This window comes from Neodiprion virginianus, chromosome 2, assembly GCF_021901495.1.
Source record: "Neodiprion virginianus isolate iyNeoVirg1 chromosome 2, iyNeoVirg1.1, whole genome shotgun sequence".
Taxonomy (NCBI): domain Eukaryota; kingdom Metazoa; phylum Arthropoda; class Insecta; order Hymenoptera; family Diprionidae; genus Neodiprion; species Neodiprion virginianus.
The window spans coordinates 23,795,455-23,939,633 of record NC_060878.1 but is presented as its reverse complement, the minus strand read 5'-3'; the positions used below and the strand labels follow the sequence as shown (position 1 = coordinate 23,939,633).

Genomic DNA, 144,179 nt, shown 5'->3' with positions numbered 1-144,179 from the left:
TACCTGCGTCGACCACGTGCGAGACAAGCACTCTGCCACTGCACTACTGTAGTCGATACTATGTAAATTTATGTATCAGTGTCTCAAATGTCGTGCGCTACAGCTTAGGATTCACAGTTTGTCTGACAATTAATCAACTTAACTTCTTTTGACGGTAAAAAATAACTATTCTGACGACAAATTGAGCGGTAAAAAAAATGGTTACATCTGAAAATGTTATGATATTTATTATTGCAAAGATCGCATACATTTATCAAATAAATAATCAACATAACCCTACGCGTATTTCGAACGTCAAGAGAAATATTAGGTTTTAATGAGCATTGCACTTATTTTTGATTGATTAAAAATATTGTTCAAGTTTTGCCATGGCACAGCTGTTCAAAACTACCTCTTGACTCTTCCCACTCCAACTTGATTGGCTTATCCCAAGATTGCACTGCTCCAAGTGGCGGAAATGAGCACTACGCATTGCCACACTATTTGAGTCACCCCCCACCCTACGAGTTCTCAGACCTGTATGTAAGACCGTGATTTTTCGCTCATATTTCAAAATCATAGATAATTAAATTTACGAAGGGTGCGTTTAGAAACTCGCTGGATGCGCTAAAAACTCCCTAGGACAGAGGCAGTGCTACTGACGAACTTGACAGCGCAAGGGTGCTATTTCATGAGCAGTAAAACGCAGCAGTGGTTTAGTAACTTACTAGTTTTCACTAGCATCAGTCTGGTAATTTTACGCAGCAGCAGCGCTGCTTATGAAATAGGTCGTGGCTTCTTGTGATCTTGTGTCTTGTCCATAGACTTATAAAGATAGACTGAGCGCTCCTATAAGAGGCACTGACAATTACATATAAATGACAGAGATATACCGGGAGTACTACTCTCTCTTTTCAATCGGCGTCATGGTGGGAGACAACGGAGCAGTGGAAGTGGAACACCTATAGATATAGACGCATAATTTCGCCTCATTCTCCTCTACCGCCTCGATCCCCGCCACAAATATCGTCAGAGAGAGCAAGGAGTACTCCCGGCATATTTCTGTCCTTTAAATGTTTGCTTCGTGCGGCTCATAAGAGCGCTTAGTCTATCTTTATAAGTCTATGGGCTTGTCGCTCGGGATACTGAACTGCGAACAGTAGAAACTTGCGCTGGAAGTGATAGGGGAAAACTGCTGCTGCTGCCATGCTTTTTACTGCTCATGAAATAGCACCCCGAGAGATAAATGATCGTTGACAGCACTGGGAACTAATTTTGGAAAGCACCCTCAGTAGCAGTTGGATTCACCTTTTGGGATGCGTTTCGAAATTAGCTGGCAGCGCTCATGGGGTATGTTCCGATATACACTGCGACCACTGTACAGTGTAACGTGAATTTAGTATACTGGGAAATCGTTCCTTTATAGTCAGTTATATTGGACTTACACTGGTTACTATTTAAAACGGAACGCAGTCCAGTATACTGTCGGCCCCATTTTTGACGCAGCTTATAAATGAGTGTATTATTATTTAATTGTTCCAACAAATTTATAAAAACTTGAAAAATTATTAACACTTCTATATTTTCAAACTATATTTTGGTATCAAACTGTAGCACTGTTTATTAACCGTTGGGCACGTGGTTTTGACTAATCACGTGATCAAAGCACTGCGAGTACCTTACCTCGAAACCTCCAGTGTTCGCAGTAGAAATATGGTGGTTATTCATGACGTCATATATTTCCCTAGGGTACTGCGGCCGTATACTGCAGTCCATATCGGAACGAATTTTTCTAGTGAGAGCACTGTGCAGTGCTCGCAGTGCATATCGGAACATACCCATGGTCTTACGTACAGAGATTACATACAGGCCTGGCAACGAAGCCAATTTTCTACAGAGCGGCGTGGTTCTCTTGCTGTCCGTGGTTTTTAGTGTTTGAAATAGCCATGTCGCGGCGCTGCTATCTAGGGATGAACGTGGGGCAGGGATGATAGGGATGAAAATGTGCCAATAATAATATTATTATTATGTCGGCGTTGCATTGTGCACGCGTTGATTATCCACCCCTCGATCACAACGCTGGCCTGGCGGCCACAAAGTGAGATAAATAACCGGCCGTGAAATGAACCACCCCCACTACCTTCGTTGCCAGACCTGTATGTAACACCGTGGCAGCGCTGGTTTCGGTTCTTGGATTGGAATTTTGAATGCACTAGACATGCGCAAAAAATTTTATTGTATCAGCTTGTTCAATAATTTACGTGAATGAGATACAGCCTTTTCCCATAGACTTAAGCGTTCCTCCTACGGGATAGATGTTAAAAGAAATCGTTATAAGATTCCAAACAATCCTGTGAGCTAGTCGTACAGTTACGGATTCTCGTGCTAAACATTGTTGAGGTTAATTGAGACATTAGTTCAAATTACATTACTTACCGTACATGGTCAAAAAACACTAACTTGTTTTCTGCTGTGAATTTTATTTCTTAAACGTTTTTTAACGTATCCTGTTCAATACCCGTGTGTAGAACAATGTGTACTCATTTGTTCAGAAAGTAATATTAAAAGTTTTGCGCGCGTGTATCGCGATTAAATTTCCAATGCAACAGAAGATATCAGCGCTGCAAGTGGCGCTATCTACTACAATCTGCCGACCAGAAGGTGTCCCACCTTTGCCATCGCAAAATACAGAGTTATGTCTTCTCATGGTCATCTCCCGTCTTCCTGCCTGACTTTTGCGATGATAGCCAATCATGGCCAATAGTGTCAGCTTTGGCAAAGTACAGAATTTAGTTGTCATTTGCACTGTTCACATCTGAACGCAAACAACATTTAATAAGTAAATAACCGCGGAGGGTCATGACAGTTTAAAGTCATTCGCCACCGTTATCGTCATCCGTTGGACAAGGGATGGAAAAGATGTGAACTGTACGTTTTTTTCATCGGTTGCAAAACCTTCGATTATGTGTAATGTCTTCTCAAATATTGGTATCTCTCTGTGTGATTCGCATAGAAATTGAAGATCAAGATTCACAAAAAAGTCCTGGTGAGTTGGCAATAATAGTTATCCCATATTTAAATGATAGTTATCCTTAATGTTAGGTTAGGTTCAACAAAACATTCAATCTTCATTTCACATCACTCCCATTCGTCTCACTTATTGAAAATTAAACAAACTATATTATCTTCTATAATTCACGATATCTGAGCTCTAACCACTTCTTTAGTCCAGATTATTTTCGAGACCTACTTCTCTATTTATGAATATCAATTCTGGGTTCATATAAAAATCTCTAACGTCTCTTTATATTAAGGTGCAATGGCTGCTAGAAAAATGCGAGGCTGCCGAGAGCCCAAGGATGTAAAGGTTGAGAGCTATGCGAGCATTGTCGAAGGTCCGAGTCCACTTCTCTCGTCTCGTGGGCCAGGAAAATCCAACTCATCATCCAGAGCCAATTCTGAAGAAGCTCACAATTCTGCCACTCCTGTTTCTGGGCCTGCCGAAGGTGATGGAGCAGTGGCACGAACATCCCCCGATCAAATAAATTTCATTTCTGGAAATCCTTTTGTCGAAGTCACGAAGGGAATTCTACACCTGTTCAAAGAGGAGTAAGAACTCAGATTATGCCCTTAGCATTTTAAAACTCCCCTGATTTTATGTAAGTCAATAGAATTGTACAATTTTTTTAATGAGAATCTACTCTCATATATCTTCGTTCATATGAATCCCTATATTCGTAGTTCGTTCCCTTTCATCACACATTGTAATAATTCGATGTGTAATATTTCAACGTCTAGCTTGTAGCTCTATAAACTACTAGTTAGTTACTAGTAAGTTAAACTACTTATTTACACGAATTCTATAATTTCAATTTAAAGAAACTATATCTACGGTATTCATTAAATCATTTGCTTTTAATGATCATTTTCCAGTAATTCACAAACATAGAGAACAATTGATATATTGCCATTTCGAGGAATTTTGTTCAAAGTTTTGGGATATTTGTAAAGCTAGTCCGGTTGTGAAACAAAATATTTGTCCATTGTTTAAACTGTGACTTTAGACCTTTTCGGCATCCAGCTCCTGAAACTAAGCAGTTGAAGCATCCTGCTGACAACAATTTTAAATTTTTCAGCGAGTTGACTGAAATGCATCAGGCAGCAGAACGAAGTCACACCATTTGTATTTTGTCTGTACCAGCAACAATGACGTGCCATGATCTGCTTACATTTACTGCTGCCTGTCACCAGGACATTCAACACTTTAGGATTATCAGAGATGGTAGTCCCAATCAATACATGGCTTTGCTGACGTTCCGATCAGCTGTTAGTATTTTGCATTTGATAGAACTTTATTTTGTCTACATTATAACAAATTTTTCGTCTTTATTAGACTACTAGTTTCAAGTGAAAAAATATTAGTACAAAATACTCTGACATATTAACATTTTAAAAGGTGCTATATCAATATTAAAGCGTAAATAGTAGGGCGTAACTTAGTTAAAGCGTAACTCAGGGTCTAGATAAACGCTAGAACATCTACTTACTTATAAAGTAATTCTCAATAGGTCAAACAACTTGCAGAAATAGTACAATTTCTTCACTTATAGCAATTAAAAGAGAAACATGAGTCTTATAAAGATGTTTGAAATTGATTGCGTAGAATTTAAAAAAAAATGATTCTCATTAAAACGAATAATTTCTTCAATGTTTTAACCTTGAACAAATTTTGCATTTTTCAAGATCTATGTGTTATAAGTTTTTCTTTGATTCAAAGGTTTTATCAAGACATTATATCATGCCCAAATATCATTAATTATTTCAGGTGGCAGCAAGTGAGTTTTACGAGACATTTAACGGAGCTCCATATAATTCTTTAGAACCTGAAATTGTCTGTCACATGGTGTTCGTCTCCCGGGTTGAAGTAGGAGATGGCGGTTTGCCACTCGCAGGTCATACAGAGCTACCATCTTGTCCGGTCTGCCTGGAAAGAATGGATGAAAGCGTGGATGGAATTTTGACCATATTATGCAACCACGCTTTTCACTCCAGCTGCTTGGTCAAATGGGGTGATACCTCGTGTCCAGTCTGTCGCTACGCACAGACTCCGGAACCCTTAGCTGACAGTCACTGTATGGAATGTGGTGCGTAAGAAATGGTTTCCAAGAATTTCACGTAGAAGTTAATTATTAAAGATGTGTGAAAAGTAAACTCAAGTCAAAGATCTGTCGAATCAAAAGTTTAAAAAGCGTTTCATCTGGCTTATCTTGATGGGACAGCCTACCAACTTCCTACTCGAACGCGTTTTGAGCTCACAAAATATTAGTTATTATACACGGACCCTAATACCCTGTTACAAAGATGGCAAAATCATAAAATTGCCACAACAACAGAGAAAGACTTCAGAATTACGACAAGTGGCACAGAATAGGTCTAGTAATAATAGAATGCATACTGGATTAATGGAAAGTCAAAGGTGCTTTTTGCACCAACTATTTAAAGGCAGATGTGCAAACAATATTGAGGAAATGTAAATTGTCATATGCCAGCATATCTAAGGGGGAACATGGAAATAGACCGCCAGAAAAATGAGAAATATTTGGATTTCGGGAATTTTTATCTCCAAAACTGTTTTAAATCGATTTTCGATTAAATTAAATTAAAATTAAATCGTTTATTTTTTCCCGATTAATCTAGTATAATCGATTATTTGTCAAAAAAAGATTAGTCGACCAACTCGATTATTTTTCCTCACGATCGGTTATTGTATTTTACTTCCATGAACAATCGAATACAATATTATTTTATGTGATTAAAGTATCAATTATTATCATTGTCTTACTTACTAAGTACCTATCTGATATAATAAATGAAAGATAAATGAAAATTTTCACCTAAAATTGAAAAGTATTTTGAATGAAATTATAAATTATCAAAAAACTTTTCTGCTATTAAGACTACATACTGAAATTTACAAAATTTCGGTTTGAAATGCAACGTTTTAAAAAATACGAAATAATTGATTAATCTATTAATTTTTACCAATTCAGTCGAGTCGTATTCGATTATTTTTTTGAACTTGATTAATCGATGCATTTTCTTTAGCATAGTGGCCATTACTAGTATATATATGCACATTTACCATTTTTTTCATGGGGATTAAATCTGTCGAAGCGTTGTTGTTCTGGCTGGTGTCAAACGTGTTCCTCGCAGACATGGTTTGTGGTTCCCAGAATATCTGTAAAATGGCTAGAGCCATGAGCTTCACATATTCACAAAATGTTTTTAGACAGTTTTTTCTCGTGGTGTCAGAGCCTTTTTTTAGACATTTTTTTGAAGTTGATGTACGTTTTTGTCCAAAATTTTCGACCCTTCTCAATCAATTAAGAGAAAACTAGTTCAATAAAAAAAAAAATCCCGTCATGTGAACGAGGATAACTAACCAAAAACATTTCATGGAAATATTTAGCAAGTCAGATGTGTCGTTTTCGAAATATTTTGTAAACCACAAATTGTACACAAAGCACACCTTTAACTCTGGTCATGAATAACAATGTTTCGTTAGAATGAATCATCATCAAAAAAATTTCTACACATGCCTGAATGTATACATAAAAAAATACTATTCTGATCGAATTACAAAATTGTTCCAGTATAAGCCAACTCCTAATTCTGCGACAGTATTTCAAGGTGTATAAGACGAGGATGAGTTTGGTAGGTGCTGTGAACAACAAAAAAATACCTCTGCTTATATTTGGAACAATACGGTAATAGTTTTTGAAATAAAAATTCCCAACATTCACCTATTTTACTTGCTGTCTAAGTATGTGTTCCCCCCTTAGTGATTTATAACTGAGGGGGTTGAATTCAATCCCCCCAGTAATCCCTTGGCATCAACTAGGTTGCTAAAACTATTAAACAAGCGAAATAAATCCTGGTAATCCCTAAAGGACTTCAGTGGGCAAACATTGAATGCCCTTGCGTCTTCCTGATAGTTACGGTCAAAATGCCATATGTGAGGGCTAAATCTAAATGCCAGATATCGTATATATCAGTGCTGAATAGCTGCAATCTACTTAAACGGCAATTTCTGATTAGGTGACCAAATTACTGAAGCACAAATTAGTTTGGACCTACCCAGCATATGATATAAAATGCATAGCGATTCAAGGAGCTTGTTTGTACAATAATTTTGGATATGATGGGTTTGTGTAGTATCGGTGCATACTTCATAAAATGAACTAATTCATTAGAATCAGGCAAGCAGTATAGATTTTTCAATGAAAAAATTGTAGAATAACGTTATTTCTCTAATATTGGTAATATAATGAGATGCTTACAGTTCAAATACAATGTTTTTAAATTTTTTCCTGTGCCACAGAGATGTTTTTAATTCAAATCTTTGTATTATCACGTCGACTACAGATATTTCCTGCACAAATTTATCAAAGGGTATTAGCCTGTACGTTTTTTAGGTGCGTGCAGTGATGCTCTTTGGATTTGCCTGATATGCGGCCACGTTGGCTGTTCTCGATATCACCAAGGACATGCTTTCGAACATTACCGAGATACGCACCATTGCTATGCAATGCAGTTGGGAAACAATCGCGTCTGGGACTACGTAGGAGATAATTTTGTCCACCGATTGCTGCAGGATAAAGATGGTAAAATGGTTGAAGGCAGTCGTGAAGGAGCCAAAAGTGAAGGAGCTGCCGTAGATGAGAAAGTTGACTCTGTTCAACTAGAATTCACGTATTTACTCACATCCCAGTTGGAAAGCCAGCGACAGTTCTTTGAGGAAAAACTCGGCCGACTGGAGCAACGCACAGTGAGCGAGAATTCAGAACTGCGCGAGAAGCTGGGTCAAATGTCTGACGAGAATGTCAAGTTCAAGGTAAAAGACAGGAATTTTCGCGTTATTTGTATAGGTTATCATTGCAATATTTTTGCTAAATTACTTCGTATTACTTGGCATTGCATTCCAGGAACAACTGAGTCTCGCAATCAAAGAAAAGCAATCATTGGAAAAACGTCTGCACCATTCGAGTACGAAGTTAACTCAGGCACTTTCTGAGCTGTCGGAAGAAAAGCAACTGAGCAAAGCACTTCAAACAAATCTTTCCTCATGGCAAACCAAGCATAAGCAGTTACAATTGGAGTTTAACCAATACAAAGGAGCTCAGGAATTAGAAATGACTGATTTACGAGAGCAGCTTAGAGATGTGATGTTCTTCTTTGAAGCTCAGAAACAGATTGAAAACTCCGCTGACAAAGAGGAAATTGCCAGTGGACGCATAATCATTGGTCAAACTTCGAGTGCTCCAACCCCAGCCACTAACACTCGAACCACGCGAAAACAACAGAAAAAACATTAATGTGGTCTTTACTGCGGCCAGTGGGATACCGATGACAAATTAAACTTCTAGGATAAACAAATGTTTCAATTATTGCGTTTTGAACGTAAAAATATCACAATTAACGAATCACACTGTAACGGTAAAATAATAACAAACATTAAATGGAAAAAACATTATCAGGAAATGAAATAGGAAAAAGCACGGTGTAAGAATAATAGGTGGTCCGACTGCCCTATCCCCACAATGCTAAGGCTTGTGATTATTTTAGCATAATTCGTTGCACGCCCACCAGACGGCTACGGAGCTGTAAGACCATTGTAAACACTAATAGCGGAACGCAGTGTTCGAAACAAATCAATAACATAATATCTATAAAGTATAAAAAGAAACATTATTTAAATATGAGCAGGAGTTGTGTTTGTCACTGATGGTCACAAGACGAATGTGCGGAAAATATATCTTTTCACCGTTCCCAAAACAATTGATCTATACAGTAAATGGAGAGATACAATTGCTCTTACTGGGATAGTTTTAGAAAAGAATCAATACGTTTGCCAAAAAAATTTCAACTCTGATCAAATACTGCTGTAAGCACATAGAATCTGAGAATCGCTTTGTATACGAATCTACTGTGTCTGATATGATACAGAACTACAGCTTTTCATTTCCTTGCGAACAACACAATGATGAAATTGTATCATACATCATGCACTACTATATGACTATGAGAATGCGACAATGGGCGAAAATTTATTCTCAGGATGTTCTAAAGCAGAGCTGTGAGGAGAGAAAATTATCTAGGTTGATGAAAACTTAACGTTTAGCAGCTTGAAATTCATAGTGTTGATGCAATAGGATACTCGGAAAAAGCAGTTTTTTTTACCCGAATATTGTTAGAATTGCAAAATAAGCGAAACACAATGTTTTAACCAACCTCGAAAATTACGTAGTGTGGTTTACTGTTTTCGAAAGGTTCGACTCCTCAAAATTGAAACTTTTTTTGATTATTCTGTTGCGTCAATGTGATGAACCTCAACCTCATAGGTTTATTATGACTTCTATTTATTTTATATTGCTTTATATGTTTCATGTATTTCATAATTTGATATTATATTCGTATTTTATGTTTTAGACTGCAACTTCTCATATTTTTGTAAATATGACACTCTCATCTCATGATTAACCTTAAATTACCCTCCTCTCTTTCGAACACTGCATGCCGCCATTATTGTTTACACTGGTCTTACAGACCCGTAGCTGTCTGGTAGAGAAGTATGGAATTGCGCAAAAATAATCACAGCCTCCGAGCCGCAGCCGAACCACCTATTATTCTTAAACCGTGGGAAGAAGCAATGCCAATAGTCAAGAGATGGAATAATACGAGTGACATAGTACTATGCATAATAAATCGTACAAAATAAGTATAAAGTATTTGATATATAGACATCAACATTATTTTCTTATATTCAACACTACGCAGTTTTATTTTTAAATTCTAATTACCCAGCTTGTATAGACTGTACCCCCTATAAATAAATTGTTTTTTAAAGTAGTTTGCATCGTTGATTTATTTTAGTTGATTTTCTTTTTCATTTATAAAATACCGATAATGTAATGGGGATATACATAAATAATAGGAATAAGTCAATAAGAAATTTAAACATAACACTTGAATTTTCTAGTCGCTATTATAACGTTTTTGCAAAAGAAAAGGTCAGATAGAGACATTGAATTATTGAATATCTCGTCATTTTGCTTTGATCGAGCCAATAACGATAAGTTTTTTACTTAACCGTTGCTGCCAATCCATTTTACCGAGGAATCATTCTGCGCACCATTGTAATTCAAGCATTATTATTGACCAGCATTGTTTTTCAAACTTTATACCATTTAATTTGGTATCTTATTTTGAAGCTTACTTTTACTCTCTTTGGCATTAAATTCAGATAAATAGTTTTTCAAGTCCTCAATTAGATTGTAGGGTTGAATTTCGCTAGGCAAACTGAATTAATCTAAATCTAGAATTGTTAAATAACTTCAGTTAAAAATGTCTTTAAATTTAATTTTAGTTGACGGTGTCATCTGGCTAGCTAGTTGCACGATAACTTAAAACCAAATTCAATTTTATACTGTTTATAGGGTCCTACGCTAAGACTGAAAGCTTGTGAATCTCCATTTACCTCAATTATTTCTGCATTTCATAATAGCATTGTCTGGAGCAAAAAAAATCTCATTTTGAGATTGGAAAATTATTTGGAAAAAAATCTTCATGAACTTCATTAAAAATTAGATATTCAGTTATTTTGATGGAACAAGGGACACAATCTTGAATCCAATCAGTCAATGACATTACTCTAAAACATGATTGTCCTTGAAGCTAATTGTGACGTTAAGGCGCATTTTGAGAAAGTTGATTTTCAACTTGTGTCACAGGATGTGATCTACGTTCCTGAGTTCTACGCTTCTGATTAGATTTTCTTTGTTTCGAACCGCACTAACATGAAATACAGAAATCATTTTAATAAATCTAATATTACTTGAATTTTCAATTTGAGTATTAGGTTCCTTTCATTTATTTAATCGATCATCATTGAAAATTTGTGAAATGAACTCTGATAATCATTGAAAAATTTTTAATAGTAGTAGCAATAACTTATTGATCGGAAAAAATACATTGACTGTCAACTATTTGTAAACTTTGTTGAACTATATTCGAGAAAAAAAAGATTCACAGTTCTATTACAGATATTGAGATATTTAAATTTCTTGAACGCTCGGTTTAATGTCTCATTTTCAAAAGTGATAAAATTTAATATTACTGCCTTAAATCACAAGAGAGTGAGTTGCTTAGTTGCTTGAAAGTGGCAATGATCTTTGTACGTGTGATAAATTGAATAGGCAGATAACAGTGAATATTAGAGATGTAATTATTTTGGCTGTATCACCTGTTGATGGAAAAAAATTTCATTGTTATTACTAATGTACGAAATAATAAAAGTGATCAAATAAAGTGTTCCCACCTACCTGCTGCGTTTCTTCCAAGCACCCAACATTTAAACAGATTTCTCATTTCAGTCGAATAAAGCCAATTTTCAAAGAGTATTAGCATCAACTTTCCGAGTCACTACCTCGACTGTTTGAGATTGTAACCTCAAAAGTTCGTACGAACTACACATGTGACTTATAAAGATAGACTGATTGTGAGCGCTCTTATGAGCTGCTTGAACAAACATTGAAAGGACATAAATATGCCGGGAGTACTCCTTTCTCTGACGGTATTTGTGGCGGGGATCGAGGCGGTAGAGGAGAATGAGGCGAAATTATGCGCCTATATCTATAGCTGTTCCACTTCCACTGCTCCGTTGTCTCCCACCATGAGGCCGATTGAAAAGAGAGCAGTACTCCCGCTATATTTCTGTCCTTTATAGGTATGTAATTCTCTGTGCCTCTTATGGGAGCGCTCAGTCTATCTTTATAAGCCTACTAGCAACCCATCCCGGCTTCGCACGGGCATATAATAAAATTAAGTAATAATATAAATGTTATTTTTCTAGAAACTCACTGTAAACATTGTGTATTTTCTTTTATTATATTATTATATGCCCGTGCGAAGCCGGGATGGGTTGCTAGTTATGCTGTTAAAATGTAGCTTATATGACACGTTCGTAGATTTACCATAGCAGCGCCATCTATTGATTACTTACTCAACCCAGTCGAAAGGTATCGACATCTGTTAGAATCATTCGGAGTTAACAGATAATTGTGACTGTCAAATAATAACAGACAAATAATTAGCAATATATTATAATTGCGACTATAATTTGAGATTTAAACTATCCTATCTCTCAAGTTGGATCGAACTGCACATGGTGTGCGTATTTTATTATAATCGGTTAAGTGGTTTAGGAGTCCATTGAGGACAAACATCGTGACACGAGATTTATATATATTAAGATAATAACAGACAAATAATTAGCAATATATTATAATTGCGACTATAATTTGAGATTTAAACTATCCTATCTCTCAAGTTGGATCGAACTGCATATGGTGTGCGTATTTTATTATAATCGGTTAAGTGGTTTAGGAGTCCATTGAGGACAAACATCGTGACACGAGATTTATATATATTAAGATTAAGATAATAACAGACAAATAATTAGCAATATATTATAATTGCGACTATAATTTGAGATTTAAACTATCCTATCTCTCAAGTTGGATCGAACTGCATATGGTGTGCGTATTTTATTATAATCGGTTAAGTGGTTTAGGAGTCCATTGAGGACAAACATCGTGACACGAGATTTATATATATTAAGATTAAGATGGAACACCTATGGAACTACATCGCCGCCAGAAACAGAGTTTGACAGCTGAAACTCGGAGTGGCCAGTCTGCCCGAGCAGCCGATAAAACTCGCGCATGCGCATTGTATGTATAGTTTCAAGGTCTATAAGACCGTGGTCTGTATCTAAGACTGTGGTTGGGTCATGGTTGGGTATCTTACATTGGTTGATTGGCATGGAGGCAATGATTGGAGACAATATATTATCCATATATTATCATAGCCCAAGTCCTGAGAAGGTTAATGTGATGAGTGGTTTTTACGCAGTCGATACAAATTGTTAGCAGTAAATTGTTAAGTCTGAGAATGTAGATTTATAATAAATACCAACTAGTGAAGACAAACGACTATGATTGAATAGGTGAAGTGAAAATAGTTTATTCACGTTTATTTGAAGTATTACGAAACGCTATTAAATATCAATATGGGATATAATTATTATGACTAGGAGAATAAGAAAATTGGGAAGCTTTAGTTATAAGCTCTGCTTCGTTAAAAACGTGCTGCATATTAGAGTCAACGGATATTAGTAAATAAAATATTAAATAAATCATATTCCACTCATTCCTATTCAGAATCGGCATTGTTAAGATCCTTCTCATACTTTTTCTAGATTGTCTCTTCTCATTCTTTTGGTGCTTAGCTCTTATACGTAAATAAATCTTAACAATCATCTGTAGTAACTCTGCTCTATGTTTCTTAGAGTTTGAAGTATGATTGAAAGGCAGCAGATTATCTGGTATTTGTAATAAACTATTCATGTATATTTTAATAATAGTACCTCTAGTCGAAGTGTACAAACTTCTGAAGTTTCTTTTAACAGTTTTACAAATCTCAACGACATCTTCGCAAGCTTTGACTAGAGATAGACTATCTCTGTCTTTTTTCAGTAGTAAAGTAGATTTATTAACTGTGTGTGTCAACAGTACAAGGCAATTGTAATATTTGTACCTTTTTAGCAATAATCTGGTTAAGAAACCAGTCAAATATTCATCAATCTCTTCAATATATTTCTTATTAGTTCCTGTACCATAAAAATTCATTTATTGACAAATTGTAATCCGTATTTCTAATAATACCTTCAGCATTCCATTGTAAATTAGTTTCATCGTTTGATTGACTAGATAAGTTCTCAGGAGGTATATGAACAAGTTCAGTTTTACGGAAACAAGTACAATAATGCCTTTTGTGACTTTTATTGCAAGATTTCCCAAAACCTACTCTATTTGAGTATTCGTTGAAATAGAAAATAAACATTCAAATGTTTTCATTCATTTGGTATGACTGAAAATTAAATTAAGAATAATTACATGATTTTAACTTCTGTTGACTTACAGAGTTTATATTAAGAAAAATATATAGAATAATGTACAGTTTCAAAGTAGGTATACAGAGTAAAATCCACATATTTGACAGACATTTTTCAAGTTTCATCACTTTTCACATACAAAGATACAATCACTTACTTCCAAAATATTTGACACTTTTTGTGTGATATACTTCTTGTTAGTCATACTTATGAGCAAAGTCTTTAAATTTTTTTTTACTCCTACAATAACGAGCATTTTTCAATCTCAGATTCCTATTCTTCTTGTGTAATTGTCTTATCTCTAATTGAGCTTTCAACACCAGTTGTTGTAGAAGAAAATTATTCGAAGTATTTATTGCACCAAGGTCAATGTTAGCTACTGACCTCTTTAGTACAGTGTTTGCGATGAGAGTCGCATCATTTCTGAAATGGCAAGTAATTTTTATGTAAGAAATATACATCAATGAAATTCATGTTAATTCTAGATATTAAGTTAAAATGCAAGAATCTTGAAAATCTTTACTTAGTTACTGCAGATACACTATCCTACAAACATCTACTAATTGACTATCATATCAGAGCACTTACTTTCCAATAATGAATGAGTCACATTCATATTGTGTGCATTTCGAACATTTTGGTAGAGGCTCAGTTTGTTTATTCACATTTTCATTGGAACTGGTACTGAAAATAATTTAGATCATATGTGTATTTTTATGCATCGTATAAAACTTCATAATAATTACAAAAAATTTTATACTTACTTCATACAATTCATAGCTTGTGGACATTCATTGCCACTTTCAGAATCTCCTGCATTTATTGGTTCTTGTTGTTCTTCGTCATTAATTGAACTGACTGGATTGGGTCGAGATGTGGTTAAACGATGTGATGAATTATGTGAGATTTGCAAGTTAGCACTCCAATCGATTGAGTTGCCAGGTACATCATTTTGCTGTTCCGTTTGACAGTCTTGATGGTTTGGTAGATTTCTAGAAAAATTCCTTACAATGACATTTAATTTTTTATGAATACTTCTTTGTATCAACAGAAAGTATGTAACCAATGTAAAATATACCTTGCATGCTTCTTCACTGTGTCAAATATACTTGGATAATGATCTTTTTTAATTCTCTTCAGTTTGCATAAACCACTGTAATAGAAAGCTTCTAGTTTGAAGTGCAAACTACAAACATACATAAATTTCTTTGGATCTAATTTTACATTCTCAGCATTATTTATACTTTCTAACCATTTTCTTTGAATATCCTGATCCTTAGGCAATCTGGAACAAATTAAAGTAAAATTTTTTTTCTACAATGTGAATTAACCTCAAACTGTCATCATTCTATACATAATGTTGGTCGTGTTTACTTATGAAAACTAGCTTGGAATCCTTCTGGGTCATCACTCTGCAATTTACAACTAGGAACACAACATTTATGTGGCATTGTTAATAAATTTCTATTCTCACGAGTGCCAAAGATTCAAACCGGACGGGCAATTTATGTCTGAAAACAATCTGCTACTCAACGTATCAACAGCTGATTCGGTAGGAAAGGGAATCAGCCAATAAAATGCAGAGTGAGAGAGACAGAGTAGACCTAATATCACTGAGACTAGAGACAGGAGCACGAACTGCTACGGTAAATGGAAAGTGAAATACGTCATTAAAAATTGGGCGCTGGATGGCGCTGGAGGGCGCAAAAGGCTACAGTCGAGTGCTCGTCTATGGCGTCGTCCCAGCCACCGGCATCGTCTAAATCATGGAGACTAGACTAAAAGAAGTCCGAACGGATATGGCTACCACTGCGGGCTCCGTCAGCGCGGTGATTTTGAATCGTCGATCCTCCCGTATGTATCCTATTCGTAACCGGGCGCTGGTATCGCTTGCGGATACATCCCGAACTACAAGATCTTTCATCGCTTTCACGATCCACTTTTCGACGATTCCCCCATATGATTTCGGCCTCCTTACCTCCAGTCTCCATGGCTACGGCGCTAGACGTCCGCATAGTTTTGCCCTCGTGCCTTTGTGAATTGTGCCTTGTCGCGGTCCGCTCCCACCTCACACCAGCTCGAACTGGAGCTGTTTGAGCCCACTGGCGCTGCCTCGTGACCACGGTCTGACATACAGGTCTTAAAACTCATCGAAATTTACGTCGTGGGGGAAATACGCTTATGCTGCATTTTTTGTTTTTCGACGCTGCCACTAGTTCGCACTGTCGTAAAGTAATGTTTGCAAACACAACCTCTAAATTTCCCAAATTTTTCGAATGTACGTAAAAATGGTGAAAATCGCATAAATCGTAATAAGACAATAAGTGGTGTGCGACGACGAACTATGCCAAAGCCATGTGTTATTCCGAAATGTAGAATGGGCTACAAGAGCGAAAAAACCGAATGCTTAGTTTTCTGGGTTGTTCATCAAAACCTTATTCAAATTCATTTGAACCGATAATACGGTTAGACAGAGATGATAGACCTGTTTCTACCTCTTTCCCAAACAACCTTACTCTACCGCCGGGCCTCTAGCGGCCCTAACGGGAATTAAATGCTATCTCATAAGCGTTCAGCCCACACCACTAGAGTTTCCAGACCTGTATGTATGACCGTGCTCATGACTATACATTTATGTTCACTCAACTGAACCGCAGTTCGTGCTCCTGTCTCTAGTCTCCATGCCTAATATATATTTCTCTTTCTTTCGTCAGTTCGGTTCACATTCGTGTGACGTCGAGCGGCCATTCCTGAAATTTCCAAAAGTTAGTCAGTGGAGTTCGTTGACAAAAATACAGCTAGACGCACAATCAGTAGTTTTGGTTCACCAAATCCCGATTAAGCATTAAAATAGACTGAGCAACTCGATTCAATCGCCCGATTCAGATAAATCAAGATTAATTCCTAATAGGTGATTAATAATTGGGATTACTTACTTTTGAAACGTCGATTTCCGCTGAGGTGTAGCTCCGTCGCGATCAGAACGCGAGAGGAAATAGGAGCTTGAATGCAACTAATTTTATTTAGAATTATTTGAAACATATTTTAAGGTATTTATTCTCTCAATAAACCGTTTACAGTGTACTAAATGTTGGATAATAATTATTTAAAAGTTACGATGGAGAAACGCTGGTTGTTTGGCCAGAACTAAGTTCTAAACAAAATGGAATATCTAATTGCGGGACAAAGAATAGTGGTTCAGAATTTCTAAAATGGCTTTTGAAAACGTAGCGTTATATACAAATGCTGGATACCGAAAGACTAGGTACAGGAGGAGTCTACAGGTGGGACCTGTGGCACAAACTAAGAGAGCGTTATACAAAATCGATGTTTATAAGTCATTAGAAAGGAATGTTAAATCCAGAAAAGCAACCGGATTATGTCACGAGACTGAATCGAGAACAAGATGTCAAGTCTGGGAGTACGATCCAAGAGAGCGTTATGACGCGTGGAGGCCTTATTTATTATATGTTCTTCTAATCCTCGTTTTTTTGTGGTACAGTAATGCTTCTTCTGTCGACTCCAATACCTAAGGCTAGAGCAGATCTACAGGGTTGTAGTGGTGTAGCCGTCAGAATGTGTGTGAGTTTCGATATTCATACTATGTTGTGTTAGTCTTATTTTGTAGCGTAGGCTTTCTCAAGGTCGCTGGGCTTCAATACGTTTTAAGTCTAGAATAAACTAGTTTACTTAGGTGTAATTGAATATTTGTATGTTTCATCAACTAACTGGAAAGACAATGACTTATCTATTGAATGTAATCGTTGCGTAATTATTATTTATATCAATTCTAAAATTGCATTATTGTAATTTTTACAAAGCTATTTTATTTATAATTCTCATCGGAATCAATATTGCCAGATGGCTAGAAGAATTAGGTGTTAAATATTTACTGGTTGTTGTTCTAGGATTTATTCGTGTGTGCACAGGCATTTGGAATAGTTCTCTTTTACAATCAGTATTTCTTGTTGGAATTATTGACCTTGGGGGATTTCTGAGGATCACTCTAGCGAGTTGGTTGCTGGTTATTCAGCGTTGCTACGTATGCAATTTAGATTACTTTTTTGGAATTCTTACTGGTTTTGTAAAGAGTTGACCTTTTTGTACGTTGTTATGTTTAGTTCCCAAAATTGGTATAGATGCTATTGACCTAAAGGGTTTAAAGTTATTATAATGATGTATTCATCATCATACCTTTTGGATCAATGTTCAATTGCTTCCCGATACAGACTCACCCGGTGAATTCGTTTATATTCAGTGGTTTCGGTGTTGTGTCCCTGATATACTCTGTAGGCGTTCTGTGTGGTTCCATACGTTCCACATTTGAGATCTACATTGCATTCCAAACGTTACGTGTGCGATGCCCACAATACGGCGTTTCGGAAAGGATTCTATAGTTCATGCTAGATGGTTTGTATTCACGGTTCTGGAGGTTGTGTAGTCACAGGTTGTATGGATTATTCAGCAATGCGTTTAGCTTTATATTATATCGATTATATATCTATTGTAACGTGCAATATGTATATTGTATTGTAGAGTCTCATCTGCTACCAAAGCTATATGGTGTAGCGTGAGTTGCCTGTAGTGCGGCTCAAAACTGGGTGTTCACGAATGGTATTGTCAAGTATTATATAATGGTTGGATGTAATGGGGCTAGTCAATTATAGTACCAAAAAGATGATATTATAGTTTTGGGTAGTGCGAGGATCTCGTAATATGGTTTTACACTCGTATTAATGATTATTATTGTTACATACCATCTAGGGGCATTTTGGATAGTTAGACGGTTCTTCAAATGATCTGGTTACAGGATTCTCACACTTGGAGTTGAGTTAGCTGGATTAGTCATATAGAACAGTAATAAGGAATAAAATATATGAGCGTTTCAATCGGATGTTACATTCGGTTGCATTAGGCTGCGTTTCCATGACACGGAATTCACGGTGACGGAACGCTCAGTTGCGAATCAGAGCGTTTCTGTTTCTACCAGGAAATTTAAAAACTATCATTCTGGTTGGCTGCTGCTCCTTCCGCTCTTAATAATTCCGGTCCATGGGAACCAAGGACTTAACAGCAACGGAATCTGCGTACTCACACAACTGTGCAGTTAACCTATAAACACTATGCAAACAAATATTTTATTAGTATCGGAGGATAAAATATTCATAAAGCTGAAGCTGGAAGCCAAAATTAGCAGCCAAACATGCTTAATTTCTCTCGAATAGGGTTATGCAATACAAATTTATATCCATAATTGTAGAAAAGTGTTACCTCTTTCTATGACATTAATCAATTTTCTCGATTTTTGGGCTTTAATGCCTCATTTTCATCAATGTCAGCACGCTTGGCTGCTAGTTTTTGCCTCATAAAATATTTTTGTATTCGATAATAATCAGTTGTAATAATGGATTCTCAAACGACTTTAATATCCATCTCCATATTCATTGTGAAATGGAAAAGAACAGGCCGAATATAGGTTATCAGTTGTAAACAAGTACAATTAATTAAATTTAATTGTGTACATAAAGACAGAATAATTGATGGACCGATAAGGGATTATCTCAATACCCAGTAAATCTGTGAATATTATCAATTTATTCAATTGTTAAATATGTACATACTTACGGGATCAACAGGACGACTTATTGTCCGCTACAAATTGTTTATAATACTTGATAATAATCATCAATACTGTCCTCGCTTGGTTTTACACACAGATACACAAATAAGGTAATCCGTTGGTATTGTTGACATATGACAAATGCCCGCAATGCACACGGAACGAAGGCCTATGCATGGAAATCTGAATATTGCACTTACGAAAATACGTCACACCTGAGATGGGCATCGTAATAGTAAAAGGTGAAATAACACAATGAACTACATGCAATTTTGATGAGTATAGGAAAAGGAATTGTACTCACGGCACAGTGGTGTTATTTATTACGAAAAATCAATAATCAATACCGCAATTATTGATAGTAAATAACCTATGTGAAGTTGGCTTGCGACCTTCGAATTTTTCAAAATTTTGACGCTAAAAATTGTTTCCGAATTAAGCTTAATTGCTCTCTATTTTTTATTTCTTGCTTCCACACAGTTTTCGAGAAAATCCGAAAGCACCTTTCGGGTACTTGAGGCCCGCGAAATGGTGCCAAGTTCAAACAAATATTCGATCATTCAATTTCTTTTTATATTACTTCCGCATAGTTTTTAACTAAATCGAGAAAAAAAATACACCAAGGGGGTTTTCGCGAGGCGCACTGTGATCGAATTCAAATTGATATGTCGCTTAGACTGATGAAGATATGGAAAATCGAATAATTGCTACTAATTGCTCCTGAGTCGCTGTTAATTGCTTCATGAATCTCGTAATTTACTCTCTCATAGTTTTCGAGAAAACTGGGAAAACCCGGAATATCTCATTTTTAGGTTATGTCAACGAGAGGTGAATTTGAAATTGCATCCGAAACAAAAAAGTGGCGATTCGGTCCAAGTGACAATCGCTCCTAATCGCTCTTCGATTCTTGATAAGCACTCTTGCAATTTAAATATTTTCTTCTGCCTAATTATCAAAAAAATTGGAAAAAAGTAAAGCGTCTGCTCTGTAGGTCATATAGACGAGCGGTGAATTCGAAATTGTATCAGAAACAAAAAATATCAATTCAGTGCAAATGAAATAGCTTTTGTTCGCTCCTCGATTTCTTTTCAATTATCTACCGATTTTGACATTTGCCCCCTTGTAGTTTCTGAGAAAATTGGGAAAAATGACACGAACTCGCTGCGTAGCGGAAGGTTGAGTATCGGTAATTTGAACTCTTAAACCTGACGGAAAAATTATAATTAGGTACAAGTGCACATTGCTTTGACTTACTCTTCGATTTCTTAGCAATTATCCACAAGTTTCGTCATTTGCTAGCACATAGTTTCCGAGAAAACTGGGGAAAACGACACCACCATTTCGTTGCGTAGCAGAGGTTCGAGCAGCCGCAGATCCGAACTCGTATTGGTATCAAAAAATTATATTTCAGCCCAACTGCTGTATGCTCGCAGTTGCTTCTCGAATGGTTACGAGCATTCTTTCGATTTAGTGATTAGCTCCTACCTAATTATCGAGAAAACTGGAAAATCAACCAGAGCGTCTGATTTGTAGGTTATGTCGATGAGTGGCGAAACAAAAAAGTGTCCATTAGGTTTAAGTGACAATTGCTTTTCATCGCTCCTCGATCTCTTTTCGATTATCCAACGAATTCGCAATTTGCGTTGTCTTAGTTTTTAACAAAATTGGGAAAAACGAAACGAACTCGGTGCTAGGTGCAGGGTCCGACACATTGAACACATGTTCCTCATGAAAAAATGGTGATTCGACACAAAAGCTTACCGCTTCTAAATCCTCGTGGATTTCTTGACAACTGTCTAGCTATCAACTTTGAAATTTGCTTCATCATACTTAGAAATTTGTAAAGAAATTGAGGCGTAATCAGAAGCAATTTTCATTTCGACTGAACTGACATTTTTCAATTTCGAATCCAATTTCGAATTCGCTGCTTATCGACATAACCTACAAATCAGATGCTCTCATGTTTTCCTCGATTGTATTCTCGATAATTAGTCAGGTGAAAATGACTAAATCTAAAAAACGCTCATATACAATTGACAAGTAATTACGAGCATATTGAAGTTGGACGGAATAATCATTTCTTCAATACCGACACGAGTTCGAATCTGCGTCTCCTTGAACCGCTGCCACGCAACAAGTTCGGGTCGTTTTTCCCAGTGTTTTTAATAACTTTGACGGAACAAATGACGACTTAGATGAACGATCGAATAGAGATCGAGGAGCAATGAGAAGCAATTGTCACTAGGATCAAATTGAGATTTTTTCGTTTCTGATACAATTTCGAATTTGCCACTCGCGGACATAATCTAATGACTATACGCTTTTATTTTTTCCAGTTTTTTCTATAATTAGGCAGGAGAAAATTTTTAAATTGTATGAATGCTCTTAAACAATCGAGGAGCAATTAGAAGCGATTGTTAGGTCTAAAGATGGAGCCTTATGGGGCTTTTCGTAATCGAAAATAGACGAGATGAATTCATAGTCTAACGGCGCCCTCTGCGTCCCTGCTTAAACGCGCAAGCTCCATTTACTCAGCCCCTCATTCATACCCGGGTGAGTTGAATTTTTTTTCGTTCGTTAGTTGGTCATTTGTTGGTGTTTGATAGTGAGTTTCTGACGTTTGATAGTCAATATTTAAGTCGTTATTGATAAAACAACATCGGTTAGGGAATTCAAGTGACATTAGCTCCTCGTAGTTGTATTTTGGGATCGAATTGAGTTTTGCTCATGCGGAATCGTTTGTTGGTCGATTGTCAGCGTTTATTAGTAAAAATTGAAAAACATAGATCTCCCCCCGAACCCGCCAAAAAAAAAAAAAAAAGATTCTAGTTTGGCAATAGTTCCGGGAGTTGGTCCAATCCAGCACGTCTAACTTACGACAGCTCGTCGTTAAAATGAATTGCAGTAAAGTTCAATTTCCCATACGGGAAATCTTTTGCTGGTCGTTTGCTGGTGTTTGGTAACGAAATCCCGTAAAACATTGGTAAAGAATCATCACACAATCACCTGTACAGAAAATCAAATTTTAATGCAATTTATGGTTAATGACGAGCATCTCATAATGGTTAAAAGGCCCGTGTCCGGTTGCGGGAGTTGATAGCTACCTTCTTCATGCTTCCGCTTCAACCATGGTTCCAGGTTTCCTATTAGTCGCTTCGTCCACTGGCTGGTGGTAGTGATGCTTGCCCATCCGTTCTTCCATTGTTGCAAGGTCCATGTCGCAGCGTTCTTTCCCTCATGTTTGTGAATCGCTTTACGCTCTGTCCTTGGTAGGTCGTTGCCCACCTTCAAGATCCTCCTCTCGCACTCCCATTGCCGGCTCCTCTGTTGCGCGGTTAGCTCCAGGGGCTGTATTCTTGCAACCACCGCCAAGGCTGTGTTTGACACCGTCCTGTAGGCTGAGGACACTCTCTTCGCGCAGACCCTGTGTACGTCACGGAGTTTTTTGGCCCTCGCATCTTTGATCGTCTCTTTGCCCCATATCTGTGCGCCGTAAAAGGCGATTGACTCCCCTACCCGCGCCAAGAGTCGTCTCCTGGTCTGTCGTGGTTCGCCGTTGTTAGGCATTATTCTTCCGATTTTGTTCATGGTCTCTATGATCTTGTTCGTACTCTTCTCCAGATGTGTCGAGAAACTCAGCTTGCTATCGAGATATATTCCTAATTAACGAAATACTTTACTCGTGTGTATGTCGTGTCCTTTGATGTTTACGGTTTCCGGTGCTGAGGTTTTTCTCCTCGTGAAAAATATGATTTCCGTTTTTTCGATCGCTATTTCCAAACCAAGTGACTCAATTTGATCAATCACCTCCTTCGCCGCCCGTGTTACCTTCCTTGCGGTTTCCTGGGCCGTTTTGCCCTCTACCAGGATAAGTGTATCGTCCGCATAGCAGGCCAGCGTCAGGTCCGTTGTCTCGTATTTCTTCGTCAGTACTTCGTTGAATGTTAAGTGCCATAAGGTCGGGCCTAGAATGGAACCCTGTGGGACGCCTCTGGTTAAATTGGCGATGATAGTTTCCCCGCCGGCACTGATATTAATTAACTAGTCTTTCGCTGGAATATGACTGAATTAGCCTAATTATGTGCTCGGGTAGTTCAGCCAGCTTTGCCGCCCTGATGATTTCAGGCCAGGGGACTGTGCCAAAAGCGTTTTTTATATCTACGCATACCCCTGCGACCCACCTCTTACCTTCCGTGCCCTGCCTGATGCAGTTCATTACCTTGTCAACCGCATCTATTGTGAAGAGACCTTCTCTAAATAAATGAAGAAAACTTTTTTAAAGAAGATATCTAATTATCGCGAAAAAATTAATATATCGATAAATATGAGCTCGTTGGCGCAAATATGATTTTCTTTACAACGAAAAACTCGTATAGGTGATGTGAGAGATGTGATTGACTGTTCTTTTTTTTTTTGCATTAGAAAGCAAGTTCAAAAACATCGAGTTTTTTCGTTCTAATAGTTTGTCTAAAATCTGATAGTTTTCGAGACACAACAACTCAACTCTCACGGAAAAAACCCCAAATTGGGTGTAAATTCGTACCCCTAACTTTTTTCTTATGGGAAATTAGCATTATCTATGAGTTGGAGGTACGAATTTACACCCAAGTGGGGTTTTTTTTCCGTGAGGGAACTAACGTCGATTCTCAAAATTCTAACCAAGCCCCTCCACTCACCAGAATCCCGACCTATATTTATGAAAATTCTTTTTATTTCGTAAATATAATTCAAACTCCTCCAGTGTAAATCTATGCAACTTTTTACGCTCTTGACATTTTCTTTGAACCCCCCTAGTTATTGAATTACAGCTTTTTTTAAATACATGTATTTTTTAGCTAAAAATACAATATTGGGGCGAAAAACAATCGTAACAAGCTATCTAAAAAACGAAAATTTAGGTTTTGATATCCTTTTTACGTTTACCACAGAAAAAACTGAGGAAAATTTTTTCTTTATGATTCGGACTTAATTTCCGGCGGCTAAAAAATAGCCGAAAAACGGTCATATTCAAAAATACGTACCGGGGCCAAAAAAAAAAAAATTTTTTAGACAATTTACCAAAATAGTAAAATAAAGGTAGATATGTCTTCTTTAATGTGCTGTTTGGAACGTTGAATTATCTTTATTTTTGAGTCCGCTATCTAACTTTTAGTGCGGCAAGAAATTTCGCCTGGTGTACCCAAACTTTTGGCTGGCAGTGTATACATACTCATATAGGTATCTCCAAATATCGAAGTCGACGTATCTCAAACGCGAAAAAGAACTAGACAGCCCCATTCTACACGCAACTCGGAATCAAACCACCCTAAAATATTTTTATTTGACACAGAAATAAAGAAATGGCATGAATTCTTTGATTTACTATTGCGATTTCGTAGAATCCGTGCCATTTCTGTTTGTCTGCCTTACATGAAAATGCATTGGAGTGTTTGTGTTCAAAATTGTGTATAGATTAACGCTACTGAGCCCGTTTTGGCATTTGAAATGCATCGACTTTGATATTTGGAGATATATACGTCAACGTCGAAATTGACCAGGTCACCTCCTTAAATCAGTGCTGACTAACCCAATTTTATCAGGCTTTGATCCGACTCGGTGTCCTTAGTCAGTTGGTTGGCGTGGTTGTGCGGTAAATGACGGTAGTAATTATTATTACATGATATATTATGTTTTTTATTACATAATTATATTATATTATTTATTATGTTATATATTATACTAATACCTAATGACGAATATACGGAACTGATGATGTCAGAGACTCAGGTACTTCCGCCAAAGCGATGAAACATCTGCTAGGTATTTTACATTGACAGCATCTCGGCACACAATTGAGCTTTGTGCCCCGTTTTTAAGCTGAATATAGACGCTACGGTAGTAAGACCAGTACAACAGCGCACAGATAATCGTAGTATCTCAGCCTTTCTTCCTCTTTTGGCGACGTTGACTTCTTGCAGAATGCTCGTGGAAAACTTTGGTTGGATGGAATACAGGAACAAATATATATAGAACTAAGAGATGTGAAATATTCTTTATAAGTTTAGTTTTGACCGTACAGTGAGTCCTTACCTCTCCATGCTACCACTCGGGATTTGCGATAGGATGGAGGTGTTGGTCCATAACACAGATGCTTAAATAAAACGTAACGTTAAAACCGCCACTTTGATAATCGGAAGGTGGAGTTTTGTTTAGATATATATTGAAATTATTCTGATGGTTTTTAACGTTTTATTGAACGATTTTCAGTAGAATCACAACTAACAATATACGCAACTATTGCTAGCGAAATTATTGAAAATTTCTTCTACTCATCTATACAAGAATGCTGTGAAACATGTGGGTGGCCAGCCTATTTTAATTACCACCCTTGGCAAATATCCCAAAGACTGGTAGAAACAACAGTTTTATGCACAATTTGGAGGGTTTCGACGGGAGAAGATAATGTTTTAAGGCGGTGCATCAGTCCAATTGGGATTTAGAAGGGCTAGCTTCATACCTAAAATATCGGTCCAATTGAATTATCCTTCAACATATGTATTCGTTTAGTTTAGCGGAAGACCGCTCTTCTTCAAAAATGGTTAAAATCGCTTAATAATAATAACTTTATTTCGACACTTTGCTTACGTATAAAAATCGAAACCGCTAATGCGCTGAGCGAGTGCCCGGCCGGCACATGTTTGGAGGATATCCTGCGAGAAAAGTTTCCGAAATGGCTGCCTTACTTACAATATATTATTGCAAAAAAGTCGTATTTTAAATAGCTAGTGCCATATGATACAAAACAGTATACGGACTTTTAAATAAACAAATAATCTCATCTGGTTTATGAGATATTCACCTATGGCAATTAAGATGGACCACCCTGTATGTCATATTTGTATATTCAACTATATTTTTTCAGATTGATTTACTGATTAGTTTTGAATGCCCAATGATATTAAACTCTGCGATATTTATTTATTCCTTAGCCAATACTTTAGAACAGTGTGCAAGAGCGTGAAAGAATAACTGAAGTCAAATTCAACACTGTGTCCGCACCCAACACGCGATTGGTGTAAAATTTGAACAGCCTGCCTCTTAGAACTATACATATACCCTACCTATTTACATACATGATAAATCTGCCAAAATTCCAAACGTAAAACTAACCTGTAGAATTTCAACCATATGTCCCTGCTCTATCTTTAGTTAAAAGTTTACAAATTACGTAAGCCAATTGTTAAGGCTTCTGAGCAACGGGTTACTTGACTGATTCAAGAGTACTCATGAGAATCGGTTTAATTTTTCCTCAAATCTTCAAATCAGTTTGGAATTGCTTGCAGAATGATTGTGCTATCGTCAAAAAGTATGCTCTGTTCAGCATGGACTGGATAAATATCGGACAGGTTCTTAATCTATTTACTTCGTACCGAGACGAGATTTCAGGTTATATTTCGCAATTTAATAGGTTTTTAATTCATGTGATAATTCATTGGCGCTGGCTGACCAGAGCGCACTCCTTAAAATTTGAATGACCTTCACCAAAAATTTCAGCTCAACCGATGTTTTATGGTGAAATGATATCGAATCTCATAAAGACTCTTAAATCGGTTAAGTGACTCCGTGTTTAACCCTAGTCATATATGAGGTCTAGTTGGCCCCAACACCGATTTTAACGTATAATTTTAAAGTTAGCACGCTTGAATCAGGATTGTTTGTGCAAGTAATATAAAAAGTTATTTAAAAAATGGGGTCTTAGAGACCCCTGGCATGTATAGTAGAATCTTGCTTATCCGACCTTCGATTAACCGAGTTTCCGTATAATCCGAGACGCCCATCTCATCCGAGCACTCTGCGTTAGAACCTTGGAATATGCATAAATTTGTAAAAGTTTCTTGCGATGTTTGCGAGTTATCAACGTCACAGTTCCGATTTTGGAGTCAAGGGTAAAACGTCGTAATCGCTTGGATTGTATATGTTTTCCGTATTATCTGAGATTTCACTCATCCGAGGTATACTCTCCTCATATGACCTCAGATAAACGAGGTTCTACTGTATTGCGTATTTTTTCACTTCTTTTTCCTTGAAGAATTTCTGCCACATCCTCGATCGCTTTTTTTTGCTATAAATAACATTGTAGTCTATTTTTGAGTTATTACATGTAGTCTCAGAATTTTCTTCGAGTTGTAACTGTGCATACCGTAATGTTTTCTAAGGTAATAACGTTCCAAAGTTGGCTGGGTCTGAGTGACCCTGTGTAAGCAACGTGAAAATTTCCATAGGTGTATGTGACTAGGGTTAAAACAGCTTACTGGGATGCGATAGCTAAATTATACGAAACAATTTTTTTTTCAAGAATTATTCCGAAATGATGTTAATGAATCAATTTATCCTGTGGAATTTGATGATTTACGGAGAATAGGTTCGCGCTAGCCTGTGATATTCACCGATATTGAGTAATAATTTACTTTTTGTACATCCCGTAGCCAAGTGATTTATTCTTACTATTATCAAAGCCTACCCAGATAGCCCACTTATTAGAATGTCGACTATGGGTTAACAAAATTAAAGTGGTATAATGTGGTCAACTGGAAACTTGACTTGGAGTTGTCAGGACGTCGGCAAGTTCGCCTGAGGTATGGTAGTAACTGTCAATAAACCAAAAGTCGAAGCTGTGCCAACCATACGTCAAAGAATGCTCTGAAAAATATCCAGATCAAGACAAACCCAAAACGAAAATTAAACATCGTATAAAACACGTCACGTCACAGTGAATGTAATGGAATCAAAAATTCTGGTAAGTATCGAAACTTCGCAGTTTCGCTTGACTACTTTTCTTGACGACAATTCAATTTACAGTCGATTTGTACACCATTAACTGTAAATTCACAACCTACCGAACATTCCTGGAGATATGGTTGATACGTAGTACATTACTGGATTCAAATACGCCTTTTTCATCGTTCTCCAATTAGATGACGTTATTTTGTACTGGATTTTTCGTCATAGTACCGGAGCACAAGTTCAATATTTTTCTCTTATAGCATTTTCAAAGTCCGTATAAAATCGATAAGTGACCCCGGACCCCAAAATGCGAGTATCAGGTACTTTGTACGCAGTGTCTGACCTGATCGCTTTTTCGAAGTGTACTTGAATGATGGCCTTAAAAGATATTGAAAACGCGTGTTTGAGACACCGATAGCGCAGTGTCTACCCAGGACACCGTGTTGAAAAAAATTCGTTCAGAAAATTATAGTGTTCCGTGTGAAAAATAGATGCAGAAAAAATTGATATCAAACAAATGGAGTGCAATATCACTTTTTACCAGTATTTTGGTAATCTTGTCTACGATAAATCTTTAGTGTAATCTAGGGCTTAAAGGATTAAAGGAAAACGTCGGTATGTTCACTCCATGTTTGTGAGCTCTACTACGGCTGGACAGCACTACGCAAAGCAGCACTGGCTTCCGCCACTGATATCTATACTAACAGGATGCGGTATCCTGAGTTATTTTCTTGTGAAGGATTGAAGCTACGAGGCGGTCATGCTGCTTGTTTTCAATTTGTCAAATGTCGCGGGAAATTCAATTGATTATTGAAATAGTTTCGTGGGAATCGGTGAAAATTGCTTTAAAAGTAGATAGTATTAGAACAATTTTCTGTCTCAAATATTTTACTTAAGTTTTAATTTTATTTCCTATGAATTTTCAATAGAAAAAAAAGGAAATGTGAAATGTGAAAGATTCAATTGTTGAGTGAACGTATCACTATAAGTCGTTTTAAAATTTGTAACTAGAATAACTACAAAATAATGTAATTTTCACCAGATTTGTAAAATTTACGTATGATCGATATATAACTGTAAATATTGGCTCTGTTTCGGATGTTCATTTGGTATAAGTGTAAATATACCTACTTCATACTTCTTTGGTGTAAATTGATTCATTAAATATCGAAGGTGAGTATTCCAAATGGATGTTCAATTGATACTCGTATTCTATGTTTTCTTGGACGTATTATGAGGCTTATTCTGATCTAATATACTTTTAATCCGGTGGATTTGCGACAAGTTACATTTATTTTTGTAGTTTACTGTAGATTGAGATTGGGGGGGGGGGGATAACTCAAATGGCTTGTTGCGTACCAGTTAGGGCATATTTCAGTGATTCACGCACTGAACGCTCTGTCAAGTATGCGGGAACCGCCGATTAGCACGGTTTCTGAGCTATACGCAATCACCTATTTTCATGAATTGCAATTTTTCACATTTCGATGTTACTTTAGCATAAAACTAAGATATTTTCAGTCGGCTCTATTTGAAATTCTTTGCAGGACACGACTGTTAAACGTTTATTTAACATCAATGGGGTGTAACTTTGATAATAGTTAAAACGAGTCACATGGCTACTGTTTGCGGTGGATGAAAAAATAATTTTTGTAGATTTGGCGAATTTCGTGTGCCACTTTGCGTCTATTCCATATAAATTATCAAATGACGAAAGGACAATTGGTTCAGCAGATCTCTTTCGCCGAATTTCGAAGAAATCATTCCTGTTAGTAAACATGGACAATATCGTTCCTCAAGGGAGGACCCTGGTGAAACTGGGGTATTTCATAGACTTTTCAGAAATTCAAATGATTTTTCAGGTTTTATTTGAGTGATGTCTGTAAAGAAAAAAGTCACAGGTTATATCGACAATACGTAGATAAGACCACTTTTAAGTCTTAGGAGTTAAAAGTGGTCTTACTCTACTGCGCGCATGCGTTGTCGCGAACAAATCTGACATTGTGTGACCGTAACCTCAATTTTGTGCTTCGTGAAAAAACCCGTGACATACTCTTGTTCACGGTCTTACATACAGGTCTGGAAACTCTTATTGAAGCACCGGCTGTTTCGCCTAGTGACCACGAGTGTCGCTGCGATAGAGGGATTCAGGCTGTGCGAGAGAGATGGAAACAGATTGTTGACCGTCCGTGGCATGGAGACTAGAGTACAGGAGTCCGGTCTTCGTACCATGGAGACTAGAGACAGGAACACGAACTGCGGTTTAGTTGAGTGAACATAAATGTATAGTCACGAGGCGGCGCTAGTGGGCTCAAACGGTTCCAGTTCGAGCAGGTATGAGATGGGAGCGGACCGCGACGAGGCACAATTCACAAAGCCATGAGGGGGGAACCAAGGGTGAAACCATGGAGACTAGGTATATAAAGTATACACAAGCAATATGGCGGCGAGAATTTAGACGACGCCGGCGGCCGGGACGACGCCAGAGACGAGCACTCGACTGAAGCCTTTTGAGCCCTCCAGCGCCATCCAGCGACTAATTTTTAATGACGTATTTTACTTTCCATTTAGCATAGCAGTTCGGGCTCCTATCTCTGGTCTCCATGCTTCGTACGTTTGATCTAGCATCAAAAATCCGTACAATAAGTCTTGCGCTGGCTGACGCTGAACGCCCCTGATATCGCAAGGATCCGACGAGTGGTGGGGAGACCAGACCCAAGAATATTCCCTTTCAGTTAAGGGGCAATTTCATTTTGGTCACAATCGATGTTTATATACACATATATAGTCAATTGTTACCAACTTCACTTCGGAACTTTACAATGACAGCGATGCTTTGGATCAAATCTAGAACTACTAAACGACAAATTTTCGAGGACGATTTTTTCGTATGTTTCCCAATGGAGATCGGACTCCTGTACTCTAGTCTCCATGGTCCGTGGTTTTGAAATCTGTTTCCGTCTCTCCCACACATCCTGAATCCCTCAATAGCAACGACACTCGTGATCACTAGGCGGAACGGCCGGTGCTTCAATAAGAGGACACCCTCACCACTGAAATTTTGAGCGAGTTTCCAGACCTGTATGTAAAACCGTGCTCTTGTTTTGTAAAGAATCGTGTGCAACAAAGAAGAAACGGTCTTTTCGCCTCGCGTATTTGCAATATTTGTCTGCAGCCACTTACGACTCATATTGTAAACCATAGTTCGGCCCGAAAAGATCAAGTTTGTCTCCTTGTTACACAATATACTCTTGTCTGTCAAAAGTTCTCGCCTTTGTTTATCTGTATTATAGTTGACGCGGGATATCACTCCGTTGCTACCTTGTGCAGACTCGGGTGTATTGGCTTGTCGTCCGTGTCTCTAAGCAGACGAAGGCGGTTACGCCGCTGCTGTCCAGAAAATGAGTTTTGACTTGCCGTGACCGTCGCGTCGCCAAGCTAAGGCTAGAGCGCATGAAATGCAGTAAGTTGTGTACCGTCGCGGCGTCGGACAGATGAGCTGGGAACGCGCTGTTCGTGCACCAATACATAGCGCCAGCTAATCACAGCGATGTAGTGGTGTACGGACAGCGCGTCTCCGGCTTGTGTGTGTAACGGCACAGGGCTTACTGCATTTCCTGTGCTCTGGGCTTAACACTACGTTCACGGACGTAGATTATCAAAACGTTGCCGTAGTCCCTCCGCTAATAGTGGCTTTTTATACCCGTAAAGTGTCTAGTTCTTGATTTTACTTCCTGCCTTGCAGACGCGAGATGTAGTCCGTTGCTGCTCCCTGCTCAATTGTTTGATTCTAATGCAATTCACAAAATGTTAGCAAATAAACAAGCAAGCTAGTGTAAAGCAATAAATAATCAAAACAAAAGTTATTCAGATATTTACAAAGTTGTGGCAACAGGGGTGCCGCACGCACATGTAAGAATATAAGGAGAAAAAAATTGATAAAGCAAATCATAAAATACGTCATTTTTCAATTACGCTGCTAAATTCTTATACGACGTTAAATTTTCTACCAAATTATTCATCATCACACGAAGAGACCAATTGATTCAAGCCCTATACTTACTGGAATTTTAGGGATATATCAGCATTTTTTGCAATATTTCTTATGGTGAAAGGAAAAGCTGATATCCGAATACGTCGTTTTACTAGTCGACCAGAGCAACATGTAATGAACGAGCGCTAATGTTTGTAATCCGTAAATAGTAAAAATGAAAGTAGTAAAAGGAAGTACCCGTATTATTAAGTGATACTGAAGAAATGGGAATAATGAACCCGCAATTTAATACTTCTTCGGTAAAATACTGGTGAATTTCCCATACCAAACAGGAATGTAGAGTAGATGCGTTGACTGAAGAATATTCGTCAACGGTATATGTAATACATCTTGGACTGACTGCATCAAAATATAATACAAGTCGAGAACTTGTATTACAAAGATTCCCAGCGAGAATAGCAAATTCATCGCCGAAAATTTTCAAGTACATCCGATAATCGCCGAGCATCGCAGCTTAATCCATGACAACCATTGTTTTTTTTATGAGATTTAAATTTCGCGGGGTTCACTTCGCCTGCGCCGATACAGACTGATACATGGATTCTCGCTAGCGCTGCAAGTTATCATCAGGTAATACCTAACCACATTTATAACATGAATATGTAACTAGAATACGTAAGGTTAAGTTCAGTGAGTCGAAGAACTGAATACGTACCCCAGCCCCCTGACACTCATCACTGCTCGTATACTAAAAAATTGTACGCTTTTTTTCCCCGTTTTTCAGTTCCTCTACGTGGCGCTAGTAGACTTCTGACACGCTTGCTGCCCTCGCTGACTGCGCGCAAGCTTGTCAGACAACTACTAGCGCCACTAGTGGTGGAGATTGGCGGCAGGATCGAGAGAAATTTTGCGAACCACTTTTAGCAGCGTGTGTCAGGGGGCTGACGTAACCCTCTAATTATCAAATGTGATGTAAATATAATATCTGCCGTGTGATCCCCATAATATATATACATATAGAAATGAAAAGTTTTGTAGGTTAGATTCCTATAACAATTGGTAACCTTGAGAATTACCACGCAACATAGGAGTTTATGATAAAATGCCGATATGTCCCCAGACTGTGAGAAAGAATAGTAAAATCTGGTCGTGATTTTAATAAATCTTTCTATAAAATGTCTCTCCGTGTATGCATTACTCCCTTTTTATTATTTCTATTGTTACTTCGAAAAGGGGGTTCGCCTATGTATAAATTAAGCTAAATTAGGCTGCAGGTTCAGGATGAGCTTTATATAGTTTAACGACGTGAAATGAGTCGAAGAGGCGCTATGCCATCCTACTACTGCACGCCGTTCAAGGTTCAAAGGTTTTTATTGTTTTAAATTCTTGGTTGTTTTACAACGGGTTCTACGTAATTTAGATGCCTGTCCTTTGAACATAACTCAATTTTTGTGAACATGGTATTATTTGTTAAAGTAAGTATAGTTCGTTTTTTTAAAATATCATATACTTAGTATTATATGATATATTGGTTTTTCAGAGAACATGTTTTACGAAAACCCAATTACGTTTGTATCTGCCGGCCGTGTCCGAGGCTTTCCTATTTATACCGATGTCCTGCGGCAGTGGACGATGCCGGAACGACAAAAGGATTAGTCTCGGTGTTGGTTCGTCCGTCATGGGTGTGATCTGTCCTTTGTATGCATTCGTTGCGTTGCGTCGGTGTGGTTAGCTGTAATGTTGATTGCTCAACCAGCCGGTGGGGCGGTCGAACACGTTACAATATATGTGTCCCAACATAGATAAACAAGTAACTCAATACATGAGAACACTTTTCCATAGATAAGAGATACTTCAATTAAAAAAAAATGTAAGGTTAACGATTATTCCAATACCAAGTATCACTTTTGAAGATAGGAGTATTTTCTGGCCATATTTTATTATATATCTTTATATATATATATATATATATATATATATATATATATATAATAATAATACAATAATATATATATACATGGGGAATTCCATACGAAATGTGCAATTGATTGTCCACACCCCTTCCGATTTGTGTCAAACTTGGTCTAGTCCATTTATGGGTTGTAAAAAAAATTCCTCTATATAATAAAAATTCTACCTTTTACAAGTTGCGAGTTACACCAAATCCAAAATTTGTAATTATTTTTTTCACATCGCTGTAGTTCCCAAACTGTACATCCGGGCCAAAAGTCAATAATCAATTGCACATTTCGTATGGAACTCCCCACATATATATCGGGCATTTACCCTTCATTAGGCGCATCAACTTTCGTAATTCCAGTAAACGTGCGGGGTCTTCGAAGACCCCATTTAACTAATGCAATATGTTCATCTCCAATACTGTTTGGAGAGATAGACAGAGATTGTAGATTATCGACGTAGGATCCGCGAATTAACGATAAAGAGCTGTAGCGAATGAACCGGGTTGATTATTAACGATAAATGGTGATTATTAACTTCGTTGGGAACTCTGGGTCATTTTAATCCGGACGAATTTTTCATTGAATGCTCACTTTTTCATAAGCTAAAATCCCATGAAAGGGTTGTTAATGACAGGTGGATGAAGCACCATCCGAGGCAAATTGATACGGCGTGTCAAAATCGTGGCCAGAAGTAAGTGCGCCAAAGAAGAGTTAAAACAATGATACAAAGTACTTTATTCGATACAGCGATACGATCTGTATCCCGAGATATCAGTACAACAACTGAGGACTTACAAAATCGAGATAATACACATAGATAATATACAGACATGATTTAACGAAAGTAAATACACATGCGACAAGCTGATCTGTTGTGAAGTGCGACATGGGCAAGCAGGATTCGAGGTAGAGACAGGCAGGCAAATACTGCACGCGACTGTGCGAACTACATTAGGACCATTTGAACTAGCAAGTGAAATAAGAACGCAACGAGTACGAATTACAAATTCTCACCCGATTGTCGCGATTTTGCTACTTTGCCGAAACAAATAAATAAAAACGTTTTATTCTGGAAATTGTGCCTGTGAGGATTGACGGGTTGCACGTTTCAAATTCATTGATAATTATAAATAAACAATATTTCATCTCAGAAGTCAAAAAACCCGAAAATTCGACTACTATGGACGATAACGCAAAAAGATACTATTCCTTTGCACAAAACTGCTTCTTTATAAGCTTGCTGACTGAAATGAAGATATAAATAATCAAAATAGTTCATGGCGTACCATATTTAATAAATGTTTACAGTTCTTATTAATTTAGAAAAAGCACTTTTTTTGGCCAACGAAAAAGTACACGTACTGAGAAAATAAATATTTATAATTCCCCAATTTTATAATAACATAATCTTCAACTTTTGTTAAAATTCAAGCTGACATAGATAAAGACATTGTTGTGTGTTTAGTTCTGTGTCACAAATAATACTTACTCCTGTTATACACCCCGATCAGTAATGCCGGTGCGAGAAGGTATCGTTTCTACAAGTGAACAGTTTTGCAAGTTCGTTTTAACATGTGGCGATCCTATTAGTTCGTGTCTCCTGTTTGGTTCCAAAAGGTTGGTTCCTACAAGTGGTGGCCCTACAAGTTCATTTCTACAAGTGGCGATCCTACAAATTCGTTTCTATAAGTTGCAGTCTTACGAGTTCGTTTCTCATACATTAGACGCCACTTGTAGGAATGAACTTGTAGGTCCACCATTTGTAGAAACGCACTTATAGGATCACCACTTGTAGAAACGAACTTGTAGGATCGGCATTTATAGAAACGATTTTGTTCAACCGCCACTTGTAGAAACGATTTTGTTCAACCGCCACTTGTAGAAACGAACTTGTAGGATCGGCATTTATAGAAACGATTTTGTTCAACCGCCACTTGTAGAAACGATTTTGTTCAACCGCCACTTGTAGAAACGAACTTATAGGTCCGTGGAGACCCTGACGGAGTTTAATGACTTATTGTTGCGGAATAAACGGCGAAAACAGGACGCCAACATAGAGAATGGCTTTATTGAAAGGTTTCTGAAATGTACTGAAAATAGCAACACCGTAAATTTTTTTTTGTAGCAGCGGAAACAAGTAATATACCTGGGATTTCTACGTCCCCATGCGCCTAATGAAGGGTTAACTATACGAATCACCGTTAACCCTAGCAATATTTTTCGTGTAAAGATTAAGAAAACGAACTCAACATTTAAAATTGAGTAGAAGTTTCAAGAATTGACATTCCCAGAAAAATATAATTGAATTTACCATATTTTAACTCTGAAATAGGGTGATTGGAGGTGACTGCTACATTTTATTGTTGAAAATCATTATGGTATCATAGTACAGATAACTGTAACATTATTGTTGGAACCTACGATTTGTATATTTTAGAGGCAACTAGGTGCCAACGGATGGTCCGTTGAACGATAAAAGACCCCGCAGAATCCTTACGCAAATTGGATCCCGGTCGAATTGGCTGGATTTTCAGTATGTTATAGGACATATCCTCCCAATCAAAAGTTCTCATGGACACAATTCCCAAAAATCAGTAGTTTCTGAGATACAGGCTTCGAAAGAAAGGTGTCGAGATTTTTTGATATCTATGGATTTCGTGATTTCTTTGAATGATAAAGTTTCACGGGGACTGGAAATCAAACAAATCATTTACAAAACTATACGGTTGATTCTCAATTATTCACAACCCTCTTATATGAAGCTCTTTAATTATGTCAGTAATATTGTTATTATTATGATTTATTGCAGTGTAGCTTTGAATGTTACTGGGATTATTTATACACGAATTCACTAATGAATAATTATGAGTACCTGCACACACTTGATACTGCAACTGTGAAGTTGTGGATAATGGAATTACATTTATAGGTCTCATACGATGATGATGTTACAGTTGACCTGTCAAGGATACCTAGTTAATCTTACTATGTGTGGACAGTTTCGTGTAAAACAATATATATATAGTAATCTTGATCTTGTTTCAAGTTATCTTACTATAAATTTACAACCATGCGAAAATCATTTGCATTTCTCTCTTTTACTTTTACTTGACTTTTATTCTGAATTTTTGAAGATAATAATAATAATAATAATAGCTACTGACGCCACAACCATATTTTACCAAAGTGCTCCGGATTTACCCATCCAAAATGTTAGAAAGTCGAATTTTCAAATTTCACTAGGGTCTTGCCTTAAGGAGATATCAGAACTTCCAGTCTCCCTTGTAGATTAATTCCATTCTTTATTACACATATACGTAACGACTTCTCTGCTACGTAGCGAAGCTACAACAGTTTGAATTTGTGTTCAAACGAATAGCGGTGGTTTGATTCGTGTTCGGTTTATTCGGTGTCGGCTTCTTCCTTTCACGATGGATGCTATTTTCCCTAATATTTTCATCGTTTGACTGCGGCGGACAAATTAGCAGAGTATTGTGTTGACTTTTCCCTGTCGCACTTTCGCTCTTTTTGTAATCCTCTTGTGCACTATCGTCGTTACACTCTTTGACTTTGTTGTCTGTGACCATTTCGTCTCGTGCATCTATAAATATATCATTCATTAATTCTTTGTGGGGATTATGATGACAGAAAACGATGAAACTCAGCAGACTGAGCTCTAAGAATGTCGAATTGAAAGGGGATACATTTTTTCAACCGATTTGATGTAAAATCTCATACGCGTTCTGTGTTCAAATGAAACGGTAAACAAGTGACAGAGCTCAATGTTTTTGAATTATATAATATTTTCAAATTCCATTCAAGGCGTGGAACAACCTCGACCATTGAAAATCAGAACAAGCAAATAATGACAAAAGTTTTTTAAACTGATTTACCTTTTTATTTTGTGGATCAATAATAATTGTTCATGGGATAAAGTAACATAATTGCTGAAATTTGACGCAATGAAACATTCATAGGGTGATAAATTCCTGATGTCTATTACGGAACATTTTGAAGGGACCACAAAAGAAATTGGGTTTGAAATATTCAAAAATTCAAGGCAAATTTACGTTGACAAGGCTGAGAGGATGCCGTGAGCATGTAAAGGTGCTAACTAACCAAAAAACATTAAGCTCTGTTAGTTATATCACCGTTTCATCGTAACACAAGCGATAAAATTTCAGGATAAGGGTCAAGGTGAATAGTAACCGTTTTTCCGACTTCCTGGGGTCTAATACTAACTTATTTTTCACTCATGAAAAGAAGATTTTCCGTTTAAAGCTGTGTTCTGATTGGTCTAGATGGCGCTTGGTACCGCTTCCACTAGTGAAAAATAAGTCACAATCAGGGTCCGGCTAACCTTAAGAGGATGCTATAATTAGTCCTTACCAACTGCATTAAATGTCACTTATTTTGCCTATTTCCGGGAAAAAATAATCAGATACGATCGTATACCAGGACAATGCCTTGCAACTTGAAAATCAACCGCGCATGCGCGAGTTTTATCGGCCGTTCGTGCGGGCTGGCCATTCAGAGTTTTAGCTGTCAAACTGTTTCTTGTCACGATCGAGCTTATACGCCACCTAGCGGTCACGCCTGGGACCAGTCACACAAAGAAAGATGGCTGTAGGCCTAACGCACGACAAAAGCATCCTCCACATTTATAAAGTATTTACCGTAAATTAAGTACATTAAACACCACAAGAGTACATTTACTACATGGCGCAGTCTGGACTCGACACTACTAGTGATTTCGAAGACGCCATAGACGTCACGGTAACCCTAGAAGAATCGACGAACGACGAGAATCGCTCAGTCGACGAAGCACTTGCTGGAAGAGAAAGTGACGAAGAAAACATGGCGCAGCACTCGCTCAACCTGAAGCCGCCAGAACCTCTCTCATTTAGTGGGAATATTTCAGAAAACTGGAAGAAGTGGTTCAAAAAGTTCGGTATATACCTGCTAGCCACGGAATCGAATAACAAAACCGCTGAAGTGAGAATAGCTATCTTGCTTCACGCCATCGGAGAAGAGGCACAAGAAAAATACGACACGTTCGAGCTCAGTGTAGCGGACGCGAAGAACTACGACAAAGTCGTGGATGCATTCGAAAACTTTTGTGTGCGAAAGAAGAATGAAAGTGTGTGCCGACATGTGTTTTTCCAGCGAAATCAAAAACCGGATGAATCGTTCGAGGATTTCTTGACGGACCTGAAAAAATTGAGTCAAGATTGTTCGTTTGGGGCCTTGAAAGATAGCCTGATCAAAGATCGCATCATCAGTGGCATAAGAAACACACAGCTAAAGGATCGGCTCCTCCGAGAAGAAAACCTGAGTTTCGACAGGTGTACGCTGTTGTGTAGAGCAGCCGAGCTAGCCAATCAGCGAATTGAAACATTAAAAACAACCGAGAAAATAGATGTCGTCCTAACAAAACAAAAAGAAAAACAGCAACCGTTCAGTAGAGGACGCAACCAGCCGCGTGGCAACAGAGGCAGAGGGCAGCAGAGACAACAGCAGCAGTACCAACAGCAGAGTAGCAGCGAAGGCCAGCCACCCAGACGACAACAAAACTATATGCAGCAGCAGAACAACGGACAGCCAAATCAGCAGCAGCAGAATCAATCGTCCTGTAAACGATGCGGGTATCGACATCAAGCGAATAGATGTCCAGCCTTCAATAAGCAATGCAAAGCGTGCAATGAATACAATCACTTCGCGCAGGTATGTCGAAGCCGTCAAAAGATAGACGCGGTAACCGAAGATCCAGATACAATTTTCTTAGGAAATGTAGCAGGTAATGATCGCGCAACTTCGGATTGGTACGAGAAAATAGTATTCGCTGAAACCGGGAAAGCAATATCGTTCAAATTAGACACGAGTGCCGGAGCAAATGTGATCGGATTAGACGAGTATCGGAAAGTTGGTCCGAAAAAACAGTTCGAAGCTACCGGCCAAAAATTGTCAAACTTCGACGGATCGAAGTAGAATTGGCGTGCGAAGTTAAAGGTAAAACAGAAAATCTTGTATTCTACGTAGTTGATTGCGAAAAAACGACACCGCTCATAGGGTTACCGAGCATTGTAAAGTTGAAACTGTTAACTCGAGTAGCGAAAATAAGCTTAAATAAGGCTTAGGGAACAAAGGGTTTAATTCAGGAAAATAAAGACCTGTTCGAAGGTATCGGCAAACTCAGGTACGTTTACGATTTCAAAATGAAGCCAGGATATGTAGGGAACATCGAACCTTGCAGGAAGGTACCTTTCAAAGTATTAGAGGCTTATCGATCTGAACTTGAGAGTATGGAACAGGACAAAATTATCAGGCGAATAGACGAGCCAACAGAGTTCGAGAATCCGGTTGAACTCGTGCCTGCTCAGAGAACATTACAAATTACCGACTTTCGAAGAAATAGCTTCAAAGATGACAAACGCGAAGATTTTTACAGTTCTAGACGCGTCCAAGGCTTTTTGGCAAGTTGAGTTATTGAAAGCGAGTTCAAAACTTACCACTTTCCAAACATCTTTTGGTAGATATTGCTTCCTGCGTATGCCTTACGGTATTAAAACGGCTCCCGAGATCTTCCACAGACTTTACAAACAGATTTTTAGTGACGTTCCGAATGTCGAACTTTATATCGATGACATTATAATCTGGGCACAAAACAAAGAAGAGCATAACAAAATCTTGCAGCAAGTTTTCACAAAAGCTTGTGAAAACGGTGTCAAGATCAATCTCGGGAAATGTAAAACCGGTAAAAGTGACGTAAAGTTTTTGGGTTACGTTTTCACAAACGAAGGTATCAGAATAGATACTGATAGAATTCAAGCCGTCACGGAAATGAAGAAACCGACTGACACAAAAGGGGTCGAAAGATTGTTAGGCATGATAACATACGTAGCCAAATTCATCCCGAATTTATCCGACGTAACAGTCCCACTCAGAGAACTGATAAAAAAAGGAGTGGAATTTCATTGGGTAGAAGAACACGAAGTCGCGTTTAAAAAGATCAAAGAAAGACTAACAAGCAATCCCGTGTTACAGTATTATGATACGAATGCCGATTGCAAGCTGAGCGTAGACGCGAGTGGAACAGGAGTAGGAGCAGTTCTCTTGCAAAATAACCTACCGATAGCTTATGCTTCAAAAGCGTTCACGACGTGCCAAAAAGCCTGGGCACAAATCGAAAAAGAAATGTACGCGATTGTGTATGGGTGTGAGCGATTTCGCCAATATACATATAATAGGAAAGCCAATATTTGTAGAGAGCGATCATAAGCCTCTGGTACCCATCTCGAAAAAACCGATAGCAGACATTCCTGTAAGGCTCCAAAAAATGCGTTTGCGGTTACAACCGTACGATGCTGAGATCATCTATAAACCCGGCAAAGATTTGTTAATCGCAGACAGCCTTTCGCGTGCGCATTTGACAAGAATAAACGACGACGATGATATAAACACGCACATTTTGAATATTGTGTTCTCCGAAAGCATGAGCGACAAGAAAAAGCTAGAGTACGTAGCTGAAACTGAAAGTGATAACGAGTTACAAACAGTAATTAAACTGATCCGAACGACTTGGCCGAAAGAAATCAAAGACGTACCTGAGATTGCCAAGCCGTACCACACTTACCATCCAGAACTTTTCGAGTCAGATGGGTTAATATTCAAGAATAACTGTGTAGTAGTACCTGGTCGAATGCGTAAAGAAGTCCTCAGCAAGCTACACTACAATCATATGGGCATCGAAAAGACAAAGAGCAGAGCTCGCGATATCGTTTTCTGGCCGGGAATGAACAAACAAATTCAAGACACGATCATGGACTGTGCAGTTTGCCAAAAATTCCAAAAAAGTCAGCAGAACGAAACATTAATTTCGAGCGAAGTACCGAGTAATGTCTGGGAGAAAATAGCCGTCGACTTATTCTATTTGCAAAGACAACCGTATCTAATAATGGTCGATTATTACTCTAAGTATGTAGAGATAGGATTACTGGCAAATGAATCGAGCGAAACGACGATAGTAATGATAAAATCTCTGTTCGCGAGACACGGAATACCAAAGATAGTCAGGTCCGATAACGGACCGCAGTTTAGTAGCCACAAATTCAAGGAATTTGTTAAAGCTTGAGGTTTTGAACACACAACATCGAGCCCTACTTATCCGAAAAGTAACGGGCTAGTCGAACGTATTGTACAAACGGTGAAAAAAATGCTGAAAAAAGCGAAAGAGGATAGGAAGGATCCGTATTTAGCGTTGCTGGAGTTCCGTAACACACCGATCTCTAATTGTATCGAGTCTCCCAATAGATGTTACAGAAATGTAATGTAACAGAAATGTACGCGGAGTGCTACCTGATTTCTTAGAGCATTGACGTCCCGAAAACGAACCGATCAGAGCCAAGCTAGTCGAAAAACAAACATCACAAAAATACTTCCACGATAAACGATCACGAAATCTCCCAGAACTATCGACAGGCGAAACTGTAAGAATATAGAACAAAGACAAGACTTGGGAACCCGGATTAGTCATTCATAAAAGCGACAAACCGCGCGCGTACGAAGTTATGAAAGAGTCTGGAACAATCCTAACCCGAAACAGAAAGTACCTCAATCGAGACCAAAACGGAAACTTTAGAGTCAAACACCCTCCAGACTATTTCGACGAACTCCCTCACAATGAGGAGACGAATCGCGAACACGAATACACCTTCGGCAAAACTCGTGAAGTAGAACAACAGCTTCCTACTGAGATTGCAGCAAATCCCGAAGCACCGAAAAAACACGCTCCACCGCCTCGAGCAACTACTCGTAGTGGACGTGCAATTACCCGACCCGGCTATCTTAAAGATTATGTTACTTAAACATTGTATCCGTATTCTTATACTTCAAATTATTTTATATTGTTTAAAAAAAAAAGAGAAGATGTCATGATCGAGCTTATACGCCACCTAGCGGTCACGCCTGGGATCAGTCACACAAAGAAAGATGGCTGTAGGCCTAACGCACGACAAAAGCGTCCTCCACATTTATAAAGTATTTACCGTAAATAAAGTACATTAAACACCACAAGAGTACATTTATTAAATTTCTGGCGGCGATGTAGTTGACACGAATTTTCAAGGTAATAATCTTAAATAATTGAGGTAGCGACTCGGAAAGGTTTGGGAAGCATTTGTTACTGGGTCGGAAAGTTGATTTTTCGAAGAACGGCCGGAATTTAATGCTTATGCTCTTTGAAAATTGAAATGTTCACATTTTGTGTCCGTTGGCCCCCTGCATCGCAGACAAAAATATCGCTGCGGGAAGATTTCGCCGACCAATGAGATTGAATTATTTGGCGCATACGCAGTTCATTTTCAAGTTTCAAGAGATTGTCCCGGTATGTACACTTGGGGACAATGAATCTGAGATGGCTAATTTTTGACACCAGACAGTTATGTTTGCAATACAGAGAAGTCTACAGCGCTATAGTGGGCCAAGCGCGAAACAAACTCAATCTCAATAAACATAACTATGTGGAAGGATTCGTCGGAGAGGGTCAGAGAATTTGACCATGCGTGGTTGCATGTTTATATTTTCATTTTCAATCACGCACGGTCAAATTCTCTGACCCTCTCCGACGAATCCTTCCATATATTTAAAAAAATTCAAGGGTCACGAAATTTTCACATAATAAACATAACATAACCCATAACATCATCCCCGCGGTATTCTAATGTTAGATTCGACGGCCATGGGTTATGTTATGTTTATTGAGATTGAATTTGTTTCGCGCTCGGCCGACTATGGCGCTGTAGGTTTCTCTGTGTTGCCAACATAACTGTCTAGTGTAAAAAATTAGCCGTCTCATCATAGTCCCCAAGTGTACATTGTGTATTAGGACAGTAAGATCACATGTAAACAGTGCTTCCACAATAATTTCCAAATCTCGGGGCTGAGAATTTCGAGAAGTAGGAAATTAAGCAGGTGCTGTTTCACCCTGCCGCCCAAGGCGTAGCTTAGAAAGAAATAACTGTATATAGGTATAAATCTAAATAACAACATAACCTCAATTCGCTAATTAATACGTGAAAGTTTCACAGTTCTTGTCACATTTCAGTCAAGTTGGCTTTCTGCCTCGAAGATAAAAATATCGCCGCAGGACGATTTTGCCGACAATTAAGATTGAATTATTTAGTGCATGTGCAGTTGATTCTTATGTTTAATAGATGCTTCCGTTATGGTTAAAATTTAATCATAGATTCTTCACTTTAGAGATAGCGATTGAATGTGTAGTTTTCCATTGATCGGCGTGCGATTAGGGAAAACTAGAGTTTTCAACAGTGTGTATCATTTTGTCGATAATACGTACCCAATAACTGAAAAAGAATAGAATTTTCAATATGATCTATTCCGATTTCTTTATCCGACGATGCGAATAACAACGAATTTGAAACAGGACGATAGGAATACACAACAACTGATAAAGAATAGAAACGGAACGATTAGCAGAATTATGGATCCCGTTTTTGTAGGTTAACGAATTAAGCATATTTTATTTTAATGAGAAACTGTTCGTTTTAATCTGTTTATTCGTTTATATTCAATTTTATCTGTTCTTTCCTATCCCGTCGTATCCGCGACAATGCCACCTTTCACAGACTATTGAAACGAATTGATTCGGATGGAAAGAACAGAATCGGATTGGAAATTGCAATCCCCTATTTTAAATGAATAATTGAACCGAATAGGCTGTGAGAGGTTCTTGCGGATAGGACGGGATAGGAAATAACAGATAACATCGAATATAAACGAATAAACAGGTAAAACGAACAGGTTCTCATTGGCATAAAACATGCTTAATTCTGTAACCTAAAGAGACGAAATCGGTAATTCTGCTAATCGTTCCCTTTCTATTCTTTTTCAGTTGTAGAGTAAACAATACTTATTTTCAACAGGATTTCAAACAACACATCATAAGCTGATCGACAATACTAATCATACTATTGTACGAAGTAAAAATTACCTTTATGTGAGTCAAAAAGAGTTTTCGATAATGCAGCTGTGAAGTTTTTTGTACTGATATGATCTGAAACGTCGTTTCGATTGCTTTCATTCTTCGTCTGGAAAATTATCCCAGAAGATTGTTGTTCAGTTGACTGCGACAGCTTGTGGACTGGACCTTTTATCAGTAACGAATCTGTCCGAATATCACCTTCGCTGTCATACACGCTGGTAGCAGACGTATTTTCTGATATCAGTTTTTCCTTATCTGAGTCCCAGCCGTTGTTGTATCGAACATTGCTGATATCTGATTTTTTTAGAATTGATTTGGAAACACGGTGCCGGTCTAAAAACGGCATTGTTTCACTATCTATCGAGTTGCTGGATAAGGACAGCTTACTTCCAATAGATTTCCCTAGAATTCATATACGCACACTTATTAAATAAATCATTGGTATACATTTGGGGACAATGAATCTGAGACGGCTAATTTTTTACACTAGACAGTTACGTTGGTAACACTGCAGTGCCACAGTCGGCCGAGCGCGAAACAAATTCAATATCAATAAACATAGCATAACCCATGACCGCCGAATCCAACCTTAGAATACCGCGGGGATAGCGACTTGTTGGATTGACACGTATTCTAAGGTTAGATGCGACGGTTATGGGTTATGCTATGTTTATTGAGATTCAGTTTGTTTCGCGCTCGGTCGACTGTGGCGCTGTAGGTTTTTCTGTGTTGGCAACATGACTGTCTAGAGTAAAACACAGATTTTACAGATTTTTCCACCAATATACAAGTAATTTTTGGAAATAATTTCCGAATACATGAGGTAAAACAAATACAACCAATGCGATTTTTGATAAGAATTAATCTCTGAAGAGGAAAAGTCGCCAATGGCCAATGCTGCTTATTTTACGGTATTTCAAATTTGGTAGTTTTATGTAGACAAATGCTTGTGGACAACGTTGTTATTTATAAAATGATTTCACAGTTTCAAGTTTTTTGAAAAATGATGCGGTAAAGCTTGCAAATGTTATAAGAGTGATTGCACGGCAAGTTTGTTTGCAATCTTCGAATTTGAGAAGATGTATAGCTTTTGACCAGTGGATCAAACTCTGCGCTAAAAATATGGCACAGTCTTCACAAATAGCACTGAATCGAGTACTATTACCATGGCTTATAAAATTTCGAATTTTCCATTAATGTGTATAAAGAATATAAATACATGTAATATACAATGCTGCATTCGTAAAATGCCATCAAAGATGAATTCTTGTTGTATTGTGTGTTGTAGACACATGTAAATGGGTTTTGGACTCACATATTCGAGGACTCGAAAATTGAAAAAAAAAAGAATTATTGCCTCGTTTTTAGGGCACCAAGAGATTTTGTTTGACCACGATAGCTGCAATTGTAAGCAGTATTAATCATTATGTTATCAATTACCAGAGTAGGAATGTTTCAAGCCACCAACATTTCCAAACAAATGATGGTTAATCACTCGGGATGGAGAGGCAAAGTAATCTGCTGGTGTCAGGATGCCATTTCTGAGGCTGTCGATCAGTCCGTATTGGTTATTGTTATCTCCTGTGACAGTATTTTCCGTCGAGACTCCAACAATACTCGATAAAGAATCAGGATTAACGCCAAAATGGGTGCGTTGCTTTCCGCTCTGTAATTATTAGTAGGGTAGAAAAGCAAACGTCCAGTTAAAATATGCGATTGCAAGTCAAAGGTACAATTCACTGTCAACTATTACCTGAACGTATAATACAGATATGTTATGCAATTCTATCTTTGTCGTCAAAATTTCACCGAGATATAAAATCTATGTCATTAAGAAAATGTCAGACATCCATCAAAATATGACAAATCGTATTGAACAATAGGGGTTAGGTTAGGTTAGTACTTTGTTTTTTCAAGTAATGAAATCTCTTCAAACTTAGGCAAATCATAGGGCTCATAATTGTGACTGTCGGTTGCCTAGCAGAAGATTGGAAAATTGGTGGAAGCACCAAAGTATTTGCAGCTAGTTTTTACTCGATTTGACATGCGATGATATGGTATACATAGGGTCAGTAACATTGATACGGCTTATTTTTTGAACAAGTCGGTTACGTTAGCAATGCAGATTCAGCCTGTAGCAGAGTAACAGATTTGTCAAATCTACTGTAGCTAAATCTGATATTTTTTTTCATTTTATCTCCCATTTTCCGGATTTGACGGGAGTCTAACGTCCTCTTAATCTTCGTACGTATTCTTACATTCCATTTCCGGTAATTGTAAGATAACAAAAATAATTGTAGGAAACTATGAAGCTAATTTCTGACCCGCACAGTACAACATGTTACATACAATGTAACAGAAACATTACAATTGTAATTTTAATCTGTCAAAAAATAAAATAAAATTTTCAACGTCTAATAATATTTTTTCTGTAATATTTCATTTAGTATTTATTTTTATAAGGTATTAGAAACAGTTTAGCTCTCACTAAATTGTTTGACCGTAAGGGAGAATGTTTCAATTTCAATCTTTCTAAAGTATTGTAATTACATCACCTCGACAATAGTAATTCTACCATGTTATGTGTGTCATCTTTTCACGCGATGATCGAAATATTCCAACTGTTTGGTGTCGAAAATATTTCCATTTTAGTTAATTTAGTTTCCTATAATAGAAATATATTCGCTCGATATTTTTCGGGAATCTTAATATTCAGAAATGGATTATCATGAAACACATCTTGTTTGGCAACGTAAAACTTATAATCGTTACTTAAACGATAAACTTATCCAGACAATGATGAGTCGTGCGCTAAGCACAGGCAATTCCAGACTCATTCGCCGGGATAATTTGTCCTGAATTCGCTAAGTATTCATGATTCAATCACAAAAAATTCATAAAATGACTCCTTTATCTGGATTTCGATTCTTCATTTTAGTACAAATTATAGCCGGCGGCTCATAAGCCTCATTGTTTCTCGTTAGTCAACAAATGCTGGAGTTCCAAGACGAGAAATTATCGCATTTAAGGTTCGAGGCTTCCACATCCAAAAAATAAATTTGATTTTTCATTGAGCAACAACTTCAAATATGACACCAGAAATAATAATATGCTTATGATTTTTAAATCAGAATCACCCTGTCGAGTTTTTTCAAACATTCATTTTGTTTAAGCCGTATGTTGCACCGATGCATAGTAAAAACGTTAAAACATTACTGCAACTGGCACTTCTCTCGACGAGAATTATGAGTTTTTTTTTATGATGTTGCAAAAACATAGCGAGAATAATCACAGGAACGTCAAAAATTATAGTTTAGTGAAACTTCCCAATAGTGGTGCCTTCGGCACCGGAAATCTTGTCCGCTATTGACAAGTGTCCGTTATACAGAAAATGGCTCATTTATTATTGCACAAATATGTCGTACTTTATTGCGGATAAACATATACATACACACGAAATATGTAATATTTTGATGGCCAAAAGTACATAGAAGAATAAATGAATGTAAGTATTCGAAATAGAAATATTGTGATAAACAAAAAAAAAAATGACATTTTCTTTATGAGAAATTAAAGAATGAAATATACGTATAATAAACGCAAAAAGAAACTATTTTGGTAAAGGTAGATATGTAGCAGGCTCCAGCGTTTGGAAAACAATGAACAAACTGAAAATTTTGCTAATGTATCCATTTATTAAGAAGTTTTTGCAAGGAAAAATACAACCGTGGCAGTGTCCGTGTTTGTTCTTTTTTACCACACCCTGACAGAAAGTTCGTTTTTTTGCTCCGTTTAGTGGGAAGGAAGTGGCGTTTTTTCCCCTGTGGAGGAGGTTCGAATTTGTTGTGCGCATAGGCTTAATTAACTACCGCGGATGTGTCAACCTTCCCCCACACAATAAAAATACAAAACGAAGAAGAAAATGATTTCCCTCCCTAACTGCTCACTATAGATTGTTTGATTTCCAAAAACGGATTACCAAATACACATGATTATTCATTATACTTTTTGAATAGATTATTATTTTGAATGTTTGAAACAGGTATTATATAATATACATATTTTGCACAAAATTAATTTGATTAAATTCATGTTGTTATTCTTTCTGTGTATAAATGTGTACCTATGCGAAGAGGGGGAAGTGTGGATGCATGCGCGTACGATGCCTTCTCACTTCTGATGTAAATACATTTTCCACAAAATCTAACGTTTTATATCGAACTTTTTATAAGGCCTTCATGCAAAGGTCGACTTTGTGCACCAAAAAGGAAGCGCGAAGCGCCCGATTCCCCTACATTTCAAAAACTGTTAGGTAATGTTGAAAACTGTTAGGTGATATTCATTACGATACAGTTTTCTGTTAGATAATGTTCATTACCTAACAGTTTTTGGTATAACCTAACAATTTTATGACATTACCTAATTGCTTGGGAACTGTTGACGAATCGGCCGCCTTGCGCATCCTTCGGTGCACAGGGTGGAACGTCCCATTACAGGTGTTACAAAAAATAGAACACGATGCGCGTACACGTATGTGAGCCTTGCACTCGTTCTCTGTAACCCTCGCTTCGCTCGGCCCACAAACTACAGGAAGTATAGGAATCACATACTTCGCGCACTTGTATCGTGACATACTATTCCTTTACAGATGTAGTAAAAAGTACTATGCGTAACACGAGAAGGAAATGGCCTACTTTCCTCCCTAGTTGCGTAATATACTATAGAATTTCTATTATTCAGAGGTATATTTTCCCCTCCGAGGCAATGCTTTTCTGCCAAGGACTTCTAACATGTCTGTTATAAAGAGATGTCTGTTAAAAACGTTTCACTATTATTCGTAACTTGAAAGTTCCTACGTTTTAAAAAAATGTTTACTACCTAAAAATCGAAAATTATTACCATGACCTTCTTCATCTCATAAAAGACACTTAAGTGAATACCCGAAAAAAAATTTTAATCAAAATGTTAAGTTGCTTCGGTGCATGACCCAAGGCGCCAGCAATATTATACCAGACAATGGTGCTAGCGAAAATTTAAAATGGTAAAATAGTCGGAAACTTCGATTCTTTGTGGATCCTGCATTACTTTAGCATACAAACACCGTCTCGATCTGAACTAAGTTAAAAACTGTCTCGAGAGATCTTCATCGCAGGAATTCACGCAGTTATCGAGATATTATGATTTTTTCCCAAATACTCGGGACTTAATTGCAAAACTGATATACTACAAGTAAGTTAGTGACACGTATCTATTTTATGTCACTGAATTCTTTTACGATCAGGCAAAGGAAATACCTTAGATTGTCTAACTTCCATCATCTTAAGCTTCAAAAAAATGATGAATTTCTTCTGCTCTTTGCTGCTCGTCTGAGATACTTTCGCCGAACGTTGATAAACATTTTCTGCTTGTCGAAGTTCCAACATCGTTTTCCTATTCGTCATTATTGCAGTAATTGCTTTCTTTGAATGCACTGCCATAAAATATTTTGCGATACACTAAAAACTCAGTTTTTGCGCGTCTCCCTCACTGTGCACCATACAAAATACAAATTCACATACTGCACCAAACTAGCTATGAACATGGTTTTAAAACAACACACACAACTCTTTTTGATTTTATTACACCTGTTTTAGTTACCGCTACTTCAATTTCTTTCATGTAAGAGGTTATTACCCAATGTAAATCTATGCCCTGATTCGATGGAGAATAAGTAGGTGTAATGAATTTATTAGCTTGTTTGCATCTGTTAAACTGATTTGGTTGTGCCGCCGGTATAAAAGTGCAATTATGCAATTCAAATACGGTCTCTCATGGAACAGGTTGGCAATAGTATCTGAAAGCTTTACCTGGTCACAAAAAAATCCAGTGAAATTAAACTAATTCATATCACTGATCTGCCTGTAGTATATCAAACATGTAATCGGTTGAAGAATATTTGAGCAAAAGTCAAGCGTTTTATATTTCGAACGAAGATAGATTGTGACGTTGCACCACCATGTACACGGCATGCGTCACAATTACGGTCTTATAGACAGGTTTGGGCACTCCAAGCCCTTCTGCACAAAATTTCCCCGGAGAAAATTCCCGTCTAGCAATATTTTTTCTGCGCTTATTAGATCAATCATTACATCAATCAAATCATATATATTAAATGAAATTGTATGTGTACTAAATCTTATGTATCAACTCATTTGTACGATTAATTTTATTTAATGTATTAATAAATGGATAAATGAATGAGAAATGTACGTATAATAATATTCGAGCGGAGGAATAGTTAATGAAATTGTTAAAAGAAATTTCATCCAGGCGGAATTTTCGCCGGGGGAGTTTTGTGCTGTAGATCTTATTGGGGAGATTTTGTCAGGGGTGATTTCCTGCAGAGGAAGGGGGGCGGGGGGTATCATAGGAGATTTTGTTCCGCAGGGATTTTGTACGGGGTAATTTTGTGACTGGGATATTTTGACCGACTGCCGTTTCAAATCATGTATCAAATCATGAATACAAGACAAGCAAGTTTACTGTACATTTGGGGTCGATGAATCTGAGACGATTCATTTTTTACACTAGACAGTTATGTTGGCAATACAGAGAAACCTACAGCGCTACAAACTCAATCTCAATAAACATAACATAACCCATGACCGTCGAATCTAACCTTGGAATACTGAGGGGATAATGACTTGTTGGATTGACACGTATTCTAAGGTTAGATTCGACGGTCATGGGTTATGTTATGTTTATTGAGATTGAGTTTGTTTCGCTCTCGGCCGATTGTGGCGCTGTAGGTTTCATTGTGTTGCCAACATAACTGCCTAGTATAAAAATTTAGCCTCCTCAGATTCATTGTCCCCCAAGTGTACTTTGCGGCTCTATACTGACAACGAAACATGCAATATCAGGCTTTCTCTAACACGATTTGTTCAAATGTAAGTATTACATGTAAGTTCTGGAATATCATCTCAGTTTAAGAAATGTGAAATCATTCAAGCACACTCTTGCTTCGATATTTGGGGTGCGTTTCGATATTAGCTCCCAATGCTGTCACCAAACTTTTATCTGTTTTGTGCTGCCGAGTTCATGAGTAGCTTTGCCTCTGTCCTAGGGAGTTTTTAGTGCAGCCAGCTAATTGCGGAACGCATCTCTAGATATTTTCAAAGTCACGTACAAGTAGTAAGGTTTAAGGTCAGAACCTGGGCGAAAACACACACATTGCATGTGACATGCGGTAAATTCGAAAATTTTTGGTGTTTTGAAAATGTTATGCATATACTTACTTGTTGAATCCGAGTTTTCTTATGCTTAGGTACAGAGGTATCGCTGAAATTTTCTTTGCCATCTTCATTCGGTGGATTTAATGTCTGCGCGGGCTGCTCGGAAGATTGTACATTGGATATGTGTAGCAGAACGCCTGTTGTCGTAGACTTCGTCGTGTTCGTTGAAGTGGACTGTTGACGATGACAGCTGTTGCACTTGTCTGTACTTTCCAATGGGTTTATGTACAAGTTACTATCACCTTCCTCCGTGAGGTCACCTTGAGAATTGAAAAAATGTGTGTGGCAACTGGCAAAGGTATCCGTGCTGTCCGCGCTGCATGACTCGTTATTATTTTTAAAACATGAATTCGAGTAATTGTCTTGATTTGGTGAATTCTGATTGTATCCGAAACTGTTTGATTCTGCATTGCTGTCGCGCAGGGCTCTCAGTTCCTGGCAAACTGGATTCCGGAAATCACTTGTAGCCAAAGGCATGAGATTCTCAGCATCTCTAAAATCCTTATACGCCTAGAAAGACAGAAGAACAATTCGTATGTTAGAAAATTGCCACGTTTTACATTCAGAATCAATACTATTTCATTTAATGTAGATAATGTATACATCGCGTATCTAATGACATCAGGTCGTAACCGCAGAGAATTTGATTTTAGTGGCAAAAGTGTATCTGTTAGCATATACAACCTTTTGCTTTTAGTTGATGAATTTATGCTCGAACACAAAAAAGTTTAAAAAGAATTTTTTTTAGTAGGTACGATCTTATGAAAGGAATGGACATAGGTTTTGATGATTGAATCAGTAGCAGAAGGTCGTATTACTAGTACATTCGACCTTTTGCTCTTAATCAAACTTGTTCACTTTCAACGTTTCTGACGATAGTTTCACGTTTTAAGCCTACATACGATATCAAAAATACACACTCTTTTGTCTTTTTCAACAGTTAAAGGTCATAAGGTGGAGCTTACGACCTTATACCATTAGACCCGCGAAATCTAAACATGTATGTACATGAACTTATTAAGAATCGAGCGAAAACCTTTAAACTAATAAATTAGACGATCCATAGTAAACTAAACTAAATTAAACTATTGGTGAGCTAAAAGGTGTAAATTGCTGCCACAAATATTTTTAGGTAAATATACAGATCATTGTAACTCGTGTTTCGTTGTTCTAGACAATTACTTGAGGGTACTATGAGGTACATGTGAAACTATCCCATGCCGTTAATGGACTGGATTTTATATGATTAAGCATATCCTCCACGACATAAAAATGTAGCAAACGTGTCTTAATAATTTATCGGACTTGTTATACAGCTAAAGTATTATGTCATTGCACAAATTTCCTCTGAGATGGAAGAAATCAAGGCGATTGTGTAGTCAAATTGGCAATCTGCGAAGTAAAATACCATGTATTTATAGACTACTATACAAAGCTGAGCGAAGTCAACGAAAGCCTGTAAAATGGAAAGTAAAAACGAATTAGAATATGTATAATATATAATCAATAGTACATTACTTGTTTCGAGATTTGTTCTTTTATTAATCGGTGAAATAACAAAAATTTCAGCGATATTGTGGCGGGCTTATTAGTTATTATACTTGTAAGCTATACGATTATACTTAAACTGAATTGTATCAAATAATCACGTGATTAAACAATCGAAGAGAAGCGGTAGGCGCGTATAACGCAAAGTAAGCCAAGGATACCTGCAGAGTTCGTTATTTTTTCAATCTATTTTTGTGTCTGGCTAATTGCCGACGAACAGAAAATAGGTGAAAATGACCCATTAAAGTTACGACCCCACTTTTTGTCCAATTAGTAATCCCTGCGATTAGCTAAAACATAATATTCTTGTAATGATTGAATTACGTTTTGCTTTGTAAGTATACTGGCAATGAGTAAACTATACGGATGGATATGCATACCTTAGTAGTACAGAAACAGCATTCGAATTCACTAGGCAGTTCTTCAATTTTGTCAAATTTTCTGGAATCCTTCTTCTCTTCATCCTGCAACACCAAATAGTCGTCAGCTTTTTTTCAAAGACGTGTTATTGGACAGAGGAGGATCGATTTTACAGAAATCAGTTCTACAGGGCAAATGTTCTACAGCCTCATTTCTACAGAATATTTTTGTACAGAGTAGTTTTCTGGTTTCATACGTCCAACACAATATCCGTTCCACACAAGGCATATTCAACACATACATAAATTCAACACAAATAATTAAAAATAAATTACATTATAAAATTGATAATTAAATTTAAGATTCCATGATTACTGTAAATGTATGTTGTGTCAAACACAATCTATAGAAAATATTATGTAAAAAAAATTAGGCAGAAAAATATTCTGTGGAGAGATATTCTGTACAACAATATTCTACAGAACAATTTGTCTGTAGAACTAGGTATATTCTGTAGAAAAATGTTCTGTAGAAAAATTATCCTACAGAATAATTTATACAGGATTATTTCTGATTTGAATGTCGAATTTTTTTCTGCAGGAAAATACTTCCGAAGAAGATATTCTGCAGACCATTTACGTGGTAAAATTAATTTCTGTAGAATTGAACCGCATTCTTTGGACAACTGTGGTTGGATTAATTTGAAGGTAAAGCATACAATATAAACAACTAAGCAAGAAAGGATAAATAATCACAGTATGTGCGTTTTGAAGGTAGCGATTTTATTACCTGTTGCTTTTACACATGGAGAGGTTGATTGAAAAACAATTTTACCGTCACAGCTAATTAGCTCGCTAATCATTCAGTTTTTAATTAGCATGAGTTAGACGAGGAGATACTGTACATAAAAGTTACGCGGTGAGTACATGTTACCAATTTGTGGCAGGTACTATTACTATCTGATCGTCTTCGAATATTATTTCCGTCATGTGCCTACGCGCCGTTATAATGATATAAAAATAGTCGGTTCCTAGGTATCTAAGTTTATGATAAATCGTTAAAATAGTATAAGAGAGTTGTTTCGTGTGACGCACCGAAACATAACAGTCTCCACAAGGTCAGAAGAAGTGGTCAGGCGTTTTAGCACCTAGAATAAAAATGCAAATAGAAATATAACACGGATTAGAGACGCCCTGAGATTCCAGATAAAATATATATGCATCCAGGTATTGGGATTGTCACATTGCAATGCCTCATCTGGTGGAAAAAAGTCAAACTAATGCAACCAGGCTGACAGCTGACAGTGTTTTTTCGCGTGTGGATAGCAGAACAGGTATATTATTGATTATGTTTCATTACCTTATGTGACATGAGTAAAAGTTGAAACCCCAAAAATCACAACTTGCCTCCATTAAAATTAACCCTACAACTCATGAGTGGGGTGCGAACGCACCCCACGCGAAATTTGAACTACGCTCCTGAAGTAGCGAGCGATATTATCGACTCCTGATCAGAACCATAATTTGAACAAATGAAGGTCTGTGAGTAGTGTCAGGCTGTCACGCAGTGTGGTCTAAAACCGTGCGTGGGGTGTGTACAAACTGTCCTCAGTTTACGTTCAACTTTTGTGGCGGTAAGTTAATTTCATATTTTGTATTAAAATCAACATATTGTATACATTATTACGTAATCTGAGTATAATATTCAAACATATTATTTAAGGATTGGAATAAAGAATAACCATTTTAAAAAATTATACAGATAAGAGGTAGCAGAGGTTGTCGATACACTGCAAGAAAGAGAGGGTATTGAAGCACCGGATATTCCTTCTGACGACGAAGAAGATCGCAAAAGCCATAGACATTGCGTTAAGTACCGCCGAGCCATGCGCGATTGTGCGGCAATTGATTAAATTCTTGTACAGTATTTCGTCTTTTCAAGTTAGTTTAACTTTTTATACGAATTTATGCCAAAAGAAACTCTGGAAACACAATAATTGGTTTTTGAATTTTCGCAATTTTCAATGGCCCAAATAAATATACTTTTTCAAAGTGCATAGACCGACAATAATTAGTTTTTAATAATCTGATGTCTCCCCTTCAAATCATCGCTTGAAATTTTTAGTGCGGTTGAACAGTTGAAAAATTACAAATTTTCATGTAAAAAATGAGCCTTTTGCTGATTTTTCGCGCTTAAAGTATTCAAATAGGTTTTTCATTCGCTAAATGTAAACAATATCAGATTTATCATACAGTATTCTCTTACTAATGAAAAAACGATAAAACCATGTATGAGAGTCTGTTCATCAGCATAGGACCGATTTTATGATCAAGAAAAGCGTGGGTTGCGTTCGAACCCCAGTCATGCAGTTGAAGGTAAAAAAATATATTCATGAGGTGTAGGGTTGAAAACTTAGGTTATGTGGTGATAAAATGGCGCCGACAACCAGGCTCTGACGTCATGTGGACATTTTCCAATACATGTAGATAGATTTGTCGTAAATAAATTGATTGATACGGTTAAATTAATAATTGAAAAAAAAAATTGTACTTGTATAAGTTTTGCAATACCACCTCATGTACACACTTTTGGTGAAGGGTAGTCACTGTATCCTACAGTGTTCTTTTCGACAATATTTGACATAGAATCCACCTATTTTGATGAAGTCTTGTCATTTTCATGTTTTCTAGAGGTTCTCTAAATAAATTGAGAGAGCTATTCTTAGATAGAGCTCAAATTAAGCGTTTCAGATTAGTTCCTGCCTGAAGAACAACGTTCTTTTTCCGTGTGTACCTTCTAAAATATGAAATATATGTATTGTTCTTATACATGTTTTTACCCCCAAACTTGTTTTGTCTCGTATTATTATAGCTGCCTGCAAGACTACGGTTGGCTTCAATTTGAAATTTTTCCCTTATCAAGAAAATCCGTCATTGACACTGAATCTTATGTTCTAGGAATAGCAAGATGAACATGTCTAACGTTCAAACTTATTTGTATGACTAAGTAATTAATAGAAGTATCTTCGAATCATTCGACCGCGACCGGTTTTTCAGTATTTACCACTTCTTGGCCCATGTGACGTTTTTCTGGTGAACTTTGAAGTCAAGTAAGTACGAGAAAGAAAGTAGCTGCCATAGTTATTTATTCTTCAATAATGTTCTGTCAGATTTCTATTAGTCCTCTTTCAATTCGGCTAAAGGAGTTTGAGAGTAAACTTAATCATGTCATACAAGCAGTACAGTTGATCTAATGAGAACGCATTGGGGCTGGTAGATGAATTCGTCTTTAAGGGAGTTCTATCGGTACGTAGGTATTCAAAACAAAAACTGTCTTACATTTGACTTTTCAAAAATCATAATTTCTGAAAATTATTTATTTAGTCTTCAATTCACAGGAATCCTTTGAAAAATATTAATCGTTAAAATGTTCGTTACATATTCTTTGCACTATTAACCCTTTGAGTCACACATTATTGTGCTGAGTCAACTTTTATAACAGGATAGTATTCTGTGTTCAGGACGCTGATTACGAATCTGAAATCAGATTTTTTAAATTTAAGATAGTGTACCCCATATGTTGGATGAAAATTTCAAATCTAATTAAATCTAGTCAAAAAACTCGATGCAGTGGTTTTCGGGGTCGTTGAGTATAAATCTGAAATCAAATTTAAAAAATTCAAGATGGTGGATCCAATATAGTACATCTAATATGGCGGGAGAAAATTTCAAATTTGATCGCATAGGTCGAAAAACTCTACGCAGGAGTTTTCGGGGTTGCTAATTGGATTCGCCATACTGAATTTTCAAAATCTGATTCCAGATTCATAATCAGCGAACCCAAAAACAACTGAACAGAGTTCAGTTCGATCGAATTTGAAATTTTTGTCCGCCATATGGACTCCGCCATCTCAAATTTCAAAATCTGAATTCGGATTCGTAATTAGTGATCCCAAAATCTTAAAATTCACGTAAAACATATATATATATATTAAGGGGTAAGTTTACCGGAAATGAATTAATCCTTCAATATTCACGATTTTTTTCAATCAATTTGTTTGTAACCGTAATAATTTACATTATATTATAATAATTACTCTCGAGTATTAAAAACCTATAAGCGCACCATTAGAAATAACGAAAAAAACAGCAAAGAAATATTTTGAAAAAATCTCGAAATGTACAAAAAATGGATATAAAATAGGCGGTAAGAATACTTACCACTATGACTCAAAGGGTTAAAAATGGTTTCATCGAAATCTAACCGTCAATTATTGGGTGCCAAGCGATTGAACGCGATGAAAAAGTAGTTTGCCACGAGTAAATGTTGAATGATGCAGAATATGTATAATGTATCTTGGCCCACACGCACCCTCGAATCACAAAAATTGAACCGATTTATCTTTACTTTATTTCTTGTAGCTACCCGTGTTTCAATTTTTATCCTTTTCTAACCGTCAATTCATTTTGGGATAAAACTCCCTCAACTGTTTAAACATTAGGACAGATTTATAGTTAATACGACACTGCAAGCAATTGCGTAAGTTAAAAAACAAGTTTGTAATATTTGAGCATATGCTGCACACGTACAAGCGTTTATGCTGTTAAATTGTTTGTATTGTTAATAAGCTGCTGAATAGATGAAATTTACTTACGATGATTAACTATAATAAGCTTACTAAAAATTAGTATCATTTGAACGCATTGCATTTATTACAAACAAGTAAATAGTGTATTTGAACATTTTTAACAACTATTAAAGCGCATTCATATTATTAGGCGGCCGTTCTTCTCTTTCAGGATCACGTGAAACAATTGTTGCGCTTGATCATCTGCAACAGAATAAAAATTGACCAAAATTTAATTCCAAGTCAAATATTTTCTCAATAAAATTTGGTGAAGCAATAGTAATTAGAGATTTACTTATTCACTAATTTAATAATATAACCTGTAAGTAGCAAGATATGGATACACACGTGTGGTTATATTCATTCATTTGCGAACTCCATTGTCCATTTCATGAAATCGTTGTCCAATTTATGATCTATTCTTAACAAACGTAATTTTTTTTCATATGTTCTGCAGATAGAACTTGCACTTTATTCATCGAATGGAGGATATTCTTCTACTTGATGATGTTGGTAACTATAGTACATATACGTGGTGGGACTTCGCCAGACACATTTTTGGTAACTTCAGGTTGGATGATTACCAAAATGTACCCTGCGAAGTTTTTAGCGCGCCTAAGGATTCAGAAAACACAAATGAATTTGAAAATTTATTTTTTCCGAATACGTAAAGTTGAACAAGAATTTATTACTATGAGAAATACTTTAAGCTTCCCCACAAATATTTAGCAGATCCGATTGAAGTTCAGAACACTACTGAAACTCGTGAGTGATTGTATGGACCTATTTCACGTGCCCCGGTGTTTGAGTATCAATATAAGTAAATCTTTAATTTTTATTGGATTTTCAAAGTAAGGTGGATGACTGTCCATTATATAATATAATTATATAATATATAAACATTTGAGTACCAAGGCGTCATGGCGGCGTCAAGCGCGCTCGTGCTGCAATTGCCAAAAATCGGGAAATAGCGTCATAAAGTAATTCAATGTTCTTGCAGTCTCAGGTAAAAGTTTACTTTTTATTAGTGCAGGAATTTGTCGTACGTTGGTATCAGCAAAGTCACGTGACTCTTTCAGCATACAGAACACGAAAAAGTCACTCAAGCATTGGCGGGAAAGTGCGACTGCTGCGAGGCGTCTCTGCAAGAGCGCTGTCTCGGATGCGCAGTGTCGTGCAAACCATAAGATTAGCAACTGCGATTAGTTGTACGCGTGAAAAAAAGATCGATAAAGACAATTGAAGGTGAGTCAGCCATATTTTCTGTAATAAACTCAATCATATTTTATTTATTGAACCCATCCTTTCCCCACACAATTTATATTCATAAAGGCTCAGAACTCAGGTGTAAAAACTTTTGAAAGTATGGGTTCTAAGTATTTTTGAGGTCAAGGAATTCGATTATGAACATAAAAAGTTATTTTTGACTGCGCATTTATACAGTTTCGAGCCCTCGAAAATGACGAATTTTTGATCATTTTCTTAAATGGCGTCATAGAACTATCATCTTTTTTCAGCGGGCTGAATTTTTCTATTGAAAAACATTGAATGATAATATTTTTGAGTTCAAATACACAATTTCAAGAATTACCGAGTAATTTTTGTTGTATGAGCTTCAGTTATACTATATAATAAAACACATTTATTCTGTAATTCTTGAAATTTCTTGCTTGTACTAAAAAATTGTATTATTCAGTGTTTAAAGGAAACGAAAATTCCATCCCGAAAAAAGAAAAGGATAGTTTATTCTATGACGACGTTTGAGAAAATGACAAATTTTGTCGACTTCGAGGGCTCAAAAGTGCAATGAAAAAAATGGTTCGGGATTTACAATAATACTGTTATTGTTGGCAAGTTATAGGTATACTTGTGAAAACATATTCCTTACACAGGAAATACAATAGCTCTTCTAGAAAACTCTGATTCCTGTAAAGTTCATACTAACATGACTAGTGAAGTATTTATAATCTAACAATCATATAGCTGGTTAAGGCAGAACAGTTTTTTCCATGTAAGCGTACTGCGTTTTTGTGAACGAAACTCAATCGTCTAGCTAGCTTAGCCACTCTAACATAAGTACAGTAGACGCTCGATATATGGCCCTGCCGCGGGGCCCGAGGAGAGGTAAATTCTCCGAAATGGATAGTTGCTAATCGCTCCCACTGCTGGCGTCGAAAACAAGAGCCGTGCGCGGTGGGGGGTGACAATGCAGCGCAGTGGGAGATGGACGCGCTGAAGTGGGGGCTGCATTATTTGTGTAAACGGCCATTTATCTAGCGCCTACTGTAGCTGGAAATGTATCGCTTTCGACGCGACCTCACTGCACGCAAAAATCTTTTGCGATGGAAGAGTTTGTGGAGCATAAAGTTGGCGAATGGAATATTGGTGATCTAATACCACCATTTGAAATTAAGTCTGTTCTCACTTGTTTACAGTTTGTGAAACATGAGTTTTTTTCCTGTATAAGCACACGCCAATCGTACATAACAATAAGTGAATGTATGTAGGTTAGGACGATCATCATTTTCTTGAATATTTACTCAGTGACGTAAATATAATATTTTGATATCGATAACACATAATTGAAATAAATATTGGCGATTATGAAAGATATTGGTTGACAATGTCCTGTGATCTGAATATCTCCTGCTGACACCAAACCCGTTTTTTACTCAAGTAACTAGCTTTACGAGCATAGGTCGGTTCAATGTCCTGTAATGTATCTATATAAAATAAATTTCTAATTGAGACAAATTCCTTGGGCTTGTACATACTTATGAGAATCTCTACTTTACCTAAACGTATATTTTTACAAATAATTATCCCTATACTGACACAACTGTTTTCTACCAAACAACATTATATATGCTTGCTTCGACTGTACTAGTATGGCTGGTGTTCGTCTACCTCACGTGCTAGTACTTATAAGACAACTATACTAGTTGGTTGGTATACTCATAACTCGTGATCGTGAACTCAGCTATACTACAGTATTGTTGATGTAGAGATACTTGTCAGACTCACGGAGCTGTTGGCTATATGTCTGTCATGACATAGTGGTAAGCTTACGCCAATGGTATTTTATCAGTCATATTTTCATGGCTTTGTTGCCTAGATGGCATCACAGTATCATATTTTCAAATACAACATTGCCGTAACAATACTAATTATAGCTAGAATCGGTACATTTTATATTCAGTGTGTATGAATACGCCGAGAAAATATCTTTTTATGGTCATAATAGGATTCCTTGACCGCAAAATTATTTAAAACCTATGCTTTCAAAAGTAAATATTCACTTGAGATACCATAAACATTGAATTACTTTATGAGGCCATTTAGCGAATTTAGCACTTACGGCACGGGCGCGCTTGACTCCACTATGTTCATCTATCAACTTGGAGACATTTTTTTTCAGACAAAATATGGTGGACACACGTCGGATATCGCAAACGCTATCAACAAAAACACGTCCCAGGGAAACGACAGCAATTTTTTTACCGTCGGAAATTTTTCAACCAAATTTTCACCCAATATAGGTAAAATATCATACTTTCAAAGATATATGAGGGATTCTCCGTCAACTCGGCCACTTTTTTTTCGACCATCTCAGATCTGCCCCATAATTCGTTACATCAAAGTACTACTAAAAGATACTCTATGTGAATTTTTTCAGATTTTTTAATTCATTATTTCAGAAATTGCCGGTTTTTTTAAAATGAATACATCTCGGAAACTTGAAGTATTGAAAAAAAATGACTCTCCATAAAAGTTGTAGTTTTTTGTTAGCTTTCGAGAGGAATTTATTCAAAAATTTTTAAGTTCCGGTAACGCTGATTTTTTACCAAAAAAGGAAGAAATTATTTTTTTTATTCAAAAAGGACCCTTTTTTTTGCTGAAAAAATTACAGTCTTCTAATATGTGTGACAATATCGCCAAAAAAGCGCCAGAGTGGCACGGATCGAGGTTCTAGGGTAAAAAAAAATGAAGCCACACAAATTAATTTTTTTATACCGGAACCTCGACCGAATTTATGTGGCTTCATTTTTTTTACCCCAGAACCTCGATCCGTGCCACTCTGGCGATTTTTTGGCGATATTCTCACACATATTAGAAGACTGTAATTTTTTCAGCAAAAAAAAGGGTCCTTTTTGAATAAAAAAAATAATTTCTTCCTTTTTGGCTAGACCCATTAGTCATCCGTTATGGGATGCAAAATTGTGTAGGCTTTCAAACAAATACCTTATTTAGCAGTTTGTATCAATATGTGATTGACAAGCGATCGTATAATATTTCGTAGTATTAAAGAAAAAAATTACTATGTATGCGCCGATGACACCTGTGAGTAAACTGACATATTTAATCCATTCTGGGTAAAAACTAGATCAATTTGTGAGAAGAGTTTGAAAACTTTATATAATTAGGTTGCTTATCGTTATCATTTATTTTGAATCTGCTTAATCAAATGATCTCGAATTAATAATCAACATTGGCGAATTTGGAGCTCGCAAATGAATATAAAATAGAATGTAATTATTGAATAGGGGACGTTCATGTTTCTCTAATGCCAATATTCCCTTCTCTGCAATACTGTATGTATGTAGATACCAGGAGAATTCCTTGAGGTTTAACGATGTAAATGATGCCTCGCCAGCCGATAGGCAATCATGGACTTATAGGCTGATAGAGCGCAAGGTGAGTCTGACAATGAGTTTCAGCAGTATAAATCAGCGGGGTGACACAAGTTTCCCCTTCCACTTTCTTATTTGAAACCTTAGACGAAATTCTATTACCACAACAAGAAAAATAAATGTTACCACGTAAATTGACTAGTATAGCATTGATATAATAATAACGAATAAAGGAAATTTATCTGATTTTTTATCTCGAGAGTGCGGTGTGATAAAATTGTGTTACTAACAAACGTGAGGGAAAACTCAAAACTACTAACCTTTGGTTACTTCGTCACCCAGCTCGATTCAGGTGGTAATGCTTTGTAATACATTATCGAATAAGGGTCCGATCCTAAAACATTGAGTGTCACCCCGCTGGTATGAATCTTCGGAAGAGTACGTGAGGTAACATATTGGCCATATTGACGAACACTGTTTGCACGCGTGTGCAAGACGAAAACGAACATTGCAAATATGCGAGGTAGAAAAGACTTTGGCTCTATGATGCACACGGTATTTTATGTAACAGAAGTATAGTTTACAAGTTTGTTTAGGGTTCCGTACTTTAGAAGGAAAAAACGGAACCCTGATAGGATCACTTTGTTGTCGGTCCGCCTGTCAAGACCCTTTTTCTCAGGAACGGGTAGAGGTATCAAGTGGAAATGAATATCAAACACTAAGGTTTACGGTCCCCTGGAGGTGTAAAAAATTCAAGCTTCTAAGTCACCGCAATCAAAAGATACGCCCATTTAAGTCACATATTTTTATACTCGCAAACTCACCCATCAAAACCTGTAGAGTACTTCCTGTTGACTTGGAATCATGAAATTTGAAGAAAAGCAAGGTCTCACAGCACAAGTAAAGGAAAAAGTCCGAAAATAGTTAATTTGTAGTTATATAAAAAAAATATAAAAAAAAAAAATTAATTTTGCACAGAACCCTCAGGGCGCGAGTCCTATTCGCACTCGTCCGGTTTTGTTCATAGTAGAGTACAAAGAAGTTTATTTTTATTTCCTGTATTAAAAAGATGGTCCTTTTGTGCACTGTCATAAAAACAATAACTTTATGTGTAGAACGCAGGCAAAAAAGATACGTAAACCACATTTCCGTTACATAAATTATTTTAAAATACCTATTTCTTTTCGCATGAAACTGCTTTATTTATTATTACGGATTTGTTGTGTCGTTTTGATTCAATTGTCTGATACATTATTTGCAAGCATGATATTGGATCTATTGTTCATCTGAAAGAATAATGCATTTTGTACTTTTCAAATCAAATTATGAATTAACTTATTGTTGATATGCAGAACTAATATTATATGAGGTAGACTGTTGATGAAGTGAAAAACCATTTCGTAAAAAGAAAGTAAATTACATAAAGTGGGTACGGTATAGATGTGCATCTAGGAGCTTTAGTTGTACTGCGAGTTCGTTCCAAGGTGTTTTTGAGGATAACGGTGGAGAACGGAAAAAGTGAGATACAGAGAATTAATGCACATTTAGCATGTGTAAGTATATAAGTTTTATTATAAGATATGTGATGGTCGATGTGTTAAATAATGCATTACAAATAATTCTTCATTTGTAACTAAGTAATACTACACTACAATGGATACAAAATGAACATGTGCTTTTTTAATTACTTTTCTGCGGAATAAGCATGTAGGTATGCACTATTTTTCTGAGTACAATATATCTAGAGGAAACGGTGAAAATTGGTGTATTAATTGTCCGACTACGTATGCACGACTTTCGGTGAATTTTCATGAAGGCTGATCACGTGATCACCTCAAGTTTTTCTGCCAAACTCGGTTTATGGAGATTATGGTACATGATGCTAATTTGTTTGGTTCAAGTAGATCTGAAGTAGTTGATACAGTGATTCCGGAATGCTCGGAAAAATTTTATTGTTAACTGATTCATCGCTTATAACTGCCACGGGTCATCGTGAAAACATAATTTAAATTTACCTCTTGTCGTAGGAGAGTTTATTTTCTGGCACTGCATGTCCCGTTTTGAGTAAGGTGGCTCCCTTGTCTTGTAGCGTCGACTGAAGATATGTAAAAATAGCAAGCTTTGGGTTATTTTTCGTAATGGTTTGCCAGGTGTGGCCGCGTTTGAGGGTAATTCCACTACCCTACACTTATCAACTCGTCTTATAAGTTCGCTGATCTATATACTAACTGGATGCGTTATGGTATAGGCAGCCTTGTAATTATTAGAAGCCATGTTGCTTGTAATCAATTTGTCAAGTACACTCTGACGACTCACCCGTCTCGTATATGTAATATGTGGCTAAATCAAGAAGTAAGATTAAAGAGAAGACTGATTTTGGTTACGGAGTACTGTGGTTCAGTACGCGCCACTCGCAGCGTCGCGACACCCATAAAGATTCAAGAATTATGGGCAGTTCCCTGAACTTGGACCATATAGTGGAGACCGGGACACGACGAAACCCCAAAAAATTTGGAAAAAAAAGTTTTTGTTTAATATGTGTTGAATTAAAGTATGTAACATTCTTTTAGGGAAATAAAAAATTTTTTCAGAAGTTTTTAATAAAATTATATTTTTGATAAAGGTAATTTGTTCCGGAATATAATTTTTTTTGCAATATATATTGATAGATAATCGATGATTTATTCAATACAGGTAGAATTAAAGGATACGAATACATTAACAAAAAAAGTATAACATTTTGTTCAATTTTTGAGAGGGGTCCGTCGTGCCCCGTATTTAATTTTTTTTTTTTTAAATATGGCTAATAATGATGAATTTATTCGAGATCGATCAAAACAACTTGTATCCGGTGCTCATAAGCCATAAAAAATAATTAGCGGCTTAGGGAGTACGTCGTGATCCGGTCTCCCCTACTCCTGGACCGCGCATCGCCTATGCTCTGGCACTGAAGTGTTGTGATAAGTTACCGATGCAACAGAGAGATTGTAGATATAAGGAAAATAACGTTGTCACATCTACTTGCAATGTTATCGGATCTGTTACTATAATCGAGCTATAATCTGTGTGAAATAAATTTGCTGTCGCGTGACGTTCAGGGTTGCCACTTTTCCGAGTTTGATCCACAGCAGCCCCCTGACACTCACCACTGCTCGTATACTAAAAAATTGTACGCGTTTTCTCCCCGTTTTTTAGTTCCTCTACGTGGCGCTAGTAGACTTTTGAGATGCTCGCTGCCCTCGCTGACCGCGCGCAAGCTCGTCAGGTAACTACTAGCGCCACTAGTGGTGGAAATTGACGGCAGAATCGAGGGACATTTTGCGAACCACTTTTAGCAGCGTGTGTCAGGGGGCTGACCCAGAGACTCCGGGTTTTGGTTACTTTACTCCGGGTTCCGGGTGGACAATTGAATCTCCGGGTAAAACGTATGACATTTGCATTTTCCGTTTTATTGTCACCGTTAACGGCCGTAAGACCCATAAGTCGCAAAATAGGATTTGCACTTGTTGGTAAAATTATAATAAGTAAGAATTCCAGAACGTGCGTCACTTCCTTCAGAGAGGTTAAAAATGTCTGTGTAACACCACATGCTGCTGAGAGCAAAAAAGAGATTAAATAATAGAAAGCTTGAAACTAAAAATATATCCAAAGATATGGCGCGTCCTTGCTCAGTGCGAAGCGTAATTGCATTAATCTACATTATTATCAACTACTTATATCTGTGTACATATATAAATACACTATTCTTAGGTATTTTCTAAATATCTCGTGTCTCGTGTCCACTTATTCTCCACACAGCCCTCTCCGAATTCAACAGCACTGTTAACAGTAATAACAATTCAAACCCCCCTCCTCCTCGATCCCCGGGTCAGCAGTTGGCGTGAGCTGGCAACCCTGGAACCCTGGTCACGTTGATAGACATTTATGAGCTCAGACTACGAAAACAATAAACAATGGAATTTAAATTTGTTTCAATCATTTAAACGTAATGACTCGGTCTTGTTGGGTTCATCATTGGGGGCGGGGGCGTCTGATAATAAATGTTTTCAAGTATCATTTCACAGGTATATGTATAAATGGTTTAAAGTAGCAGAGGACGTCTCTAACCGACGATTCTATAAGATCAACACAAATAGAGCATGGTTTACGGGTTCGTTATCCTTGGCTGGCAACGCATATCTCGAGCGGGATGGCAATGCGCAATCCAAGAGTATATGGCCCAACCCTCTAACCTTAGAGCATGTATAAGCCTCTAACACTAAACCCAATTTACCGTAAAGGAAAATGGCCATCAAATGTCGCTGCCGCTACGCGGCGCTCAGAGTCGTGCTGATAGTGTGCTTCCTAACCTTGACACTTTTTTAAGATACGTAATGTATAACCGATGAATAGTTATTTGAATTTTTTATCTTGCCAACACTACCATATTCCTTTGCATTGAATATTTCGATCCGTTGTAACAGTATCGTCCTGGTCGGTTCGAGTTATTCTTAGCAGTGGTTGCAGCCCCTTCTAGCCGGATGCTCAGATTCGACCAGGGTTCAGTTTCAGGTGAAGAGAAAAAAGGGTAATCCAATAATTGAACACAATGATATTCGATTAAGACGGTAGCAGCAATTTATTTAACTCGTCATTTGGATTTCTATGAGGCAACAGAAATACTGTGCAGGTGTTGCAGTCATCTTGGCGATAATATTTTATATCTAACTATAGCTACGAACTTTTAACGAAACCATATCAGGAGATATTTTATTACGTGGATACGGGACATACGAATCACTCTGAGTAACGCCGAGTTTCGTAGGCACGACGTGTGCAGCAATCTAAACGTCTGAAACTCGGAGCCCTGTTTAGAGTGTACGCTGGTATCCTCCTGGATTGACCATAATTAGTGGTCCTTATATCGCGCCTTTATGTAATGTTCCGCTATTAATAATGAGATAGACCAAACGAAATCGACTTTCGATAATTCCCAATCTCTCTCATCGGCTACAATGCCAGTCATTGTCACATAATTCATATAGAATTAAGCTCTCATGGTGTATCGGGCCGGAAACAAGGTGGCCGAAGGCCTAAGGCATTAAAGCCATATTACTGATCTGAATATGGCACTTCACTAGCCGATGATGATTGACACAGTTATTCCAACTTGAGGCACCTAGGCTGGAAATGGATGTGCTTCACCTGGTCTGGCGATAATTGGAAACTTTTCGGTGGCAGTCGGTCGAGCGGCGCTATATTATCCCGCCTGGCGGCATTGGTATCGCGGGCGGCGAGCGCACCTGGCGGATATTCGCAGTGCTTGCCCGACAGAGTTCGATCAACTGCAAAGGGATGGCGGAAGCGGTTGGGTTAATTGGGTTCGGTACGATAACGAGCAGGACGGAGATAGCCGGAATAAGAAACGGGCGTATACAGACCAGACTAATATATGACTTTACAAGGGTCTGGAAAGGTCGTGGACGACTGTCAGAACGCCAATAGTCACGCGTTTGCTTAGTTTCAAAATTGCAACGCCCTGTTCTATGAACACAATTGTCTACGTCTCGGGAAGGAAAACCTAAGTGGTCAGAAACCACCCCCGCACTCGCACATGCCACCCTTATTGAGAGAAACATATGAGAAAACGCTTCTAACGTCAGTTAGCAAGCTACAGTCAGACAGACCACACATATCCTGCATATGCTCTTTAAATAACATTTCTTGTAAAATATTCAAATACATCGTGATTATAGACAACTGCGTCGTGATTATTTTTAACAAGTGTCAGGACCCTTCCGTACATTCCTACACATACAGACAACTACGGAGTCTAACCAGACAAAGCTACTTCATACAAGAGATATGTGCCAGCGCGGCTGATTGTGGGTAATGCGCCTGATGAACTGGTACCACACCAAGATTTGATATTCTTCTTCTTCATTATACCCGTATCCTTCTTCTTGCGGTGCATTACCTACAATTCTCGAATCTTTCTTGCTGCCAGTAGTGTTTTTGGAACTGTCAAATTTCGTAACCAAAATTATTCCTATTCGTATGAGACAAGTTCACTCCCTAATCTTACTTCCTGGGCTTTGTATACCTGAGTACAATAAATTTTTCGTAAGGTGCTTGTGCTACCAAAAAAAAGTGATTTATAACATACTTGAAATATGACAATGGTGCTGGTTTTTTCATACGGGCAAGTCCACCAATTATTAACAAATGAACGGGACGTCTAAAAATCGATTTGTCTGAAATTATTACCTCTTGTAGTATCTACTAAGATTGAAAAGTTCACCAAGTTTGAGCCTTTTGGGACTTACTGTTCGCGAGAAATGCCACATCCAAGTTTATTATTTCAATTGAGGTTTAAGCGCGAATTGTTTTCGTATCGTTATCGAAAGAAAATAAAATTATGAAAATATAGGTATCTTATGTGATAAATTCTCACCTTTCCGAATGTGTTATTCATTTTTGGATAACTTTTCAAAATTAATCTCAAAAACACGCTGTGCGGCAAAATGCCGCTTTTTTCATGCGCCACCTAAATTTAGGTATTTCACTTTTGAGTTCTTCATGTGAAAGCTGAGATTTTTTCAGTAAGGTGCTCAAATTTTTAGAGTGAGACGGCCGTAGGATCTCGCATGAGCTACGTCCAATTGCTAAAGGTCTATTAATAAAATGTTCTTTCTTTTTGGAATTCAATGGAATGTTTTTATTTCTTTCTTTCAGATATCTGTTTATTAGTGTAGCGCGAGAAAACGGTGAAACTTAGCATGTTCAGCGAAAGACTGCGCAGACGCGAGTTTGCCGTCTACTCATTCTTTGGCGAACGAAAATATCGCCATAATACGACCGATGAGAGTCAATCTATTTAGCGCCTGCGCAGTCGGTCGCTGAGCTTGCTAAGTTTTACCGTTTTCTCGTGGTATACTAATAAACAGAAATCTGAGAGATGATGATGCAGTCGCCTCATCAACTACCGCTAGATACATCTGGTGGTCCACAATTCAAAGAAACAAAAACATTCCGCTGAATTTCAAAAGGAGAGTACATATTATTACCAGACCTTTATCAATTGAACGTAGCTCACGTGAGATCCTACAACAATCCCACTCTAAAAATTTCAGTTTCTTACTAAAAAAATCTCAGAACTCAAAAGTAAGATAAATTTAGGTGGCGCATAAAAGAAAGCGGTTTATTTGCCGCACAACGTGTTTTTGAGAATGTTTTCGAAAAGTTATTCAGAAATGAATAACATACTCGGAAAGGTGAGAATTTATCACATAAGATACCCGTATATTCATAATATTTTTTTCTACCGAAAACGATACGAAAACAATTCGCGTTTAACCTCAATTAGGTTGAAACTAGAAACTTGAATGTGGCACTTCTCGCGAACGGTAAGTCGTAGAAAGTTCAAACTTGGTGAACTGTTGAATCTTACAAGGTACCCTAGGTAGGTCAACCCCTTCGATTTTGATCTACTGCATATATGGCGTAGTGCATCGAAAACTAAGAAACACGTATATTTTTTTATCTGCTCATAACCGGTTTAGATGGATGAGAACGACCCCCTAAGATGGGCACCCAACGGGATGATTTCTTGATGCGCTTGATGGATTTGAATGAAGCCAAGCTGAAATCTTTCTATCGATGAATGAAACCCCATCTTTGGACGTCGTTTGCACCCCTCTAAACCGTTTATTAGCAGATAAAAAAATATACGTGTCTCTTAGTTTCCGATGCACTAGAACATATATGAACTGTTATATATCTAGAGGTATGTATACATATAGGAGCGGGAAGAGAGTAGAGCAAAGAGACACACGATGTGATAGCTTGTATTCCTTTATTTCGACTGCCTCATCGTTCTGATCACCGATGCCTCCTGTGCTCCAGGTCGACATACACATACAAGCGTGGCAACCTCGCATTTATCAATTATCTCTCTCTATCCTAATATCGACTTCTACATGAACTAAATCAAAATCAGAGGGGTTAACCTACCTAGGGATTCTTGTTAGTACACACAAAGGGTAAAAATTTCAGACAGATCAAATTTTTGTCGTCCCGTTCATTTTTTGATAGTTGGTGGACTTGCCCACGTATTTGTTATTAAAAATATAATACAAACGTGTTTTCTTTATAAGTTAGATTTAGAAAATTTCATCTATACTCGTATCATGATAAAAAATAATGGCAAAAGTATTACAAAAATATTACTGTGAAAATGGATAATACTTACTTGAAGAGTTGAAGGGAAGATATTTAGAAAAAATTAAGGTTTTGGTTAAAAAAAACTATAGGTTAATGCCGTTGACACTATCAATATGTCGAGCGGAAGATGGTTTCTCTGATACCAGCTGACAGTTGGATATGAGGATCGGTCAGCATCTCGCGATCAGTCAAGCGTTCACTTTACCCTGTCCACATTGCCTCGTAGGTTACACGAGAACAATGTGACTAAAAACTTTCACCAAATCGTATGACAAAAAAGTAAATTGTATCAGAAACCAGATATCACTACGAATCAACAACAGTAACTAAAAGCATGTTAAACAGAATTGTTAGCGACGCCGGGTATGTGACAAACTCTGGGGTAACCCATAGTCTACGAGTTGAACTAATGACTGCCACTACGATAGACTCTCGCTAGGGGAGGGGTACACTGAGTACGCAAATGATTTGATTAAATGCGACGATTTCTTTTCAAAGGAGTTTATTGTTCACATATCGGTAAAAGACAGTCTCAGTGATATGTACGCGAATGTACCGATCGATCATATCGTCCCGGCAGGCGCCATTTCGCGAGACTGTCATAACCCTGGCTTTTCCAGGGCGGAAACCATCTCCTTGAGATGGTCAGCCTCGGGGACCTCCCGGCCCAATCGATCGATAACCCTCAAAACAGGTACAAGTGTCACTTCTCGCATAACGATCTCTTTTCGGCGATGTTCCAAATCCAACTGAACGTGCTCGGACTCATGTGATCGGTATTCGCGTAAGCCTCGCCCCCTTTATTGGTCAATCCATACATCCAAGGTATGACAAGCTCTCTACCGTTACAACCACAGTTTCGCTTCTTTCAAACTTGGTAGCATTTTCACTGATTTAACCACACTTGCCAACAACAATTGTTGGATTTATTTCTAAATAGGGCATGCGTCATGCTGCTAAAGTATTTCCTTTTGTGAAGTAGTTCAAGACAAATTCTCACGGCCATCTCAATATCGCTCGATTAAAAAATATTTGAGAAGTTTATTTTGCCCCGCTGGTCCACATTACTCCTCGTTTCCCTGCTTGGCAGTAATATGGGGCCGTTCATAAAACATGTAATGCTATTAGAGGAGGGCGGCAGGGATTGTACTATTGTCGCGATTGATCACGAGCGTAAGGCATATTCTGTAACTGAGCGTCACGGGGGGAGCGGCACATATCCCAAAAATGAGTGTCGCGTGTTTTATGAACGGTCCTTAACAATTATTTACATAAACTTTAACTTTTTATACGTGTTTCCACATCGCACAGGTAATTATAGGTTGAGACCTGCTCATACACCGTATGTTTGATTGACAGATGTCTCATTAAATAATTATCGTTCTGAGGAGGGTCCACACTCGGCCCGAAACGTCAAAACCTTCTCGTTTTCACTGACCTGTTTATCGAAGAGTCCTTCTGTTCACAAAACCTTTTTTTTTAGAAGTGAAGTTATGGCGCACTGATCCTAGCCTATCCTATATCATATTATTACTAGGTTTAAAATTGGAACATCGTGCCGAAGTCACTACAAGCTCCGACGAGCGTTCTGTGATACGTTCATGCGACGTTCAAGAGGGCTTCAAAATCGGGACATAGGAAGACCTAGAGATGTTGCCGCGACTTTTTTAAGACCAATCACGGGGCCTCACAAACATGTTTGTGAGCTTCTTACGACGTTCAGTGAACGACCTGTTGGCGTGTGGGTTCAATATCCCACGACATTTGACTACAAGCTGCGTGGTCGCCTCATAGCTTCAATTCTTTACAAAAAAAATAACTCGGGATACTGCATCCAGATAGTATAGAGATCGGTATATGGGATCCTGACGTAAAATCGATTTCGAATAAAAAAAATACTATGATCTTCTCCCCCGCCCTTTTGGATTCCTCATAAGGGTAATCTATACATCTTCAGTCAACGCTTACAGATAAAAATATTGTCGCAGCACAATCCTGCTTATCGATAGAGTTCAATCATTCTTATAAGCATGCGGGGTCTGTCGCTCAAAATACAAAGTTTCACCGTTCCCTTTCGACAAATGTTCGTTGCTTAAACTAGCTGCAGCGGGATATACGTTGATCTTTATTTAATGATTGGTCAACTTGTTATTATACACCTATTTATATTATATTGCTGAAGCTGATGGTAGCAGAATTGCTTTCAATTCATTATTCACTCATAGATCCAGAGTTATTCACGAAAAAAAAATACTGACACTTATCTGACATGCATGTATCAATCTCGAAACAAGAAACTTACTCTCTCGCTACAAATATGCGATCGCTGTGTTATGTTTCATTCTCTTTAGTTCGCTTTTGATAGGTGACACTAATTTGTTGTATACATGAAAAATTTTTCTCAGGTTCAAAAGAGGAGAGAACCTCATTTGGACCTCATTCGATAGGACACGAGATTGATTAGATACAGACTGATTAAATACCAAGCATTGAAACGATTTCAAAAAGTCTGATTGAACATAGCCCGATTTAACACGGCACATTAATTAAACTCTGATGGTCCACAGAATTAAATAAATAATCGAGCACTTGATGGAAATACAAAATTAGATGTGGAAAAGTAATAGGTACCTAAGTCGTATTTTCAGACCGATTGTGGAAAACAGAAGCTTCCGTATACATATTTTACCAGTACACGCATGAAAAAACTTGTTTACGCCATCCATGTTCGATTGGTAACGTGCTACTTTGTACGGTAAATCTCAGAATTACGCTAAAAAGTCTTTAGACTGTAGTTAGGAATGTACACATTCACGATCGAAAATAGGTAACGCAATGCGACTTATTATGTGCCTGCCGGAAAACATAAAATGGGGCACGCCTGTAAATTGTTTTCGGCTTGAATGATGTTTGGACTAAGATGACTAGAGGCCAGGAGACCGAACTCCAATCCAAGCACGTAGTTTAAGGTGGTCCAGTATATAGCAGCCGCTTAGCGGCATGACTAACAATAAGCGTAGAATACTTGCGCAGCCCGATACTACGCCTCTGTTTTAAGGTAGTGGGAGATTCTCGAAATATTTTAAATTATTTGATTGCGCAGTACCGCATTGAGCAAGTATTTTACGCTTAGCGGAGCTGCCATGGTGTAAGAAGTAAGGTGTGCTCGATAGAGAAACAATTTTCATACAAGGTCGCGGATTCCACCAGTTGACGTTACTAAAGTCATCGTAAGCCTACAGCGCATGCGCATGCGCACCTAAAAATTACAACATAACCTCAATTATAACTTCAATAAACGAATAAACAAACGTGGTGTGTCACGCAGCGCGTTGACGCGCATCGTTTAATGAATTCAATCAAAACAATTCAACTGTTCGGTTAAGGGCTGTAAGAATCGTGGTAGGACCAGCAGAGGTAAAAGTATTCACATTTCCGCTATGCGTGGACTGAAGAATTCAGTCAACGTTTCATGTGTAACATTCTAATTTACCTTGGAATCTTTCAACAGTTTTGAATTGACCGCCTGTTGTGACGTCAACTGGTGGACCTTTTCTATTGGTCCGTCCGAAAAGCTGCGCGGAAGCACACCTTAGTTCTTAGGGGGCATCCATTAATCACGTGATGCCTTTATAATCAATTTTAGACCCCCCCCCCCCCCTCCCCCTCCGTGATCACACGTGAGGTTTTGGTGAACCTCCTCCCCCCCTGCCCCCCTTTACCCGCTATCACGTGATTTTTTTCGCCGATCGACTACTCGCGTGCATGGAATAAAAATGGGATAAAACCAACAGAAATCTCTAAATATACTCGGTATTTTTAGAAAAAATGCACCATAAAATACACGTGATATTGCCCGTGACCCCTCCCTCTCCCCGTGTGATCAATCGTGATAATTTCAAGTACCCCTCCCCCCAATCGTAAGTCTCACGTGATTAATGGATGCCCCCTTACACCATGGGAGCTGCCAGGCGGCTGCCATATACAGGCCTACCCCCACCACCTAAGTGGTATTTCTAGTCTTCTTGGTTTGGAGTATGAGCCGTGGCGGTCCGCACTGCCATGGGTTCTGTCTTCGGCTCGCACGCAACACTTCATCCTCGCCTAAAAACACTGAATTTATGGACTTACCACATAAAGTGGCAATGTACTATTATACGGCAGTGCATATTTAGATTAAAGAAGACGAGGTGTGCAATTCAAGGCCGACGAGAACACTTAGGATATCTTTTCTCCACTGCAGCATCAGTAACCACCCTATTTCATGACTGAAATCACCTTTATAGCGTGGTTAACTGAATATTTCGAGTGCACACTAAAGATGAAGCTCCCATTTTCCGCAATCCATCTGAAAATGGGACTTGAACATTACTTTTCCACATCTGACAAAGGGTACCCTCTATTGAGATAAGTGAAATGCCCGACTTCCCGTATGTTGAAATGAACTTAGGCTAACATTTTCAGAAGTATTTCAGATGAGGCTTAGCAATATTAGTACCTTCCGAGATCTTGGCAGAACTTGTACATGGTCTAAAATCCATCATTTTCATAAATCATTTTTTTTCCTCTGGAAATAAGAATGATATCTTCATGAAATAAATCAAGCTTATACAACATGTCAGGACTATTATGTGTGAATTTCTTAAAGCCATAATATGCAGTTTGTTTACTTTTAAAAAAATCCCAAAATATTCAAAATGCGATAACTGCTTATTAAAGGCGGTACAAGAAATTTTTTTTCCAGTCACATCTTTTCTCATGACAAATACAATGGTTCAATAGAAGAATTGGATTTCGGTTGGGGTCCTCCCGCAAGAGGCAGAGAATTGATTTTTTTGGGCGTTTTTCATTATTTTTGGCCGTTAACTTTTCGTAGATAATTCATACAGTAAAATTAATAACACCATCGAATTCCACAGTAATAAATACGTTGAAAACATATATGATACCTTTAGGAATAATGTTGGATCGTCGTTGAAAAATACAGCAAATAAAATAATTCCGGCAAAATCGGCCCAGCTCGTGATATACATTCCAAAATCTAGTCCATCGAATCCAAAACACTTTTTAAATTGTTTGACGAATAAAGTTATCAGAAATACATTCAAAGAGTATGGTATGGGATAAATGTTGAACATGGACATTTTCGGTCAAGACCGTTAATCATATCTAAGCAAAAATATCTGTAATGTAAAATAACACAGATCCACAAAAAAAAAAGAAACAAAAAAGAGTCTGAACTCGGCATGCGAAACATGTTTTCTTGCGTACTTTTTATGGCTGAATCCGAATATGAAGTCAGAATGGGGGGTCTTCTGGGCCGATTTTCAGTAAATGCCTGTTGCAAGTAAGAAAATAGTGATACACAGTCGTATGAGTTTTCGAAATTACCATCATTATAACTATACGTTTTTAGGGTCACTGAATCCGAATCTCGGGTCAGAATGGGGTATCCTCAGGTTCGATTTTCGGTAGATGGCTGTTGAAGATGAGAAAATTACGAAATTCAGGTGTAAACACCTAATCTGTGATTTAAATTTGAATTCCCCAGATTCGGATTTAGCGACCCCAAAAACGTATAGTTATGGTGATTGTCTATGCTTTAACAGTTGTTTCTCGTTTTGACCTTGAAATGACCTTGATTTTAACTTGATAGGGTCAAACCAACCCTAGATTCGGATGCAGCAACCCCAGAAACGTATACTTATAATGATTGTAATTTCGAAAACTCACATGACTGTGTATTGTTATTTTTTTACTTTCAACAGCCATTTACTGAAAATCGTTCCGGAAGACCCCCCATTCTGACTTCAGATTCGGATTCAGTGATAAAAAGTACGTAAAAAACATGTTTCGCATGACGAGTTCAGGCACGTTTTTTTTTGTGGGCCTGTGTAAATTCATCAAGTTACCAAAATCACACCACAATAAAAGTACAAGAACAATTTAGGTACCGCTTTTTCACGATCTTGTTGAATATGAGTATACTTTTCTTATACATTAAATAAATACTTACTAATTAGAAATATATGTAACGATAATAAACATTTCGAAGAGAGGATTAGTTTAGTATGAAACCAGAATCAGCCATACAGTTATATATATTGCGATTTTTGTCTATGGGGCAGCGTCAGGTTCATAGCGCGAGTATCGAAAGATTAATAAGCAAATTTCAAACAAGTTATTTAATGTTCGGTGTCGAATATCGCTGGTGTCTAATCGGACATTTTGAAATCGTTCTATTTTGGTGTTCTATCAGGTGATGTCCAAACGGGCCTTTTCCTGAAAGAGCATAAACGTATCACGTGTCCATGGGATCCTAACTGTCGTAAATAATTTGTTAACAGATCTAACCCTTAGTCATAAGTTGGTAGACTACATTCTTCTTCTCAAGAATATATATCAGAGAGACTCCGGTATGTACAAAGAGTTTGCCATTATTTAGCAATTATTTTATGTGTATGTAAATTATCACATCAGAGCACAGTGGATCAGAAATCCAGACAATACAGCCAAAAATGAAAATGTGGTTTATTTTTTATGAACATGACTGAGTTAGGGGTTTTTTCTACACGATCGTACATTTATGTCCGCTGAATTTGATAAGAAAAAGTTGAATATGAGAACAACCTATAAATATTAGCATGTGGCAATTTATAATACTACTCTCGGAACAAGATTATTTTATTTCTCTTATCACCATCCTCAGAATCGAATTATCTTAGTGTTGGACTAGGCAACTAAAGTTATAATTAAGGCTTGTACTGTCATTTTTGGAAAATCCTGCCTTGGAAGCTGATGCGGAATACATCAGTCAGTTAGGGGCATCTTTTCAGAAATAATAGTACTTATATAAAACATATAGATTCGATTACCGATTTACTAGCGCTGCGAATGAGCGGTGAGTTTCACAGAAAACTCCTTAGATTTGGGTGTGATGTATAGGGCGTTTTTATGCGAAGACTGTTGCAATTATAATTCCATACAATTGCCTGTATACATATATGTCATTATCTGCTTTATCACAAGAAAGGTGTACTCTGGATTCTATGATTTAATGTGCAGCTTTTTCTTAATGCTCTTTCACTAGTAGAAAAATTAAATGATAACACCGATATGTGGGTTACTTCACGAATTATTTACAGGATATACGTTTTTAAATTGACATATTTAGTTTTATAATTGACAGTTTTATAAATCAGCAGATCAGTCTAGTTCAAGACTGTGGACCATGCCAATGTTTGACGACATTGGCAACATTTTCATCGACAATAAATGACAAAAATAACAGAACTGTGTTTTTCAACACCATACAATCAATAAAACGTTGCCGAATAAATGAAAAAACCACCAAATTTCGGTTTTCGTTAACGTCACAGTGGTGTGACTGGGCGTGGGGTGCGAATTCGGCAACATTTTCCTCAACTGCTATTCAAATGCACGGAAGATTGATCTTACGCTGTGTACTTACAATTAAAATTATTTTTACCAATCGTCTTGAGCAATCCGACTTGGAACGAGTGCATGCTTCAGTTTACAGTGCTTTTGATATCGGTGGCTGTCCGAGCTATGAGGGGAATACTGGTATTGTGCGATGCCTACTGATCGGCAGTCGCCATTATAGTGCAGTTGAGAAGTGTATTAGTATTACTTTAAATAAATATTTATCTTCAAGATTTATTATTAGGTAGCTCTTGTTAATTTTCACATAGTAATTAATTAGTCTAGAGAATAGTCTAAGAACTCTAATTATACCTTGGATTGTACTCAACTCTCTACTGGTGAATGGAATCGTGTGAATCACAATTTGCATAATTCTCTTCAGCTAGTAGCGCCGATCGTGGTTCATCGCATATGTTAACTTTTAATGTCTCGGGTGTAAATAATTGGGATTATTAGACTTTTAATTTATATTTCTAATGTTTCATAGAATATTTTTCAAAGTTTTAATTTATCTTAGAAGGTCTTGAATCGTATTTGGTGTGACAGCCACAATTCGAAATGTTGCACTTGAATGTTGATGATTAATAGTACCTATAAGCATGAATTTTCGGAGTAGTTTGTTAGATGCGAGTTCTGAAGCTGTTGCGTGACAATAATTGATGACCTTATAATAGTCCACAAAATCTGTTGGTGACCTGTAACATTTTATATTATTATTGATCCAAACTATATTTATTAAAATATTTACTCACGTGAAACTCCTGTACTTGCTTCTTCCAATCGGTGCTTACATAAGTTTTGGCAAACCCGCGATGTCGTCACTTTAATTTGGTTCTTTTTCTATTTTGCTTTAATGAATTAACCACAAGCCGCTAAATATATTTCATATCTACAATTAATAAGCGTCGTTACTTTACGTTATCCGATACAAATTGTAAATCGCTTTCAAGTTTATCACATTGAGCTGTTCCAATGCTTTATGTCAAAACTCAACTATTGCAAATGATAACGCTACTGCAAAGTATCATCAGTAATAGTAGCGCGACCTTTCCATGAAAGGTGCAGGCGTGAACGTAAATCGAGTTTTGAAATAAGGTTTCAGTGACTATAGTTAAAACATAGATTAATACCAAGAATAAGGAGTTGTTCTATAGATACTTGACATATTGTGATGACCCATGAAGAGTTTGCCGACACTGGTAATACGGACTAAGCCTGGCAAGTACCGTTATTCAAGCGTTCTTTACCAACGCTAGGTCACATATCTTGGGTACCAGTACTAGCAAAAACACAAGTACTGGCCCAGACGGCCAGTTGGCCGTATCCAACCTTTGATTGTCGATACTCAGCCAACACTGATTTATGTTTTCACCACCAGTGCTAGAGCAAAAAAACTAGCACCAGCCCAGACCCGGTATTCAAACATTGTTCGCCAATGTTAAGCTCGCGCTGTACCATCTTTTCAGCGTCAGTACTAGTAAAATCACAATCACCAGCTTAATTTCGATAACGAGGTGCCGTAATTAGACGCTGTGCCAGCAGAGCTGCGAAATACAGAGTTACGCACAATTCGTTTTTCATCGATTCACCAACTTTGCCTTCTGTCTACACTTTACAGTAACATGCAGTTGGATGACAGCCGAGCGTAAGTGGACGGATGTCTAACCCTTCTGTTAAATCTCGGGCTGAATTTTGCTTTTTCATAGTAGTTCGGTTTCTAATATTCTGTATAAATGACGTTTGCTACTGCTTCTTTATAATGCTTTGTACAATAAATGTGCCCACTGTTCTCTAAAATGTTTCGACTGTTGAAATTCTCAATATTTGAACCACAAATTTCGATGCTGAAAGAGAATTCAGATTCAACTTGACACAAATGCAAATTGTTCTTGCGTACTTATGATTTTAGCAAAACTTGTGTGTTGGTAAAACAAAGATGAACGGAAATTGATTCATTAAACATCAATTTTTGAGGTCACCGATTATATCGAACATTCGGTTTGTTTATAGCACATGTACGTTTCGGCCGAGTGGACTGCGTACTGAATTCGTAACCCAAAGATCACGGGTTCGAATTCTGAGTAGATGCTGGAAAATTTTTATTTCTGAATAAATGACAGGTATGTACCTGTGTATATATTATACTAGTTAAAACGAAATGATATTCTCTGTTTGAAACTGATTTTCGACGTAATTTTTAATTAAAAAGCATCGCAACGTCCGTTAGGAGTTTGCGGTGCTTTGTTTTGTGGTTCGAGGATCGGGCGACCATACATTATATTTTAATTTTCATTGACCATCTAATACAATTTCGATTTAAAAAACAATACTAGCATCGTGATGGTCAGCAACATGGGCAAAGTGATGGTTAAGAATACTGGTGAAGTGGCAGCACTGGCGTAGCGATGGCCAGCAATATTAACTGGTCAAGAGGTTAGAAGCAGTCATGATTTTCACAAAAACGATTTCTTCTTCCAGCTTCTCAAAGTATAATGTTTCGAAAATATTCTGTGAAAATTTTAAGGTGATCTAATGGATGGTTCTAGAGATATCCTATAATATCCGTAGTTCCCTCTTACTATTGACGGCAGATGGCTGACGGCAGCTGTACTGACCGGTTTATAACAGGATACTAAATACATCTAAATAATAAATATAATTTAAGCTTAGACTTGGAGTCAGTATATCTGTTGCCGTGAAACTGAGTAGTCGATAGTTGTACTCATCGAACTTCCGCCGGATGTCACGTGACCCCGAATTGTGTAGTTTTGTGGCTGCTCAAGAGCTAACCAGTGCCCGATGTTGCAACGTGAGCTGGTGACATACTTATCGTATAACCTCTATTTCCTTTCGGGAGTAATGCAGCACGAGTCGTCGGTGATGGATTTATGATACGGTGCCTTATATTCGACGAATACCGTGTTTATAGAAACCATACGATTGATATAACGATGGTGTGTACGTGCAGCTTAGTACACCTGCGTTAGAACGGCGATAGAGTGTACACACCTCAGCTCGATCGGGTGCACCTCAAATGGCTTAGGGCCGAGAATATATTGGATTATATACCCCTCGCTGGATCTGTAACCGTGAAGATTAGGCGAGGGAAGAGGAAATAGTGGGCCTCGGTCCGTTAAATGGTCAAAACTCGCCTCTGTCAATGAGGCTGCTAGTGCGGTAGTATTTGCGAAGTAGAAATACGGATAGCTCAATGCGCCAAGAATAAGGGAAATATAACAGGCTCGTATGCTTGAATGAATGGAAATATAAATTACTTCTATACCTAGGTAAACGGAAGTACGGATGGTCAGAACGTCAATTAACCGCAAGTACGGCTGACTCAGAACACCAAATAAACGGAAATACGGATGGCTGAGGACGCCGAGAAACGGAAAGCTCGATGCGCTTTTGGGAAGTTGATACCACGTGAGGTTCAATGCACTTGCGACAATGCTGCATAAAACGTTATGCAATCCGTTTGACTCAGAGCGCCATACATCCTTGTCGTGCGGTGTCGGTGGATTAACTGCTTGCTACTGGCTGAAGCACCGGCCCTTCTGAAACCCTCGCGAGGCGTGAGATCACAGCTCGGGAGCTGTGGCTAGCTCTGCGCTGCAACCGCATTGTGAACGCCATCTTAAGGCGAGGATGGCCGTGGAAACTCGTAGAACCGAGCGTAAATATATGTTCGGTTACAAGTTGTACAAACATATAAAATTATTGTACAAAATTTATCCCGGGACGTAATAGGAGTTCAAGAGAACTTCGAAAATCTGTTAGTATTCATAAAACATGTACCACCAGAAGGAAAAATTTTATCAATCCAAAATTGAATTCTCAAACTTGGAGTTCATTTTTATAATCAGTGACCTCGAAAACCCCCAAGTTTCGAGTGTTACGCAAATCAAGTAACTTCTTGGGTTTACGTCTGCCATATTCGATCTGCCATTTCGAATTTCGAAAATCTAATTCCATATTGATTATCAGCGACCCTAAAAATTCTCTATTCAGATTATGTTAGAAAAATTAGTTGCACAGGAAAATTCGTGCATAAAAGGGTCAAGTGTAAAACTTTAAATGCATTTTCGTCCAAACAAAGTTGTCAAAGATTGTGACCACTATATTTTAAAAATTAATCGACGGATTAAAATGAAATTCCTACAGCGTAATTTAGGCGTAAAAAACTAGTTTGGTGAAAATATTTTTTTGACGAATTGTGATCTCAAGTCGATTATAAAACTTCGTACGAAAAATTCAATGGGATCGAAAGTTATGTGTATTACAATATTACATATATCACAGTAGCATTCTGAGGTAAGCCTGCCTACAGGTTGCAATTGCAGACTTTATGTGTCTACATCCACATTTGACTGCGGGTCTGACATCAGAATCTGCATTATTCGAAATCTTGCAGAAGTCTGTTGTCAGGTAGCAAAATGTCGCTGTCAGGGAAGATTCTGTATTGACCTTGTAGAAAAACTTCCCACAGAGTCTTCTCAAATTTTTACAACTGAAGGCAACGCTACTAGTGTAGGTATGTGATATATATTAGATAACTAAATGTGATAGGAATTTCAATTTGTTTTCCATGTGACTACTAAATATGAAGATAGGTAGTATTATACAGCTTTTATTGAGATACTAAGTAGTCTTACTAACTGCTCAAAGCTTCGGTATAAAGGACAACGCTCTTCAGCTACGAAAAGTTACCATGATCCAACATGTCAGATCGCAATTCAAGAAATCACTTCTTATGACGATGGATATAATGAGATTTTTGAGGTTGAAGATGTTGTGGTAAGCTTCGAACTCTTCTTTAAAACATCACCAACGCGTTTTCTTCACTAAATTATACTTTTCACAAAGTTCTCCACAATATCATGAATCATTGTATTTCAAATACAAGTGAAGTTTAAATAAGTTAATTACTTCGAATTATCGACCATTTTAATTTTGCATCACCAATAGTGATATAGGAAAGGTATTGGTTTCGATTGAAAGTGACTTTTTCACATTCTTCCATTCGCTTGTTCGGACTTACTGAATGATGAACCGAGTGGTTCGAAAATTGGATGTATGAAGTGATTCGCCATCAGTAATATCTACCCCTACTATCGGAAAAACCGAGCTGTAATCAAAGACCACGTAACACCGACCAGTCAGTCGAATTTGTTGAGCAAGATATCAAAGTGATCTTTACCAGGAAGACGTGCGGAGTGCACCTTACTACTTGATATCAGCTCCCATCCAAGGCCTGCAGATCACTGCAGATCACTGCAGGACACCAGTTTCGACAAGCAGCTCTGCGGAAATTCAACGGTCCAGTTATATACCGGGACAATCTCTTGAAACTTGAAAATCAACTGCGCATGCACCAAGTAATTCAATCTCATTGGTCGGCGAAATCTTCCCTCAGCGATATTCATGTATGTGATGCAGAGGCCAACTTATACAAAATGTATACGTTTGAATTTTCAAAGAGCATAAGCATTAAATTCCGAGCATTCTTTGAGGAATCAATTGTCCTACTCAACAACAAATGCTAAGTTCGAAAATTCGTATCTACTACAGTGTCGCCAGAAAGAGTTTGACGGCTGAAAATCTGGATAGCCAGCCTGCATGAATAGCCGATAAAACTCGCGCATGCGCAGTTGATTTTCAAGTTTCAAGAGATTGTCCCGGTATATTATATATTATAATTGGCCAGATTAGACGATATTGCATCCTTTACGACAATTCTGGGACTCAGGTTAAAGATACAGCTCGGTACCGGTGGTAGGTTCCAAAAGATAACTCCCGCTCCATCCTGTGAAATCTCCCAAGTTCATCCTCCCTTCTAACTATAACTCTGATCTCTATAACTCAACTAGAAATCTAGACTATTGATCCAACATTTTGTTAACTTATGGTATTCGTTAGCTCGTTTCATAGTTTTCAATCTTTCATATCTTAAAACCATCGAATTTATTCATAATTACCTATCAGCATTGTTTTGTGCAGTTCAAAAGTTTTATATTCAAATCATTCGTATTATAGTTTTCTCTGATTCTTAAACTCTTTTATATTGTATGACAAACATTTGATTGGTTTAAGGGTAATTATTCGATTCAAATTCTAATTCAGTCTCACCATATCTTACCACTAAAATCCTAATTTTTTAGACAGCAACGTTTCAGCATAGCAAGTGTGCTTTTATCGGGAAAAGTTGAAATTGGAACAATTCGAAGTATTCCGACACAGTCCATTCGACGTTGATGGAAAATATTATATAAATTGCTATACGAGCATAAAATAATGCCATAGAAAACAATTTTATGAAAAATAAAGAGAGCATTAATGAAAAAAGAGGGTATTAATGGCAAATGATTTTAATCACACTTGATGGTATTTCCAGTAATTGAATTAGTTTATGAAGTGATGAAGACTCCCGCGAAAAATATTGTTTTTCTTATAAAAGTTGAGTCACTGCGTGGTGCTAAAGATATTTGGCGTGGTTCACTTTTAAATATGGGAAAGAACTCTTCGGGACTTACGTTAATCTACGGACCATTTCTATAGCCACGCAAGAGTTGATCACAAAACTCATTCATGTTTGCTACCGTCATCTGATCCTCCATTTCATAGTCGAAAAAATTGAAGCTACTGAAGAATAAATGGTTTAAAGGATGCTGTTCACAGCTAGAGTCTAAACATCAAACGATAAAGACACTTGGAGAAAAAAAAATATTTCCATATCTGAAGCTGACGAAGAAATTGGAAAATGCTGCACTGATGATAAAATCATAACAATGTAACATTAATGAAAAAATGTCGAATAGAACATATTATTCTGAATTTTGTTTTCGTTGATTAACGGCAGTATAATACATAATACCAAAATTATATAATAAATTTTTTTTGGAAACCGCGCCTTCCGCGTTCGTTAGAGAAATCAACAAATGGGAGAGTTCACGTTTATTCACAGACTCGATTGTATTTTGCTGATGATGAATGAGTCTGTAACTGAACATTTAATTGTGATAAGTATATATTTATATCACGGTCCCCTCAATTGGGCCTGTTGCGGAAAAGTATGCTCGTCAATAGGTGCATGACTGCGTCAGTGACTATTCTTTCATTCCGGCCCATAAACGCATGAGCAATTTCTTCGAATAATATTATATCTAATTGAACTGAATCTACGTAAAAAGTAATTAATTGGCTGTTAAGCCCTCAGTAGATGAAGATGCACTGGACCGCCATAATTATTGTGTATAGTCCGTAGCAGCGGGCGTTGCACTCGTGGCTGGTAATCTAACGATTCTCGGATCAAGACCACATCTTTTTTTTTTTTTTGACGAGCATACTTTTCCGCAACAGGCCCAATTGAAGAGACCGTGATATAAATATATGCTTATCACAATTAAATGTTCGGTTACAGACTCATTCATCATCAGCAAAATACAATCGAGTCTGTGAATAAACGTGAACTCTCGCACTTGTTGATTTCTCCAACGAATGCGGAAGGCGCGGTTTCCAAACAAAAAGGTTCACCCGATAGATACGCTCGAGACACGTGCACGCCGCCGCTCAGTCAGCTCTGCAGTCACTCTGCATTACCCAGGTAGCTGATGTACACGCAGGTGCAGCAGCGATCTTCCAAAATCTGACGTATCGGCCAAGCCAATATGCACGCGAACTACTCCCACCACGTCCAAATCCCCCCGCAGCTTGGTTCACCCGCAGGGCGAGCATTGGCAATCTCTCTACTAGCCACTGCTATCCGAGTCCGTGAACCACGAATTAGCTCATTAAACAGGGTGGTTTGCGTAGATATAGGTTATGACCTTTCTTCCCAATCAAAAGAGGAGTTCTTTTTATTTTTTATCAATTTAAATCGTTCTAATCAAAGATAAAGACTACTCACATTAACGAGGTTGCACGATCCGGTGGCTCTAGAAAAACCGCGAACGTTACAATATATGTATAACAATCATTGCCATTTCCCGCCATACGCAGTAAAGTATGTATGTCCCCCCAGAAGTCTATAGGAGATTTGTGCAGAGCAAGGGAAGGGATGGATTAGTGATCATCATTTTGCGGCTGCAGCGTCTTAAGATGTTCGATAGAAAAATCCACATTCAAGGGATAAGGAAAACTGCAGAAGATCTTATCGAGGTGTAGCCGGACCGAGTTCAAACCTCAACCCGCCAATTTAGCGTCGGAGAGACGTGACCCGTCTTACAATTTTTGCGAGCTGCCGCTCAGGTCCTCCTTGACAGGCGGGCATTTGAACTCAGGTCCTACCTCCGGTTCCGCAGTGTCGCATTGTAAATAATTTTAATTAAAATTTTTCTTTAATAGAGAGATGTTGCTGATTTACTTATAATTAAATAAAATTAAAATAGAAGGGATAGCCCATCGAAATGCGTTGAAACCTATGTTATGGACCGCCCTAAGAGATACGGCTTCAATATTATATTTTTTTCCGGAATGGTCCACGAATCAAGCGACCACGAGTCCCACTTAGCAAGAATTGTTACATTATTTAAATTCAACGATCATTATCACATAGTCGTAAGTACGTATAACGTAACAAATTGTCTTACATAGTGGTGTTGCCGCCATTAGAATTTGGCATCGTAATTAGTATCTCCAAACAATCATTATATTTGCTAAGATTTAAGAAATATTCTAGGATTGTGTTTTTTTCAGAGTGAAACAATAATGTTTATTTAATTATTTAAGTAGATATTACCGTTTTGAAATATCCGTTCCATCTTTTTCCCTACGAAAATCTTTAGACCTCACGATTTTATAAACTATGATAGCTGCTACGCTGCACTGAAGGAAGCGTTTGAACTATTGACATCAGGGTCACGCTGCGACATTATTATTGTTAGTTTTAAATTTCTCAATGCGGTACACATCAAGGTGCAGACTACTTCCAGCCCTGATTTTCCATGATTTAAGTAAGCTATATCTTAAGATAAAAATTGTTTTTAGCTTAGCTATTGCATTTTATTCTTCGGACGATTTCTATTTTAGCTCTGAGATTGGCTATGCTACGCCCCTAATGATTCAATGAAAAACAAGGAATGATTGGCGTTTGCTCGTTCTGTATTACGCGCGTTCTGTTTTATCGGACTACATCATAGCCGTTCGTAAGTCGATAGGAGTAATAACGAATAAGATAAACATGTAAAACTCAGCTTACACTAGGAGTGGTATTCCCTTGAGTTGATGGCTGGATTGGAATATCATCTTGGAAATAGTGATCGTTCCTATTAGGTGATGAACTGGTGGCAAAGTCAAGCAGACGATGGTTCGGACTCTCCGGGGTTGACAGATCATTCGGCAATGTTGGCAAGCACGTTGAGGCGCTTCGGCGATGAGTAGATATGCTGCAATGCTCGTAGTTACGGTAGCATCCCGCACCAGTCTGCGCAGGGCCTCGACCACACGCGGATTCACCCTCCGTGCTGTTTCCATCTATTCCCGACATGTTCTGACCTAAAACACCAGTCGGAATGACACCTTAGTGTTTCATACATGAAAGAACAATTATATACCTACTTGTTGAAGATGTGAAGAGCTATTCTTTAACATGACCTCGCGATTTATTCCAATCCCGTGGAAAACTTTGTAGGTAGAAATTGCATTGATTGATCGGTTTACTTAAGTTTCATCATGAGCTAAACTCTAGTTAATGCCATGTGGTATTCCTACCTTTACCATCCGAGAAAACTCACCGTTTTTCTCGGTATATTAAATAAACAAACAAACCGAAATGTTTGAAATTTCGACGGTGCATCGCTCTTTTCTAGCGGAATTTCGGAAAGCTACTCATATCCCGAAAATCGTCAAAAAATGTGTAGTTTTTTGATACGTCTTACCATTCCCACATTTCCTGTTTTATGTCTAGAGTAACTTTCCTGAATTCCGCTTCAAAAGAGTGCTGCGCCGTCGAAATTTGAATGCTTTAAGTTCGTTTGTTTCTTTAATATAGGAAGAAAAAGAGTGAGTTTGCTCGGTAGGAGTACTACATCACCTCAAGAACAGCTCAAGTTAGAAATCGTGATTCAATATCATGCATAGTATACCTCAAAATTTGCAAAAAAAAAAAGATGAGACTAATGATCGGAAAATATCGCAGAGTAAGTGTTCGAAGAAATATGTTGTTATAAATTTAAGGGATCTGTCGGAAATATCAAATTTACGACATCGGTATGTCGATTTAATTGCGTTCATCGATTGATCATCAAATTCAATTGATACCCTTAGCATTTGCAAGCTAGACATTAAAAACCATTGTTTTTATTTTACATAATCGTTAGTTTGGCAGAAGGGGACGTGGGGAATTGTACAATGGTTAAAAAGCAAGTGGGGCGGAGTAAGAAAACAAGCATAATGTATTTTATTAATTTGATTATGGCTTAATTTAAAATGTAAGTATGTATAGCCGGTTGTCCTTTATGTAGGTGTGGAAAAACAGTTGGTATTCCACCTAAAATTAGAATCGAAACTCAGGTAAAGCGTTTGCACATTCTGGCAAATAAAGTTGACAACAACAGCAACTATACCTCATCCTCCTTCACTGTAAAACAAACGATAAATGAATTGCGCCTTAATAAACTCAACAGTGCAGCATACATATAGAATTAGCCTTTTTTTATCAATGAGATTCTCTGAAATACGCGGTTCATCATTTTGGATCTATAGAAACGCTATTTTACAGAATTATTTGATATCTCTAAATCCACAGCGTACTCTCTCTCTCTAATTATTGGAAATACTTGTCATTACTTAAAGTGTATTTACGTTTGAAATATTTTACAATCGTTGGTAATGGTTAATCATAAATGATCTCAGAACTTGATTCTTCATCGCGATGAGAAATTCTTGACGTGATTTAGGACGCTATTGTAACATGGCGACCAAATATAAAATCGAAAATCTCTTGCACGGACTACATTTCTCAAATGCTGTGACTGCGACTCGCGTATTCGTACATGTTTATGACGTGCGTGCAAAAATATGATAGTTTGCTGAATTTGTGTTGGACAAGTCAAATAAAGTATACAATCGGGTAATATAATATGAGATAAAAATATTTTTAAGTGAAAAAAAATGCAAGAAATCTTGAAGATTGATATAATGCAAAGAATGAACGATCAATAAATCCAACCAAAAAAAGGTCTGAATATACTAAAATCATGAAAGTTGTGTTTAGTAATAATGTGTATGCAAGCTGCAGTGGCAATAAATGTGTGTAAGAGAATGGTGCGGTTGTTATGATGAAAAATAAGATATTTCGTAAAGCAATTTATCTGTTTAAACAGTTACCGTAATATCTCGTTAAATGATGATTGACTTTTTTGGTAAATTCAACAGTGAGTGAACACTTCTTACCCGTGTCAGCGATGACGTCGATGAGATCTATACTCTTAGCGAAGGCGTCCCTCAGGTTGATGTGGTGGAAGGAAACAATGCTTCCTTCTCGCTTCGCCCTTTCCAAAGCCTCTCGGCGCTTCAGTGCTTTTTCGCGCCTCATCTGATTCTTGTAGAACTCGGCAAAATTATTGACGATAATTGGAATGGGTAACGCAATTACCAGGACACCACATATACAACATACACTTCCAATCACTTTGCCGAGGGGAGTAGTTGGGTAAATATCTCCATAGCCTACGGTTGTCATGGTGATTCCTGCCCACCAAAATGTCTCGGGAATGCTTATGAATTTAGTTCCAGGTTCTTCCTTTTCGGCAAAATAAGCGAGACTTGAGAATATCAAGACGCCCATTGCAAGAAATAGCATCAACAGGCCGAGCTCTTTGTATGAATTACGTAACGTAAAGCCCAAGCTTTGGAGCCCGGTTGAATGGCGTGCAAGCTTCAGTATCCTCAAAATGCGCATTATACGAAATATCTGAACTACACGACGCACATCCTGGAATTGGTCCGTTGCGTTCTTGTTTGTTTCGACGAGGAATAGAGACACGAAGTAAGGAAGTATTGCGAGAAGGTCTATTACGTTTAGGCCTCCCTTAAAGAACTTCCACTTGTCAGGGGAGGCACTGAACCTAAGTACATACTCAAGTGTAAACCAAGTGATGCAAACCGCTTCCACCATTGCAAGTTGTGGATTGTCTTGAAAGTTTCCTTTTTCGTCATTCACTTGCATACTAGGAATGGTGTTGAGAGTTAATGCGATGGTTGATAGCACAATAAAGAGTATTGATATCACAGCTATCACCTGCAATTTTAAGTAACCCAAATCGATCACTCATCTCTAAATACAGTTTATCAAGTCTATTAAAATAACATTGACATATTATTTATATGTGCCTTTCAGTTCCAATTCTTGTACCGCTATTTTTCATCGACTGGTGTAACATGTGCATTTTATAACATAAGCCCGAAGAATAAGAGGAATATATCTATCTTCTATATTTATGTTAACAGAATAACTGCATCCCTGAATAAATGGCACCAAAGGTAATTCCGTCAAAAGAGAAATTGACAGAAATCATTGTATGATGCTCATTGTCGAGGAAATATATTTGAATATTTTTACTATATGCATATAAATTTATCAATGTTTTGACAGCAGAATTCGAGGAATAGATACTTCTCTCTTATTTTCAGTTCGAGCTATAAGGGCTAATTTTCTGAGTGTTCTATTATTGCAAAATTGTAGCTTATTATATTTGAGTCACGAAGTTTCAGCGGGATATGAAACTATACAATTTGTTAAAGTGAGATAATTAAAAGGTTTCAAAGAATACTCGACCTATGCATCAAACTGACCTGATTAGATTTCAACAATACTTGATCCGAACAAAAAATTTGGAAGAATCTTATGGGAACATTTGTCAGTACGAGATATGATGTGAAGTTGCAATTCCAAGTTGGGAGAAATTTTGAAATAACATATTTTCCTAAATTGGGTCTATTTTTGAAAAAAATGTGCAATATATTCAGACTTTAGACGAATCAAAAACAAAGCCATCTCTGAAAAACATACAAAATACATTTTCTTAAACTTATTCATGATGAATTTTTAAACAAGGCTTGATCTTTTGCATGACACCAATTATTGACATTCTGAAAATTTGGATGATCGTATACAGTTTTGTTTTGCCTAGTACGCCAAAAATTAGTAAAGTACAGAAAACTACAGGTTTTTTAGTCGAAATCAGCGACGTTCTACCAAATTTGATTGTTAACTTTTGTCAAGTCTTTTGGGGAGTGTTGCAGAGAAATTTTCGGTGAAACGTTTTTACCCTGAAATTTTAACAGATCTGGAATCTACTACTATATAGGAGGAATTGAAAGAATTAATTTTGCTTCTGGAGACGTTGATCTTTCAAGAGACAAGTATCAACGTACGTGTAAATTTCGTGGGTTAAATTCCCAAAAATTGGAAGTCTGGTGAAGGTGTAATGGTTCTTCGATTTCTCTATGCGTCATTTCGTACGACATAAAATAACATTACACAACTAAAGATCGCCGAAATAAAATAACAAGTGTATCTAACAGCATATTGATTTTGCAGCAAACTGTAAACTCACTTAGCAAATATTGTGACGAACAATGTCTTCTAGAACAGTGCGAACCAAGAATTATCAGATTCTATTTCATGCGAAATATTTTTATAAAATGAATAATTTTGTATCCTATATTCAATAAATTCTATCTTCTTTTCGTTATAACGAAAAGAAATAGGTACGGTCGGTTCATAAAACGAATCTTCGGCGAAAGTGGTAATATTTTTATTTCCATTAGAAATAGGTCTAACCAAAAATTTCTGGTACAAATTATTATATTATGGTAAGACCCGATTCCTAAATAAAACTTTGATATTATCGAAATCTCCGCTTGGTTGATTAACAAATCGTCGCGTTCATAGAAACCTTTCTAAGAGTTAGAATAAAACAACGTTGAAATCTGGATAGTGTGATGACAATAAAGTTTTTCGTTCGTCGGTGCATTTATTGAGACACCTAAGTTACTTGTTAATATAAAAATAACATAATACTGCGAATGCCGGTACAAGAAACACGGTAAAGAGGTAAAACCTGTAAATGTACGTATGACGCAACAGTTGCATGTACAAAATAAAATAGTGAAATCAATCATAATAAACTGGAATTGAATTAAAATTAGGAGAAATACAAACGTTAAATGGTGGTGTACAACATTACATCTAATCATTGATACTACACATTTCACTTTAACACAAATTAAGCACACCACGATAAAAACGGTGAGGTATATAGTTCGGAATATGTATCCTGGTTTCAACATGTGAATTATTGCATTAACTGAAGGTGCCATCTCATTGAATGATTTCAAGTTCATTTGCTTGTCAGTATTTATATGTGTATGTAATATGTATCCTTGGTGGAAATTTTGTCCAATATGCTTGAACGTACTAACTGACCGGTGTTCAGAGTTTTGTTTCTGCCAGCAGAATTGGACTAACAAGGAGAGTGTCAGATCTCTGGAATACAGATTTTACTGAAACTCGTAAGTGTGTTTCTTTGGTTCAAAATATGAAGCTTCTGATGTCTAATTTCATTTATTGGGTCTTCTTTTGCTGGATCGACAATATATCAGGTTGTCGAAATTCATACATGATATTTTGTTATGGCTCTGAAATAATAATATATCTGTTTACGTAGAATCTATGAGAACCTCTCTATGAAGACAATAAAAATGAATATTTTACCAAAAAATACAAAACAGGATTGGTTTATTAGGGCATTCCACTTATCAAATTATTGATGAATCAATTTTAAGCGGAGTGAAGAACGGCTCAAGAGATGAAACCTCACTCGAAAAGGTCCATATTTTGAGGCAAAGAAACATCCCCAGAAGTTTTAGTAGATCCATGTTAAACTAGCGTACAAAAGCCCATAAAGCTGGTCTTTATTAAAGTCTATATATCTATATTTATCGCCAACGCCACGTGCAAGGGCACCAATCGGAATCAAGTCTCGTAAATAGAAATGTATTACATATTTCATATGACGTATCGATCGAGTGATTCGAGAATTTGGTCCTAGGCCACAAAGCATGCTAGTTATGTGGGCGCGTTTTTAATATTATTTTCTAAGTGAACTCCAGAAATTATATTTGCCATCTCGTTCTCAAGATTATAAACACGTAGTACCGTACCGGTAGCCAGGAAGTGTCATATTTCAGAATTTGAACACTTAAGATGGGGGTTCGCAGTTGCCCCACACGGACTTACTTGATCATAATGTTCTTTGTGCTTCGCAGCGTCATAAGTTCAACAGTGACCCTTGTTACACCGTTTTTTCTTAAAAATATGGGGAAATCGAAAAGAAAATATCGAATATACCAGCCAACAGAGGAGCTAGGCAGCCTGATGAAAAAAGTCCAGAGAATGGAAAAACTATTGGAAGAAGAAATGCATCGACAAAGCGTGACCCAAAACCGAGCCATCTTGCATAGTAGTTCATGACAAGAATTTCGAAGTTTCGTTTTCTCTGAACGTTGACTGAAGGTTGCTGAAGACAGCCAACCATGGGTATTATTTTGAAGCAAGCAAAAGAGCACAGCGAGTGCGAGGGTAATGGAAGTGCCCCACATTTACCAACTGGCTTATAGGGCTCACAATAAAAACTGTATTTGGTATAAAACATTTGTGCCGAAGCTCCCTTCACCGTGCCGTAACAATTGCGCTAAGCTTCAAAATTTTCCACTTAGCTGGCCGTCTTCAGCAATTGTCACTCAACGCACTGGAGGACAGCTTCCCTGGTTCCGTTGTTTATTTCGGGTACCAAATAGTGTCCGTGGTGCTTAGTTTAGCGCACCATCACTGGAATACGCGGTGAGCGCCATGTTAACACTTTATTTCGTTTTCTCTGGTAAACAGTATGATACTGCAATGGAAAATATCGTCGAGTGATAAGGTGTGAGAGTGGGAAGGTTTCATAGGGTGTAATTACTAGTTTGAGAGTTTGCCTTAAAGCGAGACAATCACTTTAACCACTTACAAAGCTTTACAGGGACTGCGTTGTCCCCCTAGGTTCAGAAATATCGATACCGTTATTGCAAAATGCGGAAGGTCGACAAATTAGTATTATTAAAATTTCTATTAGATGCAGAAAACTTTTTGATCGAAATTCATTACATTCAAGCAATAGCCAGAAAGACCTTTATTCTTCTAAGGTTGGACTGTTGGACAGAATATTAAGAGAAGTTTTAGAAGAAAAAAAACATTATGGATTTGTTTTTGATGGTGAAAACCTTGGTGGAAGAGTCAAGGAAGCTCGATCAATGGAGAAGATGGATAAGTAATTGGATTCTCCATTAACATTCACTAAATGTACGTTCATCACATCAGCCGATATACAGTTTAAACCCCAGAAGCTCGTCTGGAAGAGCCAAGAAGACAACCGAGATGAACATCAGATTCAAGCCTTGAGTACCAGGTGAACTTACCATTTGCCACAGAGGATGCCCTCACGAAAGATAAATTTCTTTTGCAATGTATTAGGAAATACAGAATACTATTTATTACCGTTTCGACACAGCTCTCCCTGCCTATGACCCTCGCAAATAGTCTGTCCTCGAACACAGTTCTGTTATCAACAGATCAGAAATTAATAATCTACTCAAAATTCGGGCAGTTGAACGATGGGGAATCAATTTGTATCATCATATTTTCGTATAGAAACGCCTAATAAGTCAAACTGCCTTATTATCAATATCAAAAAGCTTAATTTATTTATGAATGCCCCACATTTTAAGCTACTGTATTTGGTGGCTGCAACTGACCTGTTATCAAACGACAACTACACCTATGTGTCACTTAAGCCTGAAGGATGCCTGCTTTGCGATACCGTTACATAAAAATGGTCACAAATTTATTAAACTTCTTTTCGACAATCAACCTTTTCATTTTACCTGTTTACGCATTGGGTTGGATATAAGGCCTTATGTTTCCACGAGAATATAAGTGCAGTTGCAAAAGATCTGACAGAAAAATGGTGCCGATCGATAGTTTAGCTTGATGATATTTTGATTTTGGGTAGCTTATTTGATAAATGGCTGTTGCATTTGAAGACTTTGATATCAACGCTAGAATCTTTATAGTTCGTAATAAACTATGAAAAACGTAACGACACGCCAAAAGCATAGTAGATTTTTAGGATTTATTCTGAATTCAGACAAAATGAGCCCTGAAATAGCTGAAATCGAAAAGAGAAATGTGACAGACAATATCATGAACTCCCCTTCACTAAGACAGAATTGTAAAATTCGCTAGCTTGCACAACTGGTATGTCAAATCATTGCTTACTCCCTGCCCCGGGTTGAGTTTGGTTAGGGCTACGCCAAAAAATGTGAAAAAAAAATGGCTAACGACGACTACGACCCGACAATGAGAATACCGAGTTACATTCAGAAGGAATTGGAGTGACGGACTAATAAATTACCCACGGCATATAATTTAAACAGGAGGTACACCTGCAAGACGGAAAATTGGTTAGATGCCTTAGGATCTGGATGGAAAGTATGTTGCTGGTTATAAACTACAAAGGAGTACAAACGGACTTTCACTGAGTCCGAAAAAAGTTTGCTATATTAATTATTTGATGCTATTAGCTGCTTTTTGGGTACTTTTTGGGTGCATGGGCAACACAACCGCAGTAACTTATACGAATAATGGGAGAATTCAATACAACACCTAAATCACTGATAATTAGCGAGTGAGGTCTACAGGTGGTGTAAAAATAGAAAAATTTTCACATTTAGTACCTATATTGTTTTCAAAGGCAAGGCATTCCCTTAAGAGCATCTCAGGTGCAAAGTCCTTGCGCTAAGTTCACCAAAGTGGTGAACAGCTATAAAAATTCCTTCTCTATCTCAAAATCCACAAAAAAGCAATCCATAGAAATGCTTTCTTGGTGTACCAAGAATTTTAAAATCAATATTTATTGCCAAGTTCATCGGTCAATCATAAAGTAATATGTACGTACACACACGCCGTTTTGTAAAAATTTAAATAAACGTAAAAAATAAAGAACTAGCCACCCTGAAATAAAAAATTTTTAGTGACTGGTCGTGAGCCTTTGTGACCAAGGAAAAATTTCATAAAAGGATGAATTGGATTATGTAATTATGTTGTTACACATGCATCAACTTCTGTTCAATGTACATATGCATGAAACACATATACCCGTTCATATGAATCTTGTTTGTAAAATTATTGGAAGAAATGATATACTTCAAGTTTTTGGTATAGAACGCGGGCATCATGGTTTCTAAAGGTGCTAATTTAAAAACGAGGCTCATGATCATGAAATAATGTTGAAACTGACACACTAATGCATACGTAGTTTGATATGACTTTGCCTATAAATAACCATTAAAGCAATGACTAGTTAGGTCCTAGACTATTGATTTTCTCGACTGCAGGTGCAGCTCCAAAATCGAATTTTCCCTTTATTTTATGAAAATTTCCGGTAAGTAGTACCAGTCACTGCAGGTTTTTCATTTCAGGCCTGCTAGTTCGTTGAAATTACGGAAAAGGGTTTCTATATGCATATTAATTTATGTTTCAATTATGTACTTGGCAATAAAGATTGTTTTTCATATGTATTTGCACATCAAAAAAGCGTTTGTACGTAGTGTTTTTTCTGATTTATGCAGAAAATTCAAGATGGCGTATCGATACATTCATTCTGTTGCCTGACCACAGTATCGAATATCTCTTGTTGCCTAATAATATTACAGCTTTGTGTTATATTGCGTATGGTAAACAAGAAATTATTATTGCTGGTTTTGCCCTAAATATTTTAGTATTAGGTGTGTTGGTTTGGTGTCTTTTGACTGATAAAGTGTCTTGTAACCTAATCGTCGTGTGTGCTTAGTCGGTTACGGTGCCTTTGTTTAGTTGACTGTTCTGAACTTAAACACTATGTGTTTCACTGATCTGGATTTTATTTTATTTTTTCTCTTCCCTCCTATTATTATAATGCTTGATATGAAGTGCGTGGTTTGCCCTAATAAGTCGGGTCCAATTTTGATAAAAGATGCGGTCGAATATCCGCACTGCAATGTGCCGTATCACGTGTCTTGCAAAAAGAGAGTCTATTCCAGATACGAAAATTTACTCTGTTGCGGTGCTGGAATACAACGGGCTGGTACTTTATCGCAGCCCTCCTCTAGAAGCAGTCAGACTACTCGCGCTGCTCATAGAAATGCAGAGCTTGACAATAACTCGGAGCCACTCTGAGACACGATGAAATCAGAGTGTATTATGATCAATAAAAAGATGGATCACATTGTTGGCAGTATTAATGATGCCCACACCAGGATTTACGAGGTGAAAGGAAGAATTGACAGCATTGAAGGGCTAGTTACTTCTTCTAGTGAATGTGTCATAAATGAAATCCGTGACAGGTAGTTCAGGGAAAAGAGTATTATTGCTTTCAACCTGACAGATTCTCTTAATACCGGCGGAAACGTTCTACGTGTTATGAAGAATGTTGTGCTTGCTAGTGATGCTAATCAGCTTCCTTTCGATGTCAATAAAATTAGAGTGGTTCGACTGGGGAAGAACGCTGTGAGTGTTAAAAGTCAGGCCTTTAAAGATAATTCTGACTTCTTCTGAGCACTGTACACTGGATCTGTGCACTGGATTTTTAAGAACAAGAGAAGGTTTGTTAAGAATCAAGTCGTGTTCAAGAGCGACCTAACGAAATCTTAACTTGCCCATTACAATAAGTTGCGTGTAGAACTTGGCAATCGCAAGAATAACGGTGAAAGTAAACAGTTCATTATGTATATTCGACTTGTTCTAGTCATAACTCTAAATAAAGATCAGAAGCAGCATCAGAATTTACTATCAGAACATTCCTGGCATCAAAGATCGCATCACCGAATTTAGACTTGCACAGGATTGAACGAAGAATACAATATCGTTATTTTGACGGAGAGCTGGCTGGATGACAGTGTATGCAACGGATTAAATCAATTTAATGTTACCAGATGCGACAGATCACGGTAAAAAAACGGTTGAAGCAATCTGTTGTTTCTCTTACAGATAACGCGTTTGAACAGGTTATAGTCAGTGTTACAGTTCATAATGTGAGTTTTATAATTGGATTATTACTCTCAGTATATTGAATGTGTGCAAAGCTCATTTCTAGAAGCTACCTGCGGATCAAGTAGTGACAACTTGATCTTACTTAATGACTAGAACATTCCAGGCTGTAATTGGATTAGGGAGGCCAGAAATTCTGTGGCCAGCGGTTATCATAGTGATACTGATATTAGATTTGCGGTGAACTCACTGACTAACTTGTGTGAATCTTATGGAATCTTTCAGTTCAACAATCGCGCAAATATCTAAGGAAATATTATAGATCTATTATTTACGAGCGCTATGAATGCTTAGTGCCAAGCGTACGTGGATGCCATATTTGATTGTGATCCCTTCCAGTCGGCCCTTGATATCGAGCTGCAGGTAATCGAGATGAATATCACAGGGCATAAGAAATATTGTTACGATTTTAAGAGGGCTGACTATAATGCTATATCTTTGGAGCTGTCTAGGTGAATTGGTCAGATTCTTCTACGGAAATAAGTAGTGTGGGTAATAGAGTCAATATCATAAACGGTGCTACTGTTAATGTTATTAGTAAGCATGTACCAAAGATTGTTGCTAGGGTTATCACCATTCCAAAATGGTCTTCCAGAGAGATAACCTATAATATTAAGGAGAAAAAAGATGCATAAGCGTTATAAGCTATATAATTCTCATCATTACTGTGGTCTATTTAGGAAGTTGAGAGCATTGTGTAGTTCTCTCTAGATGAGACGAGTCGAATCTTCTCAACGAAACTAAGGCAGGGCTGACCGTTGACTGTAGAAAATTCTTTGGTATGTTAGTTCCATAAACGTTGAGGATGCTATATACCGGCAATTATGCATTGTGGGAATGAAACAGCCGACAGTTGGCAAAACATAGCTAATCTGTTTGCATCTAAGTTTGGTTGTGTTTATAGGGATGATAATCTGAGTGGTACTGTGTTGCACTTTGACCATAACAAATGTATGGAAAATATTTACTTAACTGAAAATAATGTATTGACAAGTATTAAAAATTAGAGAAAGGAATCCAGTCCGGGACCTGATTGTATTCAACCATTGCTTGTAAAAAACTGCTCTCTAACTTTCTGCAAGGTTCTCATAGATTCATTCAATTACTCTCTCAGTATGGGCGTTTGTTTTAAACAATGGAAAATGACCTGTATCTCCCTTCTTCATAAAGGTGGTGATGTCACTGATGTGAATAATTATCGCCCATATGCACAGCAAATGTGTTTGCTAAAATTTTTGATCTCCTGGTGTGTCATAAGCTGTAAAAATATATAAGAAAATTTATTATCCCGGAACAACACGAGTTCCTGAGTAGTCGATCAACTATGTCTAATTTTTGCATTTATGTTGATTTTTTGGTTGTGAATATTGCAAATAAGAGTACTATCGATGTTATTTGCACTGATTTTACAAAGGCTTTTGATATGCTCAATATGAATCTATTAATTAGGAAATTAAGTTGTTATGGCGTGTCTGGGAGTCTGCTTAAGTGGTTAGAGTCGTCTCTTTGTGGTAGAACTCATTACGTTAGAATTCAAAATTTTGTCTCTGAAGCTATGACTGTTCGATCTGGTATTGAACAGGGTTCACATTTAGAAACCTTGCCAGTTCTTGTTTTTAAAAACGATGTCAAGTTTAGAATAAAGCATTTAAATTCCTGTTATTTGGTGACAACATGAAGATTTACCATGTTGATTCATTCTCCCAGTGGCGCGGACTTAATGATCTGAGCTGAGTTGTAATGTTAATAAATATTTTAGTATGTATACGTTTTGGTGAAACTGGGCTGCCAACGACTATTTCTTCTTTGAATGGTATTCATTTTGCAAATGTTGAGCATATTAAAGATTTAGGTATTGTCTTTGATAGGAAACTGTAGTTTAATAATCACATGTATTATATCAAGATTGTCACGCTGAAGAAGGTAAATTTTTTGAAGAGAGTTACTAAAAAATGGGCGTCACAATTCCTTTTGAACCTTGTACTACAGCTTTACGAGTACAAATACAAGGTACAAGTTTTTATGAGCTTGGAACGGTAAATGGAGAAATTCTGTACACATTTCAGAAATACGTTTAGTCCTAAGTCTGTGAAAGATGATGAAAAATGGAATAGGGCGATGCCCACGGTAGAAATATGGATGATGCCACGTAGTTTACGCAATTATCTGTCCGAAACCTGTTACAATGCCGTCCGGTACGTCCTTGGGAACTGTGAGATGAATTAAAGGACTTGAGGGGCTATTCTGGTTTACAAATTTGGAAAAATGGATTCATTTTTTTGCATAGTATTACACCTACATCTTTTAAGAATATTTTGGCCTAAGGCCGATGGCGAATTTTCAAAAATTGAGAAAGTTATGAGCACTTGTGAAACTATGCACAATTGCTCGATGCACACCTCAACAAATCTATTGGCTTCAAGGCCAGAAAGATCAGCTTCTAAGGAAGGTGCAAATACGGTAAAAGGCCTCCTATATGCCCCAAGAATCGCCGATTAACGGTGAGAAGAATTCCTGTTTTATACAGTATACATTTCTTTAAAGCCCCTGCCTCGGGCATTGCTAAATTATTATTACTAGTTATAAAAAATTGAAAAGCACCTAGAAAAATAAAGATAAAAAATAAATAATTTTGCCTTCAAACAGTTGCCATTTTCATAATTTTTTTTTTTGGTACGTGTTATAGCGACATTCCTATTGATCAAGAAAATTTGTTTTTTTTCTGTTTCGGATGAACGGGAGCACTAGAATCGTATCAACTACTTCAACCGGTTTCTTTTGCAACAGCCGTATTTAGAGATCCATCATTTTTTTTTATTTCCACTTGTTTTCTTAAGAAAAATTTAAATGTACGTTCTTCAAATACCAATAAAGATTCTGTGAAATAATGGATGGTAAAAATGTCTTTATTTTTAGACTAGAATACTCCCTCAAGGGGCAGTCAGAAGCGTGAAAAAAAGGCACTTTAAAGATTTTTCTTCCATCATTGTATGTTTTATATTTTACGTATAATACCAAATTTTTACCCGATATTTTGAGTAAACTTGACGAAAATTTTAAGTCAAAGTATTAATTCTGGACCAAGTTGTCTGCTGGATTGTTGAACCCTCTCTTACAAATAGTGTCTTGCCGTGACCATCAGTATCAGTATCAGTATCAATATTTATTAATGTCCATGGCAATATTGGACAACCTCGAATTATTTGTCTACAACAAATTCAACAAATACGAAACAAACATGTCAAACAGGAGAAAGCCAAAAATACCGCTTCAGAAAATAAAATACAATCAAAAAACCTTAAATTAATCTAACACAAACCAGCAATATTTATACCAATAGAAACTAACAAACAATTCACATAAGTGCAGTGATAAAAAATAAGAAGTACAGAGTAGTAAAGGAGAGGAAAGCATGGTAAAAGTATAGAGACGTAGGTCAGGTTACATAAAAAAATGAATAAAACAAAAAATGAAAGAAAATAAAAATTAAAGTAAAATAACATAAATAAACATAACTACACAGCTAACAGACTCAAATTAAAGTCATAAATAATTAGAAAATACATCAGATGACAAGGAAAAGCAAAGTCAGATCGCACGCCATCGCGCATCCTCAGCGGCTAACAGGTGATTAAAAAGATCCTGTTTGTAGCCCTGCAAAAAACTGGACTCCCTCAGCTCGCCTGGAAGAGATTCCCATAAACGCAACCCTTCAACCGTGAAATATCGTAGATACGATTCACTTGCAAACCGCGAAGTAACAAAATTACTCACGTGGAGCCTGGTCATGTCACGAATTGCAAGTTTCCGATTGGTAAAAAGGCTTCTTAGGTAACCTGGACTCCCAGATCGAAAAATTATGAAGAGTACAGTGCCCAGAAGATAAAGCCTGTGATCCTGGACAGAAAGCCAGCCAAGTCCTCGATAGTAAAGAGTAATATGATCTCTCCTTACCACACCGCAGACGCAGGTGCGTTCTGCACCCCAGAGAGATCGTTATAGACGATAGCGCAATAGTCAGAAATGGGGAAAATCAGTGATGGAAACTTACGGAGGGCAAAAGATAGCATAGGACGTGAGGGAGAAAGTTGCCTGAGCAGACAATGCACCCGGTTACAGATGGAGTACACCTGAAGGGATCAGGTCAAACCGTTGTTAATGAGCAGTCCGAGATTCTGTACACAGTGAGAGAAGGCTATGGAGTACCCATTGAGACAGATATTCGGGAGCTCGAGACTCTTGAGTCTGACAATCATAATAGTGTTACAGAGAAAGATGGCTTGGATCTTAGTAACATTTAACTTCAAGGCATTGGCCGCAGCCCAACCTAAAACAGCGTCGATATCCTTGTTGATGCTACGGATAGCATTCGCCAGGCCACAAACAGGAGTCGACAAATAAATTTGCAGATCGTCCGCATAAATGAGATGGTCTGAGAAACGCAAGACACGGGACAAGTGGTTAATAAAAACCAGAAATATAAGGGGGCCCAGTACCGAACTTCGAGACACACCTTGATTGAGACTTGTTTAAGAAGGCAATTTCCCGTTGCTACCAGCCACCGCCTGCGATATACCCTGTAAATAACTGGCTATCCAGTTCAAGGCGCTCCGAGAAAAGCTCATATCGTGTAGTTTTCTGAGTAGGATAGAATAAGGGATAGAATCAAAAGCTTTTCGAAAATCAACTAGAACGAATAAGGTTACTTTACGGTTATCAATTCCTATGCGAATGTGTTTGGTGAGCCTCAGTAGCGCCGACTATGTGTCAAGTCCAGGGCGAAAACCTGACTGATGGGGGTCATGCAAGCCACAGCTGTCGGGAAAAACCATGATCTGATCCAGTACAATGCGCTCCAACACCTTAGAAACGATGCAGAGATTAGAGATTGGCTAGTAATTCTCGAGAGAGGACGGAAAAGGTATGGTGGTGGTTTAAGTAATTATAATTACGCTTTATTAAATCTTTCCCGACTCCCTCTTGAGAATTTTGTCACCAATGATTGCCGAAAGACCCCAACACCGAACAACGCGACCCGGTACCAGAACAACCCACGACCTAAGTCGGTTACATGGCCAAGGTAAGGTGGGAATAATAAAATCACCATGGCATCCAATTCACAATTATTCACCATTAAATGATTGGTACTATTTAAGTGAGATAAATGGCACCTATTTGTCCGGGTCACGAATTTAGCTTATAGCTGTAGGGAATCTTGACTATCCATGTTACAATTGGTTCACACTATAGACCTATAGAAATAGACTGCGCAATCTTACGGGCCGCTGAAGCCAAGACCGCAGACAGACTCCTGCCCTTGGCGTGAGTATATAAAGTGTGTTTGTGTCAGACCAAACCTGCGCAAGGTCAATTTATTAGTATTATTTACGTGCTTGTAGAGTCGCCTTAGTTAATTGTTATTTAATGGTCAGAGGACCACTTAATTTCGCGTTAGTCGCTTGTGCACAGTGATATTTATTTGTTTATACTTGCTTCACCGCTATTGTCGTGTGTTTAGTGCATAAATGCACAGTTGGAACGTAAAAATATGTATATGTAAAATGGACAAATAACAAGAAAATATAAGTCGTCAAACGCAAAAGACTGACCTGTCACATAGGGTGACTAAAAAGGGTCGTCTGCCATATATAGTGGCGGCAAAGACGGATCTGTCACATAAGGTGACCAAAAAGGGTCGTCCGTCATATAGGGTCGCGGCAAAGTCTGGCCTGTCACATAGCGTGACCAAAGGGGGTCGTCAGCCATATAGGGTGGTGGCAAGTTGATTTGTTACATAAGATGGTAGAAGAAAAGGGGTAAGAGACCATACAGATGACGGTAATATGTGCCCGCGGCATGAGGCGACTGTGTTAAGAGGTTCAACGTGTAGAGACATCGGCTGGTAGCGAAAGCAGAAAACTGAGCGCCTGCGCCGACGATAGTCAAACGCTTCTAGAACTAAAGGAGAGGGGAGAAGATTCTGAGGCCAGCAGTGGCAGACTTTCGCGCGGAGAGTCAATCGCAACTCGAATGTACTATTAACCAGCCTGAAAATAAAATCGCTCTCTATATTATAAAGATATCTCACCGCCGCCGCCGTGTCAGGAATTCAGACCTTTCTTCCACTACCCGCCCTTCCCCTCAGTATCTCACCTCCTCCTTTCCTCTGCCGTCAGGCTCTTCACCAGGAAGACCGCTTTTCCTTTTACCTTTCGTATATGTTCTCAGATCTTGACAGACTTAACCTCGAACCCACGTATATGCCCTTATACTTGGACAGATTTAATCTCGAACTTATATATGTGCTCCCATTCTTTTACAGATCTAACCCTTTACTCCACATATATGCCCTCATACCTTCACAGATTTAACCTTTTACCCCAGATATATGCCTTCATACCTTGCCAGATTTAATCCTTTACCTCACATACATGCCCTCATACCCTTACAGATTTAACACTGTACCCACACATATACAATATATATCCATCTTAGAATCAGGGAATCTTTGACCCGAAATATACCTTTATACTTACACAGATTCAACCCTTTACTCTGAATACACACCCTTATACCTATAGAGTCAAATAACCCTATATGTATATTGTAACGTGGCGTTTCAAAGTCGCGCGTCACAAGGGCACACAACCGTTATTATTTCTAGTTTACGCGTCCTCAGCAGGGTACTCCAACCGAACTCGATACAAAATAGGCAATAACTAGTTTTAACCAATTCTTTCTTTGTAAATTCTGTATTTCGCACTTCGGCGCACGATAATAAGGTACTTGGACGACAACGATCCTGACCACCGAGGGACCGATATCTATCGTTTCCAGCTTTCGACGACTTCGCCGACCGACGGTCTAATCAGATTATACTGGCTACATTCACCGCATCCACTATATTCCGTATTCGACTGGCTAACGATGAGAAGTTAAGACTCACGATACGACCCGTACTAGAAGAATCCAAAGTATTTCTTATCGTTTTTCGTTTTGTATTTTTTTTCTGTGTCCCGACCAGCCTAACCTTCCAACGAGCGGTCCGGAAGAAGATAGTGTCGCTGAGAGATAAGGCGGAGACGATATCGTTGCCTAGGCACTGTCGTACTACCAAGACTAGCGAAACGTTTGTATAGTATCCGTCAAACTTCTTGGACAAACGACCTTGAATGCGCAAAAACGAAAAATAGGTCTCTTTGGCGGTGTGGTGCGGGACGCGGAGGCGGGGCGCGCTCTGATTGGTTGGTCAGTTGACGCTTGCCTCCAGCGCATCGTTAACGTCCCGCTGCAGCGCTGGTCTCTTGTGTACACTCGCGTTCAGTGATTATATTAGCTAACGCAATCATGAAAAATTGTGTCTTTCATTGACATATTATTTTTGCACGTAAGTGTACAATGCGCAAACTTTCCCCCACCACCTCGCGCGATGGCCAAGAAGTTTGACGGGTACTGTATCCAGCTTGGAAACCACAGAATGTAAAGTCTGTCATTACTGAGATGCTGACACATTCCTGGCAGGTGCCTGAAAGTGTCGGTGAGAGTACTTGTGTCTCTGTAGTAATCGTTTACCGCATCTCGCCACCTACGTACGACTTGAACTGCCAACAACGTGGGTTGACGTTCACCTGGTTGACCTCACCAGGAGTTACGTACACCTGGCTACGTCAAAAAATCGATTTTTCATAAATTTGTTCATTCGAAAGTACTATCCTTCGAGTGACTATCCTGCAGGCCGGGTGAGCAGCGACAAGGCCATCAAAAGAAGGAACAATGAGGTTAACACAGCAAAAAAAAGATCTAATGGAAGCGTCGACATTTCAGGAAGATTCGTCATATATACAGAGATCTAGTTTTGCATAGTTATATTTCCCACAATAATTTAGTACTTGTGCGCCGTTTTTTTGATACTTCGCATAGTTTTTTTCGTTATGAGTAGTGAAAAATTTTGAGGCGAAAAATCGGCTTTTTTGTTCCAAAGACTGCGAGGATCCGAAAAAATGTAATTTTTAAATCCCGGTTTACTGAGTACTAGTTTCATCTATCTACTTTAGGACATTTTTTTTTTTTTTATTTTAATATAAGAAATAGTGAAGGCACGTCCGGTACCACAAACGCTATCAAGAAAAACATGTCTCAGGAAAACGACTGTAACTTTTTTACCGTTTGAAATTTTTCAACCAAATTTTCACACAATATGGATAATATGTCAGACTTTAAACTATAAGTAATGATTGTTCAATAAAATTCAGTTTTAAGTACGAAAAAAATTCTTAAACGTAATCTTAGTTTTAGCCGCCCCAGTTGTATGTAACCCCTTATCTCTTTTTCGATAACATGAAAAGCAGCTTCATTTATTGGCACGACACCGGAATATTCTACGATTTGACGATATTCAACCTGATGACTCATCGCCCTACCAAATTTGACAGAAACACTTCAAATCCGCTGAGCGCCACGGTCTCCGCCAGGCCACCTAACGGCAGTCCACTCGTCAAGTTCGTACATCAGTGCCATCTATTTCTCGTCCTTTCTATGAACCCTGCGCGGGAAAAAACGGTTCTAACTTTGCCACTTCTCGTTAAACTACCGATGCGCTTAGAATTATTTGTAACAACTTTTCGTTCTACCTTCGTAACGACTTGGCGTGTTTTTCGTATCGTTGAAAATACCTTTTGGGCCTTAGTACCTTTTGTTGTAACTCTCGATTTCGGATTATCGTTACATTTTAGATTTCGTAAGTAAGCTTTCGTTATCACACAACCCCCTGTGTTATGATTTTCGATTTTTGCTGAGCAAATAGTTCTTACTGATTATTGCATAACAACCCGACGAGGTCATTCTTCGGCGTTCGGGTTCTTGCCCTTCTCCGGTTTTCGTGCCAATGTCATTTTATCTTGACTATCACATATTTTGTATTCAATATTTTGAGTTTGTCAATTTGATACCGAATTTAGTTTTTGTCCTAGTTATTACTGTTTTATACGCTCTACGCTCCACTCCCTGGCGTGTGTGAGTGAGCACATATGCGAGTGTCTGTGTGCGAACAATGTCATATCTTGCTTCGTCTCTGTACCGATGATTTTGGGACTTATTACTGATCTATCGTGTTGTCTCTACATCAATTTCAGGTTGGGATATAGTGTGTAAATTTTCATTTCGCGTACTAAGCCAGTGTGTTACTTTTGCCCCTATTTTACCGTGTTATATCGTGTAACTATTCTACCCTGATTTAATCTTTTGATTAATAATTAAAATATTGTGTTTCTACTTTATTGTATCAACTCGTATACCATTATATTGATTCGTGTAGGGTAATTTCTTCACAATTATATCATAAGTTGTGCTACAATTTTTGTTGTACCATTCACATCTCCGGTAATTTTATTCTGAAATCTGTTGTATTATTTTTATATCCTATTTCTTTGGTCTATCCCCACTCTTTCCGCCGCCTTCTGCAACGTGGACGACGTAGTATGTCGGGTTCTGTATTACCGACCTTTCCGGGAATGCCTGTACGAGGCAGTCTAACTGAAGTCTCCTTATCCACCCCGAATAAGTTTCTACCTTACTTACTAACTCTTTTGTTCCGTTTGCGTGTATCCTTTTCACTCCTTGCCCCCACGTTCCTTTCCTCCAATTACTGACAGCAGAGCTTATCGTTTGATTCAGGTAATTTCCTTGATTCAACTTTGTTTTCTTTGCTGACATTTTGTTTTGTCGATTCTTCGTTTCGTTGACACTTAGTGCCTGGCGCTTGATATTTGTTCCTAATCTTGTTTTCCGATATTTCTTGCTTTTTTAATTACTCCGTTATTTTGGTTTATTGCTTTAAATTTACTTTGGGCGTTTACTAGCCTGCTCGTCTGAACACTAACTTTTCGTAGGATGAAAGTGACACGGTTACGTTGTTTCAAAAAAAAGTAGACCGTATGAAAAAGTCGTCAAAATAATTAAAAAAAATTAATTATATAAAGATTTTTATGCACTTTTATTTTTTCAAATAAACAATTGTTCTAAAAAAATGGGAGTTTTTTTTTAGAAATATTTTAACTCGTCTAACGCCAAGGTATGAAAAAAAGCATTTACAAAGCATGACAAGAAATTTTGTTTTTCGTAGACCAATGTTATTATGCATGGTGTATATGACTAATAAAGTTGATGGCGGTGATAACAATAAAGATGAAATACAGATAGCGATACAATGATAGCAATATCAATAACGATGATGATGACGATAACGATAACGATAACGATAACGATAACGATAACGATAACGATAACGATAACGATAACGATTGCGATAGCGATAGCGATAACGATGTCGATGAAAGTGATAATGACAATAATAGTAGTGTTATAGTACTAATAGATCAAGTTTTCTAATCGTGCGTATACGCTATATCGCTAAATATTATCTCAATCTGACGAATGGAAAAAATTGTGGAAAATGATACAAATGTAGGCGGTGCGATCGTTGATACCAATCTGTTTAATAATAATGAAAATGATAGTAATCACCACCAAGCCCACAATACGCTTTCGGCTAAGTCCCCATAAGCGATCAGCTTGTGCGGGGCGAGGAAGAGAGAGGTTAGTGACCACTTTTATACGTCTGCAGCTATCTTGACGTTTAATAAAAGCACCCGAATTTAAACAGGCGGCAATGAAAACTGCAAAACACCTTGCGCAGGTGCAACCGGACCAAATTGCACTACTACGGAAGTAGGCGGTAGCAGTAGTATTTTTGTCTATCCTACAGATGTTTCACCTAACTCGTACAAATTAGGTAGACTAGCAGATATTTACTTCAGACACTTGCACTTGCACTAAATTACGTCTATGGATAGCTGATATACTTTCTTTCGCACTCATTGCGTCCTATCCAAGCCCCGCTCCCTTAACTCACGTACCGTGATATATAGAACTGGTGAAATTCTTGAAAAGCACAGTCACTACATATTCTTTTTTTCAAGACATTACAATCTTTGTTCACAGGCAAATTATGTGCCCATTTTAGTTTTAAACGTACAGCAAAATGGGATTTCGATAGAATTTCCTAATGAATGTTACGGTATTATGAAATTGTAAATAGCTCACATTCTTCCATTCGTAATATGAAACAGTTATAATTGCTCATAAGGATATTCAAAATAGAAACTGCTGTTGGCCATTTTGAATACCAAATCGATGGCCCCTAATAAAATTCACTCAACCTTAGAGAGGCTGTTTGTAAAAAACTTTGGCGTGATAATTATAATCCAAGTAACTCTACAGACGGCGATGATGAAACAATTATCGTCTATGCTTACAGACAGGAATGAACTGTTTTGTCATCCCGGTCCGTAGAGTTGCTTGACTTATAATCGTCACACCAAAGTGAGGTCTTTCATAATCAGCCTCTTTAAAGTTAAGTGAATTTTATTAAGGGCCGACGAAATACATATTTGAAGTGACATCGTTTCCAATATTACCCAACCCTCTGAACTATAATATGGTGTATTTTCTGTTAGATTTTCGATGGACAGTTAATTTTGGAATACATGTCTGCTTGTAGCTAATCGTCTTGTATTTTATTTTCTCTTGTCAATTTCATCCTCTTTGCACCACTATTTCCATAGTTATAAATCTGAGACGTTTCTTTTTATTCTATCTACCGATGGTACTATACTGCATAGAGGGAGCGGTGCCGAGACTGGAGCTACATGATGCCTGGTAATCACGTGTTAACCCTTCCATCACAATCTGCTTTCATATATTCTTATATTGACGTAATATGAAAATAATGATTAGCAGTACGTAGTCAATCTATCTACATGACATAAAGGGGGATAGATTTATATTATGTATGTACAAAAATAGCGTTGTCACACCACCTAGAAATAATAAATTCGATTATAATAACTCTTTATTACTATACATATTCTACTTTGTCTACTCCTATTCAGAGCTGATACTAATTTTATTATTATCTCTTGTTTTTCATAAACTTTCTTTTCTACTTCCTTTTACCAATGTGAATAAATTTATGAAAAAAAAAAAAACAACAATGATTCAGGAAAATTGTCATAAGTATTCACACAAATGATTTCCGGACTTTTCTAGATACATGATTTGATGTATTGGTACGATTATAGTAAAATTTATTCACATTATAATATGCAATAATGTAATGCAAAGCGAAGTTCACTTACAACTAAATAATGATACACGGAGAAAAAAGATATACGAGTGAATACGGTTATCTGGAAATGACAGTTATGGTTGGAGAAATGTTTTCAATTCCAAAATATTTTATCCCTAAAAGAATAATACTATTTATCACTTCAACAAGCCGACTTAGAAAAAGCAGCCATACGCATAAGTGGTCAAGTGAATATGGCTAGTATGAGAAATCGGTAATGGTATTTTAAATAGTGATATGGTTGTGTAAGCGATACTCGCCATAATTTTTGCTCCAAAGACTATCGTGTATACTCAAATCTACCGTAATCTGGAATATACCCGGCTAATTTAAGTTTTTCTCTCCGTGTAATGGCACCAATAATAATGATAACAACAAATAAATTGTCAAAATAGTGCATTGGCTTACCCAAACTTTGAATAATCTACTTAAGGGGGGTGCGCCATTTTTTTATTTTCTTTGCCTCGTTTTGTGCTTCAAGGTGTTAAGAATAAGTGTGCCAAATTTCATCCCGAAATCCGCAAAATTGAATTAAATTAGCATATGAACACTGTAAGTACTCCATATCCTTGTAAATTGTACTCAAGTTTGAACGCGTTTTTCGCGGAACAGCTGTTTTGCAACTAGTGTGCACGATATTTGAAAAACCAGTAGAGCGATCGACTACAAATTTTAACAGCATGCAGAGCCATACATCCTCTTATCGTTTGATGAACGAAAAAAGCGATGTGTAGTCAGTTCATTTCATCAGTAGTCATTTCACAAAAAAATAATTTTGTGATTCATCAAACGGCAGCTACATGTTTACAAACTGGGGAAGGGTTGAAATTCCGAATATTTTGGTGGCGAAATTTAAAGTCAAGAAATAAAATTTTGACGAAACATCAAAGTATTGAATGGTCCGAAACCCGACGCTTAAAGTTCCGAAAATGCAAAGTTCGGAAAGGGAAAAATTCCGAACGAGCACAACTTCGACAACTCAAAGTTCTGAAAGTGCGAAAATCAAAAAATCTGATACATGGAAATTCCGAATGATCGCAGATTTTCAGGTCTGTAAATTTCTGGCTTGGTGAAATTTCACCCCTTTGATCTTTCTTTGTTTTGGATTTTCGATATTCTTAAGTTCGCAATCCTGGTAATTTTGATTTTCGGTTTTTCTCATTTTTTGTCACCCACTCGTTGGGTAAACTACGCTATGCGAGTATATTTCAATTTTCGGTATTGTAATTTACCGAATCTTTATTTTTCGAAATTTTTCTCGATCGGAACTTTACTTTTCGGAACTTTACTCTACTGTAATTTAAATTTTAGCAATCTCGCATTTGGGAACTTTGAGTAGTCGAGTTCTCGACCATTCGAAACTTTGTTGTTTCGTAAAAATTTGATTTCTTTACTTCAAGTTTCGCCACAGAATAATTTGGAATAAGGCGTTTTCGGAACTTTTTAAATTCGGAACTTCAACCTCGCCCCTAGAAACTAAAATTCCGTTCGGTTTTCTCATTCAGACTACCAGAAGTGAAGAAACCCTGCACCCCTGCGGCTGCAAAACTGCGTCCGGGGGTCACGGATGAGGAAGATGTGAACATGTAAAATATCAATTAATACAAGCTGCAAATTTTGGAAGTAATTAATTGAACAGTTTTATATTTATTGAATCCAAAAAAACTCATTTTAGCGGAAGAAATGGGACACCTTCCATAAGGGAAACTTCGGTGAAAATTTTAAAACCGTTACTAGAAGTCGTATAAAAAATCCTTCCACTAATTTTTATATTATGGTAATATAGGCTTTCAAACAAAGTTTCAATACAGGAGATTGAAACTTTTTTTCAATGCATATAATACCATAACCTAAAAATTGGTTGAAAGTTTTTTTTATGACTGGTTTTAATCGTATAAGAATTAAAAAATCGATTTTTCTCCAAAGTTTTACCGAAGTCTTCTCTTAAAGAAGTTCCTGTTGCCGGAAATGACTAATTTAAATTCAGTCCTATCATTGTGCCCTGAATTTACGTGTCAGTGTACAGTAATTTTCAAAAAACAGTATGAATTTAACAGAAATATTCGTGGCAGAAAAGCATTGGACAATATATATTCCATGCGTGACTAAATGATATACTATACCTACATTACGAGTGAATTGCGGAACAGCAAAGTTTTGTACGACGTATGAAGCGAATTAGAAATCAGCTATTGATGTGTATAATGTCTGTATATGATAACTTATCTTGTTACACCTACTATAAAAAGTATGCGAATTGGTAAAATAATACTGTATGTTTATCACAATAAAAGTGTGGCACATTTTTCTTTTTGTATTATATAAGTTAGTGGATTCACGTCAGCTAACCTCAGACAAAAACGGTTCTGAAATTTGACACTTTTGTAGTGCTAACGAAGAAAAAAGTCTCCGCTAGTGTGTAAAATTTGTCAATATGGCTATCTCAAAAACAGCAATTTCAAATAGAGAAACTTTTGTCATTATTAATTTTAGAGAGGTCACATTTTTGTTGTATTTTTTTAGTGCCAAACTCCTGTGTAATTTAAATGAGTCAATTAGGCTCAATTTAGTCGTGACGGGATACTACATACAGATTGTCTGAATTTGAAAGAGTGTTAGCAAATGTTTTTCAATTATGACCTTGAATGATTTTGAATACAAAGATATTGTGAGAAGTTGAGGTTCAACAGAAAAAACTCGTCTCATTTATCAATAAATAAACAAATGATACGACATTGGCCGACCGGAACAAAAATATAATCATTTAAAAATCAGTAATAAATAAATTTTAGTCGATTAAATGCGGATTTTTTGATTTACTGTTCTGTTGAGAACAGGCTATTTTAATAAATTCAACGCAATCGACTTAACTTCATCTTTATAATTCTTGATGCTACTATTTTCTTAGTTTTCGAATACGCTTGATTGCAGTGATTTTTTGTTGCTCCAATTTTATTAAAATAGACTTTTCGAGATGAAAAATCCCATATGTATAAGTCAATCTTATTGTATAATTTTTGATCACATGTTACTTTATTTGAACTGCAAGAGTTAGAGACGTTCGTGAATTTTTTAAACCTAGTTCTTGTATCGTATAATAAAAAGCCCACTTCCTGCGGATAAAAGTGAAATATAATCATTCGGTAATTTGGATATGTATAGAGACATGAATTTTTAGACGTTATAAAATTCAAATACCCGTATATTCGTTATTTTTTCCAAACTTTCAAAACACTATATTGATATTGTTTATTCTCGGTAGCGCTATAGGTACATTAAATTATAAAAATCTATTACTCTGCTTACCTGTCTTTTTTTAAGTGGCATGGCATGAGCACGCTCGTGATATCTTATACTTACTACCAATTTATAAATATAATTGATTTCAACGAGTTCTAAAAGAAACAAATCTGATCTTGGCGATCGGCCAAACTGGTCTTGTGTACAGAAACTTTTTTTCTGACTTGTATTCGTATACTGCTTTATTATTCACAGAAAATACAATTTCGATTTTCTAGCATATGAGAAAACGATTGCTACTTATGTATGATACGTATGTATGCATGCGATGTACAGGGGATTCGATAGCATCAGATTTTCATCCAATTAATTGTGAATGAATAACGCGGTTGTCTCATTTCCTCTTACTACATCACTGTCGAATGTAGTAAGTTTTCCATAATTTTAAGCATTCAAACCTTAAAACTCTCTTGATGCTGTCTAGATACATTTTAATGAACATATAGTTGTAATATCTCAAAAACTAGATTATTTTGTTGCATAATTTAGAACAAAAAACAGCTGAAGTTACCAAACTCGTAACTAATACGAACAAATTATTTTTCCCAGCAATATATCCTTCATTTTTAGCTAGATTAGTTATATAAACATGCAAACTAAACGTGATATGGTTATGGGCAAATGAACATTATACACCTAACAAGGAACACCAATTTGGTGTCCCCCTTTTTTATCGACAGAAAAACGATTTAAAGCGGTGAAATCGATTCCCAAAGATGGGCACACAGCGGGATGATTTCTTGATGCACTTGTTGCATTAGAATGAAGCGAACGCTGAAATGTTCTATTAATGAATAGAAACATTGCAGCGTTGGTTTCATTCAAATCCATGAAGTGCTTCTATCCAAAATTGAGAAACCACCTCATTGAATGCACATTTTTGGGAGCCATTTTCACCCAGTTAAACAGTTTTTCTGCCGATAAATAATAATACGAGTCTTTTAGTTTTCAATGTTCTAGAACATATGTGAGGTGCAACGACAAAATGGGGGGGAGAGGGGGGGGACACCAAACTGATGCTCCTTGTAAGGCATATTTGGAAAACGCGTTTAACTAAATGATGCAACGTTGAATATTATTGATTGTTAATTATACAGTATCTTCACCATTTCACTGATGCTAACAAGTATTTGTAGAGTGATATACGATCCATGTGCATGCCTCCGCGCTACAAACATTTGTAAACGTATATTATAAGAAAACATGACTCACCCTGGCAGCTATAGAGGTTGTTGGTTTTTCGAGAAGATCCCAGAGACATTTTTGATATTGCGCACATTTTCCTTCCCCGAATTCCTCCTCCTCTCGTTGCCGAAGAGACTCGGCCTCTTTTCTCATTTCCTCGTGAACGTGCTCCTTCCGTTGGTGGTATTTGTGCTGGCAGCAGCTTTCGAGATAAAGCTCGTCGATACCCCAGTACTCTAAGTCATCGCTGAATGCTAGAACGCACATCTCGTCAACTAAATGGAGTTTCCCAGTCCTGTAGAAATTTAATATTGAGCTAAACGACTTGGGATGTCGATCGAAAAAAAATTCGTTGTCTATAAGCGAGTAATCGTCACAAAGCTCAGTTATTGCTTCGTGAGTATTGCAGTCTCGGAGACGTCCGAGACGAGTGTGAGGCAGTCTTTCCAGAGTACGCCAAAGAACTTCGTGTTTAACACCACCGACATTAATGCAGACTCTTCTGTTCAAAGCTTTTGAACGCATCAGCATGAAAGGCTCCGGTGGTAAGGATGTCATGGAACGCGAATAAATGCGTTGTTGCATGTGAAGAGGAAGAGGTGGTGGGGGTGGTGGCAACGGTGGCGGAAGCATCGATGGTAGCGAAGCTGGAACTGTTGAGAATGAAGCATAACGAACTTCTTTATTGCCCAGGCTACCAAGGTTCCCAAGGTTCGACATGTTTCCAACCGTGACAAGCGATGGGTCATATGTGAAAGAGTCCATCGTTGACTCAAGATGAGGGACCTGAGTATAAATCGAAGTAGGAACTCCATTTCCGTTGCGTTCTGGGTCGGCACCCGTTTCATCATCAAACCTTCTGTCGTTCAGCATGAGATTAACTTTAGCTTGAATGTCAATCTATGCTTGACGATCAGTCGCCTTTCAGTTTCATCCGCCAGTGGAACTCTGGTCCTCTTTTACCAACCTCCCACCAGTTGGCCACATCTTAATGTTAGTCCTAAAACAAAAAACAGTGTTCGTGGTCAGTTGATCTAACACAACTTTACTGCATCTTTGTGTATAATCGATGTATCTACAACGCTTTGATCCTACGATGTTATAGATCTCAGTTTAGAGATCCAAGTACTAGAACTTTTCACGCTACAATCCATACCTATAGAGAGAAAAGAAATCAATCGCAGTTGAAATTACTCGAATTACTCAACATCTTTGAAATAGAAATGATCTAAAATAGCTTGAGATCAAATGCAATTGACAGAAATCTTCGAAATCTTACAATCATTCTTGAACTAATCTGTAAATGAATATCCACTTGTAAAAAAATTACTAGAGTTAGCATCTTATAGTTCACTAAGGAACTCTGTGCTAGGTGTCTCCCTCTTTCACGATTAACGGGTTGTAATAGGATGAAGCAAACGGCGTTTTTATCGACCGGACCGCAATATAACAAATTCACCTGTCATTCCACGACAGGGGCACAGATCGGACTTTATTGAATTGAAAATCGATGTTTAAGGATGCTTTATATTGACAATTCTGAGCACTGTTTTAATTAATTACATTTTAATTAAAAATTACGAATGTGTTTATTAATTTAAAAAAATTTTAGTGACATTCCTAATTTATAATTGCAAAAAAAAAAATCGATACCAATTACATTTATAATTTGTAATTAGAATGAAAACCGTCACTGATTACATTTGTAATTTGTAATCAAAATTTTTCTATTTAGAAATTGTAATCGTAGTATTTTTGTTTTTTACTCAATTACAAATTACGAACATAATTGGTAATTTCAACGTAATTCATTACACAAAGTAATTAGTGGTGGTCAACATTGACCAGTATTTCCTCCAAAATTGATTGTTATATGTTTTATGTCCTCTACTTGTATCCTGTTTAGGTTATGTGGAGAATGTACTCGAGAATTGAATTACGAAAATCCAACAGATGGTGGATGGCGGGAAGAACGCGTGTAGGATGAGTGATCCGTAATCATATTCGACGGTGTGTATTAATTCCTTTATCCAATACTATTTTCCTTATGCCAAATAAACATCTTGAAATCGTTAAACAAGTTGATGCCATGATTATCCTATACTTAGTAATGTATGCAACTCCAAGTCGATTGATATCACATTAAAATTTCCTTTTTATCCATTTTTTGAAGAATTTGCGACGACTAAATGTGTATTTCATCGTAAGAATGCTTGTTTGTATAAATAGATCGGTCATGACGTACATCATTGCAAGAAAGATCGAGCGAGTGAGACTTCAAGTTGAAAATAAAATAAGGAAATACGGTATAAGTAGTGCCTGGTAGAAATAATTTTACAGAAGAGAGAGAAGCAAACACTGAAAACAAACATTAACTATAACTATAGTGGGGCGTCCGACGCAAATACAGAGGATATAGTAACAACAATGTGAGTAAAGTTGGATTTGGACAAACAGATTGTATATGTATATCGTGCGTTGCGTCAATCACGTAGGTGTGGCCACACGAATCCATGGCGCATCACGTCTGAGAGAATCTCACCAGATAACAGGCATAGGAGTAGTAACTGTTAACGCATAAAAACTGTTCAAGTGCCGAAATATTGAAATAAATATACCAAGACTGAGAGTTGAGATAAGCTAAAACATAGAAGTGTATACAAAAAGCAGACTATAATAAAACAGGTTGAAAGCCTTGCAAATCAGTGTGCAGAGGAAGTATATTGTCTATCCAGAACTTCTAACAACCATTTATTTATTCACCTCAGACAAATGAATTGAAGAAAATGATAATAAATAAAGACAGCCTCTGTATCAGAAGCCAGAAGCATATCCATATAAAGCGTATAATTGAAAGTTATATGGAAAATAACTAGAAATTTTTTCAATTAACGATATTAAGGGAGTGCCCTGATCGATTTCAACGTTAACGTATATATATCTCCAAATATCGTAGTTCATGTATCTCATTGACAAACGTGAAAAAGAGCTTAATCCTTTCATGCATGCATTTTTCTTACATGCGATTCCCTTGAAATTTTGCATACATGGGCTTTCGGGGTCGCAAATTGTGAATCTGAATTCGAAATTTAAAAAGTCAAAATAGTGGATCTAACATAGTGGACAAACAAAAACAATAAATCGAAAAATTTTGATTTAATTTTGTAAAATTTTTTGGTGTGTAATAAGTTTGAGTAAAAATTGGCATTCAGAATTTCATGGTAGATTAGGAGAGAATGCTTTTTTTCATGGAAAAGTAGAGATTTCCACCATTTGTTTACATGTGCACTAAATAAATAAATAAATTTTCTTTTTTTTTTTAGACGTATTGTTAGAAATATTTCAGTGACCACGTGGGACCAAATAATTCGAGAGTTGTTACCAAAAAAGTAGCTTAATAAGTAGAAGGTAGGTTAAAAAAATTTTTAAATTTGCAATATATAAATAAAAGAATTTGTTTTTTAGACTCAGAAATATTTCAGGAACCACGTGGAATCAAAAAATTCGAGAGTTGTTACCAAAAAGTAGCTTAATAAATAAAAAGCTACACAAAAAGGTGGGACGCTGAGCGTCCCAGAGTGAGTTAAAGAGTTATCTGGGTTAACAGCCACATTCTATATGTAATTCTCAACAAACATACTCCGAAATCACAGTAGTAAATTTGCAGAATTCATGACATTTCTTTAATTCTGCGTCTAAGGAAACAAATTGAAGTATTTTTGTTCAGAATTGCATATAGGGCATTCCCAACATATAGAATGGGGCCTTTAAGTGTTTTTCCGCGTTTGAGATACGTGGACTTTGAGATTTGTAGATGTACACATTAATGTCGAAATCGACCAGGGCACCCCCTTAAGTGTTTCAGCAGTGGCCAATTAAAACTGTTTATTCGTTAACGATAGAAAAAGAGAGTATGTGAAACACTATCAATGATAAATGGCTCATAAAGTACTAAGGAAATAATCTAAGCAATTCCCAAATATATATAGTGTCGGAGAAGGATGTGCAATAGCCATAAAACAAGCTTGACTAAGTGAACGTTGTTGTGTCCCGAACGAGAAGACATACAATTATGTGTTTATTTATGCAGAGAATACTTTATGGTTGTGTGCAAGAATAACGTGTTCAACATTATATACATTCATTCAGACGAAGGTAATAAATTATTTGAACGACCAAACGATAGTTTCGTACAGTTCGATGGTTACGAAGGAGAGTTTTCCGAGAATACAAAGAGTTCTTTTATCGCCACTTGCAGAGTCGAATAAAAATTTTGGTGACATTATATTGGTACAATTCCATAACAACATGAACATTTTACATACGGGTAATATTATGTATACTTATTTTGAGCACCGTTACACGGTCATATTGCATTGCAAACAATTGAAAAACCTTAACAGGAAAAAGAAACACAAGATTCAAATCAGTAACGTTACAATACAACAAAATATTGAAACAAAAAATACTGTTTCGCAACTCTAAAATGAATTTGAAGGAGTCGAATTTGCAAAATATGAAAATGTTTTGTTTCGTTAGAGTTAACTGAAATTTCATACTCAATCTTCATGTTGTGAAATAACGATTTTTCCTAAAAATGTATTGTCACACTTTAACATTATGAATTAAGTTCTCACAAAAAGTAGGTTGTACAATATGAATATGGAGTAACAGTAGAAGATAATTTACATAAACGAAAAAATAAACACGGGTAGATCAAATATGCAAATAAGTAAACAAATAAATGTACGACGAGACATCAAATACGACATGCAGATTGCAAATGAAGTGTAAAATAGTGTTTTAGAATTACGTAAAATGCATAGATTGTGATATTTATACCTCATGTAGTGACTTGATGATCATTTATGTCATGTCGACCCTCCACCGTTAAATAGCCCAGTCAATCTAGTCAATCTAGACATTTGAAATAGCCAAAATTGGGGGAAAGCTGAATTTTTGTGAAGAGCTTGGGTTCACCATGAGAAAGAAAGTTTCAAAAGTCCCCATTAATCCCATGTGCGCTACAAAAGTTATTCGGGGTCAAAGGTCAAAATTTGAGGTCTTTTGGATTTTTTTCGGAAACGGTGAGTTTTATCGAAAAAGTACTTTTGACCAAAGTTGTAGATCCTCAAATTATCTACAAAAATGGTATTTATAATTTTTTTTCCAAGAGTCACCATTTCTGAGATATCGCGATTGTAAGAGTCACGTTATACATGATATGCACACATTTCCACGCCACCTATGAGGTAGTGTACTGGACGTGTTTTTTTTTACGTGGTTTCGCCAGTAAGCCTATTCCACGAACTATTATAATGTAATTTTCAAGGACAATACTTTTTTAAATGGAAAAGATTTTAAATGCAGATTGACCGGGCTATAAAGATGAGTATAAAAATCACCATCAACTGCGGAAATCAAGTCTAAGCCAACCACGTGTAAGAGCATCGATGGAAACCAAGTATCGTAAGTGGTTAAATTATGTTATTATATACGACATATCGATCAAGTGATTTAAGAATTCGATCACAGGTCTAAGGTCTACATGCTATTTATGCGGGCGGGTCTTCGAAATTATTTTTTAAACAAACTCCAGAAATTGGTTATTATCGATATGGGACAATGTATTACTATACATATGGGATATTGTTCAAGATCGGAAGTTGCGATCTTAGATCTGCTTCGCAATTTTGCATGCAGAAGTAGTAGTCGACAAACATACCCCGAGTTCTTTAAAATTTTTGGCACCAACTCTATCTGTACATTTAACTTGCTATTTCCGACGCGCCAATTCTCTAAAATCAGAAAATGTTTAGAACAATCTAGTAAAATACAAATACATTTTGAGCCTCTGTCAGAAATGAAGTTTCAAACGGAGGGAAAGGACATTTCGAACCAACAAAACAGATTTTGTTGGAGTCCATTCACTTCAATCTAGTATCCCTTATTTCTTCCAAATACGATAACTTTAATTCAACACTTTCGATATAGTTAGTTTGTCAAAATGATTTATTCAAATGAATTCCTTGAGTCAAAAGTCTTTTCTTGTTGTATCGAATGGAGTATTGGTTCGAGTGAACCAGTCGATGTATTTTCGAAATTGAGTCAACTAAATATCATTTCATTTCAAGTTTATGTATCGTTTCTCTAAGTCGCATGTTAGTTGACGGAAACAAATATGTACTTTAAATAAAATAAGCACATAAATCTAACCGGAACTTGTTTGGTGTAACTGGTTGAATCAGTTGCACCAATTTGTTGATGAGATGAAAGAAACACCACATGCTTTGAAGCAAGTAGAGTATATGTATGTATATTCATCGTAAATATCAGTATACCAGTACAATAAACGGGCACTAGGTGGTGAACTATCTCGCTACGGAAATAGCTTTAAATAAAATCTATTGATACATGTTCTATTTATACTTCGACATATCCAAGAATAATTTTTCGGGCTTTATGCTACGAGTACGGAGCTCTTGGATTGATGTTTCGGTAACACTATACGAAACAGCGAGGTCTGACTTCGCGATGACTGGCTGAGAGATCCTAGGGCTTGAGGTTTTTTCCTAATTTCATGACGGAAACTGGCAATACCTAAGTCGTTCTTGTATCTTTAATGTGATGTGGTTTTGGTAACTTGGCAGATTTTTTTATATTTCCGATACATTTGCCTAGACTTCATTACTTTTTGTAAGTATGCGGCAATGATACTGTTGTACCCAAGTGACCGATCAACTAATTGTCAGTAAACTACAACTTTCATACATCACCACGATGAGAACGCAAAATACTAGTACTGCTGATCCGATTGGCGCACCTATACGTACATACGACTATTTCAATTTTTTTAACAAATAATCAATATATTTATCCTTTTTTTTTTTTGAAAAACACTTCATTCAACCGTCAAGTACAATAAGCATAACTCAAAGGGTATTCCTGGTTACGAGGGGCCAAATGCGCCTGTTTCGGGATTTTTAAATTACCTGTGCAGAAATGTTTCTTAAGTCAGAAAAACAGGTTCCCAGTGGTTCATAACCACTGAAATAGATATATACCTATTTTAGTGTTCATAATTCAATAACGTCCTCCACTCTCTCCAGGGGGTGAAAAATTACATTTAATGCATTTCATTTTCTATCCCAAAACTCGATTGACGGATACGTATGAAAAAAATTATTAATATCTATTACCAAAAGACCCTTTAGGTGAATTAATTTGGGCGTGAAGGACCACTCCCAAGGTACCGAAAAAAATCAATTTGAGTTAAAAATCGTTATATTTCGAAATCAAGTCGATGTAACAAATCTTTTTTTTCCTTCATTTCATTGCTTTAGGTGTATAGTACCTCTATGAATTATTTCAGAGTTTTGCGAGTGGTGCGCCACGTCGAAAATTGCGATTTATGCACATTTTTACCATTCTTTTACTATTTTGACCATGTCTTAAGGAAAAGTTGACTGAATATCCTTGGAATTTCCAAATTATCAGCAACTCAAAATCAGACTTTTAAAATAAAATAAGATATTGGTGATAAATATGATACTATCTAAAATTGAAAAAAGATTTTACATTTGCAGAACCGACGTTCTAGTCTTCTATATGAATTAATTATCTAGTCTTCGTCGCTATCCTCATCAATAATGGGACAAACATTTTCCACGTCAAATAATTTTGATAACATTTGCTCGGGTTGAACTATTTTTGATAAACACCGGAGGTAAAACAAATGGTACACAAGAGCAGCCACATGAGAGCAACATCCAATTGTTCGCAGACCATTTGCACAGCTGCAACAGTATCCTTTGATTGTGTCGATATCAACAAAATTTTCGTCATTATGTATATAACATTTGTACATTTTTCTATTAATATGCCTTAATTTGACTTGAAATCTTATAATTCGAAATGTTAGATAGAATATAGCCTGAGAAAGTTGGTAGGATCAAGTGAAAAACAATTCCAAATCTTCAAATGTGATTTTCGGAAAACCGTTTAAATCCGCAGATGATATTTCACTAAAGGCCATAATCTTTCTGTTATAGTTGGCTGCAGCAACTTTTTCGACGAGGACATTATTCTCGTACCTTTTTAATTTCATTCTGTCGACTATGATATTTAGTTTTCCAACATATGAATTGCGACGTTTACCAGTTAGATTGTGAAGAAAACATGCGAACTAATAGTACGCCTTAGCAACGGCTAAAAGTTTATTCTGGAACTGATGATGCAAGAGTCTGTATTTCTGTCCTGTAATTTCCATGAACAGCTTCAATTACCCATCGAATTTTGCTAACAAAACGTGATTCATTGGATTCGTCTGTCGTAAGTTGGTTCCGATTCCCTTTCAATGCAGGTATGAGTACTCGATAACCTTTCTTTTTTTAAATATCTATAACATCACGAAAACCTGTATCTAGAATGAAATAATCTCCTGGTTTCAAAATACTGCTGAGTCTATGTTCCTTTTTCAAGACATATTTTAAGATGTGCGCATCATTTTTGTTTGCTTCAAAAGATCTTGCAATACCTACAACAAACCCATTCGTGGTACAGATTGTGAACGGTTTGCATAAAGACGTTTTTTTTTTGTCCAGAATAGGATTTTCTTTGATAAATCTTATTCATATTGGATCGATTTCACACGGAGCGAGTACACGTAAGGAAAAGCTCTTGCGATTAACGGTGTCCATAAGTGCAAGTAGAAAAGGAATATCGGTATTCCCATCTCAATTTACTATGGGCAAGAATGAATTGGAAGAAAAATGTTAAATTGTCACGATTCAATATTTTCAGCCCTGAAATAAGACATTTCACCGACTCAAAGCTCTCACATACAAGATGGCGAGGCTGGATGTTAGGGATATTATGACTTGAAAGTGTAATCTCGCAATTTCAAGGATATTCAATTAACTTTTCCTTAAGACATGGTCAAAATCGTAAAAGAATGGTAAAAATGTGCATAAATCGTAATTTTCGACGTGGCGCACCACTCGCAAAAATCTGAAATAATTCATAGGGGTACTATACACCTAAAGCAATGAAATGAAGGAAAAAAAAGTTTTGTTACATCGACTTGATTAAGAAATATAACGATTTTTAACTCAAATTAACTTTTTTCGGCACCTTAGGAGTGGTTCTTCGCGCCCAAATTAATTCACCTAAAGGGTCTTTTGGTAATGGATATTAATAATTTTTTTCATACGGATCCGTCAATCGAGTTTTGAGATAAGAAATGAAATGCATTAAATGTCGTTTTTCACCCCCTGGAGCGGGTGGAGGGGGCTATTGAATTATGAACACTGAAATAGGTATATCTCTATTTCAGTGGTTATGAACCACTGGGCACCTGTTTTTCTGACCTAAGAAACATTTCTGAACAGGTAATTTAAAAATCCCGAAACAGGGGCATTTGGCCCCTCTTAACCAGGGATACCCTTTGTCAGTCTAAATATAAAACTTTATTTTACACACTTTTATACTCTTAACACCAAATTACCAATTAATAATCCATGCCACATGCTCACAATCAGACCTACGTTGCAAGATCTCAAAATACATATGTTATTTTGGGGAATTTGCACACACTTGAAAGTAAAAAGTAAAGTGCATTCATTTTCATGTTGACTTTTTTTGAATAAGATGTGTTCAAAATATTACAGTTTGATTTCGAGCGTACGACGCGTTCTGTCAAAGGAATGAAAAGGAATAGTAAATAACTCATTAACGTTAGATTATTCATAAGATGTTTATGAACCTTACCGATATGTGATCACGTTGCTGGTGAATCAGAAATTTAGAACAATCGCTTCAAAAATTACATAAAATATAATTCTAATGAATGTATTGTTGACATATGTTAATGTGACGTTAGGTTTGTGTTAACTACGCTAAGTTTTTTTTTTAATTAATACCATTTTTATACAATGAAATGGAGATTGTTACTCTTTTTTTCTGCAATTGAAAACATTTTGAGAAATGAAATAACAATTAACAGAACTATATTTACTCGAGTAATTCAAATTCTCCGGCGATTTATAAATAATTTACATTGGACGAAAATTTTTCTTCTTTCTGAGCTGATAGAATGCTTCTGTGTATTCTGTCTATTTATTCCTATTGCTACGCTATATACAAAACTGTTTTGTTAACGTTGGTTTAATGTGATATTTTCCCAGTTTTGCTTGTAACTTTTTTTTCCAATCTTTTTTCCAACAGACTTTGTAGATTACATTGTTGTTTTATTTGCAGTTGGAAGCAGTCACTTCATCTCAATTAAAAATGTTATTTTCTCTTCTTATCAGTCATGATCTGGTAAATGAGTCCTTGTTTCATGGTATGTTGACCTATACGTATAGTTGGCAGTGATTCCAGTTCATATTTCAGGTATTTTCACTGGTTCAAGTTTTGCATATTGTTTATTTTGAATGTTCCTGAAACAGATATCATCATATTCAACCTTGGAGTTTACAGTCTGAGTTGCCTAAAATAGCTATTTTCAAGTTGTGCTCTGTAAGTTAATGATTTCTCATATCGAGTGGGTAGTATATAATCCAGGACATCCATTCTATATCGTAAGTGACTAATCCCTTGGTTCTGAAGCATTCATCAAGCTCACATCCTGATTTTGACTGTCATTAAGACTGACAATGAGTATAATTCCTGTCAATGGACTGATGATAAGAAAAATTTAGATTTCTGTAGAAAAATATACAAAACATCGATCACATACAAAACGAGAAACATGCAACTGGTCACTATACATTTATACTATTGCATTTATACTGTAATTGAATGGTTATAAAGTTTGTAGTCTGCTTTATATGATTACAGGTGATTTAGGAATAGTATTGTGCTCAGTGCATACCATTTAAAGTAAGGTATTGGGATTATATCAGACATACTGTTGGAAAAGTTAGTGGTGCTGAAAGATAGACAAATTCAAGTTAGTGGTTGGTAGGCCAGTGAAAGTTGGTTCAGGACAATGCGAGATACGTAGAGTGACAACTTCCGAGCAGCTGTAGACCATCTTTTGTGTCACAAATTTAATTTTTGTCTGTTCCAACGGATTCATAATCGAATAAGGATGATCCAGGTGATTGTGAAATGAAATAAAAACAATCATGGTATTATTATGTACGTAGTTGGATGAAACAAACAAGCAATGACGACTTATCACTGCATTTGTACATGTGATATGAAGTAACGTGATTTATTGAATACGTAAACGTACAGCATGCCATTTGCTTACATGTGTTATTTTTGCAATGAATAGATAAATAAATTACAATTTTTTTAGACTTAAAAATACTTTAAGGTCCACGTGGAACCCATAAATTCAGCAAATGTTACTAAAAAAATAGTTTGATGAATAAAAAAACTGCAAAAAAAGGTGGGTACTGAGCGTCCCAGTGTGAATAAAAGAGTTAATAGATCAGATTAGTTTGTTAGATGTTCGAAGAGAAGTGACTGGGATAAACTACCATCCGCGAAAAATTTCCAAGTGGCGGACGATACCGATGCAGAAACACATGCATCTGAATTAAAAACGAAAGGTCGTGTACCAAATTTTATATCAATTGGTTTGAAAAGTCTTAGAATTCTGATTTTTTTTCAAATTCTGGGCTACCATGTGGTCACCAAATGGTCGAAGTTCATACTTTTCGACGAAAAAAAGCATTTTCTGCAGATCTACCATGAAAATCCGAATGCCAATTATTACACAAACTTAATACGAGTACACACCAAAAAATTTTTCTTGTTTTTTTTGTTCGTAAGCCATATTAGATTCGCCATTACGAATTTTTGAATTTCTAGTTCAGATTCGTAATCAGCGACCCCAAAAGTCCACGTATGCCAAATTTCAAGAGAACCGTGTATGTAAGGAAAAATGTATGCATGAAAGGATTAAAGACTAGAAACGCGAACATCCGACCGTCCCTATTGCAAAAAAGTTGAGCATTTGTGTTCATTCAGCTGATGATAATTAATCTTTGAACCCAATGGAAGGGTGTTTCCATTTTTCATGTAAAGTAATGGGTACTCGGTGTACGCTGACAGCTGCGAGCTGCCAAATCACGTATCAGTATGGCAGAAAAGTTAAGCGTTTGGAACATACGATGATCTGCTTGTGCTTTAATTTTGATCTCGATTGCATAGTTACAATTTACTCTTACTTTTATTCGCTTGACGTCATCCGTTTTTGCCACGCTATTAACGCAACTTTTGCAAAGAACTTACTGCTCACCACTATAGTTGAGCGACCATTTTTATAGTCAAAAGTTGAAAATAAAAGATTTATTTCGCAAAAATAAGTTATCCTTTGAGCGGGGTACATTTTCGTGCCCTTTTGTCGTCACCTGGCGGTATTTTGGTCCTATCCAAAGAATCTGGCATTATTAATTTCGTAATCAAAACATTATTACCTACTAAAAAACGTAAGATCAGCCTTTGCTCATTTCACATGAATTTATTCATTCTTTTTACCCTTTTCAGCCCCGCCTACAAGCTGAAGGTTACGCCGAAGGGCAGCCAGACTTAGAAATCGATTATAACCTATATTTAGAGAGTATAATAAGATAGAGCATTTGCATGGTCAAATGACGTGACTTTGCTGGCCACTGCCTCTTAGATTTTTACTTTAGTATCCATTGTTTCGGGTAGAATCAATTAAGGGGGCTCCAACGACCAAAACAGCTATACATGAAGCCTAGGTCGCAGATAGCTGTCGATTTTTTTTTTAAATGTATTTTTGCGCTCAGAAAAACATGCCATGGAGTTCGAAGCGGTAAGAAAGTATTTATACCCCGCCGATTTTCTATATTCGATATAAAGCATGATATCTAAAATCTGAAACTATTGTTTGTTCGCATAAGTGAACTGAATGTACACAACAAACTTCAACCAATAATATTAAAAACTGAAGAAGGAAGTGCACTGCGAAGGATCGAAAATGTCGTCTTTTAACGATTTTTTAATACTAGGCGAGGCGGGCGAGGCAGGGGCTAGTTGTCACCATAAACTTACGGAGATATACTGCGCGGTCCGTGCACTGAGCTGAAGCCCTAATTAAAAAAAGAAAGCAGCAGCGGGAGACCCACCTCTCTGTTGCACGGTCGGAAGAGTGGGGAGCGGCCACGGGGTAAGCAAATAAGGCAAGCACGCATGCTTGTACAAGCTATGTGTTTCCCCTACCAAGTTACCGATTAGAGTGAGAAGTCGGCTCCCGCTGTTGTTTTCTCTTTCTGATTAGGGCTTCAACTCGGTGCACGGACCGCGCTGACGGAGCGTAAGCTAGGCTTGACGGCGAGGGATATGCGCCTTGGGGAGAGTACATGTGGTAGCACGTCGGCCATATTGATGAGCTAAGTTTTCGGGCGCCACGTTTAAACGATTCACTTTAGGTAGTATTAGTTTTTCGGACAAATCGTTGTGATAAACTATTTCCTCGAACTGTATAGGTATGTACGAACACAGCTTCAATTCTTTTTATATAAGAAACAGTGCAGGTAAGCACATTTTTTTTCTAAATCCAATTTTAATTCCGGCGTACATTTTATAAAGGTGGAAAGTACCTGACATAGAACCAGAATATTACTGAGTATAAATGTAAGCAAAGAAAAAACCAAAAAAAAAAAACAATATCATACAATGACAGAATGAACAGAAAATATCGCGTTGAATAATTCGTAAATTATTGTATATATAACCTATATAAATAAATGATTTATATTCACATGCGGAAATATATTTGTATTCAAAAACTATAAATTGAACTCACATTTGGAATAGCATCGTCTTTCAGCCTAACTTTGAAAGCAGATGTTCGATCGAATGTTTCCGGTGAAAGATAACATGAACATAAATAAGCATACTTTGGCACACTTGTGTTCGTCAACCCTATCGTAATAAGCCATATCCTACACCTCTCAATATTTTTCGGGAAACTTGAAGGAATATAGATACAAATACATTACTTGGAATCACAGCATTCACATTATTTACAGTTCCAGAAGCGTTACTTATACTTACAGGTGAAATGTAGCCTTATTCTCTACTTCGACTTCACATTGTTTTTGTGAATTTGAGAAAGATCTGTTTTTGCAGTTAGGCGCTACATAATAAGACTGTTGTATTATTATGAATTCTCAGTCCGTGACCGGCTACCTTCTGACCTAACCTATACAATAATAACAAAAAACTGCACGTGCGTACACATCCGTGTGCATCCTTTCGCCGCATCCCCGCAGGGAAAGGCTCCGTCCATCAGTCCGTAGACCCCGCAGTCTATCTCTAAGTCTATGGTTGTCACACGGGTTAATTGTCAGAAAATTCATAACTCCATCGCTAGATGCTGCGATGAGCGGCGTTATAGATTAAAGTTGTAGTTCAATCACGGAACAGCAAGAAGGAGACAACAGTCAAGCAGCGTTCGGTCAGAGGTAGGTTCGGTTTTTGGGGTAATGTAAGTATGCATGTAAAGGCGCACAAAGTGGCTTTTTCTCGACCGGTGACAAATGAGCGGGTGCAAAATGAAGTGGTGTACCGCTTCTCTGGTGCACTCAAGGCAAACTTTCGGTACAGATTGTGGACAAAAAGTATCGTGTGCACCATGGGTGGAAAGCGATATACGCTCGTGCGAGTTTGGGCTGAGCCTCGCACTCGCGTCAATCGCTCACTTTCCGCCCTAGATACACAATGTACTATTTTATGTTACCTCAAGACTGGGGACAAGTTTTATAGCAGAGTGGTATCTCCTTCCTACTACTCCGTGACATCAATGTTTGAAATAAATGAATGTTGTTAACTAGAATATCGCCACATATGCGGCCTTACAATGATTGAAACATTGAAATTAGACCTGGTAAGTAATTATATTCCATCTTCTAAATATGTTTGTTTCTCATATTCTTGGCTGCCTTGGGATATTTCGCAATAAGATGATCGGAAAGGTGATTCTTGTCGCTTTTATTTGATATATATATATTTGATATTTGAATAGCGGATCATCAAGATATGCACTTTTTTAAATATAAATTCGGGTTGGGGCAAGTTGCCGCATGTAAAAATAATTTCGCGACAACTTGCCCCATGTCGACTTTTCCGTAGTTTTCTCAATTCAAAACAAAAACAACAAAACAAAGGACCAAAAAATTTATTCACCAATTTTTATTCACTTTTGTCATTTAACATGCTTGGGACAATTTACCCCGCCTCATGGGAAGTTGTCACCCTCCGAAACTTTTTTTAAAAATTCGACAAACCCTATTCAAACTTGCTTTGGAACAACTACTAATCAACTCTAGGTGTGCAATGGATGCATTTACAATACCCCATGTTTCAAATTGAAAAAAATTTTATACAAAATAATTCTAACAATCAGAGAGTAAATAGTGTGACAACTAGCCTTGGTCTCCTCCACTTTTTTTTTCGTAAACTGTAGTTAATTTCATGCAAAAAGATTCTACAATGTTGGTACTTACGGTGAATAGTTTCAGGGGTATGAATTATTGAAAATAGATTATGCAATTACGAGTTGTAACTCGTAAACCGATTTATAAATCGGTCTTTTTACTTCATGAGAAAAAAACTAAGAAAGAATGGTACTTTATTTACTTTAATTTTAATTTATTTAAAATTATTCACTTATTTCTCGATATTTGTGTCATTTCAACACGTTTATGATGTGATATAGCGAATAAATATGTTGCTTTAAAACTCAACTTTCAACTTGAACATTTTTTTCGTTCAGCAATATAATTTGAAAATAACAGAATTGATATGAAAATTTCAGTGGCCCGACTGGAATTTTTTTTTTATTCACCACGTAGTGAAGATTGGTTAGTAAACAATGTTTACTACAGGTATATGTATTGCAATACATTCAGCAGAGTAAATATAGATCTCCACAATTATTCACGGCAAGTACTAACATTGTAACACCTTCCTTTTGACATGAAATTTTCTACAGTTTACAAAAAAGGTAGCATTAAAAAATCTTCGAAAAATGACATTTTTCATCTTTTAAAGTACATCTCGACAGCTTTAAATATTTTGGGCTGAAATTTGTAGTGCACATTCAGTGTACTATTCCGAACAAACAATATTTTCAGATTTTTGTTGTCTTACTTTATGTCCAATACAGAAAATCGGCTGCGTACAAATATTTTTTTACCACTTCGAACTCCGTGGCATGTTTTCCAGAGTACAAAAATACACTTAGAAAAAAATCGACAGCTGTCTGCGACTTATGTTCATGTAGCTGCTTTGGTCGATGGAGCCTCCCCTTTAAACTATCAAAGTAATGCGTAAGATGTAGATATACGTGATAATACTACTTCACAAACATTGACGTACGAGGCTGTAGGAATAATGGTGTTTCACGATTAGACCCTAATTAGTTTAAAACAAATGGTAAACAAACAACTTTATAGTATTGCTGATACGTGATCGATGACCAGGAAGTAGCGACTAGTTTATAACATAACGGCAGAATTTCTAATATTTTGACAAGAATCAGCAAACGTAAATATTCCTGCAATGTTTCTGAGTTGTTTCGAATGCATACGTAAAACAGCATTGTACGGTAATATGTTAAGATTCGTTTCAATCGAAGGAAAACTTGTATGCAAAAATTTTTGGGGTGATTAAGTAAAATTTCATAGTGAAAATTTGCTAATTTTGAATCGTGTACCAGATTATTTAATAACAGTTCGAGTTGTATGAGAGATAGTGTGCCAAGATTTTCGAGGTCACAAATCCCGAAAATGGCAAACAAAAATAGTTGCATGGTTGACCTGTAGGAACTATTGGATTGAGACGAATGTATTTTTTATTGGATGTATAATAGTGAGGGGGAAATAAAAAACTTGGTGAACAATTGAGTAATCAAAAAATGGTTTTCAACCCTAGGCATATAATAATTCGCACAGTAATACTCACAAACGTAATCTGAGCTAATTCGTTTTACTGTGAAGTCAAGGCACCACCGGAAGAATTCGTTTATCACAGTAATTTTGCACTAATTTTAGTCGCCATACTCAAACAATTGTATTAAATCTAAGCAGCGTCGAACAGCCATAAAATCTATATTGTTAATTGCTGCATTCTACGGGTATACATGTATTATTATATACTGGCTTGCGACGTAAATTATTTCCTTACAACGAGCAGTGATGGGTTGACGATAGTAACAACGAGGTGAGAGTTAGGTATAAATAAATTGCCTGGCATCGAATGTAACTCTGTAACTTTAACTCACTTGCAAAGAGAACGACATGAAAATAGTCTGAGCATGACAGAAACAGCATATGACGAACTAAGAATACCCGCAAAACACATAAGTATAAGGAAAAAAGCTGCAGCAACTTTGCGTAAATCGTACAAATCATTTGAATGTCAACGGTCCGACCTACTCACACTTACGCTGTGACCTGAATAACACAAATTCACAACCCTCGTATCGATTGCCCTCGGCGAACCGGGGCGCCTTGCCAGGCGTACGGAAAAATATAAAAAGAGAACCGAAATGAATTTTGACAAGCCTTGACCTTGATGATCATAACGCGAAGATTAGTGTGATTGCATCAAAAATTCATAATTATATGAATAAAATATCATGCAATTCCCCAACGAAATATTAACAATAGCTGTATAGCTCTCTGCTGTACGTCAATGTACTATCCGAATAAAGTACATCAACTTTTCTAAAGCAAAACCGACTGCTTTAACGATCGCATGACATTAATACAGCAGCTGGGTTTATACATGTATAAAGAGCAAACAGTAATGTCAATGTGCAGGGTATGGACTGAGTATATATGTTACACTTGTAATAAAATATACCCTGGTTTGGCCCCTTTAACGGACGGACGCTCTGCCTCGCCCGGTTACCCACGAAATCGATCCCGTTCAGAAGCAACTTTGTAGCAGCATTATCCTGAAAAATATTGACCATTTCCTGAAGATTCAAATGACTTTTCAAATTTTTACGTCCTTCGCAGTTTTATTTTAAAATACTTTTCCATGTTTCTTCCGAAAAACTTTATGCATATTATACTTCAGGTAATGTCAAACGATGAGTCGCGCTTTGAAATACACATCATATAATCGATGTTACGTTCGAGTGACATTATTATTAGAATTGTCGCTATTGCTACTATTCTTGCCAGGGGTGAATAACCAATACGTGTAATTATAAGCTTACGTATCAAGTGCACATAACTATAATGCACGTAATCCATTCATAAATAGGTTCTCATACATACGTGCGTATATTATACCTATACAGTGAAGCCTTTGCATGGGTGGATATACTTATTCTATATGTATATACACTTTTATATATATATATATATATATATATATATATATATATATATACGTTACAAGTTGAATGTAACGATTTATATTTACCTTCCTCTTGAATACTGCTGGGAATGTTTGCAGAGTTATAAAAAAATTCACTTGTTCACATTTCACATTATTCCAAAGGACAAGGGCGAATACCGCAAAAACTTCTTTCACTATGATTCGTCATATGCAATATCGATAATCCACTGAACAGTTATCGATTAGTTACCGTCCTGATGTATAAATCGAGTGATCTACCTTCAGTCTCCACCATTAACATATCGTGTATAACAATACGACTCGCATCGCCACTTCTATTATTAACTACTACCACTACTGCTATTGACTAGCTGCTGTAAACAATAACAATATCAACATTTAAATGATTAGCAATAACAATATTAACAATAACAACACCAATAACAACGGCGAAAACGTGACTGAGACACTATGCCGCGCGAGGCAGATCGATACACCAAATGATTGTTAAATGACTGCAGAAATTCCGACAGCAGCAGCGGGTAAATGCACGATTGAGACACTCAGCTGCTCGTGCTGCTACTGCTTCTGCGAGTACTGCTGCTGCTGCTGCTGCTGCTTTGTGGTTGCTGCCGTTGCTGCTCCTGGCTCTGCGTTGACGTCGAGGCGGTACTTGGAATCGGGCCAGCTGCGCCTGCCTGATTCGCCTGACTCGACCACCCTAAATTTTGATACGCAAACCCGTCGCAGCTCCGCTTTATTTCGCGGTCACGAAATTTATGCTCACAATAAGAGAATTTTTTTTTACATGTATATTGCAGAAGAAACGGAGTCCAGTGTTCAGGTAGCGAAATTTGATCTCACTACTTGACTTCAGTTGTGTGTTGCCGTTCAGAAAAGGCCCTTATTTTAGACTTCGCTCTTTTCCGAGATTTTTGCACTTTTACGCTAAAAACTAGCTCACGCGAAAGGAATGGGTGGAAAAAAATATTTTTACTACTGCTTCAACGACGTTGAAATTTCGAAAAAGGCTACTTCGGGAATTTTAACATTCAGATGTCCTTAAATACTTTGGTGGCTGTGTTTTGTATGACGAAACGAAAGGTTTTGGGAAACCTGAGATGCGTGCTATTTTTTTTTAGTAACGAAAAATCTATGTTGAAATCCATGAAAACTGATTTCATTAACATTCATGTATAAAATATTTCACTGCTTTTTATTTTTCTCATTGCTTTATGGCAAATAAACGCTTAAAGGCGTTGTGTAGTGTGAAAGCTGATTTTTCAAAGTTTCTTCGGTATTTTGTTAGGTCAAACCATTGATATGAAATTTCTCATAATTTTTATGTTACATTTATTGACATTCCCGTAAACTTTGTGAATTTTTTAGAGACGAAATAGTCAATATAACCTAATAATGTATACAGCCCGATAGGAATGTATGTAAAAAAAGAGTAGACACGATGCCTCAAAAAGCAGTAGACCGATCCTGCTCAAATTTTTACAGCACTTTATTAAACCTACACCGATTGTGTGAACTAGGGTAATCATGATTGCTTTGGTAGTTTTTATTTTACAATTTAAACATGGAAAAAAATGCAAATTTCAATTTTTTTTTTTCGCAAAACAAAAACTTCAAAAGCAATCATGATCATCCTAGTTCACGCGATAGGTATAGGTATAATAAAGATGCTGTAGAAATGTGAGCAGCATCGGTCTACTGTTTTTGAGATGTTACGTCTACATTTTTTTTTACATAGGTTCCTATCGGGCAGTATACATTAGGTTATATTCAATACTTCATCTCTACAAAATTCACAAAGTTTGTCTAAATGTCAATAAATATAATGTAAAAACTATGAGAAATTTTATTTTATTGATTTGTCTTAAAAAAATATCCCAAAAGCTTCTAAAAAAGCCTTCACACTAGCCGACCCTCTTTAGCGAAACTGAAGGAGTGTGAGCCAATATTGTATTGTAGTGTAAGCCAATATTGGGTATTGCCTCATCGAATTATTAATTTTTTCTTCCAAGACTTTAGTTATAAAAATTAGTTTCTCCGAAATTCAACATAGATTTTTCGGTGCTAAAAGAAAACACACGCATCTCAGATTTTACAAAAACTTTTGTTTCGTTATACAAAACATAGCCACTCAAGAATTTAAGGATATTTCACTTTTCAAATTCCTGAATATAACCTTTTTCGAAATTTCAACGTCGTTGAGACAATAGTAACAAAATTGTTTCAGCGTAGACATTTCGCGTGAGCTATTTTTTAGTGAAAAAGTACAAGAATCTCGGATAAGAGCGAAATCTATGAAAAAAAAGCCCTTTTCTAAGCCACGCTAATGTGCATATTTCCATGTTTTTGCAATGCGGTCATGTCTATCATTGAATAAAGTCACTCCAATCGATAGTTTTCAATACAATCAATCCATTATCGCTTTAATGCGCAAAACATTTACGATCGTCAGTGAAGAAGGTTTTCATACACGCTCTGAAATAACGCATTATATTAAAATTTGCATACCGTAAATCACTAATGCTCATACTTTAGATGCATGGGCATAATTACAAATATACATTCATCATCTGTAATACCCATACTGTCTGTATGTATAGCACATGTTTATGCCTAATCTATTCGTCAACCTAATCATAACTGAAAAACTCGAAGCTACTTCATTGCAGTGGCCGATGAAATGATGAATTGAACACCCTCCGAAGTATGTTCGAATTAGTCTATGGCTCGTCTAAGCATAACATACTTTCAAACAGTTTATTTAGCGTTTTGGTGGTAATTTATTCAACCCGACTTTAATACGGCCAAGTCTATAAAGTTGAGCTTCGATTGGATACATATTACTCAACAAACACTTCTACGCGTCCCTTGCAACACTTCGTGTACAGTGAAGCGAGAAAGTTCTTGTAGGATTTGAAACGTTCTGTGGTAGTTGACTTACAACTCGCGCTTATTGTTCGGAGCAACGGCTTCAAAACCTGTAAGAAGTTTTTCGGGTCGCCATTGTACACAACTGGGTAGTGGCCGCTATTTCGGCTTTGGCAAAATTTTTTTGTTCTCACTCTGAAAATATAATCAAGGTGTGCAGAAAAATATGTGTGTGTACGGCTTGAAGGCGCTCGGTTAATTTTAAACCGTACACCGAGCGATTGAAATTTTAAATGGAAAATACACGTGTTTTTTCAATGCTAATACTCAAATATTTCTTAAATACATAAGAACGATGAAAAGAATTTGTAACTTGGCGTACTCTTTGGGGATATTATGAGGTATGAAAAGCAATTTCCGCAGACTTATTGAGCCTTAATCAAAAATCTTGAAAAATTGAAAACACTCATATTCATTATCTGTGCCATTTTTGTAAGAGTAAAAATGACTGCTCACAAAATCGGAAAAATTTGTATTTCATACCACATAATGTATGCTTGAAAAGTGCGAAAAGTTACATATAAAAAAATATATAGGCAGATCCATTACTTTTCGACGAAAGTGTGCGCACTTGGGGCAGCGATTTTGATGCTGATTTTTTGTTCGAAAGTAGGGTAGAAAAGGAGACAATCCTGAAAATTTCAGCCCGATAAGATCAAATTTGGCCGCTGAAGCAATTTTTGAAATAAAAAAAAAATCGATTTTTTAATCATTTAAAAAAATTTGTATCTTAGCTTCTAATTAACTTAGAGACTCGTTCGAAACGGAATTGTTCTCTATTGACCTTCTATTTTCACGAAAAAAATAGATCTTTAGTTTAAACTCAAATACGACTTGGCGGGGAGCTTCCAACTGATTATGAGTCACTGTTTTTGCGAAATTTTACCTGTTTTTGAAAGGCTCTCAAATCTACCGTTTTCAATGTAGTGGGTTAACTGACTGCTGACATTTTTCATTTTGGTCTATTTTGCCGATATCTGCCCCATATTTCATTAATTGCTTCTATTTCTTTAACATATAGCCACAAAAAGCCAACCGATTTTTGAAAAATCGCTATTCTCAGATAGCTTTAACTGTCTTTTTTGAACCTCGATTTGCTTCAAATTTTTAGGAAAATTAGTTTATTATGTCCCCAACAAGTTCTAGTAAAGATATTACTTATACGCGATTTAACTTGCTTATTTTTAATTGGCTGACATCCGTGCTTACAGCCTAAAGCAAACTTCTGCTAACCAGAACTTTCCTACAATCACTGATCTCTATGTAAACCGATAAACGCTCCGTTAAGAGTTCCGCGCCAATTAGAAGCTATGTCAGCGCCACAGAATATCGGAAAACGAACTACACTTGGGTCATCTGCGTATGCGTTGATACGCTAAATGTGAAAACATACCGGGACAATCGCTTGAAACTTAAAAATCAACTACGCATGCGCGAGTTTTATCGGCTGTTCGTGCAGTCTGGCCATCCCGAGTTTTCAGCCGTCAAACTGTTTCTGGCGGCGATGTAGTTGACACGAATTTTCGAGGTTAGATTCTCAAATAATTGAGGTAGAGACTCGGAAAGGTTTGGGAAGCATTTTTTTTGGGTCGGAAAGTTGATTCTTCAAAGAACGGACGGAATTTAATGCTTATTCACTTTGAACAATCATCCCGCAAAAAACGCATGTACAGTGTTGAGCTACAGTTTTTTGAAATAAAATTTTATAGCATGCTGTACAAAAATATGAAGGTACCATTTACATACACTTATGTGAATCCGTGCGCAGTGGGTAAGTGTGCGCTCCCTGTTTATCTACGAAGGGCAGAAGGGAAAGTCGTGATATGCGTAGGGAACTGAAACGTACGGTAACAAAGACCTAATTCATCTACAAGATTGCGACATCGTGTCGTCCATTTATTTTTGAATAAAAATAAAAAGAATTCGACGCTCCAACTATAATTTTTGTCATCTTGACAAATATTAACACATCGAACTGAATATAATCACCAAGGTAAATCAATTTTTTTTATGTTAGCGATTCATTTAAGTTTACTATTCTGTATATAATTTAAGGTTATGTTTAGTATGAGTAAAGTTATATGAGTATCTAACAAAAATCTCGGTCTGGGGCAAGTGTGCGCGGGTAAGTGTACGCGTTCGCACACTTAGATACCCCCGTTGTTTTATGTGAGAAAGCAATGAAGTTGTTGTGAAAAAAATTGACTAATGATGTTTTTTTTATTTCAGTTTTTGATCACAATGCCACGTGGCATGAACAATGTACCTTTTATGAAGGAGGTAGTTTTGAATGTGATCGCTGCCACAAATAATCCTCGTAAAATTATCAACTAATTTTAAAGTTTCTTCTGAATTTCTAAAATTTCTTAAAGTTCATTCTTAGGCATCTGATTTTATGTGATTTTATTGTAATAAGTCGATCTCGCATTATTTATTTATCTAGTCTTCAAAATAATTTATTATTAAGAAGTCTATAACTAGTCAAGAACAATGCGCACACTTTCTCCAAATGCGCACACTTACCCGCAAAGCGGGTCAAGTGTGCACGTTTTGAATTTTTTTCATTAACTATTTTTTCTTTCTAATTATCAAAGTTTTATGTGTTATTACTTAATTTAATTATTAGTTCAATAAATGCTTTATCATATGCATGGGTTCTTTTGTCCTTATTTCTTTTTGTTTAATTTTTACACGAACCTAAATCCTTAAGTGCGCACACTTGACCCGAACGACTCTAATTTACAAATTTCTTCACATTTTCGATATTTCGAAATTCAGTACACCCTGTATTATTGATTATGTTGAATCTGATGGAACAAAAGGCAATCAGTATTGTGAATAATAGATTCATTTGAGAGAATATCTATGAAAAGAAGAACTTACCTTTAAAGAAGACCACGATCCCGAATATGCCTATACAATTATTTCATCACGCAATTTGACAAAAATTCAAATGAAATGATGCTTACACTTTTATCAAGTATCTTTAACCCTATAACGCCTGATGTAGCAAATTTCCTACGTTCGCGTTAGGAGTAATTTTTTGTCAAAACTTTTGTCTCTTTTATCAAACAATTCTGTAAAAAATTGGTAAACATCCTGGCACTTCGAGGAAGGTTTTAAGAGCAAAAATTTGAGAATATGTTATTCTATTTTATGACAATAGTAAAAAAAGTGAATTTTCCAAGTGTTATTTTGCGAAATCATTAACACAGTAAATTATGTAGGAGTTCTGGAAATATTATTTTTTTGACAGTACAGCAGTCTCGACATTGAAGGGTTAATCTGCTTGTAGTGAGTAAAAAAGTTATTGGTATTATCAATACTTGTAGGCAAAATCTTCTTTTCTTCGGTTCCGCGAAAGTAGTATAACAAGGGGGGTTCTGCGTAGAAACGCCTTCTTTACCGACCAAGCCGACCAATCCGCCTATCCGTGCATCCCAGACGCAAACCCTTGAAGGTTACCCCCACTCTCGTGAGAAAAAATGTGCTCTGCCGACCGCTCGTTGGTAAGAAAATCTCCCAAATGCTATACGTAAGAATGTATGTAGTTAATGAATGTTTACATTTTGGATTCTTGCTTCCGATGGGAAGCCACGTAAGACGGGCAAAGCCGGCTAATAAATGATGTGCGGATATGCATATCATTAATTACGAAAAGATCATTAAACAACATTCAAATTTGTGTGCGAAACGAAAAACATTTCCACTATGTTACACAATCGACTACAGAGATGGGCATATTTTTTATCGGGATTCACCTATGATATAGAAATTGTAAAATCAAAATGAAATGGAAACTGTGACGCATTATCACGACTACCAGTCGATAACGGTATACCAGTTTTTGAAACAGTGTACATTTTTTAAAAGAAGAATATCCTACAATAAACTTCAATATGATTGCAAAATCCACGAGCATAAATAAAACTTTGAAACTAATAATTACTTACATTCAATCAACCTGGCCAAAAACTGTTGAACTGTCAGACGTGGAGAAAGTTTCATGCAAAACAGCACGAATTAGATTACGGAAATGGTTGTCTACATTCGGGACACAGATTAGTAATACCAGAAAATTTACAACATTCAATGCTACAAATGATACATTCATCGCATCTAGGTGTGATTAAGATGAAACACATCGCGAGAAGCTACCTCTGGTGGCCCAACATAGACGACGATATAGAAAATGTAGCTAATTCTTGTACAAACTGTTTGGAATCTCGACCGTATCCCAATAAAGTATCATTGACCCCCTGGATACGGCCAACAAGACCTTGGTCAAGAATACATATAGATTTCGCAAAATTGTATGAGAACATGTTTTTAGTAGTTATAGACGCACACTCGAAGTGGCCAATAATTGTGAATATGAAAAATGACACAACTGCTAGGAATCAGATCAAAGAAATAGATACAATTTTTTCAGACAGAGGTTATCCAGATCATATAGTTAGCGACAATGGACCACAACTAACATGTGAAGAATTTAAATTGTATTTAAAACAATTCGGAATGAAACATACTTTTTCAGCACCATACTATCCAGCTACAAATGGAGCAGCTGAAAATTTGGTTAGAACGTTCAAAGATAAAGTAAAAAAAATTATGAAAGATGGTCATTCATTAGAATTGTCATTGAACAGATTCTTAGAAGATTACAGAAATACTCCACAGTGTTCAACTAGAGTAACAGCAGCACAACTAATGTATAATCGCACTCTGAAGACAAGATTTGATGTAGTTAAATTTAATGTAACTAATTCAGTTAAATTGAGTCAATATAATCAACATAAAAACATACATGGTAATAGACAAATAGAATTTGAGTCAGGTGAAATTGTATACGCCAAAGATCATCGTAAGAATGGTACCAAAAACAGTAAAGCCATTAATGTTAACCGTATCTCACCCATCATGTATGAAATAAAATTTGAAGATGTATTTATTACAAAAAGACATGCAAATCAAATAATACGTTCCCAGTTAAATCCATCTTCAAAAAGGGGAGAGTTGCGGAGTGGAGCTGAATTTGAAACTAGCAATGATTGCAAAAATAAGGTAGTAGTTACACCTCGACGTTCGCCCAGACTGGCACAAAATTATTCTTAATGTCCAATCAAAAAAGGGGAGAGTTGTAATGTACCAACGTAGTTAGTCTGTGTGAGTGAGGTATGAAAGTAGGTATGTGTGCGCGAACGAGACGGGCGCGACGCTCGATGAAGTCAGTAGCTGCCAGACAGCCAAATCATCAGTATCGATTCCAAAGGTTACACGTGTACTAATCAGTTACATAATAATATACCACAGTGCAGTGTGAACCTGTCTACATTTATTTAATGTTGCCTGATCAATCCTTCCTCACCCTGCTACACTACAGATACGATAGACAAATACAAGGCGAGACTAATGGTAAAATTTTTAGTCAACGTCATGGCATCGACTACAGCGAAACCTTCAGTCCAGTGGCAAAATTGGAAACGATCCGTTCAATTCTCAGCATTGCAACAAGTGAGAAAATGCATTTACAGCAATTCACTGTATCAACAGCCTTTCTCTGTGGAGAACTTGAAGAAACAGTTACGAAGACAAATCCAGCAAGATCTGTGAACTCAAGAGGAGCCTTTATGGACTGAAGCAAGCACCAAGATGTTGGAATAAACGTCTCGGGGATTTTCTTTACAGACTTGGGCGCAAGGCCAGTGATGCAGATCCATGCCTATACATAAAAGAAAGGGGTGGGAAAAAGTACTTGTGATCTACGTGGACGGTGGTCTAGCTGCAGCTACAGATCCAAAAGAATTGGAAGTTTTCATCAGATAGTTGAAATCAGAGTTTAAAATTATCTCAAAAGAAGCATTTTATTTTTTGGGACTTGAAATTCAGCAAGAAGAAAATTCAACAAAAATTCATCATAAGACTCGTGCAAGAAAAATGTTAGAACGTTTCAATTTTTCAGATTGCAAAACAGTTTCAACTAAAAGGCTCAAAAGTCCTGAATTTTGAGAACAGGGAAAAATGATGACCAATCTCAAAAATTCCCAAACCGGCAAGCAGTAAGGGCCTTCATGTACTTGATGCTTAGTACGAGACCAGACTTGGCGTACAGCGTGGGATTTATATGAAGATCACTTGAAGACCCGTCACCTGAAGATGTAGTCCGAGTCAAGAGAGTCTTCCGGCACATAACAGGAACAATGGACCTGGGAATAGTTTACAGCAGAAAGACATAAAAAGAAATTCTGGAAGTGTACAGCGACGCAGATTTTGGAGACTGTCTGAAGTCAGGGCGCTGAACTTCTGTAGTCGTCGCTACGTACGCCGGAGGTGCAATTTCCTGGCTTAGCCAAAGACAAGCAGTGGTAACAACCTCCACAACTGAAGCGGAGATCATCGTAGCAAACGAGGCAGCAAAAGAAGCAATTTGGTTGAGCAGACGTTTTCAAGGAATAGTCAAAGTTAAAGAAGTTACAATGATCTAAGTTGACAATTCTGCAGCGGTGAGGCTAGCATAAAATCCGGAATTTCATCGCAGAGCCAAGCACATCTCAATCAAGCAGTTTTTCATTCGTGAGAAGGGAAACCTGGAGTTCAACAAGTCTCTACGGAGCAACAGAAAGCAAACATCGTCACGAAGCCACCACCAAGGACACATCTAAAGTTTTTGTGTGTAAAAATGGGA

At 37.1% G+C, this 144,179-nt stretch overlaps 3 protein-coding genes and 1 long non-coding RNA gene across 14 annotated transcripts; 1 reads left to right on the top strand and 3 right to left on the bottom strand.

Moving 5' to 3' along the window:
• Positions 1–2,697: 2,697 nt before the first annotated feature.
• Positions 2,698–9,888, top strand: LOC124297287 (BRCA1-associated protein). Of its 2 annotated transcripts, XM_046748156.1 has the most exons (7): positions 2,698–2,907; positions 2,993–3,025; positions 3,294–3,588; positions 4,116–4,305; positions 4,805–5,123; positions 7,455–7,873; positions 7,965–9,888. In XM_046748156.1, exons 3-7 carry the CDS (start codon positions 3,299–3,301, stop codon positions 8,352–8,354), a joined length of 1,608 nt encoding a protein of 535 aa, XP_046604112.1. In that variant the 5' UTR covers positions 2,698–2,907; positions 2,993–3,025; positions 3,294–3,298; the 3' UTR covers positions 8,355–9,888. The 2 variants fall into 2 exon arrangements, with proteins under 2 accessions (XP_046604112.1, XP_046604109.1); XM_046748153.1 differs by having other exon boundaries at positions 2,698–3,025.
• Positions 4,182–8,323, bottom strand: LOC124297289 (uncharacterized). 2 transcript variants are annotated; one of them, XR_006906571.1, is made up of 3 exons: positions 8,185–8,307; positions 6,122–6,700; positions 4,182–5,109 (listed from the first exon to the last, which is right to left on the bottom strand). It is a non-coding gene; the product is annotated as an uncharacterized LOC124297289 (long non-coding RNA). The 2 variants fall into 2 exon arrangements; XR_006906570.1 differs by lacking the exon at positions 6,122–6,700 and having other exon boundaries at positions 8,185–8,323.
• A 3,156-nt stretch (positions 9,889–13,044) lies between the features above and the next one.
• LOC124297288 (uncharacterized) lies at positions 13,045–15,604 on the bottom strand. 3 transcript variants are annotated; one of them, XM_046748159.1, is made up of 5 exons: positions 15,407–15,604; positions 15,072–15,280; positions 14,758–14,997; positions 14,582–14,677; positions 13,045–14,416 (listed from the first exon to the last, which is right to left on the bottom strand). In XM_046748159.1, the coding sequence occupies exons 2-5, from the start codon at positions 15,191–15,193 to the stop codon at positions 14,191–14,193; spliced, it is 684 nt and encodes a 227-aa protein (XP_046604115.1). In that variant the 5' UTR covers positions 15,194–15,280; positions 15,407–15,604; the 3' UTR covers positions 13,045–14,190. The 3 variants fall into 3 exon arrangements, with proteins under 3 accessions (XP_046604115.1, XP_046604113.1, XP_046604114.1); XM_046748157.1 differs by having other exon boundaries at positions 13,046–14,416; positions 15,072–15,278; positions 15,368–15,600; XM_046748158.1 differs by having other exon boundaries at positions 13,047–14,416; positions 14,758–14,985; positions 15,072–15,278; positions 15,368–15,588.
• A 10,204-nt stretch (positions 15,605–25,808) lies between these two features.
• On the bottom strand, positions 25,809–135,165 carry LOC124297096 (potassium voltage-gated channel protein Shab). Of its 7 annotated transcripts, none has more exons than XR_006906524.1 (10): positions 134,630–135,165; positions 116,237–117,209; positions 90,807–91,653; positions 88,612–88,907; positions 54,533–54,616; positions 52,608–53,114; positions 46,771–46,996; positions 45,340–45,732; positions 36,753–37,932; positions 25,809–34,102 (listed from the first exon to the last, which is right to left on the bottom strand). XR_006906524.1 is itself a non-coding variant. In XM_046747720.1 (9 exons), exons 2-9 carry the CDS (start codon positions 117,080–117,082, stop codon positions 37,664–37,666), a joined length of 3,468 nt encoding a protein of 1,155 aa, XP_046603676.1. In that variant the 5' UTR covers positions 117,083–117,209; positions 134,630–135,165; the 3' UTR covers positions 34,386–37,663. The 7 variants fall into 7 exon arrangements, 3 of the variants coding, with proteins under 3 accessions (XP_046603676.1, XP_046603677.1, XP_046603678.1); XR_006906525.1 differs by lacking the exon at positions 25,809–34,102 and adding an exon at positions 38,574–38,654 and having other exon boundaries at positions 37,815–37,932; XR_006906526.1 differs by lacking the exon at positions 25,809–34,102 and adding an exon at positions 38,541–38,654 and having other exon boundaries at positions 37,838–37,932.
• Between the last annotated feature and the right edge of the window lie 9,014 nt (positions 135,166–144,179).

What these genes read in the sequence shown, in the direction of transcription:
- LOC124297096 (XM_046747720.1), bottom strand. Translation starts at nt 117,082, where the DNA reads ATGCTGAACGACAGAAGGTTTGATGATGAAACGGGTGCCGACCCAGAA. An exon ending in GCTGTTTCTGTACTACTAAG is followed by an intron (nt 53,115 to 54,532) that starts GTATGCATATCC and finishes CTGTCTTTCTAG; the next exon opens with GCGTATAAGGATTTTAGAGA. An exon ending in CTTGAAACATTCCTACTCTG is followed by an intron (nt 45,733 to 46,770) that starts GTAATTGATAAC and finishes TATGAATTCTAG; the next exon opens with GGAAATCTATTGGAAGTAAG.
- LOC124297287 (XM_046748153.1), top strand. Translation starts at nt 2,950, where the DNA reads ATGTCTTCTCAAATATTGGTATCTCTCTGTGTGATTCGCATAGAAATT. An exon ending in CTACACCTGTTCAAAGAGGA is followed by an intron (nt 3,589 to 4,115) that starts GTAAGAACTCAG and finishes TAAATTTTTCAG; the next exon opens with CGAGTTGACTGAAATGCATC. An exon ending in ACGAGAATGTCAAGTTCAAG is followed by an intron (nt 7,874 to 7,964) that starts GTAAAAGACAGG and finishes ATTGCATTCCAG; the next exon opens with GAACAACTGAGTCTCGCAAT.
- LOC124297288 (XM_046748157.1), bottom strand. Translation starts at nt 15,444, where the DNA reads ATGCCACATAAATGTTGTGTTCCTAGTTGTAAATTGCAGAGTGATGAC. An exon ending in TTCCAAGCTAGTTTTCATAA is followed by an intron (nt 15,279 to 15,367) that starts GTAAACACGACC and finishes AATTTGTTCCAG; the next exon opens with ATTGCCTAAGGATCAGGATA. An exon ending in GACTCATTCATTATTGGAAA is followed by an intron (nt 14,417 to 14,581) that starts GTAAGTGCTCTG and finishes TTGCCATTTCAG; the next exon opens with AAATGATGCGACTCTCATCG.